The sequence below is a fragment of the Panthera uncia genome, assembly GCF_023721935.1.
Source record: "Panthera uncia isolate 11264 chromosome B2 unlocalized genomic scaffold, Puncia_PCG_1.0 HiC_scaffold_24, whole genome shotgun sequence".
Classification (NCBI taxonomy): Eukaryota; Metazoa; Chordata; class Mammalia; order Carnivora; family Felidae; genus Panthera; species Panthera uncia.
The window spans coordinates 102,718,289-102,862,467 of record NW_026057580.1 but is presented as its reverse complement, the minus strand read 5'-3'; the positions used below and the strand labels follow the sequence as shown (position 1 = coordinate 102,862,467).

General features: G+C 39.4%; 1 protein-coding gene and 1 pseudogene across 3 annotated transcripts; one reads left to right on the top strand and one right to left on the bottom strand.

The window, feature by feature from the left end:
• Window positions 1-23,243: 23,243 nt before the first annotated feature.
• Window positions 23,244-115,622, bottom strand: TAB2 (TGF-beta activated kinase 1 (MAP3K7) binding protein 2). Of its 3 annotated transcripts, XM_049653038.1 has the most exons (8): window positions 115,539-115,621; window positions 87,861-88,009; window positions 72,194-72,384; window positions 60,687-62,187; window positions 39,690-39,850; window positions 39,380-39,473; window positions 37,986-38,066; window positions 23,244-27,284 (listed from the first exon to the last, which is right to left on the bottom strand). In XM_049653038.1, the coding sequence occupies exons 3-8, from the start codon at window positions 72,293-72,295 to the stop codon at window positions 27,142-27,144; spliced, it is 2,082 nt and encodes a 693-aa protein (XP_049508995.1). In that variant the 5' UTR covers window positions 72,296-72,384; window positions 87,861-88,009; window positions 115,539-115,621; the 3' UTR covers window positions 23,244-27,141. The 3 variants fall into 3 exon arrangements, with proteins under 3 accessions (XP_049508995.1, XP_049508996.1, XP_049508997.1); XM_049653039.1 differs by lacking the exon at window positions 87,861-88,009 and having other exon boundaries at window positions 115,539-115,622; XM_049653040.1 differs by lacking the exons at window positions 87,861-88,009; window positions 115,539-115,621 and adding an exon at window positions 74,294-76,576.
• LOC125938023 (60S ribosomal protein L30-like) lies at window positions 76,576-77,160 on the top strand (annotated as a pseudogene).
• Window positions 115,623-144,179: the final 28,557 nt, after the last annotated feature.

The window sequence follows — 144,179 nt, the reverse complement described above, 5'->3', positions numbered from 1 at the left end:
GTGAGCTTTAGACACTGACCCCACACAGCTAGCATCACTCACCAACTTGCTCTGAAACAGGAAAGAATACGTGTTCCGACCCCATGCAGTCTTTCTTTTTTTTTTTTTTTTTTAATTTTTATTCATTTTTTGATAGAGACAGAGTGTGAGTGGGGAGGGGCAGACACCGAATCCGAAGCGAGCTCCAGGCTCTGAGCGGTCAGCACAGAGCCGGGCGCGGGGCTCGAACTTGGGAACCGCGAGATCGCCCAACCGACTGAGCCACCCAGGCGCCCCTCCCTTGCAGTCTTTCTTACCCGACTGCAGAAATAGTTCTTGGCCTGAAATCTCACTTCAAATGTGGGTCTAAGGTGTTCTTTTTAGAGGACTTCAGACACTGCCAGGACGCCGGGAGCAACCTTTTTCAGGACACAAAGCTCGGTGCCCTTAACTCCCGGAAGAGGAGGAAAAGCACAATCTCTGAACTAGGTTAGGTCTTCTGGGGAGTGTTCATCGGCTTCAGCTCACTGAGAAGGGAGTTGGTCAAATATAAAATTCCCCAGTCTGAATCCTTCTCTCTCTTTCTGGTAAGAGCAGCTGGAAGACAAGCCACCCAGCTTAGTGTCCCCCCCCCCCCACCTCCCCACCTCGGCTCCCCAGACTTTCAGACCCAGGAGCGCACACAAGTACCGATCCTGACCATTAGGTGTCACTGTTGTACACGACATGGACTGACCTGGGCTCCGGACGATTGACCGCCCTCCAACTTGATCGCCTTTCGATTTCTGCATGACCGTGGGGTTCCCCAAAGTGTAGCAGTGCCCAGCCTGAGGCCAGTAACCAGTCAACAGTTGACACAAAATACAGGTAAAGCCCACCTGGGCTTTGCACTCTGGCAGTTACAGCTCTTTGTGATGGAGGATGTAAAAGCAGTCGGTATGGCGAGCAGCCGGAAGGGCAAATAAAAATATTTTTTACCGTTGTATTTTAAAATTCATAATAAACTATGTCAAATGTACAGGAAAATTACAGAGAACATTATAAGAAACCCTTGAATTGAATTGCCATGTTTACTTCAGTGTTTTGCTTTGTTTTATATATGTATTCACAAACATTGTATAGCATCGTTCTGTGTGTTTTCAAATTTTATGTAAATATTTCCATTTCTATTACATCATTTTGCAAGTTGCTTCTACCACCTCAACCATTATTTTTCGTTCTGGGGGTTTATTACTGTCGCTGTAAGTAGCTCTGATTTATTTATTTGAACCACTGTATTGTATTCCATTGAATCTCCACAACAATCAGTTTATAAAATCATTGGCTATTTCCAATTTTGTTATTACTGCAGGTAAGGCTGAAATGACAATTTAAAAACAACTTTATTTAGGTATAACTTACATACCACAGAGTTTACCCACTTTATTAAAGTATACAATTCAATGGCTTTCAGCGAATTTACTAAGTTGTGCAACCATTACCACAGTCAAGTTTCAAACGTTTCTATCACTCCCGTGAGACCCTAGAGCCCATTTACAGGTACTAACCCATTTTCTGTGCAATGACTTTTCTCACACAGGTCTCTGTGCTCATGTGCAAGAGAATCTTTCTCTTTCCACCTAAGAGTGGAATTTAAAAGGCCATGGACATACACATTTCAATTCTCAAATTCTGCCTCATTTCACGTTGTGTGGTTGAAACAATTTCCACTTTTAAAGCAGTGATGTGTATGGGGCGCCTCAGTGGCTCAGCCGGTTAACCGGCGACTTTGGCTCAGGTCATGATCTTATGGTTCATGGATTCAGGTTATGATCTCACGGTTCGTGGGTTGGAGGCCCACGTCGGGCTCTGTGCTGACAGCTCAGAGCCTGGAGCCTGCTTCGGATTCTGCGTCTCCCTCTCTCTTTGTTCCTTCCCCGCTCGTGCTCTCTCTCTCTCTCAAAAATAAATAAACATTAAAAAAACAAAATAAAATAAATTCTCTTTTCTTTAAAAAAGGAATAAAGCAGCGATGTGTAGACTTCTTCTTTGGCCACATTATTAACATACTTCTTTTGTCCTTTTCTTTAGTTTTGTTCTTTTCCTTGCCAATCTGATTTTAACCATATTGTTGCTTCAATTTGCACTTTCCTAATTTCTTTTTTTTTTTTAAGTTATTTATTTTGAGAGGAGGGGAAGAGGCAGAGGGAGAGAGAGAATCAATCCCAAGGCAGGTTCCGTGCCATCAGGGCAGAGCCCGACATGGGCTCAATCTCACCAACCCATGAGATCATGACCTGAGCCGAAATGGAGAGTTGGACACTTAACCGACCTAGCCACCCAGGCGCCCTTTCCTAACTTCTATCTGTTGATGTTTGTTGGCTATTTGGGTTTCCTCTTCTGCGAATTGCCTATTAATGCCCTTTGCTCATCTTCTAATGTATTACCTTTTCCCTATCAATTTGTAGCAGTCTCTTATATATACTGGGTAATAATTTCTGTTTTCAGTTACACACTTTGGAAATATCATCTCCCAGTCTGTGGTTTATTTAAACTCTAGGGACTTCTGCTGAACAGAAGTTATAAATTTTTATGCAGCCAAGTAATCAACAATTTCTTAGTGGTTTGTGCTTTTCATGTCTTAGGAGAAGTATTTCCCTATCACAATGTTACAAAAATATTCTTTTGTATTTTCTTCTGAAAGTTTTAAAGTTTTATATTTCACTTTAGGTCTTTAATCTACCTATAGCTTGTTGTGTGTGGTGAGGAATTGTTTTCTCCAAGCAGACGTGCTATTCCTCTACCAAGCCCCATCCTGTGTCACCTGTTCATCTGAGCCTGTTGCTAACGCCACAGCATCTCGGTTACTATAGCTTTAGAGCGAGTCTTGATATTTGGAGTGTGACCAAGCTTGATGAGGGCAGGAATTGCTGACTGTTCTGTTAACTGCTCTGCTCCCATCACTTCAAGCTAGAGTACACAGCGTGTGCTTCCCATTTGTTGAATAAAGAAATGAGTGGATATATAGTAGGGCACGTCTCTTCTCTCCTTTTTTTCTTTTTCTTTAGGAGAGTCTTGGTTGTACTTGGTCCTTACTTGTTCTGGATAATGTTAGGATCAGCTGGGCAAGTTCTACAAAACACATTACTGGACATTTTAGTAGAATTGTTTTGAGCTTAGAGACGAATTTGTGGGAAATTGACATCTTTATAATCCTGAATCTTCCCAGCTAGGAACATGGCATATCTCTAGACTTATTTAGGTTGTCTTTATTTTCTTTAGTAGTGATTTGAGATTTTTCTCTACAAAGGTATGCATGCATATGTTATTGAAATTATTCCTTGGTGCCTTGTAGTTTTTGTTGTTATTATGAACTGGTTCTTTTTTCTTTACACTTTCCTACAGTTTTTCATTGGTGTTATTTATTTTTGTATGAACAAATCTTGAATTTCTTGAATGTTTTATCTACATCTACGAAGACGATTACATTTTCCCTTTTTATCTATTAATATACATTTCTAATTTTTTAATGTTGAGCCATCTTTGCATATGGGAAAAGCCAGTTGATTTTCTCCATTAGTGCTTACCAACAGAAGTTTCTGTGATGATGGGAATGTTCTGGTCTGTCCAAGAGAGTAGTCATTACACATAGGTGGCTATTGAGCATTTGAAAGGTGGCTACTGTGACTGAGGAATTGAACTTTAAATGTTTATTTATTTTGAAAGAGAAAGAGAGTGCAAGTGGGGAAAGGTGGAGAGAGAGGGGGAGAGAGAATCCCAGGCAGGCTGTGCACAGTCAGCACAGAATTTGACACGAACTGTGAGATCATGACCTCAGCCAATGTCAAGAGTTGGACGCTTAAACCGGCTGAGCCACTCAAGTGCCCCAGCGCGGAACTTCAATTTTTACTTAATTATAAATTTAAGTAGCCACCCGTGGCTCTGGTTGCTGTACAATGTCCAGCTGTGTGTAGTGCTGGCCTGGCATGTAGCTTTGGGTTTATCTTCTCTGTCCTCCTCGCTCGAATGGGCTCTTCCGGAAATGGGATAAACAATGCAAGGCTATGGCTTTCCTTAGGGAAATGATAAAAAAGCAACTGAGGCTGAACCCAAATCATGATGCAGTGAAAAAGTCACATGATGGCTGGAAAAGCCACCACCCCAGGCTTTCCCGCTCTGTGCTCCTTCTCGTGAGCAGGGGACTCGTGCCCAACCTCACGATAACCTCATGATGCGCACATCCACTGAAGACGCCTAACATTGATTTTCCTCTGGAAAATAATGTGCGTGTACACTGCATTATGAAAGAAATACATACTCATTATAGAAAACACAGGAGACACTAGAAAATCAAGGAAAAGATCAACTGTTTAACATTTTGGTGTATTTCCTTCTGATACGCTTTCAACATACAAATTTTTGTTACTGTTGGTTTGCAGATGTATAGTTGAGATCATTCTCCAGATATGATTTAAAATTCTGGATTTTTCTCCTTATAAAATTATAACATGAGCCTTTCCTCAGCTTACTACGATCTTTGTAAACGTCATTGGTTAGAACGATATCATAACTTCCATATACAATTTACTGAACATCATTTATTTCTTTTTTGCCAGAAGTATATATAAGTGTCTTTGGCCTAAAGCTCTTTCACCATTTCAAAAAAAAATGTTTTTTAACATTTATTTAGTTTTGAGAAGCTGAGACAGAGCGTGAGTGGGGGAGGGGCAGAGAGAGAGGGAGACACAGAATCCCAAGCAGGCTCCAGGCTCTGAGCTGTCAGCACAGAGCCCGATGCGGGGCTCGAACCCACAAACCGTGAGATCACGACCTGAGCCGAAGTCGGATGCTCAGCCGACTGAGCCACCCAGGCACCCCACTTTTTCACCATTTCAGAATTTACCCCTAGTGGAATTACTGGAGGCAAGCAAAGTAATTGATATTGGAAGCCCTTCTATGCCTATTGTCAAATTGCTTTCCAAAAAGGCAGGTGAATTTATACCCTCCCCGGAATGCGCGAGGGCCTGACTTAATCACCCCCACCAGCAAGAACTGATTAGAAACAAAACTGCCCCCCCACCAGCAGCACCAGCACACCAACAACTTGATAGGAGAACAGTTTAAACTCCCCATCTTTGATCAACACGTATTTCCTCTTTGGTGAACTGTCTATTCAAGCATTTTACCTACTCAGTCATCAAGGTCTTAGTGCTTTTTATTTATCATTGTAAGAATGCTGTACTTGTTGAATATGGTAATCTTTTGTCTGCCTTGTTTGTTGTAGACATTTCCCTCTGTTTGCTTTCTAGAATTTGGCTGTTTTGATACACTGACATTTCACATTCTTTTCCAGCCCCTTTCCCCTGTTCTTGACCACGACGTGCAGGGGTGCTGGTCAGGCCCTTCTTTTCTCACCCTTTCTGCTGGTGACCCCACTACGTGCTTGAATCGTTATTGACAGGGAGCTGCCTCTCCAGCCTGGAACACACTCAGGGTTCAGCAACCCGCCTCCCCCCCCCCCCCCCCCCCCCCGCCACTCGGTCCCCATGACAGTTCTATTCAGATGACCCACTGGTGCATGCTCTAAACCTGATGTCATGACTTTCCCCTCACACCTCTCCCATCTGTGTCCTGTCTTCACTGCCTACCTGGCTGTCAGAAATGGGAGGATATACTTGACCTTCCCTTCTCCATTTCCTTGTTTTTTAAAAAATATATATGTATATTTTTAGTGTCTATTTTTGAGAGGGAAGAGAGAGACAGAGTGCGAGTGGAGGAGGGTCAGAGAAAGAGAGGGAGACACAGAATCTAAAGCAGGCTCCAGGCTCCGAGCTGTCAGCACAGAGCCCGACACGGGGCTCAGACTCACTGTGAGATCACGACCTGAGCAGAAGTTGGACGTTTAATCTCCTGAGCCACCCAGGCACCTCAAACACTTTCCACTTTCTAACGTCAACTATCCCATCCATTCTGCTTCCTACCTGCCCTTTCTTTGCTTCTGCTGTGATTACACCCAGGAATTCTCTCCTGGACTCCCTGGATCACCACCCCAAAACTTTGTTTTTTTTTCAACGTTTATTCATTTTTGAGAGAGAGAGAGAGAGAGAGAGAGAGCTCAAGACAGGGGAGGGGCAGAGAGAGAGGGAGACACAGAATCTGAGGCAGGTTCCAGGCTCTGAGCTGTCAGCACAGAGCCCAATGCAGGGCTTGAACTCATGAGTGGTGAGATCATGACCTGAGCTGAAGTCGGACGCTTAACTGACTGAGCCACCCAGGTGCCCCCCCCAAAACTTTCTTAAGAAAATGTTTTAAATGTACAAAAGTGAAGAATGTTATATCATATACCTAAGCATGCTAACATTAGCCACTAAATGTATCAAATATTTAAAAGGATGTGCATACTATAGATATGGTTGAAGCCCTCTTTCTGACTTTCTGAATCCTGTCATCGGTCTTCTCTCTCTGGGGGTAACCACTATTCTAAAGCTGATGCCTACCCTCTCTTCTGTTTTTTTATAGTTCTACCATATACAGAGAAGTCTGCAAATACATACTATTTTGTACTTAAAATAGTACATAAAGGATACCAAATGCCATATCATCCTGCTTGCCACTTGCTTTTGTCCCTTTGCCACGGGGCTCCATGAGCACAAGTGGCTCTGGGTTATTTCAATTGTTCTCTAGATTCCATAGTATGAACGTACCCATTCACACATTGTTCCCCTACTGGCGGAATTTAGGTTATCCCCTCTATTCTTCTTGCATGACAAAGTATGCCTCAGTAAGTGTTCTTACATTCATATTCTTGGACTGGGGATGAGTGTCCACAGGGCACCTCCCTGGAGGAGTATTGCTGACAAGACACATCCTCAAACTCATTAGATTCTACTGATTTGTCCTCTGGCCTTGAGAGCTTTGTTCTCACATTCTCACCAAAAAGGTATTGACAGCTTTTCTACTGTTGCTAAGTCGATGGGTGTATGACTCTCATTTCTCTGTGGTTTTATTTATTTATTTTTAAAATTTATTTACACACGGTAAGTCTTTAAACACTTTTTTTAAAAGTGTTTATTCATTTTTGAGAGAGACAGAGAGACAGAGAGTGAATGGGGGAAGGGCAGAGAGAGAAGGAGACACAGAATCGGAAGCAGGATCCAGGCTCTGAGCTGTCAGCACAGAACCCATGGGGCTCGAACCCACGAACCATGAGATCATGACCTGAGCCGAAGTTGGATGCTAAAAGCAACTGAGCCACCCAGACGCCCCTATTTTTTTTTTAATTTTAATTCCAGTGTAGTGTTGTATTAGCTTTGGGTGTACAACATAGTGATTCAACAGTCCATTTATTAATGTTCATCAAGTTAATTGTATTCTTAATCTCCTTCCCTTATTTCACCCATCCCTCTGCCCACCTCCTCTCTGGTAACCATTTGTTCTCTATAGTTGAGTCTTTTTTTTTTTTCTGTCTTTTTTCCTTTGTTCATTTGTTTTGTTTCTTAAATTCCACATATGAGTGATATGGTATGGTATTTCTTTTTCTCTTACTGGCTTATTTCATTTAGCATTATACTCTCTAGCTCCATCCATGTTATTTCAAATGGCAAGGTTTCCTTCTTTTGTATGGCTGGATAATGTTCCATCACACACACACACACACACACAGCCCACATCCTCTTTATCCATTCATCTATCGAAGGACACGGGCTGCTTCCATAGCTTGGCTATTATAAACAATGCTGCTATAAACACAGGAGTGCATGTATCCCTTTGAATTAGTGATTTTGTATTCTTTGGGTAAATACCCAGTAGTGCAATTACTGGATCTAAGTGTAGTTTCTATTTTAAACCTTTTGAGGAATCTCCAGACTGTTTTCCAAAGTGGCTGCACCAGTTTGCATTCCCATCAACAGTGCACAAGGGTTCCTTTATCTCTGCATCCTCACCAACACTTGTTTCTTGCGTTTTTTATTTTAACTAGTCTAATAGGTGTGTGGTGATATCTCATTGTGGTTTTATTTTGCATTTCTCTGATGATGAGCGAAGTTGAGATTTTTTCATGTGTCTGTTGGCCATCTGCACATCTTCTTTGAAGAAATGTCTGTTCATGTCTTCTGCCCATTTTTAAAATTGAATTATTTATATTTTGGGTGTTGAGTTGCATACATTCTTTGTATATTCTAGATACTCTTTGTTGGATGTGTCATTTGAAAATGTCTTCTTCCGTTCTGTAGGTTGTCATTTAGTTTTGTGGGTTGTTTCCCTCACTGTGCAGAAGCTTTTTATTTTGATGTAGTCCCAAGAGTTTACTTTTGCATTTATTTGCCTTGCTTCAGGAGACACATCTAGAAAGATGTTACTATGGCCGGTGTCGGAGAAACTACTGCCCCTCCTCTCTTCTAGGATTTTTATGGTTTCAGGTCTTAATCCATTTTGAGTTTGTGTGTGCGATATAAGAAAGTGGTCCGGTGTCATTCTTTTGCATGTAGCTGTCCAGTTTTCCCAACACCATTTGGTGAAGAGGACTATCTTTTTTCCATTGGATATTCTTTCCTCCTTTGTCAAAGATTAATTGACCATATAATTGTGGGTTTATTCCTGGGCTTTCTATTCTGTTCCATTGATCAATGAGTCTATTTTTGTGCCAGTACCATACTGTTTTGATTACTACAGCTTTGTAATACAGCTTGAAGTCCGGGATTGTGATGCCTCCACTTTTGTTTTTCTTTTTCAGGATTGCTTTGGCTATTCTGGGTCTTCTGTGGCTCCATACAAGTTTTAGGATTGTTTGTTCTACTTAATGTGAAAAATGCTGTTGGCATTTTGATAGGGATTGCATTAAATCTGTAGATTGCTTTCAGTAGTCTAGGCATTTTAATGATATTTGTTCTTGCAATCCATGAGCGTGGAATGTTTTCCCGTTTTTTTGTGTCATCTTCGGTTTCTTTCTCCAGGGTTTTATAGTTTTTAGGATATAGGTCTTTCACCTCTTTGGCTAAATTTATTCCTAAGTATTTGATGATATTTGGCACAACTCTAAATAGCGTTGTATTCTTAATTTTTCTTTCCGATGCTTCATTATTAGTGCATAGAAATGCAACAGGTTTCTGCACACTGATTTTGTATTCTTGCAACTTTCCTGAATTCATTTATCAGTTCTAGTAGTTTTTTGGTGGAGTCTTTTGGGTTTTCTACAGATAGTAGCATGTCATTTGCAAAGAGTGAAAGTTTTACTTCTTCCTTACCCATCTGCATGGCTTTTCCTTTTGTTGTCTGATTGCTGTGGCTAGGACTTCCAGAACCGTGTTGAATACAAGCAGTGAGAGTGGACATCCTTGTCTGTTTACTGACTTTAGAGGAAAAGCTGTCAGTTTTTCCCCGTTGACTTATGAGTTAGCTGGGGGTTTTTCATATGAGGCCTTTATTATGTTGAGGTATGTTCCCTCTAAACCACCTTTGTTGAGGTTTGTTTATCATGAATGGATGCTGTCCTCTGTCAAATGCTTTTTCTGCATCTATTGAAATGATCATATGGTTTTTATCCTTCCTATTGTTGATGTCACTGTGGTTTTAATTTGCACTTTCCTGTTTACAGTGAGGCTTAGCTCTTCTCCCTGGACCCTTGGCTGTTGTGTTTTCCATGTCTGAGAAGTGCCTGTTTGTGGCCTTTGCTCATCCAAGAGCCTCTTGCCCCCCTAATTCATTCTTTACACTTGCTGCCAGAGCAAGCTTCTAGAAAAGGACCACTCTGTTTAGCACCCCCCCTGGGCCTCTCAAAGCCCCAAACTCATGATGTGGCTACAGAGCTACACATCCAGCCAGTACCTCCCACTGTGACCTTTGTGCCGGCCAAACTCCCTTCCTCTCTCTAGACCCCAGGTTGCCTGGACTTCTGTCAGTTCTTCAGATATGCCACATCTTTCCTGCCACAGGGCCTTTGCATCAATTTTCTCTGCTCCTGCCCCACCTCCCCTCCAAACTCCTGAAATTCTCCAAGCCCAGAACAGCATGGAGTCCCAGGGTCCCTTCACCGGTCAGCGGGCTCCTGGCAGCCTCCCTCCTCCGGGGTCCTTCCATCCCACCCCTCGAATCTGAATCCTGGAAGCCCGCTTGTCCCGTTTATGACAGAACAAGTGACTGGGCACACAGGTCCTGGATCTCTCCCCTGCCTGTTCCCCTCATTCAACTGGTGCCACAGCCACCCCATCTCTTCAGGCCCTTGCTGGATAAGAGTGGTAAGAGTTGGGAAGGTAAGACAGCATCTCAATATATCACGAGATTTAAAAATAACATATAATGACGGGCACTGTCACCCAAGCTGTCTGAGGTCCCTTACTGCTGTCCGTCGGTAGAGATTCTCTTTCATGGCTAATGAAGACCTTTCTGAGAAGGTGATTAAGTCTCATACACACTGTGCTTCCCAACAGAAAACAAAACGAAGCAAATCAGGGTGCTTGATTCCCCCTCCCCCGGCTTACTGCTATATTAGAACATTGCGTGAGTGTAGGACACACGATGTGATGATTCCATTCTCGTCTATATCGTGAGATGAATACCCCAGTAGGGCTAGGTAACACCACCACCGCCTCACATATTTACCCCCCCCTTCGTTTGTGGTAAAAACATTTAAGATTTACTCTTTGAGCGACTGTTAAGTAGACAGTACGGTCTTGTAAACTGTCATCGCCGGGCTGGGCAGGAGATGCCCAGAACGGATTTCGTCTCAGAGCCGGAAGTCGGTGGCCCTTGACCGACCCACCCCTGGCTCCGTGTCAGAGTCTGGCTTTTTACGATTCCACCTGAAAGTGAGATCATATGGCGTGTGCCTTTCTCTGACTCATCTCACCTAGGCCGGCTCCGTGTTGAGTCCCCTTGCTCCCCACTGGCCAGGAAGAGCACCCTGTCCGACTGTCAGGGAGCACCCCCCGTGGGAGCTATCTAAATCTGCCTTTCTTTGAGAGCCGGCCGTCCTTGGAGCTAAAGGTGGAGGTGGGAGGGGGATTTTGCCGTGACAGCCGGAGCCATGCACCCCTCGGATCTCTCCCTGCGGGAAGCACAGATGACAGGCCCAACTGCTCCCCTCTGGGTCCACCGCTGTGTTTGCCCGAAGGCCACTTTTCCAATGAGCTGCTCCCAGCCAAGGACAGCATGGCGGGAGCACTCATTCAGCCCCTTTCCTGAGAGACAGATCTCCTCCGTCAGAGGACTCAGCCCTCTTTCCTGCTCTCTCTCCTCCTGCATTGCCCTCCAAGGTTCTCCTGTCATCTCCCGCGTCTTCCTTCTTTATCCTTCAGGGCTCTGCCCCCAGGATGTGTCTCACACAACTCACCAGTCTTTGTAGCTCCTTCTCAGAGGACCTGAACCAGCACAGGGGACACGAGAGGAGCTTAAGGACCGGACGGCTCACTCCCCAGAGGGCGAAGAGGGCACCGTCCTGAGGGGTGTGTGAGGCAGAGAGTCCCTGGTATGTCGTGGCAGCCCCGTTATGAAGATCCCACGGTGGTGACCCGAGGTTGTGGGACCCATCCTTCGGAGGGGAAGACGGGGGACCGTGTCTCCAGGGGGAGCCGTGTTAGCTGGTGACCGCTGCACGTATTGAGGCCTTGCAGAAAGATAGTAAGGACGGAGGGCTCTTAACGAGCACAGAGAGGGTGGGTGTGAGAGCCAGAGGGCCTCCTTGCAAAGACGCCTCTGTCTCCTGCGGGGGAAGAACGGACACAGCTGAACAGTGAATGCAGGACCCGAACGTCACAGAACTTGAGAGACGTTTCAGAACTTGGTCAAGGCAGATCTGTAATGTTGCTAGACTCATTGCCCTCACTGGAAAACCTGGCCCGCAAGCATGGGAGGGGGACGTGGCATCCCCATGGGTGCCTCCAAGAATGTGGGTTCTGCAGAACACCCCCCGCCCCGAACCCTCAGGGCTTGCGGAGGTGGCCAGCCCGTCCCTAGTAAGAGAGCACGTCCCCTGTGCTGAAAGATGCTGCAGAGGCCTCTGTCCTACAGAGCTGACTCTTCTCCAGCCTGCAGACTGATAACTAGGGTTCGATCCCAGCATAATTTGGTTGTATACAGACTGTACTTCGCCAGGGAGGAGAATGATTATGTTCCAGAAGAAGAGCAAGAATTAGCTAGTATGCACAGGATGTAGGGAGTATCTCTGGCATTGGATGTTGAAGGGCTTGATTAAGGGGGCTAGAATTTAAAGTTGGAGAAGCGAGAATTTATTGATTGGGGGGCGCTTTGTTGGACACAGGATTTAACACTGTAACAAGGCCTCCAGGGGAGAGGGCAAAATCCTGCTGAGGTGGCTGCTAGAAGCCTGGGAGTGTGGTGGCCAACACTGAGCGAAGTGAAAGTGTCCGAGTTGCCCCAGACGGGAAAGGAAGGAATAAAGAGACAGAGGGGAGTGGTCATACTAGAAAGCATATCTTATTTGAGGCAGGAAGACTGGGAGGACAGAGAAAATGTTCCAGAGAGGACTCCAGGCCATTAGGAAATGCACTGATACAGGGACCCAGCATCACTAGGAAGCTCAATGGTAGCTTTCCTCTGCAGCCCAGGGTTGATGGTAAAAGGGATGGCCGCCCACCCCCATGAAGTCATAGAGGCCATGGAAACACTAACCACCAGAAGCTGGGAGGTTGCAATCACTATAATGACCAGCAAGAGGGAAGGGGTGGCCGTGGGGACTTGGCTGGCAAGAATCACAGAGGTGGTTACTAGATCATGGGGACCCTAGAGCCAACTTTTTCTGTAACAGAAAAAGTCAAGAATGGAAGAGCGGAAAGCTAAGGGAAGTTGCCTAAATAGAGTCGTGATGTACTTTAAGTGGAAGGACAAGTGGCCCAAGAGACTAATACTGATCTCTGGGCAGTAGCCAATGGCCTGGCTGTCTGATCAGGTGCCTGGAAAGAAAATGACTGGACGATGGGAAAGAAGGAGGTCTGGGGTAGAGGCACGTGAAGGGTACATGGAAGTCGGCATGAAATAAGATTTTTGTACCACCCGTTATATCCACTGGAAGAGGCATTGAACAACGAAGTAGACAAGTGCTTAGCCAGTTGACATCGGTCAGATTTTGTTCTTGACACCCTGGAACTGGCACGATGGGCACATGAATGGAGTGGCTATGGTTGCCATGATGGAGGTTATATATATGCCCAGCATGAAAACTGTCACTTACCAAGGCCAATTGAGTTACTTAACTGCCTCTGACTTTCTAACCTGCCAGCACTGGAGGCCGAAGTTGAGCCCCTGATGTGGCCTGGTCCTCTTCCTCAAGGACAACCACCGGCCCCATTTGGCCCATTGTGTTGGGAAGGCTGTCAAGGTAGATACCCATTCTTGGTGTGTGTTTGCCTTCCCTGCCCCCAGAGCTTCAGCCAGCTTCATTATCCGGGGCTTCCTGGATGCCTCACCCATGGGCACAGAGTCCCACACAGCAAACCTAAGACAAGGGGATGCTCCTCACAGAGTAAGAGCTGTGGGAGCGGTCCCTGATCCTCAGAGCCATTGGTCCTGTCACACACTGCACCAGTGCAGAAGCAGGTGGCTCCGTAGAAAGGACCCCCCCTGACTGCTCAGCTGCGCACTGGCTCGGGAGTAGCCTTGGGAAAAGACGGAGCCATCTTTTCAGGCATTAGGCAGTTCAGGCATTAAGTCAGAAACCTGTCCAGGGTAGTGACCCCATTTAGGGTACACAGGGCTGGGAAACGAAGGTGGGGGGAACAGAAGTGGCTCCACTCACCAGGAGTACCAGTGACCCATCCGAGATTGTGCCCTTCTCGTCCCCCAACTTTGGGGTCTCCAGGCTTGCAGGTCCTAGCAGGTCCCACGGAACTACAAGGTACTGCCGTGGCAGGGCGCTGCGACCCTGGTCTCCAGCGACCAGCAGGTGAGGCGTCGCCGTCCCGATGCGCGGGAGGAGGCGGGGCTGCGTTTTACAGATGGGACCGGGGAGGTAATGTGTGTGGCGCCCCGACGATCCCTGCGGCCACCTCCTGGCACTCTCCCGCCGCACAGACGTTTGCAGCCCACGGGCAGGGCCGCCAAGGAGAGGGGGGAGGTGCGGATCGCACCGCCGCGGCCACCGTGCAGACCTGCCGAGGTGACAGCCTTGGTGAGGGAAACTTAGAACGGACGGCGGAGGAGAAAGGGGCAGCCGTGGTTGTGGCCCCGGGACCTCCGCAGTGACAGGAGCCAACCTGGTTCTCGGGAAGGGCGGGTGGGAAGCGCGCGGAGTGAGGACACTGAGGTCTGCGACGCACAAGGCCGGGCGGTGACAGCGGCAGGCGCACCGGCCCCTCCGCGCCCAGCCTTCCGGCGCTTCCCGCCGGTCTCCGACCCCTGACCGGGCACCGGGGCTCCTTCAGGCCCCTCCGCCGGGACGCGGGACTCCTCCGACGCGCGGCGGCGGCCGCGGCCCCACCTGCAACCTGCCCGGGGCTCCTCCCGCCACCGCATCCCCGCCCCCCGCAGCTCCACCCTTCCCGGGCCCCGCAGCTTCGCCTACTTCCCCCGCCCCGCCCGCCCTTCCCCTCCCCCTCGGCCCCGGCCCCCACCCCCACCCCCGCAGCAGCTCCGCCCCCCTCTCCCCCGGCTCCCCCGCAGCTCCGCCTGCCCTTCCCCTAGGCCCCGCCCCCTGCCCGCCCGCCGCAGCCGGGCCCATTCCCCCTCTTTCCCCCCAAGCCCCGTTCCCCTCCCTTTAGGCTCCCCTCGACCCCGCAGCTCGCAGCTCCTCTCCCTGACCCCCCCCCCCCCCCCCCCCTAGGCCCCCCCCAGCTCCTCTCCCCTCCCCGGGGCCGCGGGCCCCCACCCCCACCCAGCAGCTCCGCCCGGCCTCTCCGCAGCTGGGGCCGCTCTGCCTGGGAAGCTCTACCCTTCGGCCCCTTCTGTGGGGCTGAGGGTCTATAGGGAAGTTTACAAACGTGGAAACAAAAAACAGACTTCAAGCCGAAATCCATTTTGCTTTCTGCGAATTCAGCGCATTGTTCTCGTTTTTCTCACGTGCCCTGGATCACCGAAAGAACCGGTGGTGGCTGGGGGGGAGGGAGCTGGGAGCTCGGCATGTGGGGGCCACAGGCATACAGGGCACCCCAGCGGGCTACCCTGGGGGCCGCGCGCCGTGGGGGGCACCGAGCCGGTTGCTTCGCCGCGGTTGCTTTGGTTCCCGTTAGCGCCTGGCGAGGGCGGTGGGGACGGGTCTCACCCCAGTTTAATGCCCCTCCACAGCTAACAGGTGGCGTGTGAACGCCTGCATGCTCACGCAGGGGAGGCGATGGCTTCACGTGGGTTTTCAAACCGCCCCTCCTGAGATGGAGTTGAGAGGGGCCGGTGTGGGGGGTGCTGACGGCGCCCCTCGAACCCAGAGTCCCCCCCACCCCCCCACCCCCGACGAACCGTGGCTTCCTCTGCTTGGCATTGGTTGCAGCGTCAGGTGCTCGGGAGCCCGCCAGACGGTGTTTGTGCCGTCTTTTGGAATTAATCAAAACTTTAATCCTCTGCTCTAGCAGCTTCTTTTGAACTGTGGAAATACCAACCTTGTAAGAAAACAGTTCTTCTGAAGGCAAAACTGAAAACAGCTTAAACTCCTCTCTGTAAAGTTTTTTCCGGGTGAGCAATGTTTTCAACTTAAAAACGTTCCCTTGTAATTATGCCTCTGCGTGTACTGGTGCTTTTCTTCTTGCTTGACTTCCATTCTGTTTATTCAGCAGTTAGGAACGGTGCCACATTGGACTCAGCTGGTGAAAGACGCCCTCACGATGTGCTTAGAAAGCAAGAACGTGGAGCCCAACGAAAGAAACCACACGTGTGGTTTCCCCAACGCAGCATTAGGTAGAAGGGAATCATCCCTTTGTGATGCCCTCCACTCTCCCTTCCTTATTAAAGACAACACTGACGGAAAGACGGCGAGAAAGAAACAAAAAAAGTCAGATTTCGGAATCCATCCAGCTTTCAAAAGAGAAAATCAGATGCTGCCCCGCGTACCACAAATGCAAGATACACAGCGTGCAGTATTCAGAGCAGCGTGGACGAGCCTTCAGGGAGCTGAGACGAGGATGCTGCTCCTTGCCTGCTTTGCTTGCCACCCCGCCTCACCCACAAACCAGTTCTCAAGTGATTAAAAGCTACTGTTCTGGGCATTTAGTGACACCCCTTTGACTAATGAGGTTCTTTACTATCTCACAAAGCAGAAGCCAAAGAGCCTTGAAGTTTATAGTTTTCAGTGAAGGCGATGTTCGCTCCCATACAGAAATTTATTCTTCTGAATTTGAGCATTTGCTCCTTAGGAGAGAACCTGAAAACAAAATCCTGTAAGACTACTCTCAAAGCAATTGGGCAGCGTATAGGGAAGGCACATAATGAGCCGGGCGCTGTGACAGCTCAGTCATGGGAGATCCCAGGGGACAGATGAGCACGGGGATTAACACTGGGGATTCTTCACTGATATGTGACCAGAACTCAGAATGTTTGGCACATAGGAGGGCGTTGTCTGAGTGAATCAAAAAGAAATCAAATTTCTAAGTCAAGGTTTAACTTGAGAAAGCAGGAACCTCTGATAGTTGTTTGGGATTTGTCAGTCTAAGATGCTGCATGCGAATGTTACCAGAGATGTTAGTTTTACAGAGAAGAGAATTACAGAAATCAACATATATTTTCACGAAAACACACCCGTAACTGGGAAAACTAAAGGTGGGTAGCTGCCTGGAGAATTCTGTCTGTGCTGAAGGCCAGAGGTGGCGCCTGCAGTGGGAGCATCGTGGATGCTGGGATGCTTTATGGGACATCAGACGGTGGCTGCATGGACGTTGAAGCACCGCCAGAACAGAGCAGCTCTTACCTCCCTGAGAATGAACGATCCTGCGGAAGAATCAGAAGAACCAAAGTACTAGGCTGGTGCTGATGTTGGTCTACACACGGCAGGGTTCACACGGCCTCTTCACAGTGCAGAAGCGCTCACCGATTTCACGCGAGCTCCCTAGAAGAACACGACGCTCCCAACCGCAGATGGCCCCATGCAGTTGTCTTTCTCGGCATTAATTCAGTAGTGTTACAGTTTGAGAAGAAACCCCGCCAGGTATATTGGTCACCAGGTAGCTAGTGGTGATAGAGAGGAATTGGTATCTATCCTACTAAGACGAAATTGTGAATCAAATCCGAGTTAGCAACAGGATGGATCATGGACATTCCCCAACTGGATTACGTCGGGGAGTTTTTAGCTTTAGATATGACGGGGTTGTACTTTATACCCGATCATTACTAAGGGAGCATCTAGTGGTAACTTGTTTTGTGTTTCTGCTTTTCCACTTACTTGCCTTTCTCATAGGTGTCTGTTTGTCAGGATGTGGGAAAGGTATTGAAATATATACCAGATGCTTTCCCTCCTAAAGCTTCTTTTAAAACAAATTTCTTATTTTAATTTATATACTCTCATATACATTGCATGATTTTTATGTAACAAAATGTACCCATTTAAATTTTTTTTTTAATGTTTATTGATTTTTGAGAGAGAGAGACAGACAGACAGAGCACAAGCAGGGGAGGGGCAGACAGAGAGGGAGACACAGAATCTGAAGCAGGGTCCAGGCTCTGAGCTGTCAGCACAGAGCCTGATGCGGGACTCGAACCCATGAACTGTGAGATCATGACCTGAGCCGAAGTCGGATGCCTAACTGACTAAGCCACCCAAGTACCCCCAAATGCACCCATTTTTAAACGAATTTTGACAAGTGGATACACCCATGGCAGGCTTGCCACAGTCAAGATGTGGAACATTCCCATCACCCCACGCAAGTTCCCTTGTGCCCCTTTTCAGTGAATTCTATCCCCGTTTCTGCTGTCACCACAGTTTTGTCCTGTCTACAACTTTATATGAACGAAACCCTACAGATGAACTCCTGTGTCTGGTTTTGTTTCACGCCTCTCAATGCACTGAGATTCATTGATACTGTTGCACCATATTTGTCCCTTTTTGATGCTAACACCCCCGATGCAATGATAGACCACCATCTGTTTATCCCTTTACCTATTCATGGAAGTTTGGGTTGTCTCCACTTTTTGGCTTCTATGAATACAGCTGCTGTCAACACTGATGGACTTACGTTTTCATTTCTCGGGGGCCAACCACCCAAATTATTTTCATGGCTCCTTTTGCTCATTGAATCAAGTACACTCTTCATCTTGCTTTGCAGAATGGTTCAAATGACCTCTCCCTCCCGAGCTCCCCTTTCAGCCAAGTGAGGTTACCTGCAGATCTCCGCGGGGCCCCTGCGGTTTTTGGGCTCCACCATGGCTCACTCTATTCTCTGCATTTTGGAGCATCTTCCCCCGCCTCCACCAGATCCTCACCCACCATTTGGGTCCCATCTCAAATGCTTCCATCATAAATTGTCCCGGACTCAACCATTAGAAGTCATCTCTCCCTTCACTGAACGCTGTACCTCTGTGGACAGCACTTGCCTTCTGCTATAATTCCGGTTGATTCTCATTATTTGTGGTGGTTGTGTCCTATATAGTCTTCACAAACACTGAATTAGCAAGTACTAAATCATTGCTCCTGGGGCAAATGCAGGCTGAGGTTCCCACAAGGCCCTGCTCACATCTTCATCAACCAATCAATACATTGTTTTATATGTGTTTCTGTTTAATACATTATTGATTCACTAACCCTGAACTCACAGGCTGCACAGCACTATGGCTTAGGCCCGAACAAAATGCATTTTCTCTGTAAGACACGTCACAGCCTGCTTGCACTAAGGAGACCTAGACAGCAGCAATATGCTTGGAGGTCATTAAAATTTTTTTTTCAATGTTTGTGTATTTATTTGAGAGAGAGAAAGAGAGAGAGAGAGAGAGAGAGAGAGAGCACAAGTGGGGGATGGGCAGAGAGCGAGGGAGACACAGAATCCCAAGCAGGCTCCAGGCTCCAAGCTCCGAGCTCCAAGCTGTCGGCCCAGGGCTCAGCCCACAGCTCGAACCCACAAACCGGAAGATCACGATCATGATCTGAGCTGACGTCTGATGCTTAACCGACAGAGCCACCCAGGCGCCCCTGCTTGGGGCTCATTTTAAACAGCAAAATCGCCAAGAAAAAGCACCACAAATGTGCAGCACGTGTCACTGACTAGACCGTAAACACGGACCCTTGTTTGCAGTAGGAAAGCCCAAGCAGGGAGGCAGAGCGTTGGAACCCTGTCTGACCTCAGCTGGGAATGTGAGCGTCAGGAGACGGAAATGTTTCATCGACCTGCACATGTCACGAACGGCTATAGCGAGCAGGCAAAGTCACAAGCTGCACAACGGGAGAACGGTGAGCGCTGTGCGTGCACACATTTGAGTGGGGAAGCATTTGAGGGAAGTAACAGAAAAACACAGTTACGCGAGCTCACCAGATTTACGGGCTGGACTTAAAATTTGCTGTGCGTCTGCTACGTGCCGGGCTCCTGCCGGGAGCAGGGTGCACGGTGGTGACCACAGAAAGAGACCTCAGCCTCACACATCAGAGGAAGAGTCGGAAGACTGGCAAAGGAGGAAGCAGCACAAGTTGGAAGTAAAGCGTCTCCTAAAATGTAAAGATGATTCTAGAGACTGAGAGCTGATAACTTACCATAGCCACTTTGGAGGAAGTAGGAATAAATATCCATTCGCAGGAGACGGAGAAGCCTGAAGGCAGCATGTCGTGGTGGTTAAAAGCGGGACGGGAGTCAGAGGCCTGAGTGGGAACTCTGGGCCTGAGTCTTACCAGCTGTGTGACCCTGGGCAGGTCACTTAATCTCTCTGTTCCTGGTCTGTAAAATGGGGATATCAGAACAGCTAGCTCTTTGGGCTCTTCTGAGGATTACATGAGTTCATATTTGTAAAGCATCTAGAATCGTGCCTCGCATAGTGAGCACGTTAGTCCTATCTAAAAAACCGTCGGTGCCTGGGTGGCTCAGTCAGTTGAGCATCCGACTTCGGCTCAGGTCACCATCTCACGGTTTGGGAGTTCGAGCCCTGTCTTGGGCTCTCTGCTCTCAGTGCAGAGCCTGCTTTGGATGGCTTTGGATTCTCCATGTCTCTCTGTCTTCTCCTCCCCCACTAGTGTTCTCTCTCTAAATAAAAAACATTAAAAAAATGAAATACTGCATAGCAGACAATTTATCTGCTGAAGAAGGAGATCTTGTCAGATCAATTTGATTACATTCGTGAGAGGAAACAGGTAAATGAAACATGAGGTAGTTACTTCTACTTGGCTAGGAAAATGCGTTCTTGGCCACTCAAGGATGTGCTAAGAAGAGATGCTCTGACCCCACAAGATTGAATCACAGTTTGGTCCTGGGGCTAAGCATCAGTATGGCCATTCTGCCCCCTCACCAGAAGACAAGCATTAAGCCCATTCTCTAAGCAAATCAGGATGCAAGAGGTCCCACGTCCCACTATACTCCATAAAACACGGTAGAGGAAGCTAGACCCTCACTAAAACAGATGGTGTAAGGAAAGACTGAAGGCAGTTCGTCATTCTGTCTAGAGAGGACAAAGCCAAAATGTTACCAACCTGCACTTTCTGAGAATGAAGGACTTTTTTTCTCAGTATCACGCCTGTAGAAAACAGAGGAAATAGAATCAGTGACACTCGTTACAGCAATAAAATCCTTTTACTTGTGGATGCATGGGTCTGTCAACATGCCATGAAAATGAAAGCCTTGTACGACTCTGGGGAGGGGGTCCTCACAATCTCTGCACTGCAGCAAATGTAGATTCCACAGCACAGATGCTCAGAGGAAAAAGTGACAGTTGGCCTAAGGTTTTCAGTGAGTCCTGCTTATTCTTTATTTCACTTGTCTTAGAATGTGGGGGCCATTTGTTCCATGTAATGTGAACCCACTGCATTTAACCGTAGGTTATTCATGGTTATGAATGATGGAAGAGAGACTGTGGTTGGTAAAGAGAGGAATACAAGTGTGCAAGTTCTAAACACTTTGCTGTATGTTTTTGCTTTTCGATATTAAATATAATTGTAACTTTGGGACACTTCACAGTCTTAACAAAAATCACCTATGATCATTCACTGCAATGAGATTGTGTGTACGACTTCTCATTCAGTGGCTTCGTAGAGCCAGGTTGCCCGGGTTGGTAGTTCTAAGATGTGTAGACTGTTCTGTGGAAAGAATCTGGTTCTTCAGCATATGGGTTTGTGAAATAATTCTATTAAAAACCCAAAAGGTAGTTAATTACTGTTGGTAATAGAACGTATATTTGATGGCACTCATCACACAGGCAGTGTGTTGGTCCTACTTACACAATTCACAAATACACTCTCTGCTATCATGCACCTGGTCAGAAGCCTGCCTTTTCACCTTTCTTGGGAAAAAGGAGGAGAGGGTTATTACACCTTCTTCATTCAATTTTCTTTTTTCCCCTCTCCTCTTGACCAGTGTTCTCAGAAAACAAAAAAACAAAACAACAAAAAAACCCCACAACTCTCTCATGTCCCTTTGCTTCAGTTGTGAGTTAATTTTTTTGGATCCTTATCATGTCTAAGAACAAGAAGCCACTCAAATATCTGACTCCAAGAAAAGGCAAAATTTAAGCTTTGAAGTAAAATCAGATAGAACAGAATCAGGGACCTCAATTTCAAATGGCAATGTCTGTATTTTCCAGAATATCCACCAAGGTCTCTACTTCTCCACACAGAAGATAACTGAAACATCCTATTATTTTGCTACATTTACATATCCCAATAGCATTGTGCCATATCCTAGCATTTTAAATGCAAAGCATTCCTATTAACTACTGGCTGGCCTGGGAATCTGTAACTTATATTGGTCCTATGTGAAATATAGCGGCTGTACCCATCGTTTAAATGTTAGAAATGGCCCTCAATCATCATCATCACCATCAACAGTTACGGACCTCTTTCTATGCATACGGGGTATTTACTGTGGAGACACAAAGGGCTACGTCTTAATACCTACCCTGTCAGTTTATGAATGGACAGGTCAAAGCAGCAATAAATGCCAAGTAGGCAAAAAATATAGCAAGTGCCACAAGAGGGTAGCTTGGGAAGGCCTCATGACCTTGACCCCTGACCTGATCCTTGAAGGTTTAAACTCAGAGAGAGGAAGTGGAATGGACAAAAGTACCTTGGTGGGGATGTGCCCTAAGGCTAAGGGAAGTGAACAGGCTGATTGTTCTAAGAGTATTCCGTTAGAAAGTAACAAACCACCCTGAAGACAAGCTACAGAATTTTACAACTAAACCCAGTCAGCTTATTGTCAGGAAACAATAAAGATTTCTAAACAGGGGAGCATGGGCATGGTGTTACCTCTAACCCTGGCTGCACAGTGCAAGGAAGAGTAAGAAACAGGAGGCAGGAGAACCAGTAAGAGCAGTGTGAAAAAGCCACTTAGCTGTAAGAAATGACGGGTGGGCTCACAGGTGGGAATGGAAGTCTGGTTTTTTGGTTTTTGTTTTCTTTTAAAAATCTCTGGAAAGCATTTCCATGGCGGAAATATTTTAGTGTTTGCCCACTGTGCTATGAGGGTCAATAAACACTTTTGGAATATAGTTTGGGTCAGAGGAAGGATGTATTCCTGCCCTAAAGGGGAAAAAAAGGAGGTAAAGTAGGGGATTGGTAAAGAGAGAGGCTAGAATGACGTGTACCTTCGGTCAATTTCAGCCTTGAGACAAATATGCAAATGTGCAAACAAGAAAGTGTTTATTTTCCTGGAGAAATCATGTCAGACTCCACCATAAAATACACGTTCTTTAGATAGCTGGACACACAACAGAAATATAAACACACTTGATCTTCAGGTTAGCCTTTGATAATCTTGGCAAAACAAGTAACTTTTTGACATTAAAAGGCATGAAGTAATTTAATCGCAGTGACCGAAATCCCAAATTCTGGTCCACCGTGATGTCCCTAGGCCACTTCAGACAAATAATAGCAAACTTACCGTTTCACTCATTGACACTGATGAGAAAAATGCATCAAAACCCATTCAAAAACATGACCCACTGCTTAAGGATAGGGAAGTTCCTAGTGAGAAGGGGTTGGCTCAGATAGTTTCACCTTAAGGCTCTCAGCACTCCTGTGAGGCAGGCTTAACATAATATAATTATCTTCATTTAACAAGGCAGGGAAATAAAAGCAAGGAACTATCCTAGGGTTACAGGGTAAATCTAAGGAGATGCCAGAATTGGACCTCAACTGGCCTGATTCTTAAGATGAGTGGTCTAGGGAGCAAGGTGCCATAGTGCCAGAAATGCAAATGCACAGAGTATAGAGTTGTTAACTCACTATATTTTATCCCTGAAACTAATAGAACACTGTATGTTAACTATACCGAAATTAAAAAAATCAATAGCCTCCAAGTGCTTTCACAACCTTTCTAAAGAACTAGGTAAGTCAATCAACCATTATAACAGGGCAGTTCTATTTTTGAACCTAGAATATAGGAAGAAATGTATAGTTGCAAAGACAAGGTATTACAGCAAGCATTTCTGTATGATTAACTACATTCTCTTAAACAAAACAAAAAAACAAACCCAGTCTATTGCACACTGAGGGTTGGAAAATCCTCCTTTAACAAATATAAAGCTACAAAATTGTGTTTTCTTTAGAAGTCTTTTCTCTCAGTTGCTTTACTTCAGATGGAAGCAATAAAAACTAAAATGCAGCCTCAAACCATTTCATCTTCAAGTAATATGGATATAATAATTGTAGCTTCTAAGAACTGGAGTCAAAAATATGTTTGTCACAGAGAAATAGAAGTATTTTGTAATATCATAAGGGAAGTTATGCTAACACCCAGCATGAAGGTATTACATCTGGAACGGCCTTCAGTGCCACTACAGATTTAACATCATTTTCTAAGGCAATACAGCCAACTTCAATCACTCAGGGACTGAATATGATAGCTTACACCATTCACTTCTTAAACCCATCACTGCTCACTGGACTGTCCCGTCAACATTTAACTGGGATAGAGGTATGATGAAATGTCAGGGAAGTCTGCGGTTTAAAAATGCTTTAAAATACGTTTAAAGTTAATAACTAACATAGTTTTGACTACCTATGGATATGATTCTCTGCACAATTTCAACTCTCCAATATAAAGTCAATATTAGACTGCAGATTCATCTAGATTGGTCACTTAAAAAAGTAAACGGGGGGGTGCCTGGGTGGCTCAGTCGGTTGAGCGTCTGACTTCAGCTCAGGTCACGATCTCACGGTTCGTGGGTTTGAGCCCCGCGTTGGGCTCTGTGCTGACAGCTCGGAGCCTGGAGCCTGCTTCTGATTCTGTGTCTCCTTCTCTCTCTCTGCCCCTCCCCTGCTTGCGCTGTCTCTCTGTCTCTCAAAAATAAATAAATGTAAAAAAAAAAAAAAATTTTTTTAAAGTAAATGTAAATTTTAAAAGAAAAATTAATGTTCATACTTTTCACAAAAACCTGCAATATGACATGCATCTTTGCATAATGTATTAGTTATAAGAGCATATACTGGCCACTATTCTGTTAATATAAGCTTTTCTGAGAAATCCAGGCTCCCCGAACTAATTGCCCACCTCACCTTTAAATAAGAGAACGTCAACACCCAAGGATAACAGTGATGAGAAACAGAAGTCCATCTTTCCATCTGAGGTTCTTAGTGTCCGTAATTCTATTTTAGTGCAGTAATTCTTGAAGGTGGTTTCCAGACCACCAGCAAGTCCAGGCCTCATATTCCTTGGCAAAGGGTATTTCTGTCTCACTAGGTTTAAAACACCAGTCGAGGCAAGGCAGGGCTTTCTATGGTTACGACATAAAGAGATCAGCAAACGCTACTTTCTTTTTTTCATACTCAGAAAAACCAAGTTATATTTTTCGGAAAGTCTTAATATAGAGATTCTCTTCAAGAGAAGCACCACTGGGATCCCCAGCACCTACACATTATGGGATAAAGTAGATACTAAGGGACTCCTCCGGCCTAATGGCCCAAGATATCACGCTTCCAATGAGGTAAACGGTAAAAACCCAAAAAGAAATGAAAGGAAAAGCAGTAACTACGAAAAAGAAGCAGTATTACATTGTTTTTGGCTCAGTTGAAACAGGGTCGCTTTCTTTCATTAGTGAAGAAGCCTGAGGAAATGGCGAAAAATCATCCAAGAAATGCAGTTGAATGCCATCTGTCACGAGAAGACTCTAGGGAATGAGTTCTCTCTGATGTCAATTAACTATCAAATGTTCGGCTGGGGTAGAAACTGTCTTCTGTCCCACAAACTTTAGAAACAAGTCACAAAAATCCACATTAGAATATAAGTTTTTTAATTTTTATAAATAACTTATCTGTTACAAAGATAGTTTACCCAGCTAAATCACAAAACCATCAACTCAAGATATCCAAATTACGTTTTATTAATAAAACAAGTAAAAACTGATTTATCAATCTTCACATAGAACTGTAGATGAAGCTGAAAAACAAGGCCTAGTTTTAAAACAAAACGTATCAAATGTAAGGGCTTTGGGTCTATGGGCTAATTAACTAGGATTGTCCTATTTCTTCCCATATACAAGATGCAAAGCCCGGAAGTCGAGGCTCTGACATTCATACAGATCACCTGTAATAATCCTGCCTATTTAAAAAATATCCATTTGCAGACATTTATAATGGGTGACAGTCAACATTATCTCCTACCTTTTTGCTACATTTCAGCACTTCCCTTAGCCCCGTTCTAAGCACTGATAGATAATTTCATAATTCTGCTCTTAAATGCATACTGTTATTTCTTTTTCTTGATTTCATTTAGTTATATACATTCCCGATCATCTGAATATTTATTTTCCTTATAAAAATAGATCATCAAAATAAAGAGATGCTTGAGGTTGCTTCAGTGTTCAAGTTTGCTTGTTTTTCTTTTTTCCAGCTTTCCTTCAGTTGTCCTAAATATGACTAGCCTCGTTTTATAAATACGCATGATACTGCCACCAAGTCAGGTTTAGAAACGGACTGCCCCGACAGTAAAGCATTGAAACTTCTCCCCACACCAGGGCTGTAGGTACGGCCGCTGTTGCTGGTTTTGCAAACTGTACTTTCCCGATCGTAATCTCCCGTGAGAGTTCTGTGGGACACCAGGCAGGTGGAGCAAGCTCAACCTTGTTGCTCTGTCAGTGGGTTAAAAATACCTTTTGTTTTAAGCTTCCCCGTGGGAGATCAAACACCGTTGTGCCACCCACTGCCGAAGTCAGTACAGATAGTGTGACTTATCGACGTAAGTCTTGGAATATTTCCTGCAATTCACTGGGCAGCATCTGAATGTCTTCACAGAACATCGGCACTCATGAGGGCAAAGTACAGAGTGAGTAGAGGAAGGTTATTTTGTGCACAGCTTCATTTCGTTAATGCTTTTTTTTTTATTTTAAGGCATTGCTTCTCTCAGGTAAGGCTTAAAAAGGGACATGATCGTGCTTAATCACTAAAAGGAAAAAAGAAAATTAGTTAACAAAAGACTATTACACTATACATATAGAAATATAAGAAAATAATAAAGAAGAAAAGAAATCACTTAAAGCAGACTCGAGAGATCTGTACAGTAGGAAAAGCTTTGGGATATTTCACTGCATGTTTGTACAGACAATGCATGCTGCTTTCCTTTTCATCTTTAGAGCCCAGATGCTGGCTTCACAGAGTGGAGACGTTTTCAGGGAAGACAAAGACAAGGCCAAGAGTACCACAGATTCATGAAGTTCTTCCCCCATCCATTGGCACCATGCGGCAGCAAACAGTTTTTAAATAGTTAAACCTTGTTCCTTTTCTTCATGTTTGTAGTGTTTCACCGAAAGCTTTAAAAAAAAAAGCGATCGTTCTATTCCTTCCTCCTGTCAAAATTCAGTAGTGACATGAGGGGGAAAAGGTACTGGGAACACCTAGGCATTAATAGATTGAGAATTATCCATAACGGGCTACTGGTAACACTGTACATGGTTAGGCAGCGGGCAACCAAGTCTTTCAGCAGATTACCTTTCATGTGATGAATTTCAACTGCCCATGACATTAGACTGAGGTATTATTAGCTCTGTGGGCTGACATTTACCATTAGCACAACACCATCCTGTCACACCTTTAATTTGACAAAATCCTATGTAGCAGTGAAACTTTTCCCCTGATGACAGACTAGTTTCTTGAACTTCAGATGTGGTTTTAGAGATATAGGGCCTTCTGGCTCAGAAATGCCTTGGCATCTCACACTGTTCACAGCGGATTAAGGCTGGATGGTTCAAAAAAGTACAGGCAGTACAATTCCACTGAGCCCCCTCATCATCTTCTGTGTCTTGAGTCTTTGGTGTTTTGATGGTGGACCTTTGATCTATAAGGAAGCAAAAGAATGATTTTAGAAGCAAAAAGCACGAAGTCATCAATTACGGGCAACTTTAGACACCTGTGACTGCACAGCAGGAAAGCAGCCTGTCAAGCAAATGAAGCCTCGACCTGAAACCTGACACAAAGCTCCGTTCTCTCCAACCTCTAGGGAGCCGGGTGCTCTGTGCCGGGGAGCCAACATGGACATGACGGGGTCACCCCGCTATGTCCTTCAGGGGAAAAGAGCATCTTTTCTCCAATTTATAGCAGGAGAAAACCGAAATCAACTCACAGGGGACCCAACAGCAAATTCCCATGTCACCTTAAGACTGGGAAAAGGTATCCATCGTACTGCAATACTGACAAAGTTTATATCTCATTAATGCTAGAGTTTCATTCCCCACTGAAGTGGTATTTTTATTTCTGTTTTCTTCCAGGAATGGACGTTTTTGGTAAACGTCCTCTATCTGCTAAGAATGTAAGCCTTGACCAACACAAATAAAAATAAAAAGATGAGCTAATTTCTCAAATCCTCACTATGTATCAACAATAGACTTGGAGAAGCAAATTGAGTATGAACATTTTAGCATCCTTTATCTCTCAGTTCATTTTAAAATCCTACTTATTATGGAACAGTAGAAAGAACATGAGGTGAAGTTCTGTTCCTGGGTCTGCTACTCATTCATGACTTTGTTCTGTGATCTCAGATAAACCACATACCCTCCAGGTCTGATCTTTCTCATAAACTAAAGCCACTGCAGCTCTAAGAGGCCGATGTTCTAGACTGTTTGAAAGGATTAAGGTATCTTAAATATCAAGAATAATTCTATTCCTCCAAGGCTGTATCTAAGATGAAATTACAGTTATGAAACTACTCTTGTGGGAATCCCATTAGAAATGTTAGGAGAGAGTTCCTGCAAATTATTCAGGGAGATTTAAGGTAAAAGGAGCGCGTGTTGCTTGCTGGGACTCTCCTGCTGAGGTTTACAATGTAAAGATTCAAACTGTGTTAAAATGCTGTCTATTAATTTGCAAATTCCACCTACTCTACTGAGTTGGTAACTAAATGATAGCTTTTCAGATAACCTAAAATACACACTGCGGTATCTAGTAGATAAAATATAGGAAGTCAAGTTTTTATAACAAACTTAAAATAATTAAGTGACGTTTGGTATTCTGTCCCCCTTCGGCAGCATCTTTTTTACTGATTAGTCTGAAAGAATACTTACTTTATTGCAAAACTGTCGACTTTCAGGCATTGGTAGCAATTTTTAGGCATCATGACAATTTTTGCCATATGCACGAGCAACCTGAAAGTGTTATTTATACAGTAATTTTCTTTAAATTAAGTTAAAAATATCTAATTAAGGGTTTTGTAAATGAAAATATTTGAAAAATCAAGGGTCTGAAAATACTAGTTAATGTTTCCTACCCACATTAAAATAAATAGTTAAGATTTATTTTGACATTTTACCATTTAAAATGATTTCACATTTCATACTTGGGAAACACTTTTATTGAATAATTGTTTTAATCTCGGGCTCCATCCTACTTATTAGAATTTTGGTCTCACTTAGGTGTTAGGAAACATTCCTACCTGGCACATTTAAAAAACTTTGTCTATCCTTTTTGTTTAACTACAAAAGTTTTTAGGAAGGGGTACTATTTGTATTAACATTTCAATCTATTATTAAACACCAGCATTATCTTCATTATTTAGATATCTAAGGCAATCAATAGGGGACCTACAAATTAAAAAAAATTTTTTTTAAGCTTTATTTATTTATCTTGAGAGAGACAGAGACAGTAAGGGGTGCGAGTGGGAAAGGGGCAGAGAGAGAGAATCCCAAGCAGGCTCTGCACTGCCTGCTCAGAGCCTGATGGGGGCTCGAACTCACAAAACTGTGAGATCATGACTTGGGCTGAAACCAAAAGTTGAATGCCTAACCGACTGCGCTACCCAGGCGCCCCCAGGGACTCACAATTTTTTTTTTTTTAATGAAAAATCTCCAATGGTTTCCTTATATCTGCACAATCTCGTTTGGTACTTAAACTTACCAATCTTTTTATTAGAGGTATTTGGAAACCAGAATTTAAAAGGAGGAAGTTGGATTGCAAAGGATGGCTTGTGATTTCCATACTAATTTTAGCCGTTAAAAAAAAAACAAAGATGCAGTGTAAAGCAGAACTATAAAATCATTTCTAACTAAATAAACCTCTATAAATGAAACTAATAAATAATTCTCTATTTTAGCCCTAAGGGAAGAATGTCTGATTCTGTATTTCCCCAAAATAGCATGCAAATTTTTATCTTTTGTGAACAAGCTAGTAAGATTTTTTCTTCTTTCTTTTTTTGGAAATAATAATATGCCATATTTCATCATTTGACATGTTATGAATGTTTTAAATTGAAATGTTGGCATACAGTGTTCTAGTAGGTTCAGGTATACAACAATTCTATACATTACACAATGCTCGTCATGACGTAGTTACCATCTGTCACCGCACAAAGTTACTACAATATTGTTGACTATATTCCCTATGCTGTACTTTTCGTCCCTGTGACTTACTTATTTTATAACTGGAAGTTTGTGCCACTTAATCTCCTTTACCTATTTTGCCCATCTCCCTCCACCCCAGAGGCCATTGGTTTGTTCTCTGTATTTATTAGTCTGCATCTGTCTTGTTATTGTTGTTGTTGTTGTTGTTGTTGTTTTGGACTCCACATATAAATGAAATCATATGGTATTTGTCTTTCTCTGATTTATTCACTTAGCATAATACTCTCTAGGTCCGTCATGTTGTCATGAATAAGATTTCATTCTTCTTTATGGCTGAATAATACTCCATTGTGCACATGTGCACACGCACACACACACCCCACATCTTCTTTATCCATTCATCTATCAATGGACACTTAGGCTACTTCCATATTTTGCTTATTGTAAATAATGCTGCAATAAACATAGGGATGCATGTATCTTTTCAAGTTCATGTTTTCATTTTCTTTGGGTAAATACCCAGCAGTGGAATTACTGGACTATATGGTATTTCTAGTTTTTGAGGAACTTCCATACTGTTTTCCATGGTAGCTGTACCAATTTAAATTCCCACCAACAGTACACAAAGGTTCCCTTTTTTCCCACATCCCCATCAATACTTGTTATTTCTGGTCTTTTTCAAATTGAGTTTTTAATTTTTACTTCTTGTCTTTTTGATTATTAGCCACTCTGAATGGTGTTATTTCATTATAGTTTTGATTTGCATTTCCCTGATGATTAGTGATTTGTAGCATTTGGAAAAAGTCTACTCAGGTCCTCTGCCCGTTTTAAAATTGGATTATGTGTGGGGATTTTTTGGTGTCCAGTTGTATGGTTCTTAATATTTTGGATATTATACAACCCAGTTGTATACAACCCAATTGTATGGTTCTTAATATTTTGGATATTAAGCCCTTATCAGATATACTGCTTGCGAATATCTTCTCCCATTCAGTAGGTTACCTATTTATTTTGTTGGTGATTTCCTTGCTGTGCAAAAGCTTTTTAGTTTGATGTAGTCCCAATATTGCTTTTGTTTCCCTTGCCTGAGGAGTCACATCTAGAAAAATGTTGCTAAGGCCAATGTCCAAAAGATTATTGCCTGTGTTTTCTTTAAGGGATTTTATGGTTTCAGGTCTTACATTTAGGTCTATAATCCATTTAGGGTTTATTTTTAAGTGGTCCAGTTTCCTTTTTTTTTTTTTTTTTTCCAGTTTCTTTCTTTAGACACATGTAGGTGTCTAATACTCTCAATACCATCTATTGAAGAGATTATTTTTTCTCCATTTATATTCTTGCCTCCTTTGTTGTAGATTAGTTGATGATATATGGGTGGGTATTTCTGGGCTTTCTATTCTGTTTCATTGATCTATGTGTCTATTTTTGTGCTGGTACCGTATCTTAAAATCTGGGATTCTGATACTTCCAGGTTTGGCCTTAAGATTCGTTTGGCTCTTTGGGATCTTTCAGGTTCCACACAAATTTTAGGATTATTTGTTCTAGTTTTATGAAAAATATTACTGGTATTTTGATAGGGACTGCACCGAATCTCAATGTAGACTGCTTTGGTAGTACAGACATTTTAACAATATTAAGTCTTCCAATTCACGAACATGATACATCTTTCCATTTGTTTCTGTTGTCTTCAATTTCTTTCATCAATGCCTTATAGTTTTCAGAGCATAGGTATTTTTTCCTTCTTGGTTAAATTTATTCCAAAGTATTTTACTTTTCTTTGATGCAACTATAAATGGGATGGTTTTAATTTCTCTTCTGCTACATTGTTGCTAGTATATACAACTGCAATAGATTTCTGCATATTAATTTTGTATCCTACAACTTTACTGAATTCATTTATTAGTTCTAACAGTTTTATTGGTGGCATCTTCAGGGTTTTCTATATATAGCATTACGACATCTGCAAATAGAGACAGTTTTATTCCTTCCTTATCAATTTGGATGCCTTTTCTTTTTCTTTTCTGAATCTGCAGCTAGGATTTCCAGTACTATGCTGAATAAAAATGGCAAAAGTGGACATCTTTGTCTTGTTTCTGATCTTAGAGGAAAAGCTTTTAGCTTTTCACCAATGATTATAATGTTAGCTGCGGGTATGTCATATGTGGCCTTTATTATGTTGAGGTATATTCCTTCCAAACCCACTTTTGTTTAAAGTTTTTTTTTTTGATGTTTATTTATTTTAAGAGAGAGAGGAAAAGAGAATCTCAAGAAGGTTCTGTGCTCTCAGAGCAGAGCCTGACACAGGGCTCGATCTCATGAACCATGAGATCATGACCTGAGTTGAAATCAAGAGTCAAACGCTCAACTGACTGAGCCACCCAGGGACCCCTTGTTCAAAGGTTTTATCATGAACAGATACTGAATTCTGTCAAATGCCTTTTCGGCATTTATTATGGTGATTATATGGTTTTTATGCTTCATTTTGTTAATGTGGTATATCATGTTGATTGATTTGTAGATTTTAAACCATCCTTGCATCCCTGTAATAAATCTCACTTGATTGTGGTGAATGATCCTTTTAGTGTATTGTTGAAATTGAGTTTGCTAATATTTTGTTGAAGATTTTTGTATCTATGTTCATCTGGGATACTGGCCTGTAATTTTCTTTCTTTCTTTCTTTCTTTCTTTCTTTCTTTCTTTCTTTCTTTCCTTTCTTTCTTTCTTTTTTTTGTAGTGTTTTTAAAAGGTCTGGTTTTGTATCAGGATATAATGCTGGGCTTGTAGAATAAACTTGGAAGTTTTCCTTCCTCTTTTATTTTTTGGAATAGTTTGAGAAGGATAGGTACTACCTCTTCTTCAAATGTTTGGCAGAATTCACCTGTGAAGCCATTTGGTCCCGGACTTTTGTTTGTTGAGAGTTTTTTGATTCTGGATTCAATTTCGTTACTAAGTTATTGAAATGTTCAGATTTTCTGTTTCTTCCTGATTCAGTCCTGGAATAATGTTTGTTTCTAGGAATTTATCCATTTCTTCTAGGCTGTCGAAATGTTGGCATATAATTTCTCATAGTAATCTCTTATAATCTTTTGTATATCTGTGGGTGTTGGCTGTTACTTTTCCTTTTTCATTTCTGATTTTGAGTCCTCTCTCTTTTTCCTGATGTGTCTGGTTAAAGATTTATCAATTTTGCTTATGTTTTCAAAAAACTAGATTTGGTTTCATTGATCTTTTCTATTGTTTTTCTTAGAGTCTATTGTATTTCTACTCTTATCTTTATTATTTCCTTCTTTCTACTAATTTTGGTTTTGTTGTGTTTCTTCTAGTTCCTTTAGGTGTAAGGTTAGATTATCTGAGGTTTTTCTTGTTTCTTGAGGTTATATTGCTATGTTGCTATAAACTTCCCTCATAGAACTGCTTTTGCTGCATCCCAGAGATTTTGAAACTGTGTTGCCATTTTTATTTGTCTGCAAGTATTTTTTTACTTCCTCTGTGATTTCTTCATTGATGCATTGGTTGTTTAATATGTTGTTCAGCCTCCACATATTTGTTTTTTCCCCAATTTTTTCCCTGTAAATGACTTCTAGTTTTATAACATTGTGGTTGGAAACATGTTTCACATTTCAGTTTTGAGTTTACTGAGACTTGTTTTAAGGCATAATATGTGATCTATCCTGGAGAATGTCCCATGTGTACTTGAAAATATGTACTCTGCTACTTTTGGATGAAATTTTCTGTTAAGTCCATGTCATCTAATGGGTTGTTCATAAGCCAATGTTTCCTTATTTTCTGTCTGGAAGATCTATCCATTGATGTAAGTGGGGTTGTAAAGTTCCCTACTCTTATTGTATTACTATCAATTTCTCTTTATGTCTCTTAATATTTGTTTCATATATTTAGGTGCTCTATTGGTGGGTGCATAGTATTTATAATTGTAATATCTTTTTGTTGATCTTTTTATCATTACATAACACCCTTTTTTGTCTCATTAGAGTCTTCATTTTAAAGTTTACTTTGGGGGCACCTGGGTGGCTCAGTCAGTTAAGCATCTGACTTTGGCTCAGGTCATTATCTTGTGGTCCGTGAATTCGAGCCCCGTGTTGGGCTCTGTGCTGACAGCTCAGAGCCTGGAGCCTGTTTCGGATTCTGTGTCTCCCTCTCTCTCTGCCACTCCCCAACTCACACTCTGTCTCTGTCTCTCTCTCTCTCAAAAATAAATAAACACTAAAAAAAATGTTTAAAAAAAAGTCTACTTTGTGTGATATAAGTATTGTTACCCCAGTTTGTTTGTTTGCTTCTATTTGCAGAGTATCTTTTTCCATCCCTTTCAGTGTCTTTAGGTCTGAAGTGAGTCTCTTGTAGGGAGCATATACATGGGCCTTGTTATTTTATCCATCTAGTCACCCTATTTCTTTTGATTGGAGGATTTTGACCATTTACATTTAAAGTAATTACTGATAGGTATGTACTTATTGCCATTTTGTTGTTCTCTGGTTGTTTTTGTAGTTCTTCTCTGTTTCTTTTCTTGCTTTCTTCCCATGTGTTGATTACTTTCTTTAGTGTTGTGTTTGGATTCCTGTCTTTACTTTTTGTGTATTTATTATTGGTTTGTGGTTTGTGGTTAACATTAAGTTCATATGTAACATCCTAAGTATTTAGCAGTCTATATTAAGTCAATGATTGCTTAAGTTGAACATACTCTAAAAGCACTACATTTTTACTCCCTCCTCTATGTTTTATGTAGATATTATATTTTATCTTTTTATTTTGTGAATCCCTTAACTAATTTTCTTTAGATATAATTCATTTTACTTTTGTCTTTTAGCCTGCATACTAAGCTCTATAAGCAATTGATCAACTATCTTTGCCATAAGTTTGCTTTAACCTGGGAAATTTTTTCATTTCATTATTTTCTTATTTCTAGTTACGGTCTTTTCTTTTTTGCTTAAAGAAGTCCCTTTAACATTTCTTATGAGGTTGGATTAGTGGTGGTGAACTCTTAAGTTTTGTCTGGGAAACTCTACCTCTCTAATTCTAAATGATAATCTTGCTAAGTAGTATTCTTGGTTGTAGGTTTTTTCGTTTCAGCCCTTTGAATATATCATGCCACTCCCTTGTGGCTGCAAAGTTTCTGCTGAAAAATCAGCCGAGTCTTATGGAGTTTTTCCCCTATATACAATTAATTCCTGTTCTCTTACTGCTTTTAAGATTATCTATCTTTAATCTTTGACATTTTAATTATGTGCCTTGGTGTGGACCTCTTTGGGTTTATTTTATTTGGGACTCCCTGTGCTTCCTGAATCGGAATGTCTGTTTCCATCCCCAGGTTAGGAAAGTTTTCAACTATTATTTCTTCAAATAAGTTTTCTGCTCCTTTCTCTCTCTCTTCTCCTTTTGGGATGCCCATAATATGAATGTTACTATTTTTTTAAATTATTTTTTTAATGTTTATTTTTGAGAGAGACAGAGAGAGAGAGAGAGACAAAGAGAGAACAAGAATGAGTAGGGGAGGGGCAGAGAGAGAGGGAGACACAGAGTCTGAAGCAGCTCCAGGCTATCAGCATAGTGCCTGATATAGGGCTTGAACTCACAAACCGTGAAATCGTGACCTGAGCTGAAGCTGGATGCTTAACTGAATGAACCACCCAGGTGCCCCTGAATGTTACTATTCTTGATGTCCCAGAAGTCTCTTAACCTATCCTCTTTTTTTAAAACCTTCTTTTTTTTCTTTTGCTGTTTAGTTTGGGCGCTCTCCATTACCCTGACTCCAGATGGTCTATCCATTCTTCTGCATCCTCTAATCTGCTCATTCCTTCCAGTGTATTTTTCATTTCAGCAATTGCATTCTTTAACTCTGATTCTTTTTATATTTTATATCTCTTTGTCCAAGTTTTCGCTGAACTCATCCATTCTAATCTCAAGTTCAGTGAGCATCTTTATGGCTATTACTTTGAATTCTTTATCAAGTAGATTGTTTATTTCTGTTTCATTTAGTTCCTCTTCTGTAGTTCTGTCTTTGTTTGTTTGGAGCACATTCCTCCGTCTCATTTTGTTTGATTTTCTGTGTTTATTTCTATGAATTAGGCAAAAGAAAAAAAAGACCTTTTTCAGTCTTGAAGGAGTGGCCCTGTGTAGGAATGTCCCCACAAAGATGTGTGTGCCCGGCAGCTTTGGCTGGCCGGCTGGAGCCTGTAGCAGGTGTGAGCGGAGACCCAGGGTACTCCGTGCAGAGGTGCCCTGGTAGGACGGCTGGAACTGCAGTGGGTGCAGGCTGGGCGTCTACCAGTGCGCACTGCATCGGGGCCCTTTGGTGGGATGGCTGGAGCTCAGGTAGGCGTAGGCGCATGGGGCCATTTTGGAAGGATGGCCAGAACTGGTGTGGGAAGAGGCCCGAGTCTTGCTGAGAGGGCAGGTTGGCTAGACTTTGCTCCCATTTGTGCTATCATAGTGGTGGGAGAAGGTAAACATGGTACTTGCTGGCACTTCTGACCCCAGAGAGTTGCAGCAGTTCCCTCACCGTTTGGTGGACGCTCTAGGTTTGGTAAATGGGTTTTCCTCACTTATATTCCCGTTGCCCTTTAAACCACGTCTTTGTTTTATTTTTTGTTTTTCCTCTGGGGCCAGGTGGGCAAATCTGTGCGTGGGCTCCTCAGTGCTATCTCCCCCTACTGCAGTTTGTAGTGTAGGGGGTGGGGTTCCCATGGTTCCTGTGTCTCTATCTCTCTTTCCAATCTCTATGTGGTCCTTCTACCCTCTGTCGTGCAGAGCTGTTCAGTGAGCCCCCCAGTTCTTCTTCAGGTGGAACTGCTCCATACATATGTAGGTGTAGATTTGGTGTGTTTGTGGAAGAGGTAAGTTCAGAGTCTTCCTAGGACACCATCTCGGACCCCTTCCCTTGACATGTTGTAAATTTAAGGAAAGGCTTCCCATCCTTTGCTTTCACCGTTCCACGTTTCCTTACTTCTTATCACAAAAAACTTCAAGCATATCCAGTAGTGGAGAGAACGGTAAACTAAGCCCTCGTGTACTTATCCTGCTTCAACAACTGTCATGACTGATTCCATTTCACCTCCTTTCCAACTACCTTCCATCTACACTCCCTCCTACCCTCAATACATAAGTACTGGATTAAGTAGAAGTAAAACAGGAATCTTTTTATAAGAACAACTCTACTTTTTGAAAGAGAGTGAAAAGATTATATTAAAGCAACTTATTCAGAGTCTGAAATACCCACTTTGTTTATTTTAAGAAGCTAGGCTATGCCACTGTTTTCTTTACTCTATTTAATTAACATCCAAATAGCATGTAGTATTTTAACCACTGCTTACTGTGACAAATGCCCTAATCTCACTTTTGCTCCTCTGGAATAATAGTTCATTGCATTCCAGCTAACTATGTTTAGAAACGTTTAAATTAAAAAAAAAAAAATGATGGTACAGCTAGGCCCAATACAATTATATTTAAACAAAAATGACGGAGTGAACTCCACTGAGTGCTAATGTGAAAAGTCTTCTAACAAACCAAAGAGCTAGTAACATACCGATTCATTCTTGTTATCATTTCTCTCTTTTAATTCCTAGAGTAAAAAAATCCACACACCTACTTTGACATCTTAGTTTGGTGTGCATATGGTCTGATTATCAATGATGTAAAATGATAGTAGGTAAAAAAATTTTTTTTCACACCCAGCGTGGAGCCCAATGCAGGGCTTGAACTCACAACCCTGAGATCAAGACTGAGCTGAGATCAAGAGTCAGATGCTTAACCGACTCAGCCGCCTAGGTGCCCCTTAGTTTTTAAAAATGATTCATTTGGAATTTAGAGTATTTTGATTATGCAGAATTATGCATCAACAGAATACTCATGAAAAGTAAACTTCCCTAAGGTGTCTTCCTCTTCATTTATCTAAAATTTTAAAGAGTTCAAATTTTTGCACCTGATGATTTCTTTTGCCAAGACTTGCTCTTTTAGAGGGGTATATAATGAATCCTAAGGACCTGCATATTACTTCTAAAGAGCTAAGTACATAACACTTTTGCATCCTTTCCCATCCCCAGCATATAAGTGAAAATAAGCAACTATCTTCCTGATGAATTCATCCATGAATGCCAATGTTTGAAGCACTTCTAGAGTGGAAGGTTGCTAAAAACAAATTTTTCTAAAATCTTGTTTTTCAAGATGTAATGGTTTTCACACTTAATGGAGACACTAACCTTTGGGTTTTGGTGGCACAGGACCTACAAATCCAATATTGTCATAAAAGTTATGAATAGCGCTGGGATTAAAATGTGGTCCTGAAATATATAAAAAGTAAATATATCAATGTTTATAGCTCAAAAATATTTAATTTTATTTTTTCAAAAGCAAACATATTCTTTCTAAAAAAGATCACAGTATCAATAGAAGAAATGTCTTTCATTTATTTTGCACTTCTAATCTCAAATTACCTGTAAGGATGTCAAAACAGCTGAGGAAGGTATAATACAGTACTCACAACAGAGGTCTAAGTGGTAAATGAGGGGAGAAGCCAAATTAAACTGTAAGACAGTGACAGATGTAGAACTAGACCACTATTCCATGTGACAAGTTAAAATAACTTAAAATGTAACAATTTAAAATATAATTTCAAACAATCAAACATGGTCTTAAGCAACTAAATAAATAGCTTGGTCCCAAATAAGTATTAAAACCTTACACTAATGTAATATAATGGTTCAGATGTTAAATAAAAGGAACAGGTTCAAAAACTATAGTTGCTAGACCGGCACTAAATTCCTTTTTCTCTCTTTAAAGTTAAATATGGCATTTTCTATGAATGTCAAACATGACTTATTAACATTTTAAAAGGAAACACAACCACCATCTTTCAGTTTGATGGATTTTTGGCACACACTCAAGAGTAATTAAGGACTTCTTTTTTGTTGGCTTTCTTCCTTTTTTCTATCTTTTCCATTTCATACATTCTATTATTTCCCTAACTTCAGAATTAAGTTATAAAATTTCCTTTTAGCTGTCTATGGAACTGAATTACACTGTCAAGATTTTTTTTTACTACAATAAGCAATTATGGCTTATCACTAATAGCTCAAGCTTCATAATAAGTTGTTCTAAAAAAGTACAGGCCATACTTTTACTCTCTTTTATTAATTAAGACAGTGCCATTAGGGTGGGGATGCCTTTTAATTACGTTTTTTAAAAAAAGCATGATTCTTGAGAGGTAAAAGGAAAAACAGCAATAGGAAAGAGACATAGGCATACCTCTATTTTAATCTTAATAAATATTACAATAAATATTATAGATTCTACTAATACATAACAGTAATACTTTTGATAGCACAGCCAGACATACTAATTACTGTCTTCCCTTAACACAAGACTAAAGCGGGTTTGAATAATACAAATTTTATCAAATTACTCCTAAACCAAATACATAATTTCTTTTGGAGTCGGGGTGGGGAAGAAAAACACAATAGTTCTTTAGTACTATCTGGCTCCAAAGTCAAATCTGAGACAATAAGCCTACAACTGAGAAGTTTGTTTTCAGCCACAGGAAAAGAGTTGATAAATTAATACAATGAATTTCAGTTGAGTATGCACTGAACTTTACCTCGGGCTTGAAAAAGATCAATTTCTTTGGTTAAGCAGTCAATGTCAATCTGGAGTTGTCTATTACAACTTCTCAATTGCTGCATTTCTTCGAGCTGAAAAATAATTCCGTGTGAGAAGGATCTACATTGGATTCTCTTATCATTAGGTAAGAAAGCGTGGAGTTTGGCAAGGGAAGGTAAGGGCAAAGAAACAAGTATGAGTTAATAGGAGCATTTCTAGAAAACTAGACCAACTCTTTATACTTCTGACAGATTGCCTATTCTCATGTTCCCAAGCACAGAGGTCACAAGAATTACAGAAAGACTTACTGAAGGTATTTGGGATATGGAATTTGATCTTTTCAGGCGCCTTCGAGTTAGATTATTTTCCATTTCATTGACCTCAGATTTTAGTTTATCCAGCTTTTTCTTTTGAATCTCAAGTTCTCTTTGAAGTCGTTCCATTCTGGCCTTCTGGTGTACCAACAGAGCTGCAACACATATTAGCAAACATGAGGGCCCACTCACTCCCGTCAATTAACCTTTAAGCAGCTTTGGGAAAACAAATAGTGTTTCTGCGACAATCAAGAGTATGCCAAGAATCCCAAAGATACACTAAAACAAAATATTTTGAGTTTGAACACTTAAAATTTAAAAAATTGTAACTTGAAAATTATTTTAATTATTTAAGCAGACAAATGTTGCTACTCATTTAAAAATTAAAAAAAACCAGTTTGGCTAAACCCACTTTGTGGCTAAGGACAGCATTTATAGCCTACTACTTCTATAAAGGCTCCGGTCTAGTTAATTAACCTACTCACTGTTATTTAATTTGCGTCTGACCCTCTGAAAGATGAGATCTACTCCAAGAAGCCTGACATGTTTGGACTATGCATAAGGTATTCTAATGTGAACACTTTATGGACATTTTAGAAGAGAATGTGGGTTAAGCCAAATCCATTTTGATGAATGCCAACAAATAAGACAGACTGATTTCAATCCACATGAATATTAACATTAAAGTGTTAAATGCTAACATTAAATTGTTCAAATCACGAAGTAAAAATGATACCATTTAAAGAAATCACTTCTATTTTGTGAAAATATTTTCCTAAGGTTTTTAAAGAAAGAAAGTATGCAATCAATCTTGTAGCATGAATGATAAGCTGTTTGGGAAACCTTATTAAGCCAAAAAATTAGTGTGTGTTCTTGTGATCAATCCTTGGGCAATGTGGGCCTTGTTTTTTAGGATACTGGGCTAGAAGTGAAGACACCTTTATCTACTTCTATAAAAAGGCAATGTGGGATGATTCTACCACGAGAAAATGGGCAGATTTAGAAAAGTACAATTAACAATCTTTAAAAATGAAAAATAGTTATTAAAATGAAGAAGTCAAGTAGATTAAACAGGTTGGATTAATGCTAAACAGTCATCTTAAACTAAACTCAGATTTCTTTATTTTACTTAATTTTTTAAACCTCATTTCCTAAGAATCAAAAAAATAAGGAAAAGGCTATGGCACATTAAGACATATTCAGGCCAATTGAGTACTGTATTCTAGAACCAGATTTAGGGTGTGGAGTCTGGGAGGCTGTTAGGATCAAGGACTTCAAAATTAACTTTAAACAGTAGATCATTTTTCCCAACAAAATCTGACACTGTTATAATCCACAAATGCTTCCCTCTATAATTTTCCTTTCTTATTAATTGGAAGAAACAAATACTAGGGCATTATGTTTCAAGTTTTAAAAAGCATGGCTGATTCTGATAAACATGAAAACCCTGTTAACCTTTCTCCCATTTTAATATATATTCTGTAAATGCAGGGAGGTGTTCTTGGAGGTACACGTGTTCCTGGTTGAAAACCCGCTGTGTCTTTAGTACATCCCTACCTATCAAGCTTGTTCTGTCAGGCTTTTATCAATTTGACTTATTTATTTGAACTGCAGTTTTACCTCTCTATTTCCAAAATGTAAGAATTCTACGGTAGGGTTTATTTTCTTAAGAGGAGATGAGGATGTGGGCTGTTATTGAGGGAGACAGGAAGAGAAGAAAAGACGGAGGCAGGACTGCAGTACGAATGAAGGACAGAGCAAAGGAAAATGGGGAATAACATACTTTCTAAACTCTAACCCCCTGCCAACAACATGTCTCACGGGGCATTAATTAGAAATTTGCTCAAATTAGTGATTATTTTACTTAAAAGTAGCATTTCTTAAATTTAATGATGGTTTCCTCCCTAATGACTAAATCCTTTAATATCCTCTGATGACCAAATGATGGTTGATATTTATGCTGAAATTCTAAAACAAGATACATATCTGCGATATTCTTCAGTATTCTTTATGAAGCAGGGATGAGTAGAGATTTCCTGAGAAATTGAAGCCCAAGTTAAAACACATCTGAGTGGTCAAAATTTATATCTTAAGGGCAGAGAGAGAGAACCTCAGGGTGAGAAATACTGACGACAAAGAGCCCCAGGCTGGTGATTTGCTGGGAGGGGCGGGCAGAGGCAAGTGCAAGCTGCCGTGACAAGCCACTTCCACCGCCAGGAAGCTAGTACCATGGGATCCGTGGAGGAAACATCCTTTCGATAAAGGGAAGCTTTCAAAAGACAAGTCTGACCAAACAAGAAAATGATCTCCCATGAGGATCCATGGCCTAGAAGGAGCCCCCCAAACTTAGAGATTATGTAATAGTCTGAAAGAAGCTATATAAAAGCCTAAGATGACTACAGTGATAACAGAGTACATAAAAATACAGCAAAAGATACTATGAATAAAAGAGACAGATTTGCAAAAGTACCGTCAACAACCTCTGGAAATAAAAAGTAGCCACTGAAATGAAAAAGTCAAACAGATTAAACAGACTGTATACAGTCAAAGACACAGCTAGTGATCTGGAAGATAAGCCTAAGATCACTACCCAGAACACAGAGATAAAGTGACAGAAAACATGAAAGAGGGGTGAAAAAATCTCACATAAATCAAAAAAGGAGTTCCTGAAGGAGACAACAGATAGGAAGGGGCAAACTTTGAGGAGATGCTTGCTGAAAAAACTTCTAAAACTAAAGAAGAGAAATAACAGATGCTCAAAGATAATAGCATAACTTGATCATCTAGTTAAATTATCGGAGCATGGATGCATAAACATTTTCAGGTAAAGTTTGGGGGAATTCACCAACCACCGGCTGCTGCTGAAAGAACTACTAATAATGTGTTTTTTGATAAGAAGGAGATTAATACAAAAGGAAAGAATAGGTGAACAAATCTAAAGTTCTAACTCTAAAAAAAGGGGAAAGACCATGGCAGTGGGCAGGGTGGCATAAACTGCTTAAAACAAAGTAAAACTAAAACATTAAGAAATAACAAGAAATTGGAAATATGAAGCCCAGAGAAGCATTCTAAGGTCTTGAAAGTATTTAGGAAGAATACTCTAAAATGTTGACAAACCAAACCTACATGTCAGGGGCACCTGGCTGGCTCAGTCGGTAAAGCATGTGACTCTTGAACTCGGGGTTGTGAGCTCAAGCGCCAGGTTGGGCGTGGAGCCTACTTAAACACACACACACACACACACACACACACACACACACACACATTAAATGTGTAGGGATCACTATTAGAGAAAGCTAAATAGAATGTAGCTTCTAAATAAAAAGACTGAACAAAAGGAGAATGAAAATTTGATTAAACTTAGATGGCAGGAAAGGAGGAAAAAAGAGAAAGAAGTAGAAAAAAAAATATGACAAGAATAATCCCAGATATATCAGTAATCACAACTGCAATTTAATTAAATGTATTTGTTTAGATACAAGAGATCAGCACACTAAATTTTTAAAATTCAGCTATATACTGTTCATAAGAAGCACACAATATAATTCACTCACCCATTCTTTTATTATGTTGAGAGCCTACTTGTCAAATCAAAAAACAGGCAAAAATCCCTGCCCTTGCAGAGCTTACATTACAGAGGTAGGAGAGACTGGGGGGGGATGGTGGTGGTGGGGAGGGTGGTGATGGTGTGCAAGAACAAGGCTCTCAACGAGTGGCCAACAAACTACGGTCATTGGACAAGTATGGCTCACTGCCGGTTCTGTGAAAAAAGTTTTACTGGAATACAGCTATGCTCACTTGTTTACTTATTGTCTATGGCTGTTATTGTGTTACGACAGCAGAGCTAAATAGCTGTGACAAACTGCATGGCTTGCAAAATCAGACATAGTTTACTATTTGGCCCTTTATCAGATCATGTGGAGACTTGCTGATCATATTATGAAGTCTGAGTACGTGGGGACCCATCATAGCACAGAAAGGTCGGAAGTAAAAGGACTAAAGTAAAATAAATATTTTGCACTTCGGGTACCACTCTAAGAGATGCAAAGTAAGAGCAGTCAATTGCTGGAGATATTTGAAGGCAGTGGGACACTAAAGATTAACAACAAAACCCAAACCCAGCTCCGGGCCTGACTGAATTCACTAAAGTCCTCACACTAATAACCTGAAAAAAAAAAAAAAAAAAAGAGCTGTTCTCATTTCCGGGTGCAAATACTACTTATCTCAGTCTCTTCTGTGTTTTTTTTTTTTTTTCATACAATACTGGCATTCAACAAAAAATTATGAGACACACAGAAAGCAAGAGAAAAATCCAACTTCTCACCAAGAGATAAAGCAATCAATAGAACCATACTAACAGATGATCCAGATGCTAGAACCACCTGACAGGGAATTTTAAAATAACTATGATTAATATGTTAAAAAAAAAATCTAGTTAAAAAGATGGATACCAAACAGGCAGGACCCAACAGATAATCTGACAAATGGAAATTACACACAAAAAAGAGTCAAATGCTGGCAATTAAATATGGTATCGGAGATAAAGAATTCCTTCAACAGACTTACCAGCATACTGGATACAGAAGAATCAGTTAACTTGGAAGACAGAAATTGCCCACACAAGAGGAAAAAAGTGGAAAAAAGAACAAATATCAAATAGTCTAATATACACGTAATCAGTTAAAGAGAAGAGAAAAACAAGGCAGAAGAAATATTTAAAGAGACAATGGGCGAATATCTTCCAAAATTAATGAAAGACAATCAATCATAGATCAAAGGAACCCAGATCAAAGGAACCCAAGCAGTAGTTAAACAAAAACCAAACACATCATAGTCAAACTGCTGAAAACCAGACACCATCTTGAAGGCCACTTGGAAGTTTTGAAGGTGACATAGCAGGCAAATATGTAAAACTGAAATAAAGCGAGTGTAGTAATATTCATTTCAGAAAAAGATGACTTTAGGGCAAAATATGAGACATAAAGAGGGTTCTTTACTTAGTGATAAAAGTGTGGAGGGGGAAGGTACCAACCATCCAACTTTATTTCTGTTTCAATTTTATTTTCCAACCAATCCATCTCAGAACATACATTCTAGGACGGGGGCTAAGCACTCTTCCCGGTAATTCTCTGTATTAGTAATCCTTTCTACCAAAATAGGAAAGTATACCACAGAGCTGAGAAGGCCAATATTGGTAGCAGAGATCCTTTAACAAGGCAGAAATCTGGTTAAAAAAAATTGAGGAAAAATAGAGGAGCCACAGCCACTGAAGCAGCCTCAGCTGCTGAAGGTTGTGGGCATATTTTGAAGTTAAGGAGTAAATTGTTCAGAATGTTTCTGCAATAGAAAAACGTTATTTACATCCCTGGGGATTCACAAAGAATGGAGTTTCTGCAATGGCTGAAGCTGGCTCGCCTTTGGGGAAAAATGGCAAGATACATTTATGATTACACTGAACCCCTAAAGTAAAATACTGTGAATCCATGACCTCAAATTCTGTTTGAGGGATTTCTTTCCAGTGAAGACAAAATCTTAGAACAGAGTTATAATTATATTATATTACTTAGGAATGAAAAATGTAGTTTATAGACTCTTCAGGATCTCTTAAGTATGTCTGTTAATTATAAACAAGATAAAAAGTGCTCTGAAGATAGTAGGAAAGAGATATGACCCTCTACTTCTTAGCAATTATTTCTTCTAAGTGCCTGGATTTTTATGTGCCCAGCTCTCTTTTCATTTGTGGCTTGGGAGTTTTAGATAGAAATCTCAGGAAGATGAATGACAAAATAGGGGTGTCAAGATGAATCACTATGAAAATTCAGCTAAAGGTAATAAACTTTTTCTCTCGTTGTGGTCTGTCCGCAGTTTTAACCTTCACCATATAAACCATTACACAGTACATATCATTAAGAACCCTTATTAGACTCATAATGAAGAAAAGTCATTATAGTGTTTGTTTATAGACACTTTTGCTCTGATCAGGCTCCACGAAATGAAAAAAGGGTGAGTGTTAACTACAGAGCAAGAAACATGACAATTATACTTCTGGCGTCCAAAAGAAGGGAATTAGCTTAGAAAGAGAGTCAGGCAGGCTTACAAAACTGGGCTGCAGTCGTGGGTGAGGCTAGAAAATTTCACCTCTGTTACAAGAAATGGCTTTGAAAAGGGATTTGAGAAATCCCTGAGACTGGTTTTTGGGTTTTGTTTCTTTGTTTTGACATGTTAAGAAAGTGTTACAAACACAATCACATCAACCACACATAAGGATAATTTGGGCTCATGTGCTATCTAGTAATATGTATTTATACGGGAGGAAGGGTGATTTGTTACACAGACTTCCATGGGTAAGCTAAAGGAAAAATTCTCTCTCCATTCTTGTCATTCATTTAGATATAGACAAATATGGACTTAAAAAGCCAGGCTATGAAGAATCGATTGTTAGCCAGGACTTCCATTTAAAGATGACTAAACATTGTATTTATATAATTTTCCACCTCCTGAAACCCCAAGACAATGACAGAGGAATAAAACCATCAATCCAACAACAACAAACAAGGGGAAAAAGGCAATTAATGGACAAGAGATTTCAACAAATTTCTGGAAGGCTGAAAGTAGATGGAATAGCAGGCTAATGAAGGAGGGTGGGGAAAGCTACAATCTCGGACAAAGAAGCAGCTCATCTGCACTGCAGAGACCTACTGAGGCTCCAGACTGAAGACTGCAGGTGACAACAGGAGGCCGAAGTTAAGGAAATAAGGCTTTAATTGGATATCTGTTTATGCAACAGTCGACCTTACCCTATCCTGTGGGACAGACAGTTGCATGTCTATTCTCAAGGCCACCCAACACGGATTTCTCAAGCTGGTCCCCATATACAAACAATGTTAGGCCGTGATGGTAGTGTTCTCTCCTAGTAGCTGGCTCCTCACTCATCACATAGCAAAGTCTCCCAAGTGACAAGTCCCTCGTTCTCACGTAGGTTTCCACTTAGTTTTCTCAGTCTTTCATTCTCAAATATAAATTGGGGTGCCTGGGTGGCTCAGTCAGTTAAGCGTCCGACTTTGGCTCAGGTCATGATCTCGCGGTCCATGAGGTCAAACCCTGTGTCCGGCTTTGTGCTGACAGCCAGAGCCTGGAGCCTATTTCAGATTCTGCGTCTCCCTCTCTCTCTGCCCCTCCCTACTGGCGCTCTGTCTCTCTCTCTCTAAGAATAAATAAACATTAAGAAAAAAAATTTTAAATATGAACCAACAGCCATGGATCACCATACATTTCAGAAACGTCTGACATGTCAAAGATCTATATAAACAAAGAGAAAGACTAAACCCAGATTAAGCAGAGAGGATTTAGGAGCTAGACGAAAACTTAAATTCTAATTAGCATCATTAAGAGATCTGAGACATTCATGCACCCATGCAACAATAGTCTGCTATGAAAAAGGAATTAGAGAAATAGCTCTTAGACATTAAGAACATCACTGCTGAAATGAAAACTTCATACATGGGTTGGAACAAAAATTAAGGAAATCTCCTGAATTACATAATGGGAAGGATAAGGAGGTAGAATATCTGAGGACAGGGCTATGAGAAGTAGAAGGTTGGTATAGGATGTTGAATAGCTGAGTAAGAGAAGCTCTAGAAAGAGACAATGGAAAAACTGGGACTCAGGAGGGGATTTCCAGAACTGAAAGGAGAAATAAGCCTTTCAACAGGAGTTCACTGAATATGAAACAAGGATGATTAAAAAAAAAAACACCACACCTAGACATAACTGTGTCTATATACAGAATATGTATATTTACACATACAGAATATACAGGATATACAGAATATAATGTAACATATATAAATGTATAAAATTAAAATATATCCAATCATGTATGAGTAAAAACTGTGCTGTAGTTTCTTTAGCAGTATTTGCATCGTAACAGTATTTTGTTTAGCCAAAAACAGATTAATTAAATTTTTAGTATTCTGAAATCCAAGGTAATTTTAGTAGTAAAGGAGCTTAAGTATATTTCTATACTACCTGTTCAAAGGGCATTAAATAAATTAATACCCTGAAGTGTGAAGTATGAAGGAAGTGTGAAGGAAGGAACAAAGTTAAAGGAACTATTTCAAGAGCGTATATACTATTACTTTGTATTTATAAATCGGTATCCCATTAGAGAAGCAACTTTTTTTGTTAGATGAGCCCATTTCATTTCACACTAGGAAAAATTCAGCATTTTAGATTTTTCATTATCAAGTACATCTCTCAACTAAACCTCAAGGTCCTTGAGGGTAAACACTGATTTTGTACCACCTGGTACCTAGTACTAAATGTTGACAATTGTAGGCACTTGATAAATATCTATTACATGTAAAATAGTGACAACAGTTGACTTTTAATGAATGGTGGAGTAAAATACTAATTTTAGGCCCAAGAGACAGAAATACTGATAAAACAAAAACATGAAATTTATTTTAGAGTTCTCCCTGAATGTTTAGTTTTAGTATTTTTCACTTAACACAGCTGAATACATTTTGAAATCTGGCAAGACTTTTAAGTTGCTCACAATGCAGAAAGGTGGCGGTGTTTTATATGCTAGTTCTGCCTAGGAAATAACCTAAGTGATGTACTTAACACCTCAATTACACACTGACTTTGGTTTCGAAACCTACCTATCTACTTTTAGATATACACACAAAAAAGAGAAGGAATAACAGGTAGTGGAAAAAACATTCGGTACCTTTTAAATCCTCTTTCAGGCAAAATTACATTTTAACATATAAAGGTAATTTAAGCATACAACTCCCTCTTGTGGTTGTTAAAATAAGTATTAGTGAATTCAAATACTGGGGCTCTTAAACCAGTCCTACGGGCATTTTTTTAAAGCAGCAGTTTCAGAAAGCTTAGTCTTTACCCAGCTTTTGTCAACTTCCAGGAACGATGGACACAATTTCTTACTCAGCTTTATTGGTAATTAGAAAAACACACTTCAAGTTTCAGATGGTGTTAGCTTTACTAATTTTAGGTATTTTCTTTTAATTTTTTTTTTTTAACGTTTTATTTATTTTTGAGACAGGGAGCAGCAGAGCATGAACAGGGGAGGGTCAGAGAGAAGGAGACACAGACTCTAAAACAGGCTCCAGGCTCTGAGCTGTCATCACAGAGCCCAACGCGGGGCTCAAACTCACAGACCGAGAGATCATGACCTGAGCCAAAGTCGGCCGCTTAACCGACTGAGCCACCCAGGCACCCCATAATTTTAGGTATTTTTATAGTGTAAATAACATGTAATTTCTCCAAAAGTTAAAAAAAAAAAAAAGAGATACTGTCTACCTACCATGTTTCAGGCACTGTACAAGCATTACAGAGAGAAAGGAGCAAGTTAGAAGAGATCCCATCCTTTGTGGCACTGACATTCAAAGCACGGCCAGATTTTTTTCTTCTTATGAAATGTGGGTATGAATTAGTAACGGAAGAAAGAACAGTAAAAATGGTTAACCATAAAACGAACCAAAAATTAATTTTGATTTGTTCTCCTCCCAAATGGGGGGTAAGAGAAAAAAGAAAATGCCTGACTTAAGCTTTTAAAATAACAGCATGGAACACAGCATACATTCTGAAAACTGCATTTCCATTGTGGGGGGGGGGGGGGGGAAGTAAGAGAAAATGAGGAAGAGAACAGATGCACTTGAGACCTAAGGTGAAGAGATACGGAATCAACACTGTTGTCCGGGAATGGTGATGACAGGGTTGACATTCAAGAAGGAAAAATTGTAATTCTAATTAAGGTATTCACAGTTTTTTTTTTTTTTTCAACTACCTCTCTTAAGCCCCACGTAGGTCTCGCATCTGCATAACTATTTTACAAATGGTAAAGCACTAGACAAATGTGCAGCTTTTGTATTATTAACAAATATCAAGTCTTTATAATTCTTACAGAAAATTCCTTTATCCTACAGTTTTTAAGGGTTTACCCCATCTCCCCCCAAAAGTAGTTTAATTCTTCAGTCATCATTCTTACATCCTATTTCTTTAGACAAAAAGTTTGACTTGAAGTTGTGGGGAAATTATGCGATTTCTCAGGTGCCTACTCTTTTTAATTGGTGTCAATAAAAAAACTTGCTAAAAAAAAAAGAGGATGCAAAGTACATATTAAAAGAATACCTTTGCCACTGGAAAATGTACCAGGTATTTATGGATATAAAGATCTTTGGCTTATTAGAGAGAGAGAGGGGGGGGGGGGAAATTTGCAACTGGAAATCTGATAGGTACTTACTTCTAATATCTTTTATATTTTTGTCTGTCATGACAATTTCACATGCCAAAGTCAGTTATGTGCCTAAGTCACTGTACCTAACAAAGTACAATGTCAGCTTCTAAAATAAATCAAAACTGTTCTAGACTGTAACTGTTGACAGCAGAGGTATTTGTTTTATATGCCAATGTATAATTACTGTCACTTATTTAGTGACGGAGTCACAAAAGATTGAGAGATGGCAATTACTCATTAAAATTAAGTTTCCTGATGTTTTCATCTACTTTTGCCATTTTTAAAAAAAATTTTTTTAACATTTATTCATTTTTGAGAGACAGAGAGACACAGAGCATGAGTGGGGAAGGGGCAGAGAGAGAGGGAGATACAGAATTGGAAGCAGGCTCCAGGCTCCGAGCTGTCAGCACAGAGCCTGACGCGGGGCTCGAACTCACAGACCGTGAGATCATGACCTGAGCCGAAGTCGGACGCTCAACCAACGGAGCCACCCAGGCGCCCCTACTTTTGCCATTTTTAAAGACAGTTTGAAATCAGATCTTTCAACAGTGCTGAAACTGGGCCTCTAATGTGGGCCACAGATGTAACAAAACTATAAGGAATGATGCCTAACTCCTATGATTAGGCTTCTGCTAGATAAACACTTTGTTGGCCTTTATTTGTGTGTACAAGTAAGATTCTACATATAATTTTACAGCATTAAGATAGAGACACTGTCTAAAACTTCTGTTATAGAGAAAAAGAAAACCAGGGCCTAGAGATACCAAAAGAGCCTCAAAGAAACACAACTGGATGAACCATTAAAGGAACTGGGGCATGTTTATAGCTTAGAAAAGTTTTGAAGGGTTGCCACAGGAAAGAGAAATGAGTCCAGTTCAATAGGGTTCCAAAGAATATCACTATAAAGAGAAGATATGTGCAAGATTTCTGGTCTTTTTTCAAAATCTTGGAATGGTGAAAGGCTTTCTAAATAAGACCTAAAACCCAGAAGCCAGAAAGAAAAAAAAAAAAGGTTGTTAGGTTTGAACATATAAAAGTAAGAAACTTTATAAAATAAAAAAATTTATTGACCAAGTTAAAACAACATATTAGAAAAAAACAGTAGGTATCTTATAAAAACAGACAAGTTCACAAAATACAAACAGCTTAAAAAATTAACACACGAAAAGGTGCTCAACCTCACTCGTATTCAAAGATGCAAATTTTAAAAAACCCGAGCAATAAATTTTTACCTACCAAACTGACAAAGATGTATTTTTTTTTTCAATCACCTATGTCGTGATGATACTCATCACGAGGGAGGGAAGGAGAAAAAGAACATTCTTACAAATGTTGTCAAAAGTGTTCCCCGTTCACAAATATGAGATTATAAACTGGTAGCTAGACAGAGTCTCAAAACTGGCAATATTTTCTGTGACAGTCATCGGTGCCCTTCACCAAATATTTCTGGCTCTCTGCCTTCCAGGTATATACAGTAGAATTATGCCTCCCCATTCTCCAGGAATTAGATGTGGTTACGGGTGGCTGTGAAACTTCCTTTAGCTAAAGAGTAACATGTGTCAGGGCAGAAGCTTAAGGAATCAGTGCTGATTTGCTGATTTTCCTTTGTTTTATCTGAACAATCATGGAAACGTGGAATGGCGCTTCCCTCCACCTGGGTCCTTAAGTGAGGATGATATAGAACAGAGCCCACCAGCTAATCTACTGTGGCAAGTGAGCTAGAAATAAACTTTGGTTGTTAAAGACACGGTTTGTTACTGACGTATAACCAAGCCTAAATGATACATCTATCAAAATTAAAAATACACATATCCTTTGACACATCAGTTCCACTCCTGGTAATCTCTTCTGCCAACATACTTGGACATGGGCATAAATATGTATGCAGAGGATTTTTACTGCAGTGGTTTGTAAAAATAAGACCTTAATGTCTGTCTATCAAGAAAGGACTGGTTATGGATTATGGTACAAACTACTGTGCAGCCATTTTTTAACAAAGAGATCTATCTCCACCTGCTGTCATGGAATGCTCTCAAAGTGATAACGAAAAAAAATGACAAACACAAAACACGAGATACTATATTTCATTTGTATAAAAATATATCTATATACCTATATACCTTGATTTGCTACATTTCAGTTTCTAGAAGAATGCAAAATGAAATATTTCTGAATAGCTATCAGTTGCCTCTGGCGAGATGAACTTTTCACTACAAACCCTTTTGTTCTGATTGCATTTAAACAAAACAAAGCAAAACAAAACATCAAGTATATGTAGAAAAATACTCCAGTGCAATTTCTATTAGAATCCCAGCTGACTTCTTTGTAGAAATCGACAAGTTTATTCTAAAATTTATATAGAACAGCAAGAGACTGCAAATAGCCAAAATAATCTTGAAAAAGAACCAAGTAGAATTTACAGGTCTCAATTTCAAAACTTACTACAAAGTAACAATGATCAAGACAGTGTAGTACTGGCCTAAAGACAGACATATAGATCAATGAAAAAGAACTGAGAGTCCAGAAATAAACCATGTGTTTATGGTCAACTGATTTTCTATGAGGGTGCCAAGACCATTCAGCGAGGAAAGAAAAGCCTTTCCAACAAATGGTGCTGGGGCATCTGGATAAGCCCCAGGTGAAAGAATGAAATTGGACCCTTGCCTCATACTATTATACAGAAATTAAGTCAAAATACATCAAAGACCAAAATACAAGCACTAAAACTACAAAACTCTTAAAAGAAAACATAGGAGTAAATTCTCATGACCTTTGATTTGGCAACTGATTCTTAGATATGACACTAAAAGCAGGAGCAATGAACGGAGAAACAGATAAATTAGATTGCAGCTAAATTAAAAACTTTTGTGCTTCAAACAACACTGTCAAGAAAATGAAAAGATAGGGGGCCTGGCTGGCTCAGTTGGTAGAGCATGCAACTCTTGACTGTGGGAATCATGAGTTCAAGCCCCACATTGGGCATAGAGCTTACTTGAAATAAAAACTCACAGAATGGGAAAACATAACTGCAAATCATCAGAGACTTATATTCAGAATACACAAAGAATTCATACAACTCAATAATAAAAAGGCAACCCAATTTAAAAAAGGCAAAGGCTATAAATAGGCATTTCTCCAAAGAAAATACACAAATGGCCAATAAACACATGTCGTAATCCTCAACATCATTAGCCGTCAGAGAAATGCAAATCAAAACCACAAAGAAATACAACTTCATAGCTACTAGGATAGCAAGATTCAAAGTCAAATGATGGCAACTATTGATGATGTGGAAAAATCAAAATACTCACATACAGTTGGTGGGAATGCAAAATGGTACAGCCACTTTGGAAAACAGCCTGGCAGTTCCCCAATGGTTAGCCACAGAATTAGTATAGGAATCAGGAATTCTACTCCCAGTATATATTCAAGACAAATAAAACCATATGTCCATCAAAAAGGTGTACATGAATGTTTACAGCGGCATCATTCATAATAGTTAAAAGATGGAAACAACCTAAATGTCCATCAACTGATGAATGAACAAGCAAAAATGTGGTCTCCATCTATACAAAAGCACGTTGTTCAGCTGAAAAAAAAGAATGGAAGTAGTAACATATGCTGCAACATGGATGGATTCTACAACAGTATGCTAGGTGAAAAGAGCCAGTCATGAAAGACTCCATATTAGGTAATTCCATTTATTGTAAGAGTCCAGAATACATAAATTTAGAGCCAGAAAGTAGATTAGCGGTTGCTTAAGGCTGAGGGTAGGGGTGATGGGGCAGGCAGCTGATAGCTAAAGGGTGTGGAGTTTCTGAGGTGACAAAAATGTTTAGTATTGGTTATGGCTATGGTTGTACATACGACTCTGCCCAAAATCATTGGTTTGTACACCGTAAGTAAGTGAATTTCATGGGTATAAACTCTATCTCAATAAAGCTACTAAAATGAATAAAAATGTTTAAAAAGTATATTAAAAGAATGAAAGAGATTTGTACAGGCTGAAATGCAATGATCTTAAGCAAAAACTGTGAAGCGTACCTCTCCAATGTTTATGTCCTACATACGGTAGGTTATGTATGTATTATAAAATCCCACATGTGTGTATTTATGTATGCCATATGTGTATAGTGGGTTCCCGTTACAAAAAGTGTGTGTGTGTATGTGTATGATTACAGAGAGAAGGGGGATCAAGACTGTTAGTGGAGGTTACCTCTGATAGTTAAGTGGTGGGAGGGCTGGGGGGGGAGACACAGGCAGGTGTTGAAAGGAGACAGATTGTAATCCTATCTTCCTTTTTTGGGGGGGGGGTTGAAATTTCTTTTATCATGTGCATATGTTACTGCATAATACTTTTTAAAGAGACCAGTTTAATACAAGAAATAACTTGCCAAAAGGCAGAACTGTGCAAAGTGGGATTTGCTACCTCGGGAGAGACAGCTTCTCTCTCCTCAGGGATTGAAGTACGTACACAATGGGTTTACAATGACTAGGGATCGTGAGGACTAAGTGTTAACTGGGCAAGTGGGCTGGATGACCTCTGTACAATTGTACACAGTTATACAATTCTAAATGACTTTTGAAGTCTCTTCCAATCCTGAGATTTCAAATTAAGAAAGGTAGTAAGTCTTGAGACTGGGAAGAACCTATGAGAAGTAGGGCAGATTAAAAACTAATTTAAATTTTATCTCCTCTTGAAAAGAATATTTAGCCCTCTCAATTTTTGTCATGATTAGCATATTTATTGAATATTGTTAAATAGAAAGTGTGATTTGGAGGGAAGCACTGGTTAAAAAAAAAGGACAAGGAATGAGACATACAAAGTCCAAGGAGCTAAATTTCATCTCGTAATTTTCCTTATTTGTTTTTGTATTTCAGGTTCAAAGTCAAGGCTACTGCTTAACAGTATGATAGGACCATAAATATAATTGGGAAAAAAGTAGTAGGGAATCATTAAAAATGTTTATAACCTTATATATGTAAATTTAAAAAAATGTTTACTTATTTTTGAGAGAGAGAGAGACAGACAGACAGAGAGTGAGTGGGGGAGGGGCAGAGAGAGGGGATCTGAAGCAGGCTCCAGGCTCTGAGCTGTGAGCACAGAGCCTGATGCAAGGCTCTTCAGAAATAAAAGAGAAGAAGACATCATTTTTGGCACCAGTGGTAATCTGGTAAGAGCCTCTGCCTGCTATAACAAAACATAGAAAGCAGGCCTTTCCTCCCATCCCCCACAATGTAAATTAGTTTGAATCAAAAAAATGTTTGTTCTTCACACCTAAAGAAGTTGCCAGTATTACTAAAAGCGTACATCTATGAATGCGAGAGGGCACCAGAAAGTCCCAGAATACAGCGAATGATAAAATATTTACTGGCACTTTTCAGAAGTTAGGTACAGTCAGGCAGTATGACTCAAGGGGGAAAAAGTAGCTTGTGGCTACTTACTACTGGCAGTATCCTTACTACTGGCAAGCAATTTTTACTTTAACATTTGTTCTTAGCAGATAGAATAGGAGTCTTCTTTATATCCACAGACTTCAAAAGGGCATTTCTCTCTAGCCTGAATTTGTCTTTTCTATTGGGCATTCATTTGTGTCTCTGGTTCCTGTAGTACTTTGATAAGGACTCAAGTGTAATTTAATTCCTTTAGCAGTGGTGTTGGTAGACTTGGGTGATGAAATGAGCAGGACCTGGGAAAGTTTCATTAATTTATCCCTTTTTCTTCTCATTCGATAGCAGAGGGCTTATCAATGTATCTTTTATAAACATAAATTCTCATTTTTGACATGTTTTATTGTAGTATTTTTAGATTTTAAATGTTAGATGAAATACAAATGAAAAAGAATGCATTTAGTGTACCAAATTTATTTATGTATGTTCCGTCCTCAACTTGAGAAAAATATTTTCCTACAACTCTGGTACTTGGCTCAACTTCTCTTTCTATTCTGAAATAGTCTGTTCCAGGAGCTTTAGAGAGATCAATTTCACTGCAGGAGGCAGAGACACTTCTTTTCTCTTTATTACCCATGCCACATAAATCAGAATTCAGGTCTTTTCTTAAAGATCACTATTATTCGGGTCACCGCATTAAGTACCATAGTGAGTGCTGTATAAACTGTAGAGCATCAAACACGTATAAGTTAACCTCACAAAAGATACATTTTCAGGAAAGAATAATCTTTTTTTTTTTTTTAACGTTTATTTTTGAGACAGAGAGAGACAGAGCATGAACGGGGGAGGGTCAGAGAGAGAGAGGGAGACACAGAATCTGAAACAGGCTCCAGGCTCTGAGCTGTCAGCACAGAGCCGGACGCGGGGCTCGAACTCACGGACCGCGAGATCATGACCTGAGCCGAAGTCGGCCGCTTAACCGACTGAGCCACCCAGGCGTCCCGAATAATCTTTTGATTTGAATAGAACCAAGTCAAAGAAACACGAGATCAAGAATTTTGTCACTGGATGATGCATAAATCTAGGTCAACAGCAGTTCCACACTAAACAGAAAGAAACAAGATGAAAGGGCTGCAGAACGGTACTCCCACCAGTCCGGTGTGCACGCACCAGGTAATACAAGGATACGCAGCCACACGAATGTTATGAAATTCCACGTGTATGTACATATGTGCAAAGCAAGCGAGTGCTGTTGTTTCAGCTGTCTGAAGGCTGTTAAGGTAGAGAAGTAATTTGAGCGGCGGATTCCGTGGAACCCTGCTATTTGTTATTTGGGTAGGCTCTGGGCTCTCAAACCAGGGCCTTCACTCATCAGCATTTTTTTTTTTTTTTCTTTAATGTTTAGGTGCCTTTAGAAGTCTAGTGCTGCCTATACTTCTTTCTCCAGGGGACTGCTTTATTTTTTCAAGTCGTTTTTCTAATTATATCTGTATATTGTGATTTCTTTCCCTATAGCTGCCTGTTTTTGTTTTACTTATTTTTATTGAGTGATCTTTTAGCTTCACGCTTCTTAAACTGGGGCACATGTCGCCCCCACTGGTGAACCAGGGGTTATGTGAAGCTACAAGACAAACTTGAAGCATCTATCCAGAGGGTTTATTTTTAAAATGTGGAAAGAGGTTACAGTGCTGTGGTTTAAGAGTGTGGGCTCCACTGTCAATTTCCTAGGTTAGAATCTTGTCATTTGTCCTTTGGCAAGGTATTTACCCTGTCTGTTTCTAAGTATGTTAATCTGAAAACAGGAATAATACTAGTGTCTGCTTTATAGTTGGTTGTGGGAAATAAATGGGCATTCAGAAAAGTGCCTAGCACATAGTAAGCTTTCAGCAGGTATTTATTAGTTGTTATGTATCTTACTATTAGATTATTCATTTTCCCCTCTCTGAGCAAAAATAAGCAAGGATGGAAAGATGGGAAATGCTGGCATGGAGATTTAGACAGGGAGACCAGGGATAATTTCACTGAAAAGGTGACATCTGAGTAAAGATCCAAAGGGAATTAACTGGATTCTGGGAGAAGAGAATTTCAGACAGAGAACAGCAAGTACAAAGATCCTAAGGCATCCCTTCCGTTGTTTAAGGAAGGCCATTGGCAAGAAGGCCAGTAGGACTGGAAGTGGTAAGCAGAAGGAAAAGAGATGAGCGATGGGCAGTGGATCACATAAGGCTTCATAGCTTTTACTCTGAATGAAATAGCCATCATATGCAGAAGAGTGATATAATCTGACTTACGTTTTTTAACAGCATCTGTCTGGCTGCTGAGCTGAAAGAAGACCATAAGGAAGCAAGAGTGAAAGCAGGTTGGCTACTGCAATAATCCACTTGAGATGATGGTGGCTCAGACCAGGATGATAATAATGGGGTGGTAAGAAGAGAGAATTCTTGATACGCCTTGAAGGTTAGAGTTGATAGATTTTCAGATTAGATGTGAAATACGAAAAAAGAAGGTGTCAAGGGTGTTTCTGAAGTTTCTGGCCTAATTAAAAAAAAAAAATTAAATTGCCATGAACTGAGATGGGAAAAGTGATTACAGGGAGAGTAAGCTGCAGGGAATATCAGAAGGTATTTCAGACACGGAAAACTTGAGACGGCCAGTAAACATTCAAATGGAGATGTTAAATAAGTAGTTAAATAAACTGGCTTAAAATTCGGGATTAAGTGTAGGTTATGAATTAGGCAATCATCAGCACATAGTATTTATAGAGTCATAAGGCTGAATGAATCACCTAAGGAATGGTACAGACAGAAAAGAGAAGGGGCCCAAGGATTAAGCTTTGAGGCATTGATCCCACTTCTTTGAGAAGTGGAAGGATGAAGAGATGAGAGATGAGGGAAGGAGGACGAGCAAAGAATAAAAAGGAAGGTGGAAATTGTATAGTATCCTAGAAGTCAAATGAATAAAATGTTTCACTGTGAAGAGGGTGTTTCACTGGTAAATGCGGCTGTACACACATCAAGGAAGATGAGGGCTGAAAGGAGACAGATAGGTTTTGTAACAATGCTGTCACTCATGACCTTAACAAGAGCTGACTATAGTGGAAAAAATCCTGACTAGAGTAGATTCCAAAGACAATGAGAAAAACTGGGAGACAGCAAGTTTAAGCAACACTTTATATTCACAATCCAGTTAAATGTGATCATCATGTCTATTTCAATTGAAAATTCCCTTTACCAAATCATCTTCATACAACAATTTATTCTCCATTTAAGAAATAGCAAACTATATGAATACAGGAAGTCTGCTATTTTGATGGAAGGAGAGAAGGAGAAGGGAGGACTTTGGGAGAAGAGTAAGAATTAAATATCAGTGGAATAAATAGTGGTATATTAAAATTCATATACCACTGAAACCAAACAAAAATGGTTCCAGTTTGGGGCACCTGGGTGGCTCAGTCAGTTAAGCATCTGACTTTGGTTCAGGTCATGATCTCATGGTTCCTGAGTTCAAGTCCTGCATCGGGCTCTGTGCTGGCAGCTCAGAGCCTGGAGCCTGCTTTGGATTCTGTGTCTCCCTCTCTCTTTCTGCCCCTCCTCTGTCTCTCTCTGTCTCTCAAAAAGTAAACAATAAAAATAAATAAATAAATAAACTGGGTCCAATTTAGTCACAGATATATGGAAAACAAACAGAAGTTTTAGCACAATTTTTAGTGCAATTGGAATCACCCACAGACCTTTTAAAACACACATGTACACTAGGCTTCACCATTCAGAGATTCTAACTGAGCAAGTTTGGGTTAAGACCTGGGCATCTTAATTTGAAAGCTGCACAGGTGTTTATGGAATCTGAAAATACCACAGTCCAGCTTGAGTTGAAAATCACAAGAATCTAATTGCTTGAAACATAAAATAAGCCAAAACAATCAGATCTTCTGAGAAACTCAGCAGTGAAATCATTATTTTTAGAAAATTTTTTAAGTTTATTTATTGAGAGAGAGAGAGAGAGAGACAGAGACAGAGACAGAGGGAGAGTATCCCAAACAGGCTCTGCACTGACAGTGCAGAGCCTGATTAGTGGTTTGAATTCACAAAACATGAGATCATGACCTGAGCTGAAATCAAGAGTCGCAAGCTTAACCAACTGAGCCACCCAGGTGCCCCTATTTTTAGGAATTTTTAAAAGGACAAGTGGTACTAGGGGTAGTAGGTGGCTGCGTGGGAGTGATGATATATATAGTACTTTCCTGCCTACAGTACTTGGAACAATTCACTGGGGACACAAAGATGGGTACGACATGTTGTTACTCTAAAGGACTCGCAGCCAATCTACAAATTTACATCAATAGTCAAGAAGACACCCTCCACTTTCTTATCTGAATGAATTTAACAGTTTCCTACTGAAGATTACATAACTTAAGGCACCAAATAAAATATGTATGACAGAAATTATCTCTACTTGAACTAATACAGATATCATTTAGTATTATGTCAATATCAACTAGTCTATTTCAGAAAAGGATAATCAAGAGAGACAGATTGAAAACTAATGTTTTTATTCACAATTCCAAATAAAAAGAAAGGCTGCGTTCATGGATGATTAAGGGTGACTGAAAGAGACAAATATCTAGAATAGAAATCAAATCTCTGAGTTAAATTATTCTAGGACTTGAAGAAGTTAGCTTTTGACATAAAATAAGACGAACAACGTCATATTAGAAAAATGAAAATGCCTTAAGAGTAAGTAGAGAATTCGCCTGGTTGAAGAAGGCAGATTTACTGTATGAATTCACTCATCTCTTACTAAGATGTGTGTTTGCAGAAATTTTAAAGGGCAGGTAAGCATTACCACGGAGAAGAGAATTACCTGAAAAGCAAACATTAAGAAAGTAAACAGACCAGGAGCGCCTGGGTGGCTCAATCAGTTAAGGATCCAACTCTTGATTTAGGTTCAGGTCATGATCTGGTGGTTTGTCAGTTCGAGTCCCGCGTCGGGCTCTACACTGACAGCGTGGAGCTTGCTCGGAATTCTCTCTCTGCCCTTCCCCCGTATGCACTCTCTCTCTCTCAAGTAAGAAAATAAGCATTAAAAAAAAAAAAAAAGTAAACAAATAAGAGTGGATTGTTCTGAAGTTGTGATAACCCTATCAGTCAAACTGTAACTTACACAATAATAAAACTGAAATTCAAAGCTCATATGAATACTCTCAAAGGTTTTAAAAACAGTATGAGTTGGGGCAACACTTAAAAGATGCCGTAATAATGCTGACAGCCATGTCTACAGTGAAATCCAATATACACCAATAAGCCCACCATGGAAAGTGACCCCACCTTCCGTATTATTACCTTGAGTGTAGGCAGCATCATCAGATCCCATACTCAACTTCCGTGCTTCACTTATTCTATCCACATGTGCTAAAGTAGGGTCCGTGAGGTGCTGAATATTCTCTGTTTCTACATAATGATCAGGATGGTTTAGAAGGTTTGTAAGTTCAAAGGTAGGGGACACCACCCCTGGTGAAACTGCAGGGGGTTTATTAGGAGAAACTGTAATTTTGAAAGTATACTTTGTATTGGGTTGAGTGACCACCACTCGAGGAGAAGTTGCCGAGTTATTGCCTATTGCTCGGCTTTTGGGAGGGTGGTGGTGAATAAAGGCAGGACCCATGCTCACTTGCCCAGACATGTTCCTGGAGGCGGCAGATGCTCCGGAGTTTGTGGATATGAAGAGGGTGGGCTGATTCCTCATGATCTGTTCATCTCCTGGGGCGGCATTGGCCGAAATGTAGACCTTAGGTTGACTACGGGACATCATCTCGTCAGTATTTGGGGGACTGGCAGCTATGTAAACAGTGGGCTGATTTCTATTTAAGGTCTGGCTGTTGACCGAAGAGGAACTGCTGGAGGTTCGAGGTCCAGAGGAACGCAATTTTGAAGAGCTGTTTCTTTGTGGGGGTTCAAGTTTGATTTCGATCTGGTTTTTTCGAGGTCCTGTCGAAATGTTCTGAATGTTGTATTGGCTATGGGCAGAAGACTGGGAGCTCCCAGATGAATGAATGGTCGGTGGCTGTGGAGTAGTAGGTGAACTGATGGGCATGTAGACGTGAGAGGTCTGGTGGCCTTGCTGGTTTGGCTGCTGGGCTGAGGTATGTGACATAGGACTAGACGCAGGATAAGGAGTCCAGGGGCCAGGCTGTGAAGGCTGATAGACTTGTTGAGGGTTCATAGGATTAAACTGAGATACCCAGCCAGAATGCTGTTGTGTCTGTCGAGCTGTACCACCAGGAGTCGTAATATAAGGCCTAATATAGATAGAATTTCCCTGTGGACTGTTCAGTACAGGGGGAGGTACACCATGTATGTGCAAAGATGTAGGAGTGTTACGACCAGTCTGGATGTTTGGGGCTAACGTCACCATAATGGGATTAAATCTGGGAGTTTGCTGAGAAAGGCTAGATGTTCCTTTGCTGCCTAAGTGAAATCCAAGATGTGGTGCTGAATTTGAAGCACCCGATGCACTAGACATTCCAAAAACGTTAAAGCCTTGAGGAGCTTGAGCTGGTGCTGTCTGTGGCTCCTGCTGAAATAGCTCGTTATTGGCCGGACCACCTGGAAGTTGTCCATCACTAATGCTGTGCGTCAGAGTCCTGCTTCCGTTCACTCGATGTCCTTCTCTCCCATGGTGGTAAACATTCTGCGACTGCAAGTCCAAGTTGAGAGAAGTCATGTGATTGCGTAGGCCAGAAACTCCAGAGTCATCCGAGAAGTTCAAGTCTCCCTCACCATAAAGATACCTTGTACTCTCCTGAGAGAGAACTGCACAGCAGGCATCCAGGTTGTTATTATTCTATAAAACAAAAATAAAAACAGCTTGATGTTAACAACCAGAAGCTCATGCTCACATGCTCAACACTACTAAAATATTACGTGATTAACTAGCGACTAGCTAATACAATTCTAACAGATCTGTTGGAATCTTTAATTTGAGAAGAACTATTTTTGGTGCAAATGACGGAATTATAAAAATCCTCACTGCTAACATAATGGAAAAGCTCTCTAGCAATAGCTGACAGCAAACCAGGTCACGGTTCTGTTTTAGGAGCTGTTTTGTAAGTAAAATGGATTCATGCAAATACAGTAAAAGTATAACCTAATTAAAAACACGATTTGAATGTTGAACAAAACATTACCACTCGAGTATTATATATTAATTAGATGTCCTGCATTCAAATGCTGTATCAATTGTTTTAAACTAATGACCTTTTAAAAAAATCACGTATGGAGTGTTTAAATATAAAAAGTCCTAAAACTCACAACAAAGTCATCTCAATTCCTTACATGCTTCCTCTTAACCTGTGTAAAAAAAACCCCACACATATATAGGAAATGGAAGTTCCAGGGAGGCCCTAGAGTAATGGAGTTCGTATCTCTGCCTTTAGACAGTACCATACAAATCTACTCCATAGAAATGAAAACAAAAACAAAAAAGCAACCAGATTATTTCCAAAGAATCCTCAAGAGACTGACCAATCGTTACTCATAAATCATCCATAAAAATATTTACTGAACACCCAAATATGCACAGTAGTCTGAGCCTGTGGAAAAACTCAATGACCTATAAAACCAAACTTTCCCTAGAAGAGTTCTGGAACTCGATTAGGGAGACAAACCATGGATTTATGAAAAGGTAACATTATTAAAACAGGAGTATGTGCCAAGTGGTTTTGAAGTTCGACAGAGTCAGTACTGTAGGCTACTGTACAAAGAACTGTTATTAAGGGACATGTAGTCTGATGGGTTTCATATACAGTAGGATATGCGTTTATACACGACTTGGATAGGAACAAAGAATTCCAGGTGAAGGGAATGGCAGGAGTAAAGACAGATGTAAGTGTGATCAATAAAAGCATATTTTAAACAAGGTAATTTCAACAGACTTAGTTGGAGCTAAAGGTTTTATTGGAGATTTTAAGATTTTAAGAAAAAAAAAAGAGATTGAGATTAAATTAGGCACACCTCGTTTTACTGTGCTTCTGTGCTTTGCGGATACTGTTGTTCTTTTACAAATTCAAAGTCTGTGGCAAGCCTGCATTGAGCAAATGTATTGGCACTGTTTTTCCAACAGCATTTGGTCACTTAATGTCTCTGTGTCACATTTTGGTAACTGTTGCGATATTTCACACCTTTCCATACTATTATGTTTGTTATGGCAATCCGTGATCCAGTGATCTTTGATGTTACTATTATAATAGATTTGGGGTGCCACGAATTCTATGGATGTGCCACGACCCACATCCATAGAAGATGATGAACTTAACCGATAAATTTGTATGTTCCGACTACTCTCTCTCCCTATCCTTGGGCTTCCCTATTCCCTGTGACACAACGATACTGAAATTATGCTAATTAATAATCCTACGATGGCTTCTAAGTGTTCAAGTGAAAGGAAGAGCCACCCACATCTCTCACTTTAAATCAAAAGCTAGAACTGATTAAGCTTAGTGAGGAAGGCATGTTGAAAGCCGAGACAGGCCTCTTGTGCCAGAAATCTAGGTTGTAAGTGCAAAGGAAAAGTTCTTGAAGGAAATTAAAAGTGCTAGCCCAGCGAACATACTAATGATAAGAAAACGAAATAGCCCTATTGCTGATATGAGAAGGCTGTAGTGGTCTGGATAGAAGATGGAACCAGCTTCACCATTCCTTTGAGCCAAAGCTGAATCCAGAGCAAGGCCCTAACCTCTCTTCAATTCTGTGAAGGCTGAGAGAGGTGAGGAAGATGAAGAAAAATCTAAAGCTGGAAGGGGTTGGTTTATGAAGTTTAAGAAAAAAGTCATCTCCATAACATCAAGTGCAAGGTGAAGCAGCAAGGGTTGATACAGAAGCTGCTGCAAGTTATACAGAAGATCTAGCTAAGACAATTAACAAAGGTGGATACATTAAACAAATTTTCAGTGTAGATGAAGCAGCCTTCTATTGGAAGGAGATGCCATCTAGGCCTTTCATAGCTATAGAGGAGAAGCCAATGCCCAGCTTCAAAGCTTCAAAAACCAGGCTGACTCTCTTGTTAGGAGGCTAACGCCTCCTAGTGACTTGAAGTTGAAGCCAATGCTCATATACTATTCCCCAAATCCTAGGGCCCTTAACAATTATGCTAAATCTGTTCTGTTTTTGCTCTAAAAAGGGAACAAAGCCTTGATGACAGCACATCTGGTTACAAAATGGTTTACTGAATATCTGGAGCCCATTGTTGAGACCTACAGCTCAGAAAAAGATTCCTTTCGAAATATTACTGCTGACAATGCACTTGGTCACCCAAGAGCTCTGACGGAGATGTACAATGAGATTTATGTTGTTTTCACGCCTGCTAACATAATACCCACTCTACAGCCCATGGCTTATGGAATCATTTTGACCTTCAAGTCTCATTATTTAAGAAATATGTTTTGTAAGGCTATAGCTGCCACAGACAGTGATTCCTCTGATAGATCCGGGCAAAGTAAATTGAAAACTTTCTGGACACGATTCACCATTCTAGATGCCATTAAACACATTTGTAATTCATGGGGAGAGGTCAAAATACCAACATTAAGAGAAGTGAGAAAGAAGTGGATTCCAGCCCTCACTGACAACTTTGAGGTGGTTCAAGACTTCAGTGGACGAAGTCACTGCAGATGTAGTGGGGACAGCAAAAGAACTACAATAAGAAGCAGAGCCTGAAGAAGTGACTGAAATGGGTCATCTCATGCTAAAACTAACAGATGAGGAAAAAAAGTGGTCTTTTTGAGGTGGCATTTACTGCTGGTGAAGATGCTGTGAAGATTGCTCAAATGACAATAAATGATGTGGAATATTATATAAACTTAGTTGAGAAACCAGTGGCAGGATGTGACGGACTCAATTTTGAAAGAAGTTCTACTGTGGGTAAAATGCTATCAAACAGCCTTGCGTGCGACAAAGCAATCATTTGTGAAAGAGTCAGCTGATGTAGCAAACTTCATTGTTTTAAGAAACTGCCACAACCTTTAGCAACCACCTCCCCGATCAGTCAGCAGCCATCCACATCAAGGCAAGATCTTCCACCAGCGCAGAGACTGTGACTCACAGAAAGCTCAGATGATGGCTAGCCGTTTTGGCAACAAAGTGTTTTTTAATTAAGGTATGCTCATTCTCTTTTTAGACATCATGCTACTGCATTAATAGACTACAGTATAAACATAATTTTTATATGGCACTGGGAACCCCCAAAATTCGCTTGACTGGCTCGGTTATGATATTTGCTTTATTGTGGTGGTCTGGAACTACACCCTTAATATTTCCAAGGTATGCCTATAATTGAGGGTTTTGAAAAATGAGTCACACTAAAGTTAGGACTAGATATAGGCAGTGGGGAGAGCCACTGGACGTGAATGAACAGAGAAGTGCAGACACAGGGTATTTTGGGAGGGTGGTCTGTTGATACCTCGTATGAAAAGGAAAGGGGCAACTTCTTGATAAGACCACCACTGGAAGACATGAAATAAGGACTGTCTGACAGTAGACACAAATTATGAAGGATTACAAATAAACAGTCAACACAATTTGTCTATAAGAGAGAAAGAGACTTCAGAGGGGTTGGAAGATTAGGAACCTGACAGAAAGAGGTCAGTTTTAGACACAAAAAAGGTAAGTAACCAAGTTAAAATGTTTACAGGTGGTTTGATAGGAGATAATACCTTATTAGAGAAAACTGAACCACAAAAGGCATCTTGAAGTCTTGTTAAGAAATGATAGTCCACAGTTTGAACAGGTAATGCAAAATATAGTGGGCAAGGCTTGACTTATTTCCTCCCTGAAAGCTCAAATCTCTTATGCTGTAAAAATTCTTTTACCCTACTCATAACTCTGAATTGATATACATCAGTTTTTCAACTAAAATTTAAAAAGACACCACAATCTTTATCAACCAATTACTCACTATAGTTAGACCTTACCTTTTGCCAAACCTAAATGGTGCTTTTTGCTTCAAGTTACCTTTATTGCTGTTCCTAGCAAATTCTCCCTACTAAACCAAAGCTCACAAAGACCCCATCTTCTCATCTCTTCTCTGCCAACATCCCCAAATCCAATCCCCACACTTCCTTTTTTAAAAGAGATACTCCTATTTACAAAGTCTTTTTCCTTAATTCTCTTGAGCTCTCAAAAATCCCTTCAATCCTTTATAAAATCTGATTATTTAATATGTTCTAATCCCAGCTATGTCATAACTCACATGCACTTAGGTTATTTACCCTCTACAGACATCACTTTCTTATCAGAAAAACACTGACAAGTAGTATACTTTGGGATTTTTATAAGGCCATAACAGGATAAAAGGAAATGTACCTTTTATCAAATGTATTAAAAATTAAAACATTAAAAACTAAAGAGTAAATACGATAAACTCATCTATATCATCATCCATCTTTAACAGTATCAAAATTTTTTCACCCAATGTATATGCCCCAGCTACTCCCCTCACGACGCTAGATCAAGTCTCAGACATTATTTCACTTTCATCTGTAAATACTTCAATATGTATCTTTTAAAAATAGGGACTTGGCCGCCTGGGTGGCTCACTTGTTTGAGTGTCTCTTGATTTAGACTCATGTCATGATCGCAGGGTCCTGGGATGCAGCCCTAATGCTTGGGATTCTCGCGCTCTTTCCCTCTGCCCCTCCCCCACATGTGCAGGCACACACACACTCAAATAAAATAAAATAAAATAAAATAAAATAAAATAAAATAAAATAAGATAGGGGCTTAACCATAATCACAAGGTCACTATCACACCTTAAAGTAATCAATACTTGATATCACTTAATATCTAAATAGTGTTGAAATCCTGCGTCATAAGTGTCTTTTTAGTTAGCCTGAAGGAGGATCTAAGGAAGGTCCACATATTTAATTTGGCTGATATGCTTCTTAAATTTCTAATAATAATTAATCCTCCCCTCTTTAAAAAATTCTCTAGCCATTTGTTTGTTGAAAAACAATCATTTGTCCAATAGAATTTGCCATCTATACTGGATGGGTGCACTCTGTGATGTCAATATCCCCTGTATTTCATCGTGAATGTAACTCTAAGTATAAGCAGGTTCATATACAAATTTTTGGCAAGACTCTATAGCGTCTGTTACTGCATCACAAAGGGGGCATAATAATGTCCGCTTGTCCCTTTATGACCTTCAAGCTGATTGGTAGATTCTGATATTATCAGCCTGATACAGGTAATGATTTCTAGCAGTTACTGATGATTGCTATTTAGAATCTTTATTTCATTAGGGGTTGCAAAATGCTGATATTTGGGATATCTCAACTGTAAGATTCCTTTTTTAAAAATTTTTAAAAAATATTTAGTTTTGAGAGAGAGAGAGAGAGGGCACAAGCAGGAGAGAGGCAGAGAGAGGCGGAGACAGAACGTGAAGCAGGCTGCACGCTCTGAGCTGTCAGTACAGAGTCCGACGGGAGGCTTGAACTCAAGAGATCATGACCTGAGCCAAAGTCAGATGCTTAACTGACTGAGCCACCCAGGTGCTCCTAAGATTCCTTCTTCATGTATTAGCTGCAATGCTTCCTCAAAGAACTTGCTGTCTTTGACTATTTGGCACTCTTTGCACAGAAGAAACAGAGTAAATAATTTCTTTCTCTCTACTGGTTTTTAGAATAATGAATTGATGTTCTAGCAACCTCTAAAAGTTACTAAGATTTATTTTCAGTATCATCACAAACTCCAGCATCTTTAATGTTTTGATGTTTATCGATTGTGGTCATTCTTATTTGATCTTTAGGCTGGTGGAAAGGACTTCAAGTTGGTCCATGTGTATACACGACATGAACCCAGTAGCCTTTCATAGCTTGTTTTGTCATATGACAAGATGTCCAAGATCATCTTGTACACTTCCTACCCTAGAGGAATCACCTATTTTCTCAAAGACACCCTAGTTACTTTTAGTGGGACTCCATTTAAGTGTAACAAGAGGTGTGGGGTAAGATTCTAAAAGGTTGAAAACCATTGCTTTTTTGTATATATACAAATCTGCATTCTCTTCAAAGCTACAAAAAGGTCTGACTCATTATTTCCAGTTCCTCTTTCATTTTTCCTCAAGCTTCTTACATAGACACAGAGATTACAGATAGTGTCAAAATATCCTCTGTGATCATCCTTCTCTAACTGATTCATTCACTCCTTCAACCAATTTACTGAACTTCCCTTAGGCAAACAGAAAGAAATACAATTACTGCTAAGGATCTCCTGGTCTGGTAGAGGAAATTAATGTGTTCACAAACAGACTACAGAATGATAGGTGTAGGGATAAGGACTATGGGCAGAGGTCACCTGAGAAGACTTCACCTAAGGATATGTATGGTACTTAATATTAAGTCTTACAAACACTAAATAAACACTACTTAATGCATTACTGTTAGAATAGCAAATTTTAAACTTATAGATTCAATTGTCATTTTAAGAGAACTGAAAAACTCAGTTAAAAAAAGGAAGTCAGGGTGTTAACAATGCAGTATTTTTACACCATTCTAATATTTAATTAACAAATATAAATTTTAAAGATATGAATTATACCTGCTGATAATATTGTCATCTTAGAGAATCCACAGCACAAGGAAATGATACAGGTAGTTCCAAACAGAGGAATCTGAACAGTCAATAAAGTCAAGAAAAGAACAGTAGATATTTCTGTCCTTAAGAAGCAAGATGTTTGGGGTGCCTGGGTGGTTCAGTCAGTTGAGTGTCTGACTTTGGCTCAGGTCATGATCTCGTGGTTCGTGGGTTCGAGCCCCGCATCGGTCTCTGTGCTGACAGCACAGAGCCTGGAGCCTGCCTCGGATTCTGTGTCTCCCTCTCTCTGTCCCTTCCCCACTTGTGCTCTGTCTCTCTCTCAAAAATAAGTATAAAAAAAAAAAAAGAAGAAGCAAGATGTTTAAGAGCATGTAAACATAGTGGCAGCATGGCATGATCCTTTGACGACTAATTTCTTCTATTTTCTTTACCGTGTTTTTTTCTATCGAGGAAAGTTCTGAACCAGTGTATTTATTACAGGGAGGTTCCCTCCAGAGGAAGGACAGAAGCCTACCCAATTGGGAAAGGGACAGCAGCTCCCAAAAGAAGAGGCTGTTATCAAATAAGAGGTGTTTAGAAGTACATTTAGAGGTAGCTAAATTTACTTTTACAGTTTAAAAATATCTCCCCAAATTTGGGAAGATGTGCACCCTAGCTGTGCTTTCAGAGGAGCTCTCCCCATCCCTTTCTTTTAACATTTCTTGTTCTAGCACATACAAATTACATTATTTGGATGCCCGGAATGATCATCAACTCAATTTAGAAGAATGTGATCTGTCACATGGGTAATTTGCAAGCAAAACCGATTTCATTTCAGTTATCATTAGGTGTTAGGAAGCTTGCCTTTGGGCAGTTTGCTTTGTGAAACCAGATTAACATGGTAAAAGTGTTACTACTGGGCCCCTAAAAGGAATTCAAAATCATTTATTTTCTATTTTTTGGTAAAGTTGAATACATGCTTACTGGCTACATTTTTAAAAAATTGGCAGTTCTTTCATATCAAGTCTTGTAACATTTTATTGAAGAAATTGTATTATTTTTCTATTTTTCAATGACTTATTGAACTCTTTCAGCATAGGGTTATTTTATTATCTCAGTATAGGGTTATTTTATTACAAAAATCCATTTGAAAAGTTAGAAAGAGGTACCTGGATTCTAGGGGGAAACACACCCCACTATCTCTGCTCCTCCCCATACTTTCTTTAACTTCTGACTCTACTCTTGGTACTTTTTTTTCCTTTTCCTTTTTTTCTTTTACGTATTATATCAATGAATGCGGACTACTGATTCATTCACCAAATATTTATTATAGGTCTTCTACTATTATTATTGTTATTAGTAATGGCTGCCAAAATTTATTAAGCACTTCCTATGATTCAGCTATCCTACCAGTGGTTTTACTTTCTTTATCATATTTTTTTTTTAATTTTTTTTTTTTTTTAACGTTTATTTTTGAGACAGAGAGAGACAGAGCATGAACAGGGGAGGGGCAGAGAGAGAGGGAGACACAGAATCTGAAACAGGCTCCAGGCTCTGAGCTGTCAGCACAGAGCCTGACGCGGGGCTTGAACTCACGGACCGTGAGATCATGACCTGAGCCGAAGTCAGACGCTTAACCGACCGAGCCACCCAGGCTCCCTCTTTATCATATTTAATTCACTGTGAAGTTTTTTATTCCCATTGTACAGTTAGGAAAATGAGGGCCAGAGAGGTTAATTAAATTACTGTTAGTAACTGTCAAAACTTGAACTCAAATCTGTTTATCACCCCAAACATATGTTATTTTTTTATTATTTATTTAAAAATTTTATTATTTATTTATTTATTTATTTTCCCCCAATTTTACTAAGGTATGATTGATAAATGAAAACTGTATATATTAAGGTTGTACAATGTGATTTTTAAAAAGGTGTACAATGTTATGATTTAATATAGTTATACGTTGTGAAATGATTACCACAATCAAGTTAATCAACACATTCACCACTTCACATTGTCTCTGTCTCTGTGCATTTTTTTAGTGGTGGTGAGAACACTTGAGATCCACTCTTTTTGCAGATTTCAAGTATACAATACAGTATTATTAACTCAAAACATATGCTCTTAAACACTATATTATAGAAAGAGCGAGGCATGTTCAGAGAATTCCAATCAGCTGAGGACGTCTGCAGCATAGGGTGTGAGGAGGAAGGACTGGGCAAGAGACCAGGCTGCAGAAGAAGGCAGGATTCCAGATCACAGGCCTGGTATGCCCTCTTCGCAATATATGAACTTTATTCTGAAGGGTATGAAAAAACAATCATGAGGTTTTTAAGCAGGTAAAAACATGACAAAATCTGCACTTAGAAAGACACATTGGCAGAAGTAATAAGGAGGACCGGAGAGGCCAAAACTGGATTAGGCTACAGGCAGGTAGAGCAATTAAATGTACAGATAAAAGGTGACAGAGGAGTATGAACAAAATGTAGTCACTTTATCAAGCAGATATCGAGCCTGTAAAAATTTCATACAATTTCAAACTTTTAAATTAATTTATCGAGAAAGTATGTCTGAGCCCAAATTACTTTTTTATATCTCTATTTTTAACAAGCTTGGAAAAGCAGTTTTTGATGGAGAGATTTCCAGTTTAATCAAATGAGAAGGCACACCTACCACCAAATATTTAGAATTATGGATTTCTAAGATTGTACACGCAAGAAAAATGCAAACATTTATTAGATGGTTAGTGACAACTGGAAAACCTACAGATTAAATTAAAAAATATTAAAAACAAACTTTTGTCTTTAAAATTGGAACCTGAGGCATTGTTGAAGTCAAATTCCTTCATTTTACAGACAAGCAAACTAAAGTATAAAGAAGGCATATTACTTGCCAAATACGCTTGGGGGGCTCATTTAGGATCAGAACCCAAGTTTCCTGACTCCTTATTTAATGATTTCCTGACTCTCATATGAAGATCTGGAATTTTTAAAAAGTGCAGGGGAAAAGTGAAGCGAGCTCAGAGTAAGTATGGACCACGTATCAGGGCTTTATACTGGGCTCTCATTTTGTCCTCACATCTACTTCACAAGGTAGGTACTACCTGTATTCCAAAGGGCCTAAACACCTTGTTAAAGGCCACACGGCTATCAGACACCAAAGTTCATTTCTTTTCATCAGAGCACACGAGTGCCAACAGGAAGATAAGAGTTTTCTTCTAATTAAAAAAAACAACAACCCAGGTTTGTATGAATGAATGCAGAAATCATTGCACACTGACCTGTAACATGCACCTGGATACAACAACTTCAGGTACTTCAGGGAATTTTTGTCGCAGGTCATGTAAAACCTGAAAATCAATTTGGTGGCTTCCTTGGGCCATTCGTATATTGCCTGATCAGGACTATTTGTACAGTAGGCAATTCTAGGCCTTAGTGGAAATAGTACTCATCTCTTCTGTCCAAGCATTTTCTGTGAAAGAAAGAAAAAAATTTTAATGAGAACTGATTAGAGAATGAATATTGTTGTGGATTTAAAATTTCAATACACAGGGCACGTGCTTTAGTTCCTAACATTTAATATAAGTTATCAAAATATTATTTAGTCCTACAATGTTTTCCATGTAGTTATACTATCTTTTCAATTTATAACTCCTGATGTCAAACTTTTAGATTGTTTAATCCCTATTTGTATGCCTTATAATGGCTGTGCCAAAAGGCATTTAAGAAATTACTGTCAAGGATGTCTTCCCTCATTCTTCTAAACGGGGAAAATGAGTAACATTACTGACATTTTTCTTAATAATTAGAAGAGAATCTGAGGTGAGTTATCTTATTTACTCAAAATTTTTAAAGTTTGGAACCTGATAAAGTTTGGTTCTAAACCAAACTTTAAAAATGACTTTGCATGCTTTGTCTAATAATGAGCTATATAACCCAATACATTTTCTTAATTTCCAGATATACTTAATCCTTAAATGTGTAATGAATTCATTCTCAGGGGATCAGTGGCATTTTACTCCCTCTGTTTTAATAAAATCAGTATTTTGAAATATACTATTACTTGAGGCTCACCCCCAAAGGTCTGGATTTAATTGGTTGGGGAGTGGCCTGGGCATATGGACTTCTAACACTTCCCCAAGTAATTCTAAGGTGTGGCCGAAGTTGAGAACTACCTACCTTGTTTTTTTATTCCTAATGGAAACCACGTTTAATTTTGAAAGCCCTTTTGGCATATAAATAGTACGTAAGTATATTAAACCTAAATAACATGAAAATATTTAGATATAATGCTATTTGTGTGATCATGTCATTTTATGATAAATTTAACAATAAGACAATCTCTTTGAAACGGGTTTCTTATCTGTTGTATTTCTCATTTAACCTTGCTAACTAACATAAGCTTAAAAAATACAAACCTATAAACTCCATCAATATAGGAATTAGGTCTCTTTTGTTCCCTTCATGTAGCTAGCACTGTGTAAGCACTGTTCAGCATAACAGTAGATATTAAAATATTTTTTATTAAATTTAGTTATGGTAGAACTTCTGAGTCTTCCACAGAATATATAGACATCATGCATAGTAAAGCCTTTTAGCTTTTTATTATCATTTAATTAAATTCCTTAATTGTTTCGTCTATGTGATTTCAGCTTAGTTATGTCACACAGGTAAAAATTACAATGGGTTATAGGAGAAAAGAGGAGTACTGAAAATTAGTAAATGGTATTTTAAAATAGCTTAAGGGGTGATAAATGAGCTACAACACTGCTCAACTTGAGCTAGCCTCCCTTGACTTCACTCCAGCCATCAGCTCATTTCTCTGCCCCTTCCCTCTTCCGGGCTAAAACTCCTGGAAAGGAAGGGTTGTTTGTACCTAAGTCTTCCCTTTCTCCCTCCTAATCTCTTTTAGCCTACACAATCAGGCTTTCGCAGTTTTTCTCCACTGAAACTATACTTCTCAAAGCTGCCGCAGGCCTTCAGGCTGTCAGACCTCTTAAGCAGTCCCCAGTCCTCAGCTAACCACAGCTGAGGACCCAGTCAACCAATCTCCTCCTTTGAACAAGTTCCTCACTTGGCTTCTGAGGTTTCTACTCTTCTGGTTTTTCTCCTACCTGCTGGCAGCTCCTTCTCAGTTTTGTCAGATCCTCTTCCTTTCCTGCACATCTAGATGTTGGTGGACAATGGAGTTCGATCTAGGGTTTCTTTTCAACTAAACCTACACTCCTCCGCAGTGTAATTTCATCCAAATTTACCGCTTTAAACAGAGGCATTTGTATCTCCAATGTCAAGGGAGCGCTCTCCCTTGAGTTCCACACTAATCTAGCCAATTACCTGCCTGACATCTCCTTCTGGACATCTAAAACTCACTTCAAACTTACTATGTCCAAAAGGAAACTCTTAATTTCCCCCCTTTCAAGCCAATCCTTTCGCAGTCTTTTTCATCTCAGTAAATGGTGCCATCATTCATCCAGTTGATCCTTCTTTCAGATCCCAGATCTAATCCATCATCAAGTCTTGTTGGCTGGATCTGTAAAATAATATTCTGAATCTGACCACTTTCTCCCACCTCTGTTACTGCTCTTGTCCAAGCCACCACTGTAATTCACACAGACTGCCACTGCAAAGGTCTCTTACTGTTTCGTCCCTTGCCTTCATTTTCTGTTCCCCCTCTGCCCCTCATTCTATCGAGGGATCTTTATGAAAAGAAAACCAGAGCAAAATCCCCTGCTCAGTCCTACAACACGAGGCCCGTGGCTAACTACCACCCCTCAGACTTCACCTTCTACCATTCTAGCCCCCTCGGTTCTGGTTAGTTCTCAAAAAAGCCACTCTTTCCTCCCTTATGGTTTTTGCACCACTGCTCCTTCTGCCTGGAACATTTTACCCTCAGATACTTGCATGGCCCCCTTTCTTAATTCATTAACATCTCTGCTGGAATGTCACTTCCTCAGAGACAGTAGCTTCCTTGCCCAATCTCTCAAGAATAAAGCCACAAGTCTCCTCCTCACATCCTCACACCCTACTTTTCTTCATAGCGTGTCAATACCTGATATTTATTTATTTATTTATTTTCCATCTATCTGCAAAATGGTAACTCCACAGGATCAAGAACTTTGAAATTCACTGCTATACCCACCTCAGGACCTAGGTCAAACATGCAACATTTGCTGCATGAAATGAAAGTTTTACTGTATGGTTTCTTCACATTACTTTGCTTCTAAAACACTTTTCAAATGATCTAGATTTGGAAATTTTTGCACAATTTGAGGGAGAGGCAAATAAATGAATTTTCAGTCTAATTCAGGACCACCTTTATTAGAAGAGGATGAATCATGAAAATAAATTTCAACTTATCCCATTATTAAAACATAAAGTTCCCAAATTCTTTGAAAAAATCTTATCACACTTGCTTTTCTAATAAAGACCATCAAGTACACAAACAACAAAATTTTTCATATGTACAACTGTGTTTCAGGGATTTCATTTCCTGTAATGGCTGAATGGCTCCTACTAGATCATTTCTTTCATAAACACTATAAACACTAGACAGAGTATAAAAACAACTACATGAAAGCAGAAGGCATAACCAGTAATAGAGATGGTGGGGAGGAGAAGGAGTCAGTACTTAGAAGGTTAACAGCATGGGGTGATTTTCCATTTTTTTTAGTGGCGTTTAGCCAGAGAGCAGGCCTCGGCTGGTTCGGGTGGCTAAAACCTAGACAGAAAACCTACAGCCGTACCAGCTTAATGAACCAAAGGGTAGACTCTGGCATACCCACAACAGCTGAAAACCTAGTAAGTAAATCACAGCAAGGAGAGAAGCACCAAATCCTATGTATAAATTCTGCACACATCTCTGATCCCCAAACTACACACATGTGAGATTCCAAGCAGCCCAGCCAAAGCTAAAATAACTGAGATTTCAGAGTTTGAAGCTGGGAGTTCAGCCAAGTTAACTGCCTCCTAAAGCAAGCAAGCAAGGAAGGAAACCAACCAAACATCAATACTCACTACTGAAGGCACACAATAGAATCCAGAGTCTCTACATGCCATTCATAAGAAACAGGAAAAACTGACCCATACTCAAGAGAAAGGGCAACCAAGGGAGACCAAGCCCAAGATGACCCAGGTGCTAGAATTAGCACATAAGGATTTTAAAGCAGCTATTTTAACTATGCTTAAAGATGTAAGGACACACATGCTTGGATTTCAGCAAAAAACCACTCCCCTGAAACCCCAAAAAACCAAAAAGCCAGAAACTATATTCTTTTAAAAAACAGAACCAAACATAACTTCAAAAAGTGAAAAATAAATGTCTGAGATAAATTCACTGGGTGGATTCCCCATATATTGGAAATGACAGAATAGTCGGTAAACTCGAAGACAAAGCAATAGAAATTATTCACACCCAAGGGATGGAGAATAAAAAAATGACTGAGGGTGGGGTGGGGTCAGGTAGGTGAGGGTAGGAAGAGAACCTAAGGGTAAATATCAAAAAGTCTAAGGTACTTGTAACTGGAGATCCAGAAGGATAAAGGAGAGAGAATGGGGTAGAAAAAACTATTTGAAGAGTAGTGGCTAAAGATTTCCCCAAGTTAGTTAAGACTTTGGTCACCTTCTCAGACATGTGTGGCTGCTATTGGTCAGGGGTCATCCCACACAGCAGGCAGAAGATGGTGGCTGCAACACCATCCAGAAGATGATGGCTGGAGTCCATCAACTCTAGGCTCCAACTCCTCATGAAAAGTGGGAAGTCCTTGCTGGGGTTGGAGAAGACTCTAAAAATGACCAGACAAGGCAAGGCAAAACTAGCCAATTGGCCAACAGCTGCCCAGCCTTGAAGAAATCTGAAACAGTACTATGTCACATTGGCCAAAGCTCATGTCCGTCTCTGCAGTGGCAATACTACTGAATTGGGCACAGCATGTGGAAAATTCTGCACAGGATGCCCTGACCCAGGTGATTCTGATATCACTAGAAGCCTGTTAGAACAGACTGGTGAAAAGTATGCAGAAGTTGTCTTTAATAAAACTGGCCAGAGCTTGTTTTAAACAACAACAACAACAACAACAACAGCAACAGCAGCAGCAGCAGCAGCAGCAGCAGCAGCAGCAGCAGCAAAAAAGATCTTACTTAAGAATATCAAAGCCTAAACAGGTTAGGCTCAAAGCTTAAACAGGAAAAGCCAAGGAAGACCACACACAGGTATAAGTGTCAAACTGCTAAAAATCAAAGACAAAGAAAATGTTGAAAGCAGCGAAAGAAATGACACAAAGGGGAACAATTCTAATAATGCTGACTTGTCATCAGAAACTGTGGACGCCAGAAAATAGTCAAATGACATAATTGAAGTGTTGAAAGAAAAAACATCAACCCACTTTCTATATCCAGCAAAAGCAAACCTTAAGAACAAAGCGAGATAACTATTTTTAACGTAGCCTTTGGTGGTGAGTAAATAAATTTTACAACTAAGCACATTATTGAAACAAACCAATGTTAGATTCTGTATGAACTATAACGCAGCTAACTATGGGTATTTATGAGGCAACTGGATACACAGAATATTGAAAACCAGACAATCATTTAGTCTAATTAGCCACGACCCACACACTTAAGGAGTGCCTAGAACGTGCAGATACAAGTACTAGTCAATGCCCTTGCTCTCCAGGTCACAGAAATTCTTGGATTAGAGGCACATCAACACAGTTTGTAATTTAGGTAGCTATTCGAACTTGTGCACTATTTTACCTTCTGTCTGCTTCCTGCTGCCACCTCAGCCTAACCTGTTGCTATCACATTGGTTTCGTCTCTTTCACATTCAAAAAAGGATCAGGAAGGAGCACTGTGCATAAGGAAAAGTTGTAGAGAGCAGAGAGCAAGAAGAAGGTAGGCTCCAAGTCATGATGTGTCTTGCAGGTCATTAAAATTTGGGAGTTTTATCTTCTGAGTAATGGGAAGTCACTGAAGATTTAAGCTCAGAGGCAGGGAAGGGGACATGATGAAAAAATCATGTATGTATGAAGAATAGCTACAGAATGGAGAAAAGGGCAAAATATATGAGAAACTCAGTTTGAAAACTACTGTTGTAGTCTAGCTGGCAAATGTTAATAGCTTGTAACTACAGAAACAGCAATGGAGGCCGAGTAAAAGGAAAAACTGAAAGGATATTTAGGAAGGAAAAATGAATAGAACTTGTTGATGGATTAAATATTGGGGTGAAGAAGTAGGTGTCCACACTGCTTTCTGATCTGCTCAACTGGATGGTGGTCCCATCTACAAATGATAGAACAGGCCCAAGAAAACAAAGGGGTAGATTACGGGTTTGGTTTTGAACATGCTGAGTCTGGGGCACCTTTAAAACATCAAAATAGATGTATCACAGAGGGAGTAAGGCTATATGGGTCTAGGCTGTACACGAGTGCTACCTAAGTGGTATTAACTGTGCTGTATGTGTTTAAAGGGCTCTCTGGGCTGAGGGAGAGACTGGGAGGCCATAGAATCATGGCTACTTTCGAAGTTTAAGAACATAAAAAAGAATGAAATCTTGCCATTTGCAACAACATGGATGGTCTAGAGGGACAATACTAAGTGAAGTAAGTCAGTTAGGGAAAGACAAACACCAAATGATTTCACTCATATGTTTCAATTAAGAAACAAAACGGGCAAAGAAAAAAGAAAGAAACCAAAAACCAGACTCTTAATTATAGAGACCAAACTGATGGTTGCCGGAGGGAAGGTGGGCGGAGGGACGAGTGAAATACGCTTATTGTGAGGAGGCCTAAGTAACGCGCAGAACTGCTGAGCCACTATATTGTACACCTGAAACTAATGTACCTGCATGTCAACGAAACTGGAATTAACATTTTTAAAAAAGGTTAAAAAAGTATGAAGCAAAACAACCAAATCTGAGGCAGATTCTGGAGACAGTCAGTCATCTGTCTGGCTAGAAGGAGGGACAGTAGGATTAGGAAGAAGGAGTTTGGGTGGGGGGTAGTTACAGGAGATGAGAAAGGCCTTGAGATATAAGAACACTAAAGTTTTAATATTATTATGTAAACTATCATTTATCTTTGCCCTATTCTTGCATGGTTGAATTTTACTGAAACACATTTAATTATAGTTCATGTTGAGTACCAGAAAGAAATGGAATGAAATACATAAAACTAAAATTTACTTCTCAATTGCATTAGGATTCTCTTTTAGCTTATAAGACAAGAAGGTAAGGAGGTCTTCCCATTCTAACATATATACCATCCTAAAATTTAGTTCTGGTTAATAACCTTAAGAGATGATAACTTTTTCTGTAAACAATGTAATCTTGAGTGGGAGAGGACCCCATGAAATTATCTGGCGAAAGTATACAATTTCAGAGGTTAGAGAAAAGCCTGTTGTCCAATAGACTCCTTGCTAGACTTCTCCTTTCACCTGTGTAATTTTACTTCTTAAAACTGACCCTTGACAACAAAATTCTTTACAAAAGTACTGTTATTCTCAAAGTGGAAAGACTACCTTGTTCACTGTTGTGTCCTAAATACTTAGAAAGTGTGTGCTAAGTAGTAGATGCTCAGTAAATATTTGCTGCAATAAATCTCTACATATCAGAAAATGCCTAGATTTATTTTTTTAAATAATTTTATTTATTAAGTAGGCTCCATGCCCAACGTGGGGCTTGAACTCACGACCCAAGATCAAGAGTTGCAGGCTCTACGGACTGAGCCAGCGTGCCAGAAAATGCTTGGATTTTGAAGACTAGTATAAAAAGTGGTCTCTATCTATCCAAACAAGCGTTTCCCTTACCCTCAGCTTTAAGTCGGTGCTGCTTAGTACTTATTTTGAAACTGCAAATTTGTTCCAATGCAATTGAAATAATAGGGAACAATTTGAGCGTTAGTTACCAGCTAGAAATACTAGTTGGATGCGGAAAACCACGCTCAAATGAAACAAGCTGCATGTGAATACACAAAATGTAACACACCTCAAACATCCGCCAGCCGCCTCAGCTGGCCGTATCAGCATGCGGCCCCACCTAGCCATATCTTGTGTTACAACTTTCCTTCTGATTTCAGAAAACCCTTCTTTGACCACTTCAGGATAACAAATTGCCACATCTATGCTCACTTCCATAAGCCAACTGCAGATCTTTTTCAAAGTACCATATTTGTTTGTACGTTATAGGAGTACACATTTCTTAGTCATTTAACATGGGTAAAACTATACTGTCATTTTTTTAAGGATCCTATCTTTTTTAAAATGTTCTCTGATAAAGTTTTTGAGTGTTGTATCTGGAACTCCACTTTTTCCATAAACCCTGTGGTTTTTCTTTTTCATGATTTGCATAGCATGGTGATTTTTAGAAACACAGATGTTAAATTTTAACAGAACTGTCTGAACTGCAAAGCCCCCCTGACCTTAACAACTGTGAACAGTAACTTCCCCAGGATGACTACTGGGAAGGCAGAATGTTTTAACTTATCTATTTGGTTGTCAAAATGATGTTAATAGTTTCTTATAACTGATTATAATTTGTGTCTTTTCTGTGGATTGGCTGACATTACCAGACTGTGCAGTGAGTTATTCTTAAAGAGTATCATAGAACGAAGCATTGATATACAGTTAGAATAGCTGGATGGTGCTACAATTTTTAAAATTAAAGTTAAAGCAAATTTTGAAACCTTTAGCCCCAATAAGATTTCAGAATTAAACCTTAAAAATAAAGAAATCTATTCCATGCCTAATCATACACACACTATTCTAAATACCTTTTACTTTACTCATGCATTATCTAAGTATCTCATCAAATGCCAGTTAGGTAACAGTTGATGCACTTCACATTTGATTAACCTCAAAAGAATTTACAAATGTCATTAATTAAACATAAAAACTTTCAAAAAAATTTTAACAGCAAATTATTGGAGTTATATTTCTTGGAGCATGATATGACAACTTTACTAAGGCAAAGCAAACTCCTTCCCCCTCCCCCCACCCCCCGTCCACCCTCCACCAATCTATAATATCAAGTTATTTTCCTAAGAGTTAAAAAATGCAAGAATTGTAGCCATGTAATCAAAATCTAAAATTCAAATACTATCACTATTTAAGACTAAAAATAAGAATCATAATCCCTCTTTAGCATAAATTTTAGCATGAAAGAATTGTAATACTGAAACACTTTACATAGATAGCTAGTTATTTGCAAAAGTAACAGTAAACATACCAAATCAGTCATCTAAATGCTACATAAAGTTAGCTATCATGTTCAGCTTTTATGTTATTTAAAAGCTTGAAAGGAGCAAGGGACTGGTAGCAGAAAATGGATTTCTCAACTTCATAACGCTGCAATAATTTACTTTGTAAAAGAAAAAGTTAACACTAATGGCTGAAGTACATAATGATCTATACTTCCTTCTCTAAGCAAGAAAACTTCCCGACTTTTTCATTTACTACATTGCCTCAAGTCCATGAATGTTGGCCATTCCTTATGGATAAAAGTCTTACCAGTTTTAAGTTCTTCTAAAGGAATGTGCAAGTCAGCCACACTTGGCAATTTATGTACTGTGGTTTTGTGGTGAGTGCTACCATTTTCTAAGGATCAAGAAAAGTGCAATAAATCTAAGACAGAATGGTTATAATTCATCAAAACATATTATATAACTAACTACCTTGTGTGTATTTTCCAATTCATATCTCACTATTTTTTTCCAATACATTAGGGCTTTAAGATGGAGACAAAGTTATTTTTCAGTGCTCCCTTTTCCCTGTAATTTTTGGATAATCCATCCTGTGCATAAATATCTTGGAAAGAAAACATGATATAAATAAATGATATGACAAGAAGCTCCTATTATGGGTAAAAGGGAAAAAGAGAGGATAAAAGAAAATGAAAGCACTTGGAAGTACCAGTTTGCATCTTGTATCAACCATCAACATTTAGAACGAACCAATGAACTCAGTGGCATGTGAAAATTATAATAACCTGGTTAAAATATTAATCTAAAATGGCATCTTTATATGCAGATTAAGAGAAAGTTATGAGAAGTTTTATCAACTGATCCCTGTGCAGTTCTAATCACTTACTTGGCCCCACGCTTTCTTTTTGTTCATCTCATATAATTTTGCCCATCTTCCTTCGAATGTCATGGCCCTCAGCTGACTTCTCCCCAAAGTGGACTTCTGGCTGCCTGGTAGATGTATGCATGTGTGCGTGTTATAGCACAGGGCACAGGTCGATTATGTTCATGAGTTAGACACAGTGTAAATGGACAATTAGTCTTTTCTTCAATTTTAATTTTTTTCATGTTTATTTAATTTTGGGGGTAGAGAGAGAGAAGGAGAGAGAGAATGAGCAGGGGAGGGGCAGAGAGAGAGGGAGACATAATCTGAAGCAGGCTCCAGGCTCTGAGCTGTCAGCACAGAGCCTGACATGGGGCTTGAACCCACCAACTGTGAGATCATGACCTGAACCGAAGTCAGGGGGCTGAACCGACTGAGCCACCCAGGCTCCCCATTAGTGCTTTCGTAATAACTACTAAAATGTTTTACTATCTAACGAAAAGTTAAATTGGCAATTTGAAAATTATACACATACACTTGATTGGTAATACAACTGTGGTTAATAGAGACTGCTAAGCCTGCTAATGGAGAAAATATATACAAATCTATATGTAAAGACCAACATTTAAATAAAATATTTCATTACTAGATTATTCAGAACCTTAAAAGGAAATCACAGAGAATTCAAAAGAGCAAAGTTAAAATTGGAAAGGCAATATTAAATGAATCGTTTCTAAAATACAACACCATGTTGTAATTTTGTTTAGTATGTGCCAGTGTTTCAATCTAACACTGTGAAACTGTTGTATATAGTTGGCTATTTGTCTTGTTATAGTTATGGTGAATGGATTTTCTATTAGATGGTCAAGAATAATCTCAGAACTATACAGAAACTTTTATCAGCAAATTTATTATATACAAATCTATTTCACAAATCTCTAAATTAGACACCCTTAGAGAATATTCAATTTAATATTTTTAGTTGTATAACATAATCAAATAAATAAACAGAAATCACATCCTACCAATACCTATCCATAAATCTGCAGCAAAGGCTTTCCTAACTAAGTAGGAAATCTGAACTGTAAAAATATATTAAAGTGATCTTCTACTTAACATTTTTATTTATGACATAACCCATTTTCTAATTTATCATTTTTATATTTTTTCATATGTACATTTTTCATATGTAGTTTTATATATATATATATATATATATATATATATATATATTTATAGCTCAAACTTTGTTGAGTGCCTGCTACTTACTCTACACCATAGTGGGTGCTGAAAGTATTAAAATTAATAAAAGCACAGTTGCTTATGTTCAAGAAATTTACATTTTAGGGGTGCCTAGGTGGCTCAGTCGGTTAAGCCTCTGACTTTGGCTCAGATCATGATCTCATGGTCCGTGAGTTTGAACCCTGCATCAGGCTCTGTGCTGACAGCTCAGAGCCTGGAGCCTGCTTCAGACCCTCTGTCCCCCCTTTTCTGCCCCTCCCCTGCTCGTACTCTGTCAATCTCCCTCTCTCAAAAATAAATAAACATTAAACATTTTTTTTTAATTTACATTTTAGTAGGGGAAAACAAACATTCAACAAATAAATGTAATAATGGATACAGATATAATATGCAGTAAACAGCAGAAATGAAGGAGGGACCAGCCAATTCTAGGAGAAGGGGAGGATTTAAGGAAAGGATTCATTAAACAAGGGGACACCTACGCTGGGTCTTGGAAGATAAAATGTGTTCTCTTGGACAGGCGAGAGGGAAAGAGTAACTCAGGCATAGGTAGTTGCCTAGGGAAAGACCTAACGGGGTGAAGCAGCATGGCAAGTTCAGGAAACCGTAAGGAGCTGGCTAATGCTGACCTGCGGGGGGTGAGACTCACAAGGAGACAGCGTGACAAAAGACGAGGCTGAAGAAGTGGGGTAAGGAGGGGCACGTCACAGAAGATTTTCACTGCTCTCTGCATCATGCATGCTGCCTCCCACAAGTCAGCAAAAACATGCCTCTCACTTTCTCCGTTCAGGTCATTTATCTCTGAAGCTCCAGGCCCTGCCACAAGACCTACCACTATGCCCCAGCACACAGCAACAAGTACTCTGTGCCATTTACAGGTGTACAAGCTGCAGTGAAGGTCAAGGGAAGAAGTGCCTAAAACTGAGGAACTGAAGAAAGGCAGGAAAAATGTCACAAAGAATGTCGTGCTTGAGCTTAGGAATTACAGAGGAATAATAAAGGTCTCGCAGGAAGGATATCCCTGACAACTGTTTGTGTTGAGGGAAAGGCCACGAAAGAACACGATAAATTAGAAGAATTACAGCTGAGTAGAGTAGAAAAATGAGTGAAGTTTGAAAAGGTGGGAAAGTTTCAGTGAAAAATGTACAGATTCCAGATAATGTAGAAAATAGATCTGCGAAAATTCTACGGGCCTGAACGACTTTTTGGCTCACCTTCATTTCTAGGATCCACTCTATAAACATTGAGACTACAAGCCAGGCAAAGATAAGTAAAATATAGTTCCTGCTTTTGAGAAGATTATAATCTAGCAGAATTCAGATTTATATTGGGACTTCTTATCAGCACATGTCTATTATCTCACCTTATCTTCCCCACATGTGAGGCACAGAGGACAGCTGTTATATTCCTTTTAACTGAGGAGCATCATGGAGAGAGACACTGAGACATCTATACACACACTTCCCACCAAGTTAGTCTGCAAGGCCAGCTGTGCACAACTGTGGTGTCACCCCCCACTGCGACTGCAGTCGGCTGTGAGGCAGGCTGAATGAAGTCTGTTGCAGATAATAAAGAACCAGAGGTCTCTTTATATAAATTAGAGCATCTCATCTAGAGACAAACACATGTGTTTCAAGAGGAGCAGAAAGTCACCTCCTTAGTGTGTATTACTAAAAACAACTGCTACTGGGAAGTGAATAAGTAAATTACTGTATAGCAACACTAATGAATACCAAGTAGCTGTGTGTGTGTGTGTGTGTGTGTGTGTGTGTGTGTGTGTTTTGGTGGAATAAGATATCGAAATAATTAAATGGAAAGAGAAGATTTTAATGATTGAAAAAAGTAAGAGGCAGAATCTGTGTATTTAAAAAAGGGATACAAAGATGTATTTTAAAAAGATATTTTGTATGTATCTACAGGAAAGACTCTGAAAGAATATACACTTATTTTGGAGAGGGAGCGAGGCCAGGTAAAAGGTTACATGGATGGAATATGGTCCATCAGTATTTGTATTCTGATACCTGAGCAGGAGAGTAAGAGTAGAATAATTTGAAAATACCTATACTTAGCCAACTATATGTACTCTAAGATAACTTAAAGCCTATGTTATCTATGCTGAGACTGTTACTGTTCTAGTTAACAGCTACAACAATTAACAATCTTCCAGATGTTTGACAAGATGAGATCTACAGTTACATTTTGATTTAAACGTTACATACAGGCTATATGTTTAGGTGCACGACTAGCCCTATGCTCAGTCCTGTTAAAACAAAAAAGCCAGGTCCCTTTGATTTTCAACCAAAGGCTAACTCAACGTGAACTAATGCTGAGCTACTCTCAAACGGAGTAAGAAATACTCATCCACCAATGAGATGGTTTAATTGTTTAAAAGAGGTAGGGGGTTGTAGAAAAAGAGGTTTAATGTTACTATCTTAAGCCTGAGTCCCTCAATAAACACAATACTTTTATAGAAAGTTGTAACACATAAAGGTGGACAAGAACACTTTTCTCTAAGTTTACAGTGTAAACGCTATGGTTCAGCATTACTGGTTCACCATTATTATGGGCCAGGTCCTATGCTAAATGCCTAACGTGTGTCATTTCAGTTACTTCGCACATTCCTGTAGTAAGGATTAAATGAGAAACTGCAGGAAAAACTCTTCACACGTTTGGCACATATAACAATAAATGTCCTTAATGAGGTACCACTACTGCTAAAATCTAACTTCATCAAGACAATTACTCTAATACAGTTAGCTTTTCAAAAGACTCACGGACTTAAGTGCACCAAGGCTAAGAAATCTTCAGTGGATACCCATTCCCTGCTACTGAATTAAGTCCAAAATCTTTCACCTGACATTCAAAAGTATGACACAGCTCCATCTTCTATCACATCCTGTACTCCACTGTTCTCTAGGCACACTGGGCTGCTCACAATTTCTAGAACATGTTATACACTTAAAAAAAAATTTTTTTTTTTAACTTCTTAAAGAAGTAAATAACATTTAAAATGTTTACTTATTTTTGAAAGAGTGCAAGTGGGGGAAAGGCAGAGAGAGGGGGACAGAGGATCTGAAGAGGGCTTTGTGCTGATGGCAGCAAGCCTGATGTGGGGCTCGAACTCACCAACTGTGAGATCATGACCTGAGCCGAAGTCGGAAGCTTAACCGACTGAGCCACTCAGGTGCCCCTATCTACTTCCATTTCCATAACTTAGATTTCTAAGATTTCTAGATTCTTGCCATTCTCTCCAAAGACTTTTATCTATCCCTCAAGGCTTAGTAGAAATGTTACCTTCCCCACAAAGTTGATTCTATCTGGTCCTCTCCCGTATACTGTTAGCACTCCTATTATAGTACTTCCTTTGGTATTACTTGTCTGTGAGCTCACCGAAAGCAAAGTTTATTCATTTGCACATCCCTTTGGGCCTAGTACAGTGTTTTACACAAAACTTGCATTCAGTAATGTAGAAAAATTTCACCATTACTAACAGCCTCCCAGTGATAACAAACAAGACTTGAAATTCAAATGCAATTCTCTCTTCGATTTCTCCCCCAATTCACCCATCGGCAGTAAAGATCCTGTAATAACTCTGATAGTAGCTCTCTTTCCGGTCCTAATACAACACTCAGTGAGAGTCAATCCTTTCAATACCAAACAAATCATGTGGGACATAATCAGGGACCCAATGCTGACTACACTGGCTGACATATTCATTATACATTAACAGTGGAGGAGAGAATTTCTGAAGCAGAAGCTAGGATATTAGAATCATCCTTTAAAATCACAGTTGGGACATAAAATTTCTCTGATCAATTCTTCTGAACTGAACTTTAAAAACAAAAGATAAGTATGGTTATCTGCCCATTCAGTAAATAAAATCACCTTTCATGGATTAATCCAGTTTCTAAATCTATACAAATTGGTAAAAGCAATAAATGCCCCTAAAAGCTAACTGACCTCAGCCCTCGAATCCTTCATAAGTAGTTTTCATCCATTAAAATCTTAAGCACCAGGAAACGTGTTTTTGTTTTTGTTGTTATATTCCAGGACAATTTAATCTACTTATGACTTTCTTATTGGATTTATTTTGAATAATCAAGTATCATTACAGCAAATATTAGTTACACACTTACATTTAAAATTAACCTCTTTATGTAGAAGTACTATATAATACATTATTTGGTTCTGCTTCCAACTGCTGAAGAAAACACCGACTCTACGCGAAGGCACGCATTGCGTGGAATGGTTGAGAGAACTAGTTTCCCTTATTTAACTCCACGTACTACTCAGACTCTGTGTGAACCTCTTAAAGGAAGACAGTTTTGCTGTCGATAATGGTTACTTTTCATTGAAGACCAGAGTAGTTTTTGCACATTTACAGGGTCTAACTCAATAGTATTTCCAATTTATTTTTCCTAAGTTGTCTTTGTATTAGTTTGCTACTACTAGCAAACAAGTTAAATCAGAAATATTCAGGCAAAAGTAAGTTAAAGTCAAGAGTAGCTGCATGTTACCTAGATGTTAGGAATGTTACTATACTTGAAAGCAAGAAGACCACAGATTTTGAAAGTAAAGTTTTGGTTATTATAGATGTCACAGTAAGGCAGTTACACAGGCTAAGCTTGACTGGTGCCGTGGACTTTAGCATACCTGGAAATAGAAAAATTCAAATTGTAGCTGTTCTTGGTTGGCCCATTGCCATTTTTGCAGCTTACAAATTTTTAATTAAGTAACTGCAGTGAGCTCATCTCTACCGGATACTTCTTTTCCAGGGCAGGTCCAGGAACTGGGTCTGGAGCCTTGAAAGCAGAAGAGAAACTAGAGTAAACTAGAGGCAGGCGGAACGAGAAACGTGACCAGGTAACACTATGAGATCTAATGGCAGTGATGAAGTCCCCAGTGTGTCTCACGGAAGATATTCGGAGGTGGAAGAAGGATCTCTTAAGTTGTAAGTTCCCAGAAGATGCCATTTACATGAGTTAAGTCACTGTCTTTCTTTACCCAACTCTACTCTAGACTTCCGGTTCCAGCTACTGAAACAGTGGCCTTCCTGAGAGCTGTGATCGCTTTGAGCAGCAGACTGTCCAACGTGGGACCACAGACAATAGCCGAAAGAAAAACAGCAAATCCACTTTCACTGGTCAAATTAAAATTGTAAAGTCCTCATTTTCAGGTCATTTTGCTCTTCTTTCACTATCTTATTTCCAATTGTCTTCTAACTGCTCCCCTGATTTCCTACAATCAAGTCTCAGAGGTTTCTTCAGAAATACATCCAAGCAATGAACTGAATTTCAAGTTCCAATTTTTAAAAATACTTGGTAATTCTTAAAGTGGGAGGCAAAAAAACAGCTCATAAAATGTGGTTCTTAACCACACTGGAAATTCTCTTTTTCCATTACCAAAATAGGTTCAATCTTTTTGGTATAAATTTGTGGGGTCCATATTAAAACACACACACACACACACACACACACACACACACACACACACAAACTACAGAGGTTACAGAAATGGTAGGATATTAAAAATGGTAGACTGTTGTATGAGAGCCTGGCAAGGATGTCCTTACACTTGGTGAGCTGGCACCCGAGGGAGCTTCTCTAAGAAACAAATGCCACAGCACTCAAAATGAATTGAATTCTCTGCTACTGTCAAATGATGGCAGATTGTGGGAACTGCTAACAAGACAAAATAATAATAATAATAATAATAATAATAATAATTATAGTGAAGACAAGGATTCAAAGAACTCCCTGTATTTCTAGTGACTAGCAACACAGCAAAGCAAAACAGAATCAAAATAGTTTTTAAGAAAAATGTAAATTTTCCATCTTTCACGATGGCATATTCTCAGTGAAAAAATTCTGGCAGAGACAGATCTAGGTTCAAATCTTGTGTCAGCATGGCCTTGGACTAAAACTCTCTGCAGAAGTTTCTTTTCTATCAAGTTGGATACCACATCTCACTTTACTAGACTGTCAAGACAATTAGCTAAAGTACACAAGTGGCTAACAACCTAGCACACAGTAGATAATCAGTTTTTCTGCATTACTACAGAGTGAAACACATTTTTTAATTCTAAACATACAGGTCTACCTAAGTTTTCATTTTCATATATACTAAAACAACAGTGTGTAACAAGCTTTAGGTTTAAATAACTCAACTGCATCACATCCTAAGAGACACAACTGATTTATCAACATTGATTTCAGAACTACAAAGGAAATGTGTCAGAGAGCTCAATTCTGAGAGCTGATAATGAATACAAATATAACAATTTACATTTAGAACATAAAGGGAATCAGTGGTAAGCAAGGTAAACAATGTAATTCTTCTCCCTCCAAATAAAATAGAAAGTACCTTTGTCAACACATCTCTTGTTAAAAAGTTACAGACCTGGAGTAGTGTACTTCAAAAAGCAAAAAGAATCCACGCATGATATAACTTGGTTTTTAAGTCAGGAAATGCTTTAAGGGCAAAGAAAAGCCTTACATTTGGGCAATAATTTTCCTCTTACTGATAGAACAGCGGGTTCCATACAAAATTACTATTTACCAAATATGGTTCAAAGATCAGATTACACCTTTCCTAGCATTACCAAGTAATACAGCAAGTATCAAAAGTAACAAAGAATTAAAAAAAAAAAAAAAAAAACCCTTTGTCATTCTATTCACTGCTACAACTTTATTTCAAAATATTTTTTAAAAGTTAACATGGAAAGTGTCTATTCAAAACCCACTTCAATTTACTTAGAGATGATAAAATTAAATTGCCTGTGTATTCCCCAGAAGGAAAATAAACAAAAAAAAAAGCAAAGAAAGTATTTAGGGGTGCCTGGGTGGCTCAGTAGGTTAAGTGTGGGACTTTTCTGCTCAGGTCATGATCTCAGTTTGTGAGTTCGAGACCTGTGTCGGGCTCTGTGCTGACAGCGCAGGGCCTGGAGCCTGCTTCAGATTCTGTGTCTCCCTCTCTCTCTGCCCCTCCCCCACTTGTGCTCTATCTCTCTCAAAAATAAATAAACATTAAAAAAAAATAATTAAAAAAAGTATTTAAGAATGAGGATTCCTGGGGTACCTGGGTGGCTCAGTTGGTTAAGCATCTGGCTCTGGATTTCGGCTTAGGCCATGACCTCAGTTTGTGACCTGGAGCCTCGCATCAGGCTTCTCACTGACAGAGTGGAGCCTGCTTGGGATTCTCACTTTCTCCCTCTCTCTGCCCCTCCCCAACTCACGCGCACGCGCGCTCTCTCTCTCTCTCTCTCTCTCTTGAACGCTCTCTACGTAAATAAACTTTAGGAAAAAAAAAAAAGAATGAGGATTCCCATTCATTAACCCATACAGATGGGCTTTCAGTTTAAAGTCCACCAAGAAAAATATGTATTTTTTAATGTTTATTTTTTTTAAGGAGAGAGAGACAGAGCATGAGCGGGGGAGGAGCAGAGAGAGAGGGAGACACAGAATCTGAAGCAGGCTCCAGGCTCTGAGCCATCAGCACAGAGCCTGATGTGGGGCTCCAACTCACACACTGTGAGATCATGACCTGAGCCCAAGTCGGACGCTTAACCGACTGAGCCACCCAGGCGCCCCTGGGAAAATACTTTAAACAGTTAGTTTTCATGTTTGGTATTTTATTACTAGCTATTATAATGAAACCTCATGATTCATAATAATGTGTAGGTTGATTCTTTTTTTGTCTTTTCCAGATATACAAGATCATCTACAAATAATAAATCTGTCTCCTCCCTTTCAATAATTATTTTGTATTTTGGTCTAATTTTTGCATTGTATTCCAAAGACAATGTTATAGAATAGTAACACTGGCCAGATCTTCCTTGCTTCATGACTTCAAAAAAGGAATTTAGTATTTCACTAAACACTAAAATAGAAATTCTAGTATTTCATGTCTAATAACAAAATGCAGTCTTGTGGTTGGAGGTATGTAAAATTTTAAATATATTCATTTATCCTGGTTTCACTAAGGATTATTAGAAATAAATGCTGATTTCCCCCTTTTTGGAATCCTTCAAGATACTCATAATCCCCTCTCACCCACTAAACGTGAATGAATTTATCATTACATTTCTAGAGTGAATTCTACTTGGTTACGCTTTATTCTGTTAATGTAATGGTAGTTTCCATTTGGTAGTTTTATTAAGCATTTTTTGCACCAACTTTTGGGAGATTGGTGTGTATTCTTCTTTTATGTTCATATTTTATTATCATGTTATGCTGGCTCTGTACAAAGGACTGGGAAGCTTACTTTTTTTTCTCTACGCTCTGAAATGGTTATCTGGGGCTTAGCGTTCTTCCTTCAACCTATGAACATGTTTGAGTCTTAACCATCTTAAACATACATCCATGTATAAACTCGTGGATGTATTTCCTTACCTTAATTGGTATATATAATATACTGGTATATACAATATACTGGAAATACACAAAGTATTTCCTTACCAGTTAAGCCCTGTAACAAGTATGTCTTCACAAAGCTATTAATATGCTACTGTATTCAAGGCACTGAGGAAAGAGAATGAGCTACAGTTTCTGCCCCCTACATCCTCCTAAACAAGTGAGAAACACAAGCATACATACCAAAATCTGCATTAGCAATGTAAGGACTGAACACACTATGCTAGGCCCCCTGTGTCTTACCATTCATGCCTTTTGCCAAACTCCTCTACAGAGTAGTTATACTATGGCTTCAACTTTCTTTTAAACTGCCTCCAAGTTTCCTCCCTTGATAATAGTTTTATTCAAATCATCAAATACGATACCCTTTTCAGGATCGTCATCCACCATTTTGCAATAACTTAATTCCATAGTATATTTAAGTTTTCTTGAGTACTTTCTAATTCATCGTATCATTTGATCCTCATGAAAAACCAGTGAGGAAGCCTAGGTAGCTATTATTCTCATTTTGCAAGGTTTAGAAAATTGAGTAATTTACTAATCAAAACCTCAATTAGTGGCAGATTTAGGGCCAGAAATGTATCCGTGGCTTTCTAACTCCAGGCACAGGGTTCCTGCCTCTATGTTTTTGTTTTTTTTTTTTTTAATTTGAGAGAGGGAGGGAGGGAGGGAGGGAGGGGGGGAGGGGGGGAGGGAGAGAGAGAGAGAGAGAAAGAGAGAATGGGGGAGAAGGGCAGAGGGAGAGAAAGAATCTTAAGCAGCCTCCACACTCAGCATGGAGGCTGACGTGGGGCTTGATCCCATGACACTGGGATCATGACCAGAGCCGAAATCAAGGGTCAGACACTCAACCCACTGAGCCACCCAGAGACCCCCTTTCCTCTATATTCTATTAAGTTGACCGACTGATTACTAATTTGAATGATTACTAATCACTCTTTTCTTGAAAATTTTTCTGCTCAATAGCGTACACATTCTTCATTTTTCTAGGATCGTTATTTCTGTGCTTCTGGTTTGTCAAAACCATGTGGTGCAGAGTTTTGACACTCGTCCTTGCACGTCTTCCTCAGGCACCTTTTCTGCACTGTTTCCAGCATAATCGAAGGAGAATCTCCTTTAAGGTGTAGTTCAGTCCTTCTCTTCTACTGGATGAAATCTAAACATTCACAGCCGTAGAGTCTGATACTGAAAGGACGCTTATATATACTCTAGTCTGATGTCCTTACTCAATTAAAAACGTCAAGTTTGTATTATACAAGTCAGTGGGAGAATCTGAATAAAGGTTTAAGACAAAATTTGCCTTCTTAAACTATACGTAAAGTAAATGCATATATGTATGTACAGTAGATACAGCTAAGTAATTAAATTTTAAGAGTAATTATTGGACCTTATTTCATTTTTGCTAAAGACTTGTCTGTCCTTATTTCTATTTCTATTAAAGACTTGTCTGCTCCTATTTCTAAGAGATGTTATTTATGTGACAATATTAATAGGAGTTCATTTATCAAAGTAGATTAAAAAAAATCACAGAATAGCAATAAAGTTGAAACCTACTCAATTCTACATATTCATGAATTATCCATACTCTGGATTTTTATGTTTAAAATTTGTCTAAATGTATAGAATTTGAAGTTGGTCAGTTTTTTTTTTTTTATAATATTTATTTACTTAATGAGAGAGCGAGAGCGCACGCGAGCGTGAGTGGGGGAGGGAGAGGGAGAGAATCCCGCGCAGGCTCTGCGCGGTCAGTACAGAGCCCAGCGTGGGGCTCGATCTCACGAATCCTGAAATGATGGCCTGAACCGAAATCCAGAGTGGGACACTTAGCCAACTGAGCCACCCAGGCGCCCCTCCCTCCAGATTTTTAAGGTGAACTGGGAATCAAAATCATACCGCTAGCTGTGCTAACGCTTCCCACCCACATGCAGTCATGACCTGGACTACAAGGCAGAGAGGCAGGAGACTGCTTGCTGTAAAGCATTTAGAACAGTGCCGGCCTGCGGTAAGCATTCAAAGTGCGTCAGCCACCACGCGGCAGCTACAACTGCCATTTCCGTACGCGTTCACATCATTACAAATATGGCCACGTTAATGGCTCAGCCACACAAAGAATCCCGTCATGGTATAAGTACCTCACTCTACTCCTTTTCGGTCTGTTTTCCAGGTTTTGTCCCAGTTGAGCAGGGCCACAATTTTAATGCTCCAGGAACAACACCTTTCAACCACTCTCAAACCCGAAGTACTTTAATGTCTCAACATCAGAGACTGTGAGTTCTGAAAATTAAGAGCTTATTTTATTTTATTTTTAATTTTTTAAAATATAATTTATTGTCAAGTTAGCTAATACAATGTATACAGTGTGTTAAGAGCTTATTTTAAAAGGAAACTGTACATTCCACTTGTAAACTTTCAAGCTCATTCTACCAATATGGAACACTTGAAAAATAAAAGGGAAGTAAGCTTAAATTTAAAATCCTGCCCAAACTCGCTTCCCTCCTCAGCTTCCCATTTTTATCAGAAGTAGTAATTCTCTTTTTAGCCTGAAAACTGAAGTCACCTAAACGCTTCTCTTGCCTTTCTTTACCTCTCTTTCAAATTTCATCCATTTCATAATCAATATTCCTCAAAACACAACTCCTAAGACTCTCTTCACTGGATGTTATAATCAATACAGTTTACAATTACTTCCATAGTTCTGAAATCTAAAAGTACTTAAAAGATTTTTTCCATGACTCTTCATGTCGAAACTCCTCTGCACAGGGTGCCTGACTGGCTCAGTCGGGAGAGCATGTGACTCTTGATGTCGGGGTTGTAAGTTCAAGCCCCACATTGGGTGTAGAGATTACATAAAAATAAATCTTAAGAAAAAAAAACCTCATCTGGTAGTGGCAAAAATTTGCTTTGAACTGACTTACTGACTTAAGGCTATTTATAGGCTTAGTTAGCCTACTGTGACTATTTCCATGCTTCACTGCAGAAATAATTAGGGTTTAATTACTGGGTGATGCCTCAGACCTTGTTGGGGGCATTACATAATATACAATATAAATGTCACGTTTCCTTTCTAAAATTCAAAGAATTTTGAATTCTAAAACACAAAGCTGGTCTCGGGTTACAGATAAAGCACTGTGAACCTGTAGAGTATTATTCCAGGAATCCTAATTTAGGCACTCTCTTCTTAACTTTCTGGTACTTTCCCCTACACCACTGCATGCATTTCGGCCACCATGATTACCACCAACCCCTTTAAAGTTCTTTCTTAATACCTCCTGGCAATGCCAATTCTAGCCCACCCCTAACGCTACCCATACTATCCCAATCATCCAGCATCTAACTCACCAGACCCACAGCTTACCTCCCTGACACCAAAGTCTTCCCGCTTGACCCAGTGTAGTACAGCAGATTAAGAAATGCTCCTACCTAACCACTTTAAATATTTCATTCCTTTGCACAAAAACTTAACAAACTGGAACAGATACACGGTAAGAGGGTAAGGATAAAGAGTGTGGGATTATACAAGTTTTGGTTGCCTTGTAAACTTACGTTTATCTATAGTTGTAAAATAAAGAACTCCCTCTTTTTAAAACTTAATGAAAATTAAAAATTCTTCTAAGTTAACTTGTATTTATTCTGTATTTAAAAACAAAAGAAAAATTCATTAGGTTCCTCCTCTACTATTCACTTCAACTAAAACTCTTTGGTGGGGTTCTCAAGGCCTTTTCTTGTTTGGTTTCACTAGATCTGGTGCCCTTGACCCCTTTGGCAGTCTGAAGAAAGCTACAAATATCCTCTCAGCATAGTTTGAAATGCATAAAATACAATACATAGGATTACAAAGAAAGCCAATTTCACTAAAGTGTAATTATTTTTTAAAATATGGATGGTTTTAAATGCATAAGTGATTACAAAGAAAACCAATTATATTGAAAGTTACCAAGTATTTTTTTAAAACCTGTATTGGTGATGCATATATATATAGATACAGATATAGATACATATAGATATAGATATATATGCTTCTTTATTAACACTCAACAAAATAAAATCTAGAAGTCTAATAACCATAATTTTTTATTAACCTATGTAAATTATATTCAGAGATATCAACAACTGTAAAGTAATATGAAAATCCCTGTGCTTTTACTATTAGTAATAAAGTCACAGGCACTGCTTTACTGCTTAGAATCACAGTACAGATCTTCCTTGAGTTATGATGGGGTTACGTGCCAACAAACCCACTGTAAATTGAAAATACTGTTAGTCAAAAATGCACTGAATACACCTAACCCACCAACCATCACAGGTTAGTCCAGACTATCATGAATGTGCTCAGAACACTTACACCTCATTTGGGCAAAATCATCTAACACAAAGACTACTATATAATAAAGTGCTGACTAGCTCATGTAATCTATTGACTACTGTACTGAAAGTGACAAACAGAATGGCCGTGCGGGTGCAGAATGGTTGTAAGTGTACCGGTCACTCACCCTCGTGATTGTGTGGCTGACTGGGGCAGCGGCTCCCTGACACTGCCCAGCATAGAGAGTCCAGCACTGGGAATCGCTAGCCAAGGAAAAGATCTAAATTCAAACTCTGAAGTGAGATTTCTATTCAATGTGTATCTCTTTTTCAGAAAGTTGAAAAATCATTAAGTTGAACCACTGTAAATACGGGACTGTCAGAAGAAACTGCTAAATTGCAGGTACAGGTTTCTGTTAGTGAAAACATAAAGATGTGGAGTTTTTTTCTCATCTAAGTGCAGGGATTCCTCTAAATTCTATCCTCAGACCTCTTCGGTTTCACGGAACCTAGAGTAAAACTCTACTAAATCCACCTACCTTTATTTCCCACTCGTCCTCACACCCGTAGGAATCCAGTCGGGCTTGTCTGAACATGTTTAACCCAGTTTTCCTTCCTGATTACGCTACTGCCTTGGCTTAGAATGTCATTTCTCCATCTCGATGCTTATCAAACTCTGACTTACTCTCCAAAACCAATTCGTTTCATCTCCTTCTTGAATTCTTTTGCTACTGCTTCAACCCACATGGATCTCTCTATTCTTAGAACTCCCACTGTACCTGTAGGTCAGTGCTTCATGATCTAACATTTAATCAGTCTTCTAGTTTCATTTGTGTGTCTCTTCATCTAGGTTATAAGATCCCTGGGGACATGGGCTATATCCTTGTAAATAAGACACTGCTTACATATAATATAGACAAACAGAATGTAATCGGTAAGGAAACTTCTCATTAATCATTAAATGAAGTATTAGAAAATCATCTGACAACTTTAAGTATATAAGAAGATACATCATGAAGGCGAAAAATTCCACGAAGCAACTAAAAGACAATATAAATTAAATAGTTCGCCTCAGTCAGAACCTAGATACTCCTATTATATTAAAAACTTAGAAGCTTATTTACTAGGTAGTACTGAATCCCAAGTAATAAATCAGGAAAGCAGTGCTAATGTAGACATAAAACAATGATTTATTCCACGAATATTTGCTAATAAGCACCTACTGCATGCCAGACACTATTCCAGATCCCATGGATTCAATGGTAAAAAAACAAAATATCTCATACAGGAATTTACTGTTAGAGCTTGGACTAGAACCTAGGGTTTCTGACTCTTCATTCCGAAGCTCTGGGAACAAGAAGCCATTTCTATCTTCCAGAACAGGTTAAGTGTGGAGCAAGGGGAATGTTCCCTATTTCAGAAGGGAGTACATCATATAAAAACATTATAAAGAAACATACTTGTAGCTACTAAATACATATGTATACATACACACACACACACACAAGTAAAACCTACATAGTGCATATATATTGTAAAAATCTCTATACACAAAATCTATAAAAAAAAACATTTTGGGATAAATTTCAATTATCTTATGTAGCATATTTATAACCAATGAAACTAGATGAATGAAGTGTTACACTACTCATTGATTAATGCTTTAATCACAAACACCTTACATAAAGTTTTGTTTTTTCTTCAAAGAGCTCTACCAAGTTGCCTCATTTATTTCAAGAAATATAAAAACTTATGTATCAATATCCCAGAGATGGGGCGGGGTGAGGTGGTAGGAGCGATGGTGGTAAATATTATTCTAAGTAATCTTTCTCATTGGAAGAAGAGGAGGATAATGGGAATGTGGGTAGGAAACAAAGATGGTTTCCATACAACACAATTTCTACTGCTGATTATAACCAAATAGAAATGACTTTTCCTAAAGGGAAGTTCTTAGACCAACAGCACTGGAATTCAGAGTGAATGAGGGGGAAGACTGGGGGGTGGCGGGGCAGGGAAACTGGAACAAGTAAAACTAAATAGCCTGACGATGCTATGCTAGGAACCCAAGTTCTCTGTCTAAAACTTATCTGTCTCTCACGCAGTAATTGCCTCTCCAAGACAGGCAATAGGTTTTCTAGAATTACACAGTACTGAGTTTTAGGAGAAGGTAGTGACAATGAGCCAGGGAATTACAGAAAAGGTGCTAAGCAGGAAAAGAGGAGACTTAAAGACCAAGAATTTACAACAAAAGAGTCAAAGTTAGATACAACTCAGAAAAGAGTGGGGTCAAGAAAGCCAAATGAAAAGAAGCATAACGATAATTATTATAAAGTTTTAAGTTTATTATTTTGGTAATAATTTTATAGCTATGTTATAATTGAAAAAGTTTTCTATAAACCTCTAACACTTATTAAGCATTTATCACATCAACAATTTCAGAGAAAGATTCTTCCTATAAACTTTATTAATTTGTTATGGACTAATGGGACATATATGTACATGTAGATACATACATACGTACATATATACATACACATACATGTACAAACACACTATGGATTTAGAGATAAAATACCATGGTTGCAAAAATAACTGTTCTCAGGGCGCTTAAATCTGCATTGGAACAGTAAAGGCTCAGGGTATATTTGTCTTGTAAAGCTCAAAGGAACAAGAGTATATGAAAATGATTTCAAAAGTATAATTATTATTGAAGAGAAACGTGGCCTATAATTGTACCATCTACTTGGAAATGGGGAGAAGGACTAGGTAATAAGCGTGCACATGAAAATCCTATGAGGCATGTAACTAACTGTGGGCTAAACTCTAAGCTCAGCTTCCTATCTGTAAAGCGTATGCATTCAATACAAGTCTGGGCCAAAGTTGAGATGATTTTGCATAAATCCATTACCACTAGGACAAAAAGAACAGATAACAAAAGGCAAAATGTGTGTCTCACTGACTTTGGGTTAGTAATGTTGCTATGCGCATTCTGTCGGAGTATAATGTTCATTGAAAGCAGCAACTGAAAATGTAGTACTCGGAAGAGACATATGACCATAACCCACACTCTGGAATCTCAAACACTCATTTGCTTTCAAAAGCAAGGTTATGAGCTTTAAACTTTAGTAGTAGGTGTTCATGCATTCATTCACAAATACTTACAGAGAGCTTAAGTGCCAAGGCATTGTACTAATGCTGTAAAACCTGACATTTAGTGGGAGAAACTGAAAAGTAAACAGAATATTGTAACACAATTTGGTAAATTGCACAACAGAGGAACTAAAAGTGCTAGAGACACATAAATTTCTTTATCAGTACGAAAATATTGTATTAGAGGGGCACCTGGGTGGCTCAGTAGGTTAAGCGACCTACTTTGGCTCAGGTCATGATCTTGGGGTTCGTGAGTTTGAGCCCCGCCATCGGGCTCTGTGCTGACACCTTGGAGCCTGGAGCCTGCTTCAGATTTTGTGTCTCCCTCTCTCTCTCTCTGCCCCTCCCCTGCTCGCACTCTGTCTCTCTCTCCCTCTAAAGTAAATAAATATTTAAAAAACATTTTTAAGTATAAAAAAAGAAAGTATCATTAGAGTTAATCAGTTATAACAAAAAATATTGTGGCATTTAAAAAATATTTTCTGAAACACTTTTATATGAAGTAAACATATCTGAATGGAACTCAGAAGATCTGTCTTTCACCGATTCTGTAAATTGAGGCTCACCCTCTCCCTTTACCGATTTAATTTTGGGCCTAAGTCAGAAATCGAAGTCTTTTCCTTGCTAGCTATTTTGCACTCCTGTTTTTAATTTTTGTTTTTGATTTGTCTCCCTGGCTGACCTGTTTTACCTACAAAAGAAATCCTGCCACAGAAAGCCTATCAGGAATCTAAATAGTGTCAAACCCTGTTCACAATACACACAGAAATACTTCCTTTTATAAAGGTTTAGGACAAACCTCTGAAAATAAGTAAGACACACTACTATTACAGTCATCTGCCTATCAAAAAGCATGGCTAAATACAGTATTATAGGGAATATATATCCCCCCCCCATCACATAATTTCTGGTGCACGTCACGTAATGTCAGATACACAGCAGTCTGGTGATAAACAGAACCAATCCAAATTTAAACAAAGTTCTTCACGTGGTAAGAGAATACGGCATTTTGCTAACAGATAGATAAACTTAGATAACAGTCCAGTAAAAAGGTGGTAGGTATAGTTTTTAATAAATATTACTATAATTTCTCATATGTCAACTCCATTGATAATTCTCAAATTTCTAGTCTGAATCTCTTGCTAGAATTCTATTTTGTATACCCAATCACCTACTTGTTATCTCCAGTTACAAGTCTAATAGGCCTTTCAAAGTTAACATGTACAAAACAAACTCTTGATTGCCTAGCGCAAACTGGCTAGACATCACTGTCTTCTCCCACTCAGTAAACAGCAACTCCATACTTCCAATTGCTTGGGCCAAAAATCTTAGGAGTCACCCCTGACTTCTCTTTTATGCCTCAGATCCAATTCATCAGCAATTCCTGCCCACACAAGGTTTGAAACATGTCCAAAATCTGACCTCTTCTCACCCTTCCTAGTCCAAGTTACTATCCTCTTTCATTCGGATTACTGCAAAAATTTCCAATATGGTTTCCCTGCTTATATCTTGGCCCCGCTCCCATAGTTTATTCCACACAGCAGCCACAGTAAATCTTTAAAAAGGAAAGTTACCATTAGTTAACAGTTTAATGAAGAAAAACCATGACCTATTAATTGATGTAGAAAAAGCACTTGATAAAATTCAATACCTGGTCATAATAAAAATTCTTAAACTAGAAACAGAAAGGGGCTTTTTCTCAATCTGATAAACAGCATCTACACAAACTTTCAGCTAACATATACCAAATGGTGAAAGACTGAATGCATTACCCTTAAGATCAGGAGCAAGACAACCTTGTCTGATCTCACCACTCCTACTAAACATAATACTGGAAATACTAGCCAGAGCATCAAGGCAAGAAAAGCAAATAAAAGGCATACAGATTGGAAAGGAAGAAATAAAACTGTCTATATTCACAGACACATTAGAAAACCCAATGGAATCTGCAAAAAAAAAAAAAAAAAAAAAAAAAAAAGACACCTAGAATATTTAGCTTACTGAGGTCAAAGGATACGGGGTCAACTAACAGAAATCAATCATACTGCTAAAAACTAACAATGAACAACTAGAAACCAAAATTAAAAACATAATGTTATTTATAATTGCTCCAAAAAATGTACCTAGGTAGAAGTCTAACAAAACATGGACAAGGTTTGAGTATTGGAAACTACATAATGCTGATGAAAGAAATCAAAGACTACCTAAATGCATGGAGAGAAATGCTGTGTTCATAGATTGAAAGACTCAAAATAAAAATGCAAATTTTCCTCAAATTAATCTACACATTTAATGGAGTTCCTAGCAAAATCCAGGATTTTTTGCAGGATTTTTGTAAAATTTTATGAATTTTACATGGAAAGGAACTGGAACACCTACAAAAAATTCTGAAAAAAGGAGAATTAAACTGGAGGAACTTCGATACCTGATTTTAAGACATACTGTATATAGCTGCAGTAATCAAGATAGTTACTTGTGGAGAAACAGACACAAAGATCCATGGAACAGAATAGGGAATCCAGAAATAGACCCTCACAAGTACAACCAACTGATTTTTGACAAAGGTACAAAAGCAATTCAATGGAGGAAGGATAATTTTCAACAAAGGGTGTTGGAACAGACTGGTGAATATCCATAGACAAAAATGAATCTAAATCTAAACTTCATATCTTAAATAAAAATTAAGTCAAAATGGATCATAGATCTATATATTCAAGATGTAAAACTTCTAGAAAACTTTTAGAAGAAAATTTGGGATCTAAAGTTAAGCAATGAGTTCTTAGACTTGACAACAAAGGCACAATCCACAAAAGGAAAAAAAAATGGATAAATTAGACTTCATTGAAATTATTTTTTTCTTGCTCTGCAAAGGCCCATTAAGAAGATAAAAAGATAAGCCACAGACCAGGAGAAAATATTTACAAATCACATACTTGACAAAGCATTTGTATCCAGAATATTTGAAGAACTCACTAGGGTGAAAAGAAGAGAACAAAAAAATCCCATTGAAATATGAGCAAAAGACTTGAACAGATACTTTACCACAGAGGATATACAGAGAGCAAAGCACATGAAAATATGTTCAACATAATTAACCATTAAAGAGATGCAAATGGACGCTTTAATGAGATGTTACTCTAAACCTAATAGAATTTCTGAAATAAAAAAATACAGTACCAAATGCTGGTAAGGGTGTGGAGAAATTGATGTCTCATACATTGCTGGTAGGAATGTAAAATAGGGCAGCCACTCTGGAGAAGTGGCACCTTCTTAAAAAGGTAAACATATATTTATCACACAACCCACCAAAAGCACTCCCGAGGACTGACCCCAGAGAAATAACAATGTATTTTCACACACACACAAACTGTACAGTTTTATTTTTATAAACTAGAAACTCATAAGACTGTCAGTCCATGGTTGAACAACTTGTGGTACATCCATACAATGGTATAGTTCTTTGGTGTTAAAATAGAATCAACTATTCATACACTCGTTAACTTAGATGGATCAAGGGCATAATGCTGAGTAAAAAAAAAAAAAAAACAACCAAAAACCAGTCTCAAAAGATAACATAATGGATGATTCTATTTACATAACCCTCTTGAAGCACTAAATTATAGCGATAAAGAACACGTGGTTGCCAGGGGTTAAGGTCGGGGGGAAAGGTGTGACTATATAAGGGTAACACAAAGAGGTTTTTTTGTGGTGACAGAAGAGTCCTAGTTCTGTATCCTGACCGTGATGGTTACACGAATCTTACATATGATAAATGATAGAGTCATATATATACAGCTGCAAACAAATAGACATGTTCTAAGAAGGGAGAAAAAAAGCACATAGATCATGCGTAAAAACTCTTTAGGGCTTCCTATCACATCCTGAATAAAATCTAAAGTCCTTCCTACAATCTAAAGACACTATGAGGAATACATACTTGAATCTCATCTACCCTTCCCCTCGCTCTCAGCTCCAACTAGTGTGGCCTTCCTGCTCTTGGAATATGGCAAGCACTCCCCCCCTCCCCCCCAAACGCCTCCGCACTTGCTATTGCCTCTATTTGGACAGCTCTTTCCCTTTATCACTTCATCAGGTACCTACTCAAATGTCATTTAATTAGAGAATTCTTCTCTGCCTCCCCGCAATAAAGCAATGTCTTGCTTCTCTTTTCTCTCCATAGGAACCTTGAAAACAACAAAAAGAACTCAGATATATTCCTCACTTGTTACTGCCCTGGTATGTCTTACATCGGTAAATGGCAGGCACTACACTATATACCCAGGTACTCAAACCAGGCCATGCGTGATCATTATGACATTGTTTTACTTCACACTCGGTACTCGCTTCTCAAATTCATTTCCTACTCTGCTCTTTAATCCCTGACTTAATTCATTAATTCAGTTCCTTATCCAAATACATGGTTATAAGGCCTGCCCCTGCCTTCCAAGCCTAGCTCTTTTCTATTTTTTTAAATTGATTTTTGAGAGAGAGATCACTAGTGGGGGAGGTACACAAAGAGGGGGACAGAAGAGCCGAAGCGGGCTATGCACTGAGAGCAGCAAGCCCGATGCAGGGCTCGAACTCACGAACCTAGAGATCATGACCTGAGCCAAAGTTGGACGCTCAGCCAACTGAGCCACCCAGGTACCACGTCCTCCACCTTCCCAAGCCTGGCTCTTTTCTAAATATTCTCTACACTGCAGCCAGAAATACCTTTTTAAGGATGTTAATTTAAGCACTTGCCTTCCATCATTTATAGAATGAAGGCAAATCTACTTTACAGAGCAGGCAGTATCTTCATGTCCTGTCTTCTAATTTTCCACCTCACTTCCAGTAACCCCTCACTAGTGCCTACACACAGTGAAACTACTCATAGTTACTGAATATGTATGGACTTTCCTGTTTTCACCCTTTACACATGTTGTTTTCTCTGAAATAGCCTCTCTCCTCCCAGCTTGTACTCCTTGTCTGACATACGCTTAGATTAAGCTTCACCTTTCCTATGACGATTTCCCTCTCCTATTCCTTTCTCACTCACTGAGTCAGATGCTCACTCCTAGAGACTCCTAATCTATAACTCTCTCATTGCACGTGTTACAGAATAGCATACTAGTTTGTATACATGTCTCTCGAAGGCAAGAACTGTATCTTATTCCTCTTTCCGTCCCCCTCACCTAGGAAAGTACCTAGCACATGGCAGAAACTCAAAACTACTCCAAAACTATTGGATAAGTGAATTAGATTAACTAATCAAGAATGCAGAGATGAAGCATAATGGAAGAATCAGGCAAGATTCCTTGGGTTTTACACAGGTGTGCAAAGGCTGTGGAGTTTCTTTCTAGTCTTCCTATCACGTGACAGCCTAGAAAAGTTGAAGTACTAGTCCTGTAGTTTGGTTCAGGTGAAGATCACCCGTTCAATCTTCCCATGAACCAGCACTCCCGAAAGAGCACTCCCTGTTCCACTTGCACACATACAGGAACGGCTCTGAACAGTAATCCTGTCAATTTACGCCGTTGTTCGTGAGGGGAAGATGTGAAAAGAATGAGGATGTCTCACTCGGGCCAGCCAATCACTTCGCCTAGAAAAATCCTGAAAAAGAAAAAGAGAAGAGAAGAAAAAAGAAAAGGCAAGCTGGCAAGCCCAACCAACATGTCAACACATTTTCCTATGTAAAAAAGCGTAATTGTCCATGTGGAAATGAAAGGGTTTTTTTGAAACTCCAATTTCCAAGTTTATTTTTCCATTTCCTTAGAAAATCATCATAAAGTGGACATCAGTACTTAGTCAAGTACCATTCGGGTACATGCTAGCTACAAGGTAAACTGCAAGTTACTCTCAATGCAAATATACGGTACCTGTATTTCCACCAACTTTTGTTTGACGATGGTTATCTTAGGTATCTCCTAAGTACTTGTTCTCTTCAATCCTAGCAACTACTTGACTTCAATGCCTACACACATCTGCTTCAGTTCCAAAGAGTAAATGTCCGTGTTTATCAGGTCACTAATTGCCTTTTAAAAACTAGCCAAGCAACTATACATACAAAGTGCTCAATGAATTAAAGTGGAACATACACAGTGTTCTGAATTCCTGTCAAAAAAACAAGTTTTTGTTTTTGTTTTTCTTTTGCCTATATTGCTATCTTCTCCACAATTATTTTCTAGGGATGACTCAGTACCAATAAAAACCTATGATCAGGAAATGCTGGTATAAAAGACAGGATAGTTCAGATAGTCAAGAATATGGAAGCCAGTATCTATCTTTATCTTATTTTACACCATAGATTTGAATGTTATAAATTTTTTAATGTTTATTTACTGGAGAGTGTGTGTGTGTGTGTGTGTGAGAGAGAGAGAGAGAGAGAGAGAGAAATGGGGAGGGGCAGAGAGAGAGGGAGACACAGAATCCAGAGCAGGCTCCAGGCTCTGAACTGTCAGCACACGCTCTCTCTCTCAAAAATGAATAAACATTGGGGTGCCTGGGTGGCTCAGTCGGTTAAGCCGCCGACTTCGGCTCAGGTCATGATCTCGAGGTCCGTGAGTTCAAGCCCCGCGTCAGGCTCTGTACTGACAGCTCAGAGCCTGGAGCCTGTTTCAGATTCTGTGTCTCCCTCTCTCTGACCCTCCCCCATTCATGCTCTGTCTCTCTCTGTCTCAAAAATAAATAAATGTTAAAAAAAAAAATTTAAAAAAAATGAATAAACATTAAATAAATAAATAAATAAATAAACAAAGGGAGGCTTCTTCAATTTAAATTCTTATGCAACTGATTATTGATTTGCTACATGTAAGATGAACTCTGTTGCAAAGGGCAAAAAAGCAAAATTTGTTGGCCTAATTATTACTAGCATTAAGTGATCCATCTAAACAATTTTGAAAACATAATTTTCAAAATAATAGTATTTGAGGAAAATAAAAATGGAACCTTTGTGTCTATAAATAATCCTATGCACTACACATGACTTTGCTAAAAGAAAAACTATTTAGCTATAGAAAGGACACTGGAAAGACCAACACAGATCTCATAATCCTCTCTGCAACAATGTTATTTATTCGATGATAAATGGTTAGATCTCCACTATCCTTTGTGCTTCTAGGTTCACACCACAGACCTCACAAAAACTGCACGTTTAGACAAAGAGTATTTATTACCTCTAGAGCTACTACCAAATGTTCTAAACATACTTATTAAAGTGCAGGCAATTATTGATGGATTGATTGATTGATTGGTACATACTGCTTAACAGTAACCATAGCAATTGGACTTACAGTTCAGTAACAGGTTATTTGTATTGCTGCAATACCAGGAAAAGTTCTGAGGTTTACTGGATGATCAATAAACAAATGGTATTGTTGGGGCACCTGGGTGGCTCAGTCGGTTAAGTGTCTGACTTCGGCTCAGGTCATGATGTCACTGTCTGTGAGTTCGAGCCCCACGTCAGGCTCTGTGCTGACTGCTCAGAGCCTGGAGCCTGTTTCAGATTCTGTGTCTCCCTCTCTCTCTGACCCTCCCCCGTTCATGCTCTGTCTCTCTCTGTCTCAAAAATAAATAAACGTTAAAAAAAAAATTAAAAAAAAAAAACAAAACAAATGGTATTGTTAATATGTTAAAATATTACTTACGCAAATAGAACTGAATACTAATTAGTAGAGCAAAATATTCTACAACAATCACATCAGTTCTTTCAGTAGATTAAAATAAAAAACTTTTAGGAAAAAAAAAAAATCAAAGCATCCAGTAATAAACGTTGGGCAACTCAGCACTATATCCGTTTAGAATGTGAAATACAAACACAGAAGAGTATTATCGAAATAACTAAAAAAAAAATTGACTAGGAATTTAAAACAGAAAAGGTACAAAGATCATTCTATATAAAGTAACACAAGATTTTTTTTAGGTAGCACAAGTTTCATAGTATTATATTTAACCTCATATTTAAGGTGTTTTCAAATATGACCCATGTCAATTTTCTAATGCTTTTCATTAAAAAGAACTTAATTATGAGTCTGGACTACTTTCAAATGAAAAATGTAGGCTTTTTTCATAGGAATGGGTAAGGAAAATACAAAGAAGTTACACATTTATTTTGTAATGAAAAAATAACAGTGATGTTTGTTTATTTCATCCTTGGTCTAAAGAGGAACAGTAAATTAAACTGTATAGAAATTACTCCCTTTTCATACTATTTATTGAAAACAATAAAGGGAGTAAGTACCCTGAAGGAAAACCCTAACAAAGCAAAATTCCAAAAGTAAAATTATTATTTCTAATTATAAGCTAGATGTCTAATGTAAGTACAAGAATTTGCCTTGTTCTATTTTAAAGATTAATACCTCAAAAAATTAAACTGACTAAATAGAAATTGCTCAATATGAAGCTAACAAAGTTAGAGGGAAGAAAAGCTGTCTTGAAAAGCACAGGATATCATAGGATATATTTTACATTTTGACTATTTATCGATGTCTACTAGGTTCCATGTCTGTATATAAGTAATATAAGAAATACAGATAATGTGATTAAAACTCCCATGCAAGTTAAGTATTAGTGTACATACTTATTTTTCTAAAAAAAAGTCCTAGGCTCAAAAAGTCTGAGCAATTAATCTAAGGCCACATACTAATAGCAATACAACTTGGGAGCTGAACTAGGGCTCATGTGACCTTAAAGCCCAGGTCTCTTACTAAACCTCGCTGAACCTCACCATGGTAAAAGCTAAGATAATTAGCTAAAGGGGGTGGAGGTTGACAAGCTGACCAGTTAAGAGAGATCAACTCAAGTCAAAAGTAATAGTTTCTTCAGTTGCAGACAGAATCAAAACTAAGTAAACTCCCTTCGGCTCCTATCTCCCCAGTTGATATCAGAATTAGTTTTTGTTGATTCATCGGACTAAGCACTTGCCTAGTGTGAGAACCAGGTTCTGTAAGGTCAAGTTGCTGATTTCAAGTTTTAGTCTGTCTTGGCAAGTATTTTCTCTCATTGATAGGGAATGGAAAACCATTGCACTGAACTGCCATTGGCTCTGTAGGGTTGACGCAGGCGGTCATCTCTGGCCTGCCCAGCTGGCAGGCTGACAAGAAGCAACCTGTGACATGCTCAGTTTTGCTAACACTGAAAAGGTGACCATTAAGGTAGGCCAAAAGAAATTTTCCTAAATATAAATGTTAAGAGTAAACCTGTAAGGTAACACTCAAAATAACTGAATATTATGTAACAATTCAGATAGAGGTACAGTTAATAAACCAGGGAGAATTTACTAATTTACTAATTAAAATTTACTAATCAAAATTTACTAATTTAGAATTTACTAATCGAAAAGGACTCTGTCACATAGTTTTTTGGGGAGGGGGCAATAATTCGCTCATTCTCCCAGAACGTGTCTTCTGCACCAAGTAAGCAGGCAAGTTAAACGGTCAGAGTTACCTCCAGAAATGTTTAAGACTTTGGTGGTAGCACTAACCCCCGTAATAGATCTAGGAATGTGACACTGCTTTGAATTGTTTTCGTAGGACTGGCTGAGGGTACTGGTTGCAGGGGTCACTCGCTTTAATGTATTAATTCTTTTGAATAATTTATTAATAACTACCAGTATTCATGTATTTCCACCAAAATCCTTGTTAAATTCTACATTACTCTTGCTTCTCTCCTGTCTTTCTCTGCAGGACCTTCCCAACCTCTATTTTTTGGCTTCTGTGACTTATACTAGGACTGTTTTTGTTTTTAAGTGAAACAAGAATGTCATTTTCTTTAACAACGCAATTAAAATACTACAAATTCTTACAATGCCCTCGTCTATGTTCTACCTGTTTGTGGATAAATCAGACTTTCTCTCTGAAGCCACTCACACTGACACACTGTAGAAGTATCCCTTTTCAGTGGCAGGTTATTACAGTTCAAAACAAGCCAACAAACAAAAACCACAAGAATATCAAAATACTCAATTGTATGTATTTCTATCTCATTTCTAAAGCAGTACTGTAACATACCAAATTTGAATATAAAGCAATGAGGAGCAGTTTTTAAAAAGCCAAGAAACAGTTTGTGTAAATGACTAAATGTCTTAGAAGTTGAAAAACTCTTTAAGTTTTAAGAAAGGTAAAATTACTATTCATTAGGCAGAGGACAACTTGCCACAGAACAGGAAAAAGCTGGCTGATGGTAAGATTTAAGCATATGAAAAATGGTTACTGTTAAAAGTAGGGTGGGGTGGGTTGTTTTCTCTTTTCTGTGAAAACACCAATATTCCCCACATCGTAAGAGTGTAAGAACGTGACTGAGCCATTTAACTCATAAAGCCAGTATAAATCGACAGTTTCATCAAAAGTGCCCTAAAGAGAGAAGCTTAACTTGTCTTTTAACAGGTAAGAGCATGTAATTATGCATGAACTATATTTTCTGCTCTACTTGTAAACATTGCTATTCACTTTTTCACTTTAATGTCAACAACTTCATAGGACTAGGTTAACAAATGCCAATCTAGCTGCAAATAACTGATTTCTTCCTCTCAATTTCTAGGATATTTTTCAAATTTTTGGCAAGATTCAAAAACATGGCATTCAGAAGACCTTGCCTGACATCTTGCCTGACATTAAACTACAGATTCAAAGATTTAAGTCCAGTACTGTCACTTTTCAAACTCAGAAGTGGCTTACTACCAAAATGAGTTGTGATACAAAGAAAAACTAAGAACTATTCAACATCGAACACACATTTGTTGAGCTCTTAAGTAGAGGCCAGCCACTAAAGATATGGTGAAATTAAGACTGAAATGAAAATAAGCCGTGGTCCAGGGGTGCTGAAGTGGCTCGGTCGGTTAAGCCTCCGACTCTTGGTTTCGGCTCAGGTCATGATCTTCTGGTTCTGGGAGTTCAAGCCCTGCATCAGGCTCTGTGCAGGCAGCGTGGAGCCTGCTTGGGATTCTCCCCCCCTCTCTCTGCCCCTTCCCTGCTCCTGGTGTCTCTGTCTCTCTCAAATAAATAAATAAACTTTAAAAAAAAGAAAAGAAGCCATAGTCTGTCCTTGAGAAGCTCGGTTAGTGATCTCCCAGAATAAAAATGAAAAATACTGCAATTTGGCTATCCCACTCTTCCCTCAAAAAAACTCATCAACAACTTGCATTCTTTTATCCTTGTAAAAGTTTTCCTTAATACTTTCTGAACTCTTTGATTACACCCTTCACACAATAAGGAGTAATGAATGAAAAAAGCAAACGTTTATTGAATACTTACAATATGCTACGCTGTACTAAATGTTTCACAAGTATTTGCATAAACGGGAATCTTACCCAATATTTGTATTTGTCAAAATGCTGTGATCCAGCTTGTCACCCTAAATGACAAGCTATGTCACAATGTTCCTTCACCAGAAAAACACTGTAGGTTTACTCCCAATATCACATTGACTAGACAACTGTACAAGTGTCCCGGATAGTACTAGTGACTATAGGTTACAGGTATATATTAATTATCCTTATGCTATCAGACAAGAATGCTTTCGCTGTTCAAATGAAATATATATTAAACAATGCCCCACAGAGTGTGAGCAGAGCTTCTTGGAAGGGTCACCAACTTCAGGTATATTTGTTTGACAGAACTTTCCCATAAGCAGTAAACAAAAAACGTTACAATTTACTGAACCCCTCCTATGTATTAGATAATTGACACAAAATGTGTAATTTATAATCACAACCACCTTACTGATATCACAGGCATTTTAGAGAGAAGAAAACAAGTTCAGAGAGGCCACCAAATTGTAATCTGCTCCAAAGCACAAAGCTAATCATTGGCAAAACCAGGATAGCAGATTCCAGATTTTCTATTGAGCCACAAAGCAGTTTTCTGAAGTACTAACAATAGAAAATTGCTATTGGGGTGCGTGGGTTGCTCAGTCCGTTAAGCCTCTGACTTCCGCTCACGTCATGATCTCACCATTCGTGGGTTTGAGCCCCGGATCAAGCTCTGTGCTGCCAGTTCAGAGCCTGGAGCCTGCTTTGGAGTGTGTGTGTGTGTGTGTGTGTGTGTGTGTGTGCGCGCGCGCGCGCGCGCGCCTGCCCCTCCACCGCTCGCACTCTCTCTCAAAAATAAACATTAAAAAATTTTTGAAAATTGCTATCAACTGAACTCTAAATTTTTTTTAACGTTTATTTATTATTGAGAGACAGAGAGACATGGAGCCTGAGCAGGGGAGGGGCAGAGAGAGGGGAGACACAGAATCCGAAGCGGCTCCAGGCTCTGAGCTCTCAGCAGAGCGCGACGCGGGCTGGAACCCACAAACTGCAAGACCATGACCTCAGCCGAAGTCGGTCGTCCAACCAACTGGGCCACCCAGGCACCCCTGAACTATAACTCCAAAGTACAAACATAAATATGTTCACAAGTTATTAAGTATATTTTTAAAGAAAAAAATTTATGTAGTGGATAGTTTTTGCTTTTGAAATCAAGGATAATGTCCATTTCACGGTTGTGAAAACAGCAAATAAATGATGTCCATTCTCCAACCCCCTTTTATTTTTCTCCACAGTACTTTTTTCTCCTAGACAATTCATTTTACTCATCTGTCTTCTACTACTAAAATGTAAACTATACGAGGTCAGCTATTTTGTCTATGTCATTCACTGCTGCCATCACCTGCATCTCAAAGGTCCCTAGCACGCAGTAAGTGCTCAATAAATATTTGTGAACGAAAGCTTGGCATTCAGTAGCCATTTAGTAAATATTAGTTTATTTTTCTTTCCTTTACTATGAAAGAAACACTAACAAGACTAACATAAAGCTATTAAAGGTCAAAAAAAAATTCATCACTCCCTTGATACCAAATTTTGAACTGGAACAGATGATTAGAAATGCAGGAAGAATTTATTAAAATTTTACATTTAAAATGTTGAGCAAATCAAAAGAAAAGATATTCAGCAATTTATCAGGCATCAAGAGATAAGGAAGGGGTCTATATAAATTATATTTTGAACAAATGCACTTTTTAGTGCCTAAACTTTAATCCAATTTCAGTTATATTTCATTGATATTAATATCTATGATTTTAGTTTGTGGCAATTGTGACCTGGATCTTCTTCTGAAATATCAAGGTGTCAGCTGACACTTTTTACTGTGCTTTTAACAGTAGCTCATTCCTTTTCTGAGGACTAAGAAATTAGAAACGAAGCATATTCTGTAAAATGAGTCAATAAAACTCAGAGTGAAAAGTCTAAGTGAAATGCTTAACTTTAATGCTAGAAGGCTAGTAGTTATACTTAGTACTAAACATTGTTTTGAGGGATGGAATAGTTAGAAAACAAAGAAAAAGAAAGCCATTCTTAATCTATGACTCTATCAAGATCATAGTCAAGTTTAGTGGTCAACAAAAGAGAATGCTAAAAATACAATACTGGCTACCCCTAAGATACTTCCTCTGGTTTTTAAGCTTTCTGATTAAGCAAGTGTCCTTGATTTCCTAGGACCAGAATCATAAGAAATGAAATGTTAAACTACTGTGTTTTGGAAATATGAGCCAGAGGTAAATAATATGAACAAATATACACTTAAATTTCATACAATTTCAATGTCTCCAAATCCTTACCATTTCTATAAAATAAGATGATATACATATGGCCAAAGTCTCTCAAAAGATTCAGAGCAAATCTCTTCAGTACAGTTCAGCATGATCATTTTCCTATGCTTGGTAGCCACCACTACCCACATCTACGTATTTCCAGCTGCCTAAAACTCTTCAGCTAATAATCCCTTATCTCCTCATTATTATTTCGCCCCAATCTTCACATTGGCCTCTGTTATTGCCTCATAATCCTTTTATTACAGACAGTCCCAGTCTCAGATGGACCAAACAGAGATGACAGAAGTGAAACAATGAAAAGTGCTACCACTATTCTCCTCTGGGTGATGGGAACCTGGCCAGGTAGAGATATACTGCAATCGAAGCCTTTCTGAATCAGTTTAATTTACAAACGTTACATATTGGCAAGATTACCAGGTACTTTTTCTCCAAAACATGTACAAAAGACAAAATTTCCGTTGATGATTGTTTGTTAAAAATAAACTTTTAAGTCTTGATCAGTTTATGTCTCTTAAAAATGTTTTAGAAAATTCTGACATTCCTCAAGGAATTTTTGGCATGAAACATAGTTTCGTGTAAATGGTCTACATTACACCTATTTTTCAAAATGCGGCATGTTTACAGATAGATGTGTATATCTCATCCTAAACAGTATTCTGAAAAAATAATTTTCCTTACAGAGAAAATGACAGAAATAGAATACTTTTATTTCTGTCAAGACACAGACTAATCACATTAAGACAATTTACCCATATTACTAATACTAATGAAGGAATACTCAAGGACATTAACTGGGGATCTGGGTAGTGCTTGCTTAATGCCGCAGAGTTTAAAAACTTCATTTCATTAGATGCAGTAATTAAACAATCCTTAGTTGAAGGCAGGTGCTTCTTTCCATTAAAGAGAGGACCAAATATAGATGTTATTGCAATCAAACAGGATTGATTTAAGTTAAAACGTATTTTTCAGGAAATCTGTATCCGAGGAGACTCCCATCATTACCCACTTCTTAATGAGTTACAAAAGCACAGTCTCTACCATTTGACAGTTCACTGAAGAGAAGCTGAAGGGCTGCATTTCATCATTGTCCTTTGAGAATACTTTCAAACTTAGAAAAAGTTATTCCATGCACCCAAGAGAAAAATGAAATAATGGAGTCTGTTCGGGGGATGACTTATTCATCTAATTAACACATTCAACTTTCAGTTGATCCTTCAAAGATTTAAATCATAAGCACCCTATATTAGAAACTGATTAGATTTAAAGGAGAAAAAACCCCAACAGAAGTTCTGAATCACTGGAATTTTTGCTCTATTTCCTGTTAACACACTGATGGTACCATCACTCAATACATTTGTTCCATACACGTTTTTAAATGCTTCAGGATCCCTTTTAAACTAACTTGGCCCTAATTTAATTTGTAGCTCATTTATCTGACAATTCCTTCCATTGTTTCTAATTTAAGTGTTCAGCCAAAACATACAATAAGATGAAAAGCATGTCTTCCTTTATTAGAAAATGCAATGGTTTCAAAACTAAAGTTTCAAACTGCAGGTTTATTAAAACCAATCACGATTTCACGGTTACAAAAAAAAAAAAAAGGTGTCAATACTCTGCTACTGTATAAAGAAAAGTGTGGCAACCAGTTAATAGTGTAAAAACTGAAAGCAAAAATTCTACTCCATGCCCACCAAAATTCTCAGCCAAGTCTGAAATTGCATAATAAGCAACATACTCTTTTAAGTGAGCTAAAGCACAGCCCCAATTCCTTTTATAAAATGTGAATCAACCTGACCCTAAAGTTCGAACCTTTACAAACTTACCTAAAACAGACAAAATGGATGCAAAATCATACTGCCTTACCGTTGCCTCAAATACGACCTTAGTGTTCAAGAACTTTCCAATGAATAAAAGGCTCTTAAAAACAGCCTCGCATGGGGGACCTGAATTTCACGAGCTACTGAGAAACCCCTGTGAAGCTGCAAACTCCCCTCCGCTCTCCTGGAAACTCCTCTTATCAGAAACATTTGAAGAATTTCTCCACAACAATTAAGCGGACTTGAAGAATGGAAACCTAACATCTCAAATATACTATATATGGAATGAAACGTGGCCAAACACATAAATACAAACTCACACGGTCCCCGAAACTTTGGTTTACAGCTCTGCCTGAGCAATCCGACAGCATCAGCAACAGAAAGATACACCTGTCACCTGTTCAGCACTATCCAGACCCTTTCAACCTCCCTGCTACAACCACAATCTTAGGGGTTGGAGATAGATCGGACGGAACACTAGAACTCTCCAGTGAAATCGAGGGGGCCGCATATTCAGAGCGGGGCTTGCTCCCCATTTCAAGAAGGCTGCAGAAAACCAACACTGCAAAGGGAACGAAGTTCTCCCCCCCCACCGTCGCCACACAACTCTTTCAGTCTCTAACCCCAACACCCTGGCTAAATCATCTTGACCGGACTACGGCTCCCCAAAAAGGAGTTTTCCTTCCCCCACCCCCATCTCACACATGCCTGAGGGGCGGGCCGGGGGCACGGGTGCAGGCAGGGGCCCTCCCCACCCCCTGGCACCCTCCCCTACCCGGGGCTCTCCCCGGCTCCCGACTGCAATGAATGCCCCCCTCCCCCTACACACAAACTCCCCGGAGCCCAGGCCCGGCCCGACACTCCCCACCCCCACCCGGTCGGGAGGACTTGGGGGGCCTCCCACTCTTCCTCGCCACTGGGGGAGGAAGGAGGCGGAGGGAGGAAGAGTGAGAGGAAGAAGCGGACGCCCCGCAAGGGCCCTGCGAGTCAGCGGAGCCCCTTCTAGACGAAAGGGGAGTGCGGGAAGCTGAGGGGAGAGCCGGGACCGGGGATCCCGCCGAGGCCCGGCAGCGCTGTCCGTTTACCCTTCGCCGCCGCCGCTTCCCCCTCCTCCTCCTCGGCCGCCGCCGCCGCCTCTCCCACTAGGGCAGCCGTCTCCACCGTCGCCGCTGCCGCCTCCACCACCACGGCCGCCGCCAGCGCCGCCGCCGCCTCCGATTCCACCCGGCAGGGGGGACACCTCAGCCCTCCCTCCCTCCCCGCTCAGCCCCTCCGATCGGCCGCCGCCGCCAACTCCCTCCGGCCGCCGCCGCCGCCGCCGCTCGTGGCTGAGGGGGAGGGGAGGGGAGGGGGTCGGGCTGGGTCGCCCCGCCGGCGGCTGCTGCAGATCAAAAACGCTGGCTGGGTGGCGTCGCCGCTCCCCGCTCCTCGGCTCCGGCTCGCTCGGCCTCCCTACCTCCCTCTGCCCCCACCCCCCTCGCGCTCGCCTGCCCTCCCCCCACCCCCCCAGCTCTCGCTCGCTCTCGCCGCGGCTCCGCCAGCCCAGTGCAAATCAAAATACTGTCACACAATATGGCGGCGCAGCCGCCGGCAAACACCGCGAGATCTGCGGCCGCTGCTGAGGCGGCGGCTGTGACGAGGCCTCCCCCAGCCGGCCGGCGGCGGCCGCCGCCGCAGCGGCGGCGCGGGGATGCTCTTTCTCCGCCCTGCACCCCTCCCCCGACACTCGCAGACTCCACGCCCGCCTTGTGAAGGCCGGAGGGAGAACACAGATCAGCGACGCGGACTGGCGCGGGCCGCCGCCGGGGCAGTGCAAGAGGGGGCGCCGGCGCGAAGAGCTCGGGGAGGGCCCGGGATCCTACGTTTTTAAATCCCGATCTCTCATACTTTGGAGGGCTCTGTATGTCGGTGCGTGCGTGTGTGTGTGCGTGTAGAAAGTGCAAGCTCCTCCACCCCACGGGGCCGGTAGCAGTTTGCGTTGGAAGGCGAAAGGAACCCCGGCTCCGTCGGCACGGCCCGTCCGGAAGCGGGCGGCGGGACCTGCCCCCGATCGGCGGCGCCCGCGGGCTAGGGGCCCCGCGCTCCGGGCTGGGGGTGGCCCCGGCGCACCGGTAGCTCAGCGCCTCCCGCGCGCCCGGGGCCCGAGGGGGCAGCAGGTGGGCCCCACGGCGGAGGCGGTGTCCGGCCGCCCCGGGGGCCGGGACACACCCCCTTGGAGCCTGGCTGCGCGGAGGCCGTCGGCTGACTGGGGTGACCCGAGCGGGAGCCCGGAGTCCGGAGTCCCAAGAGAGTGTGGGAGAAGTCCTGGAAGCGTCGGCACTCCCACCTTTGAGACTTGAAAAAAGAGTCGGACTCGGAGTTTTCTAGAGCGCTTGGGGGAAAAAAAAAATCGAAATGCTGCAAGGGTTTTGTTTCGATTTTATTTTAAATTGCACGTTCCTAGAAGTCCTAGAAGCAGAGCCAAAGACACTTTAACTTGGGGGGGGGGGGAGAAGGGGAGACTTGTTTCTATCTTCTTAAAGAAATATTTGTTTAATTTCCCCTATTAAAAAAAAAAAAGTGTTTAACACTCAGACATTTCTCACAATGTAAAATATTTATTTAAAGATTCTAGTGCTTTCATGGTGTCCAAAACACTACGGCATTTTTCTGTCCCTGTCCAAAATGTCCATATCCCTGCCAGTTTCTTCCTTAAAACAATTCTTACTTATTCCCCAGAAAAATTCTGAAGGGCCGTTATTTTGTTTCCAGATGAGTGCTATAGCTATCATGACTATTTTTTTTGGTAAAGTATCTTTTAAGCAGTACAGGTTTCTACACAGTTGAAGGGCTTTTCTCAGTTCCTTTTTCCTCAGTCATCATTTAAAATTACCTGTAATCTTGGAATAAAGAACCAACTCAAAACCTTTACCACTTCAAAAGCCAAAGTACTTGTTATTTACAATATCGGAATTGAAGTATTTTCTCTCCTGTTGATATCATAAGAGATGTAAAAATAAAGATTCAAAAAATGGAAATGCTGTAGTTTTATTCACTGGTGGGTAACAAGAAATCACCAAACTTTGATACATTCAGTAGTCCTGTCTGAAGAATTGTTTCCATACTCCATGTTAAAATAATTGAATAAATGAGTTTAGAGAAATTGGATCTATTATTAAGTAAATTTCACTTGTCTTTGAAACCACTAAAAAGCACAGAGCCAACAACTGTTTTTGAAATGGTAGAACTGTGTATTTTATATTTTTAGGAAAACTTATTTAATGAAATAAGTGTATATTTTAAGAGAAACAGAGTGCTTTATAAACTTATGAGTATGATAGGTGTGAACATACACTGAAGAGCTTTAACCTGGACCTGATTGTGAGGAAGCGTCAGACAAATGCAAAAAGGAGAAAATTTTGTAAAACGACTGGCCTGTATTCTTAAAATACTATCAATGTCATAAGACAAAGCAAAGCAAAACAAAGCTGCAGATTAAATGAAACTGAAGAGACATGACCACTAAACGCAAAATGTACATTTTGAACTGGATCTTTTACCGGAGGAGAAAATTGCTAGAAAGGACATTATTGGGATAATTGATGCAATTGGAATATGGACTGCAGAGTAGATAAAACTACTGTATCAATGTTAAATTTCCCCGAATATGATATGTCCGAGAATATCCTTATTCATAAGAAAACATATGGAAATATTAAAGGATAAGTGGACATTATGGGATTTTTTTTCCCAAATGGTTCAGAAAAAATAAATCACACACACACACACATACACACACACACACATGCACATGCATGCACACACATCTCTCATGTCTCCCATACACATGTATAGACAGTGATGGATAAAATTAAAAATTGGTGAATCTAGGTTATTATTAGTTTTATTAAAGAATCAATTGTATTTCTGTTGAGGTTGGAATATGATGAAAAAGGGCTTCCCTTATAAAATATGGAATTTTAAATGAGCCATAAGGAAGGACTTCTAAAAAGTGAGGTTTTGAAAATACAGGAACAGATTGATTTCTGGAAGAATAATTCACAGGATAAAAGAAAAGATATTTTCTTTTTTGGAGCCTATAACAAAATTATAACTTATTTTTCCAAGATGGTTTAACTGTTCTCATGTTAAACCACCCCCCCCCCCCCCCACACACACACACAACTCACCATCTTAACCATTTTTAAGTGTGCGGTTCACTAGAGTTAAGTATATTCACATTATTGTACAACAGAGCTCTAAAACTTTTTCATCTTGCAACATTAGAAACTCTAAACCCAACTAAAAACTAATCCTCCCTCCCCTCCCCCAGCCCTGGCAACTACAGGATGATTTTTAAATTCTAAGAAATGTTTAAATATTTTAAAGCCTTGGTGAATATGGGAATTTCTGTACTATTCCTACAATGTCTCACTAAGTTTGAAATCATTGCAAAGTGAAAAGTTTTAAAAACCAAGGAGCCTTAAACAGCAGAGTTCCTCTACTTGACTAAGAGGAATAAAGTTGTAAGGTGGACAGAGCGATAGAAATAGATTCTTTTGGGACACCTGGGTGGCTCAGTCGGTTAAGCGTCCGACCTCAGCTCAGGTCACGATCTTGCGGTCCGCGAGTCCGAGCCCCGCATTGGGCTCTGGGCTGATGGCTCAGAGCCTGGAGCTTGCTTCCGATTCTGTGTCTCCCTCTCTCTCTGCCCCTCCCCCGTTCATGCTGTGTCTCTCTCTGTCTCAAAAATAAATAAACGTTAAAAAAAAAAATTAAAAAGAAATAGATTCTTTTACGGTGGGCTAGCCATTGTTTCTCAGTAACAGGTGCAAGTTTTGTCCATTCTTCTATTTAAGCTACTTGAATTTGGAACAAAAATAGCTAGAAACACTTGTTTTGGTAAATCTGATTTCCATATTTAATGACCTAATAAATATTCAGTGTCTATTAGCCACAAGTCTCTGGAGAAAATAAGAGAGAATAAAACACACTGTGCCTTTCCAGGGCTCTCTGTATTGATTACAGAGATAAAATAAGATAAAATCCCTGTGCTGTATTCAAGAGCCTTTTAGTCTAGGACTGTGCTGTCTGATAGAATGGCTACTACCTGCCTGTAGCTATTTGCATTCAAATTAACTAACTGAAACAAAATGAAAAATTCAGGCCCTCGATTGCACTGACCATATTTCAAGTGCTCATTAACTTTCTTCACAGAAAATTCTATGGAACAGCACTGGCAATAGAAGAGATTATGCTATAGAAATAATACCAATTCAAGGTAGACAGTAAAAAAGACCACAGAAGTTTAGGGGAAGGAGAGATTACTTTGCAGGGGGTGGAAGAAGGGAAGGGACAGCTTCAAGAAGAAAGTTGCATATAGACAGGAGGAGGTAGAACAAGAGTATTCCAGGGAGAGAAAACATGAAACGAGCAGGAAAGGAAGAGGCATATTTGAGGGATAGCACTTAATTCTGTGTATCTGTAACATGAGATATGTAAAGCAGGGTAGAACTGTATAAAACCACAAATGCTGAGCAGCTAAGTCTGAACTACCCTCTAGGCAATAGGAAGTTACTAAAGGTCTTTGGATAAGAAAAAAGACATGGTCAAATAGTTCATTAGGAAGGAGAATCTAGCAGCAGGTGTATGAAATAGGTTAGGTTGGAAGGCATAAAGACCACATAGCCTTGCAATAGCCCAAATGAGAGATAATGAAGAATTGATAGTAAGGATGTTCTCACTGGCATGTAACAAATCTCAATTTTAAATGGATTAAGTAATAAGGAAATTTAGATCTCATAAATTTGGGTATTATAAACTAGAGTAGATTTCAGGTTTGAAAGATCCAGAAGCTTAATAATATCATCAAGAACCAAGTTCTTTCCATCCCTGCCCCAATGTCATGAGTGTTAGCATCATTGTCTGGCTAATGGCAAGATGGCAATGGAAGTTCCAATGATCACATCTTGAAGTCATAATGTCCAGAGGAGGAAGAAAGATCTTCTTAAGAGAGAGAAAATATTACCCAGAATGACTTGCCATCCCTCCCTCCTAGGCCTTAACTGAATCACAATGCCCACTCGTGAAACAGTTCCTGGTTTATATGAGGGAACAATTGTCGAGGAGTCAAAGACAGAGAAGTGAGAGTCAAAGGTGACTCAAGCGTTTAAGGCTAAAAGACTAGGGTACATAGGAAGAGGAGAAGTTGTGGGAGGAAAGATGATGATCTTTGTGATAGTCCTCCTAATTTGAGATGCTAAAGAGGTATCTAGATGGAAATGATCAGCACGTGAAAACATGGGACTGGAGTTCAGAAAGAAGATCACAGTTGGGGATATACACTGGATGTCATTTGTGGAGAGAAAATAAATTAAGCCATGAGATTGCCAAATGAGAAGAAGAGTGGGGAGGATACATAACCCAACCCTGGAGGATGAGGTACAAGCAGGGAAAGCAAGAGAAGCAGGCAAAGTTAGGCTATATATCATACAGAAATCAAGGAGAAAGGATGGAATTTCAAGAAGGCCAGCAGTATTAAGTGCTATGAAGAGATTCAGGATGATGCAGGCTTGGAAACATTGGGTTGCTGAATAGAAGGTGATTGTGACCTTTAAGAGAGTTGTTTGATAGCAATGTAGGAGCAGGTAGATTTCAGGAGTTAAGGGATGAGCAGACAGGTCAAAGTATGGAATGCAGACTATTCTTTCAAAAGGTTTGATAGTCATGAAAGGGAGAGCTACATGAATGAGGATGTTTATACCAATATTTACTTAGAAGACTAAATATTGAAGCAACAGAAATTTCTGAATATACTATTATTTAACATAATATACTATTGTTTTAAAATTAGGATTTTGGTAATCAGTTGTGTGTGATGCAGTCATTTAAAGTAATTATTAAGATTATGGAACAGTATGGAGAAATATTTATAATATTAAGTGAAGGAAGAAGATAGAAAATTTTAAAAAACACACATGGATCACAACACCAAAAAGTATACATGCATGTGCATATAAAGATGCTATGAAATAATCCTAATTGTCTTGCGGTGGTTGAACAATGGTTTTTCAGATTTTGTGTCGTGAGATAGCAATTTTATAATTAAAATGTATATGCATATATTTAAAAATATTAAATGGCAAAGACAGAGGATCGTGATGTGAGGGTTGAAAAGGTTGAAAAACATTTGTTTTTGTTTGTTTTGCTTTAGTAGGAAATAAGAAACATTTAGCTGTGTTTATCTGCTGAGGGCAAAAACTCAAAGGAGAGTAAAAAATTGAAGGTGCAAGTATGAGGTGATGACTCTTGAGCATGTAAGAGAAGCCTATGGGATTAACACTGCAGACACAAAAGGAGAGTTTTAATTTTTTAGGAGAAGAGACATTTTCCGAGACAAAAAGAAATAAGAAAGGAAGAAAATTCCCCAAAGTGTGTTTGGATGTGTGCATGTATGCAAATTGAAAATTGATTCTAATATTTATTTAAATTTAAGAAGCTAGAATAACCAAGATAAGTTTTAAAGGAGAACAAAGTTAAAAGACTTACACTACCAAATGTAAAGTCATCATAAGACTCAGTAATTAAGACACTGTGGTATTGGCACAAGGATGCATGAATACACCAAAGGAACATAATAGAGAATCCAAAAATAGAACTTGATTTATGACAAAGGCACTGCTGCAATTCAGTGAGGAAAGGATAATATTTTCAACAAATGGTGCTGAAGCAATTGGCTACTCGTATGGAAAGAAAAGATACTTGATTCCTACCTCACACCGTATATAAAAATGAATTCAAGATGGATCATAGATCTAAAACAAAAAAGATGGATCATGGACCTAAATTAAATGGGAAATTAAAAAACAAAAAAGTTGGGGCGCCTGAGTGGCTCAGTCCGTTAAGCGGCCGACTTCAGCTCAGGTCACGATTTCACGGTCTGTGAGTTCGAGCCCCGCGTCGGGCTCTGGGCTGATGGCTCAGAGCCTGGAGCCTGCTTCCAATTCTGTGTCTCCCTCTCTCTCTGCCCTTCCCCCGTTCATGCTCTGTCTCTCTCTGTCTCAAAAATAAATTAAAACGTTAAAAAATAAAAAAAAAATAAAAAAAAACAAAAAGCTTCTACTAATCAAAAGACACTATCAAGAGAGTGTCTTGATAATGACACCCTTAAGAGAGAATATACTTGAGTATATATATTGACAATAGACTCATATTCAGAATATGTAAAAAAATACTTTTATAAATCACCATGAAAAACTGAACAGTGCAATTTTTTAAATGGGGAAAAACTCCTGAAGCAATATTCTACAAAAATGACTTCCAAATGGCCAATAGGTTCATGGAAAAGTGTTTCACATAATTTCTTACTAGGAAAATGTAAATTGCAAGCACCATGACATATCACTACCTACCTATCAGAATGGCTAAAATTTAAAAGACTGACAGTACCTAGTGTTGACAAAGAAAGGTAGACAGCCACCTGAACTCTCATGCGCTACAGATGGGAGTGTAAATTGGTTTATCCATGTTGGAAAACGCTTTGGCAGTATCTACTAAAGTTAAACATATGCCCTACTCTATGACCCAAGTGTGTTAGTTCATTTTATGCTTCAACTTGGCTGGGCCAAGTATCATTCTGTGTGTTTCGGTGAGGGTGTTTTTGTATGAGATTTCCTTTCAGATTGATGGACTCTGAGTAAACCAGATTGCCCTCCATAATGTGCATGTGTCTCATCTAATCATCGAGCACTTAAGTAGAATAAAAGACCAACTCTCCCTCAAATAGAAGAATTCCCTCAGCAGATGGCTTTCTGACTTGAACTGGAACATCAGTTCTTCCTGGTTCTCCAGACTAATGGCTTTTGAACAGAAACTGCAGCATTGGCTTTTCCTGGGTCTCCTGCCTGCCAGCTCATCCCATAGATTTCGAACTTGACAGCCACCATCACCACTGTTATTTCTTTTGTCACTTATGAAAAATAGATAAATTGAACTTCATCAAAATTAAAAACTTAAGTATATATCCAAAAGAATTGGGAACATATGTCCACAGAAAAAAACATGTACATAAATATTTATAGCAGCATTGTACATAATAGCAAAAAAATAGAAACAACCCAAATGCCCATAAATGGATAAACAAACTGTAGTATTTCCATCAATGGAATAGTATTTGGCAATAAAAAGGAATGGAGTACTGATACATGCTACTACATAGGTGAATCTTGAATACATTATGCTACCTGAAAGAACTCACTCAATAAAAACTGCATATTGTATGATTCCATTTATAGGCAAATCTATAGATGGAAAGTAGATTAATGGTTTCCAATGGCTGGAGGAAGGGGAGGAATTTGGAGTGACTTAACCGGTATAAAGTTTCTTTGGGGATGTTAAAAATGTTCTAAAATTGCATATTGTGATGGTTTCACAACTCTGAATATACCAAAACCCACTGAATTTTGTACTTTGAAAGGGTGAATTTTATGGTATACGAATTATATTTAATAAAGTTGTTACGTATGTAACGAGAATGAATTACTGATTAACACAATAGGTGAATATCATAGATACTCTGGGAAGAGAAAACAGCTGGACACATAAGTGTGTACACATTGTATGATTCCATACATGTGAAGTTCAAGAACAGGCCAAACTAACTGATGGTGATACAAGTCAGAATGGCACTTACCTCTAGGGGGTTCTGGGTGAGGCATTTGATTATGAGGAGCCACAAGGAAGCCCACTGAGGTACTAGAAATGTTCCACATCTTGATCTAGGTGGTGGTTGTTTGGATTCAAACATATGCAAAACTCTATCGAGCTGTATACTGAAATTCAGTGTGAGTTTGGCACTTTGCTGGCTGTATTTTGTATTTCAATAATAACATTGACAAAAATGGAGAAAGATGGGTGATAATACAGAGAGAAACTTAAGCTTGGAAAGAAAGAGACAGTAGAAAGGTCATGGGGGCCTCCGACCTTTCGGATATGCCAAAAGCAAGGCCTATTTCTCAGAGTAAGAGTGTTGGGTGAGGGATTCTAAATTCGTGGAAAGGAGATAGTTATATGAAGGAAGAGAGTCATTCTTTTTTTGTCTTATTTCTTTTAGGATAGGTAAGGTGGTTTATGTGCACATGTTCCTATGTGTATGAAATATGGGATGCATGCGTTGTGTGATGCCACTGTGGGGAGAAGCACCAGATGTTGTTATTATGAATGATTTAAAAAACTTATTTCCGGAGAATAATCGCAGTGAAGTTCATGGGAAATCAACAATCTTCTTCATTTACTCAGACATCCTTTGCCTCAGGACTAGACCTGAAAACAGGAATTAGAATGGCTAACCTTCTGATCTTTATCTCTCCCTGTCACCGTATATCATAGATTCTTTAATAGAAATATGTTTCATTCAGAAAGGTTTCTGTCAGCATGATTAGCAATTGTTTACAATCCGTAACAATGTCACCTATCTTTAAAGGGGCCATTGGTGTTCGCTACTTTTAAGGTTCCTCTTCACGTTTAAACAGCTACAAAACCATTGTAACCACTGTTTAAAATGTCTTTTTCTCAACCAACTAATAACAATTTCCATTTTTTTTTTTAGGATTTATTTATTTATTTGAGAGAAAGAATGAGCAGGAGAAGGGCAGAGAGAGATGGGAGGACAGAGGATCCCAAGTGGGCTCGGTGCTGACAGCAGAGAACCCAACGTGGGGTTCAAACCCATGAACCGTGAGCTCATGACCTGAGCCAAAGTCGGACACTTAAGCGACTGAGCCACCCAGGTGCCCCAACAATTTCCATTTTTGAGACTAGATCATGATGCTAAATCTCATTAGAAATTATTGCAACTGTCTTATGTGGAATACAGTACCTTGATTGACGTTGGCGTGGTGAACAAATGGGAAGAAAATCAAGGCACACTAAATTTATCAATTCTAAGCCAATATTTATTATACAGTGCTTTAAAATTTAGTTTTTTTTTTCACATACATTATCTTCTTTGTTCTTCACAGCTTCTTTTGTTATACACATTATTGTTCCCACCACCAATTCACAAACTAAAGATCTTAGGGCAAGAGGTTAAATGACTTACCCAATCTAAACCAATTAGTAAGTGAACAGTGGGGCTTTCAACAGATCCTCTGACCACATATCCCAGGATTTTTTTCATTATACCATCATGTAAGACACATTCTCTTTGCTTAAACAATTTATAGTGGCGATAATAATAGGGTGAGTAGTTTAAGAGAAACAAAGTTACACTGGGACTTCAGAAGAGTTGGAGATCACAGGACAGGCTTCTTGGAGATGATATTCCAGATGAGGCTTGAGGAAGTGATGGGGTTGAAAAAAAAAAAAAAAAAAAAAAAAAAAAAAAGGACATTCCAGGTGCATTTGATAGCAGAAGAGAAAGTATATCAGGAAATCATAGAGAATATTTTGGGAACCTTAAGTAGTTTGGTTTTGCTGAACTATAGGAAAAAAGTAGGATTGTGTTGGACGACAGATTTAGGAAGCAGTGGTATACCATTCAAGTTTTATGAACAATGGGATATGCTTGGATATGTATTTCATGTATTCTCTGTTCAGATGCAGAAGGAAGAGAGGGGAGGTGGGGAGACCAGAAAGCCAATTATCTCTGGGCAAAAGGATAGAGGACTTTTCCAAACCTGTGGCCATGAAAAGGAAGAGTCAGAAGCAAGAGAAATTTCAGTAGTAGATTTTAAAAAATCACTTTAGGCAGGGGCGCCTGGGTGGCGCAGTCGGTTAAGCGTCCGACTTCAGCCAGGTCACGATCTCGCGGTCTGTGAGTTCGAGCCCCGCGTCAGGCTCTGGGCTGATGGCTCGGAGCCTGGAGCCTGTTTCCGATTCTGTGTCTCCCTCTCTCTCTGCCCCTCGTCCGTTCATGCTCTGTCTCTCTCTGTCCCAAAAATAAATAAAAAACGTTGAAAAAAAAAATTAAAAAAAAAATCACTTTAGGCAAATGAGATAAAGTAGGAGGTGAAGGGGGAAAGAGTTATCAAAGAAGGCTATGTGATTCTGAGCCTGAATCATGGAGGACTGTTATCTTGTTAACAGAAACAGAGAAGTAAGGTGGAGATATTGCTTTTGTGAGAATGATGAATTAGATTTTTAATGTGTTGAACAATTATTTTAGTTGTCCTGGGGACCCTCTCAAGCCTTCACTGCCATTCAGATGCGTAAGGATGAGAAGCTCAACTTGCAGAGACTATAAGTGAACAATAAATGTATGAAAGTGTTTTACTTCATTGGTAATAACATAAATGCAAGTTAAAAAAAAACAAAGGAGACATTTTTTTCCAGCCTATCAGGTAGAGAAAGATTGAAAAGGCTGTTCAGAAATAAACTTAAATATATAAACTTCTTCTAGTAAGAAGAAAACTGGAAACTACTGAAGGACACAAAAGTAAGTCAGAAAAAAACAGAAATAATACATTCTTTAAAATTTTTTAAAAATTTTTATTTATTTTGGGGAGGGAGAGAGAGACAGACAGACAGACTGTGAGCCGGGGAAGGACAGAGAGAGGGAGACACAGAATCCGAAGCAGGCTCTGGGCTCTGAGCTGACAGCAGAGAGCCCGACATGGGGTTTGAACCCACAAAGCATGAGATCATGACCTGAACTGAAGTTGGACACTTAACCAACTGAGCCACCTAGGCGCCACAGAAATAATATATTCTTGAGTGGAAGACAATATTTTATTTATTTTTTAAATGTTGAGAGAGAGAGAGAGAGAGAGAGAGAGAGAGAGAAAGCATGAGCAGGGAAGGGGCAGAGAGAGAGGGAGACAGAATCCCAAGCAGCCTCCAAACTGTCAGCACAGAACCCATGTAGGGCTTGATCTCACCAACCATGAGGTCATGACCTGAGCTGAAATCAAGAGCCGCTTCCTTAATCAACTGAACCACCCAGACACCCTGGGAAGACAATATTTTAAAGATGAAAGTTGTCCCCAAGTTTATAAATTTAACTCAACTACAATCAAAAGTTGACAAAGTGATTTTAAAGAGCATTTGGATATTTTATTAAGTGAATCAAATAACCAGGATGCAGAATACTGTGTACATCATGCTACAATTTGTGTAAAGAAAAGGGGAAATCACACACACGCACTGGGGAAGAAAATGAGGGTAGCTGTGATGAAGGGGAGAGAGAAAGGGATCTCTTTTACCCCTCTGCTTCTTCTGATTTAGAAAACATGACCCAGCAGTAGCACTCCTAGGAATTTACCCAAGAGATACAGGAGTGCTGATGCATAGGGGCACATGTACCCCAATGTTTATAGTAGCACTTTCAACAATAGCTAAATTATGGAAAGAGCCCAAATGTCCATCAACTGATGAATGGATAGAGAATTTGTGGTTTATGTATACAATAGAATACTACTTGACAATGAGAAGGAATGAAATCATGCCATTTGCAAGTAACGTGGATGGAGCTGAAAGGTATTATGCTGAGTGAAATAAGTCAGTCAGGGAAGGAGAGATATCATATGTTTTCACTTATATATGGATCTTGAGAAACTTAACAGAAGACCTTGGGGGAAGGGAAGGGGGAAAAATAGTTACGAACAGAGAAGGAGGGAGGCAAACCATAAGAGACTCTTAAATACAGAGAACAAACTGAAGGTGGATGGGGATTGGGGTGGGGGAGAGGGAAAATGGGTGATGGGCATTGAGGAGGGCACTTGTTGGGATGAGCACTGGGTGTTGTATGGAAGCCAATCTGTCAATAGGTTATAAAAAGAAAAAAGAAAAAGAAAATGTGAAAGGCTTACCTATTAAAATTAGTGAGATCAATTGAGAAGAGAGCTAGAATAGTTTTTTTTTTCTTTTTTTCAACTTTTTTTTTTTTGGGGGGGGGACAGAGAGAGACATAGCATGAACGGGGGAGGGGCAGAGAGAGAGGGAGACACAGAATCGGAAACAGGCTCCAGGCTCCAAGCCATCAGCCCAGAGCCTGACGCGGGGCTCGAACTCACGGACCGCGAGATCGTGACCTGGCTGAAGTCGGACGCTTAACCGACTGCGCCACCCAGGTGCCCCTAGAATAGTTTTTAAAAGGAGTAATTAGGTAGGCACGGGGTTGGGACATACTCTACTAGGCAAAAGGCTTGTTACAAGGATTAAGTGAATGAGCATATGCAAAGTGTTTGCAACGTGTGTACATAAATGTTTGTTGTTATTTTCATAATCTTGATATGGGAAGTATATGACTCAAATGTTCATCTATCATAAGGGAATATATTGATAGATTTTTTCACTACTTGAAGCTTACAAACTTTTGGATAGGAAAAAACATTTTAAGAAAATACTAAGAGAAACATATACTAGGAGAACTTACTTATAACCTCTAGAGTTAGTTGGGTCTGCCCTGGGTCACGCATCATACTAAGGGCCGGCTCTGTGGTACTGAAGATGATCTTAGCTCTCAGAGAGCTTATAGTCTCTATAGACTAACGTTACTCTCCCTTATATACAAAAGGTTATTAAAAATCATAAGGTTAAAAATCCACAGGCCAACAGGAAATGAACAAAGGTCATAAACCAATTACTTTTAGAAGCATTGCTAATGGTCAATAAATATAAGAAAATAAGTTCATTCTCAATAGTCAATCTCACTCAAAAACAATGCGATTTATTTATTTATTTTTGTTTATTAATGCCAAGGTTTTAAAAAAAGAGAGACCCCAACGTGGGCACAGTGGAGACGGAGGCATCCTTATATCCTACAAGTGGGCATAGAATTAAGTATAAGCATCCCGCAAGGCTGTTTAACAACACGTATTGGAGTTTTAAATATGCAAACTGTGTGATCTAGCAATTCCACTCCTAGGAAGAAATACTTGGACATATATCTGGAGGTGTATGTTCAAGGATATTTACTTCAACCTTCCTTATAATAGTAAAAAAAGAGTAGAAAATAACCCGAGTATATGTTAATAAGTAATGAGCTAAATTATGGTGGCTCGATACAATAGAATACAATACAATAATTAAAAAGTGTAGGTCTATGTACATTGACATGAAAAATGCCACAGTATTATATATAGTGAAAATGGGAGATGGTTGCATGACAGATTATGAAAAATACTCTGATCACATTTAAAACCGGGGGTGTATGCCTGAATGTGGGTATGTGTAGAAAAAAAGTCTGGAAAGACAGATTCCAAAATATAACATTGGACAATGACATTAGAGATAATCTTTCTTTTCTTCCTTACACTTTTTTGGTGGCATTTTTTCTGAAATTTTAACAATGAATCTGTTACTTATACATATACAAACAAAATAAAACTCTTCAATAAAAACAAACTAATTAAACTATGTTTCTTAAACATTTTCCTTCAAAAGCCCTTCAGGAATAATCTTTGTTTAACTAAGGCCATGACACTTGAAATTTTTATCATTGAGACTTTGTCAGGGTTTGCACATGCATATTTTTTCCTGTCCTAAGTCAGTAGGGAAATCTTTTGTAAATAATAAAATATTTCAAGAATTTGGAACGAAATGACAATCACAGAGTACTGACCTCATTCCACGATGGTTAAAAGAATTGAAGAAAAAGGAACCTTGACAGGGCCGCAGACAAAAAATCTGAGCAACAGTGGCCTTACGCTTGCATCAGGTTTTTGGACAGGGCTGGGGGTACAGTGGCATGGAAGAGAGGTGGGGAGTTTGCCTCTTCCTTGATTTTGTATCCTGCCTTAATCTTGCCCAAAGTGCATAAATTTCCACATAAATAAGGCTTCAGGGTGCAACAGAACGCCTCCCCTTGCCCCTGTCACTCTTGTCCCATCCTTGTTGAACCCGATCTTCCTTGCACTGGTATCTGGACATTAAGTCCTCTTGGCTCGGCAGCCATTATTGCGCTAAGGTTGCTAAAAATCCTCAATTCAACCCACTCTTCTGTGAGACTCGGGGGCCTAATGCTTATCGTATTTGCAACAGAATCGCTCTGTGACTCACAATGATTTTCATCAATGAACAGAAAAGAACTGTGTCTCAGCCTCAGCTCTTGGGGGAGGAGGAGGGGCCTCTGGGGACAGGGGGTTGTTGTTAAGAGTCAGTGATTTCATCTAGGTCTCAAGCATGGTCTGAAAACTAAATAGACAAAAGTACAATTGCTGTCATGTAGAGAGCCACGTTTTCAGACACTCAGACGAAAAAGGAGTTCTTATTCTCAGAAAGTTTACAAATTACCAAATGAAGATAATGAACTTTGTATGGTGTTTCAAAGCTTCCTATCTCTGTATCTGCCGTGCCCACACTCCCACTCTGCTTCCTTGCCCTGGTGAGCCCAGCAGAAACATGATGCCGGCACACGGTTTTCAGTAAGACTATTTGGTACAGATTTTACAGACCTATAGAATACTACCCCCTCATCTTTCCCTTCCTCTTCTCATAGAGCCAGATTCCTATATAAATTTAAAAAAAGAAAGAAAGAAGAAAGAAAGAAAGAAAGAAAGAAAGAAAGAAAGAAAGAAAGAAAGAAAACCAACTTGGACTTTTCAGAGGGGAGGGCTGGAGGCACTGGATAATCTACATGTTCCTAGACCTAATGATTGGTTTACTTACTAGAAAAATTCACGACATTTTCTAAGCATTTTTTTCCAAAATAAATGCTGAAATGCTTGCTATTATAAAATGGAAAACCTTATGAATTCTGAAGAACTTTATCATAATAAGTCTATGTATCTGAATTGCAGGAAAAAATGACATGTTAAGGAAATACTTGTAGACTCCAGCTTCAGCTACTATAGAAGTTCTTTAAATAAAACCTAAAAGAATGTTACCTCAGATCTATGAATAACTGCTTTGTCTATGTTATACTCAAAGTCAGCATTTCACTGAAGAACTTTGTGTTCTATTGTTTTTTCTTCGAACTACTTTCCTTTCCACGTGATAACGTCAAGATTCTTAGTTTCTGACAGCACATCTGTTAACAACAAAGAATGGGCAGGACTTTTGAGATAAGGAAGTGATGGGGGTGGGGGGGCTGCTTTTACACGTTTAATGGTTCCGAGTCTGAACAGTCTTGTGAGATTTGGATAGAATTCTTAGAGAAAGGAATACTTTCAAGGCGACAAGCTATTGCAGTATGTGAATTTTAAGCTTGTGGTGAACCAAGGAACATTATAGGCTCATGTAGCAGAACTTGACCTTAGATGATGTTAATAATGCACATTTCTGCCCCAACTCCACCCCACTTACACTAATCATCAATGTTTCAGAACTGTAGTTGAACAGAAAGATGTTCTGTTCATGACAAAATAATTTTCAACATTTTTCATGGGATGTTTCCAAATCCGGAAAGACTACGGTACTAAGCTACTCTTAAACAAACGAGTCTAGTCTTTTAGGTGAAATGATGAAAAATCTTGTGAGCTCCTGATCATGGTAAAGCTCTGCTGTTTTCCATACAGAGCTCATGTTATTACTTTGTAAAGTTGACTGTTTCAAGAACTGATGGTAGAGCGTTGGGACCGAGTCTTTGCTGTTGTACCTGCCATTCCCTGCCACCCCCCATCTTTACTTAACAAAATGTGACATGTTTTATAACATCTGCCCCTGATGTGCCAGGACATGCCCAACTTTTGAAACTCCAAAAAGAGAGTTGGTCCAAATGAAGTAGACATTTGAAGATCAGATGCCCCGACTTCTGTTACTGAAGGAATAGGAGAAACCAGCAGGAAACTAGACTGTTGATAAAGACCACTGTGCCCATTGGTACAAATAGCGATGTGATCACTATCAAAAGTAAAAGCACCTTTAGAATTAATGAGATCTTCTTTAAGCCAAGAAAAGAATTCGAAGAAACCACACTAGCTGGCCAGAAACACCTAGAGTACAGTAACCTTATTTTGACTCCTTGATTCAGGTATGGGACTGGGCTGGCAAGGAGACCCCTCCTTGGGACAAAATTGGTGGATGGGAAGATGAGGGTGGAAAGTGCCATGATCAATGCACCAGGACAAAGGACAGAGTATAAAAAACCTAGTCTCAAACTTTGAAGCACTCCTAAACCATGCTCCAAACTGTCAAGGCTGTTTAATGAAACTCCAAAGTAGAAGAAGAAAAAAATGTTACTTGTTCCTTCAGGGTCTAGTTGAAATTCTACCTCTACATAAACTTTTCCTGGGCCTCCAGACAGGTATCCTTTTCCATCTTTTGGACCTTCATAGCATTTACTTTGTGCCTCTTTCAGGGCACTTCCCATGGTCCACTCATCTCCTTTAAGATGCCTGCTTCCTTGACTTCATGGATTCATCTTTACCTTTGTACCTTCCGTGGACTCTGGCACAGGGCTCACACATAACAGGCATAGCAAACGTGTCTGCAAAGAAATGAATGAATGAATATATTCTTTAACCAATGTGGTAAATTGTAAAATTGAATATAAATGACTCTGTCACAGATTCAACTAAATTAGTAACGTGTAAAAGTTTACTTACGCTCCCCTTTTTCTGTAAATTAAAAAAATATATATATCCAAGTTAGTTAACATTATAGTGCAATGATGATTTCAGGAGTAGGATCCAGTGACTCATCCCCTACATATAACACCCAGTGCTCATCCCAACAAATGTCTTCCTAATGCCCCTTGCCCGTTTAGCCCATCCCCCCACCCACAACCCCTCCAGCAACCCTGTTTGTTCTCTATTTTTAAGAGTCTCTTCTGTTTTGTCCCCCTCCCTCTTTTTCTATGATTTTTGCTTCCCTTCCCTTATGTTCATCTGTTTTGTATCTTCAATTCCACATATGAGTGAAGTCACATGATATTTGTGATTCTCTGACTAATTTCACTTAGCATAATACCCTCTAGTTCCATCCGGGTTGTCGCAAGTGGCAAGATTTCATTCTTTTTGATTGCCGAGAAATACTCCATTGTGTGTGTGCATATATATATATACGTATATATATATATGTATATATACCACGTATTCTTTATCCATTCATCCTTCAATGGACATTTGGGCTCTTTCCATATTTTGGCTCTTGTTGATAGTGCTGCTATAAACATGGGGGTGCATGTGTCCCTTCAAAACAGTGCACCTGTATCCTTTGGATAAATACCTAGTCTAGTAGTGCAATTGCTGGGTGGTAAGGTAGTTCTATTTTTAATTTTTTGAGTAATCTCCATACTGTTTTCCAGAGTGACTGCACCAGTTTGCATTCCCACCAGCAGTGCAAAAGGGTTCCTCAAGGTTTACTTTTTCGTATCACACCATACATACTTAATGTAGAAAATCACCTCTACTTTTTCTATCCTGAGAGAGCCACTTTCCCTGCTTTTTTTCTATTTGTAAATACACAGATATATGTGTATATATATAATGTATGTACACGTGCACACACAAGCATGCATACACAAATGTATTTTTTTTCCTCCAACCAATATAATAATGTGATATACTGCTTTGTAGCCTGTGTTATTTCAGGTTCTACTAGAAGTAGACACCAAGAGAGGATTAAATGTACATGAATTTCATTGGAAAACACCTGTGAGGGGAAAAGTGAAGGGAGCTGGGAGAGGCTGGGCAAGGCCTCAGACCATGATCTTCGTCTGATCCCAGTGAAGGAGAGAGGGACGGGAAGTGGGGTGGTGGCATCCTGTACTGTCATGTGGTCTGGGGAAAGTTCAGCAAGTGTCTGGGGGAGTCCTGAGAAAAAATTGGCCATCAGGGGAGTCCCATGACACCCAGGAGGAGGCCTGTCTTTGTCACCCTATCAGGTTGTCATTGGTTGGGAGCAGGCGTGGGGAGAGTGGCCTTGGCGCAAATGTTAGGGTACTTCGAAGCGACCAAGGCCCTTCCTCAACTTTATCTCCTGAAGCTGAAAGTCTGCCGTCAAAATAGCCACCCTTTATTATGAACATGTTTCCAAACCATAAGATGTTCACCTATAGTGTTTTAAGAAACATTTCTCAAGTAATACATGGCCATTTTGGAAAACTAGGACTGAAAAATAAACTGAAGAAACACAAAAATTGACTAAATAATTCTAAACCTAGAATTATCCCCTGTTAACCTTTTGATATATGCCTTTCCAGATTAAAAAATGTGTATACATGTTTATATATATAAAATACATATGTTTATACGTTTGCGTGTATAATATGTACATATATATGTACATACACATAAAATATGCACATATATGTATGCTCATGATTTTCCAGTATTTGTGAAAATGATGGTACCTGATCCTGAGCTGGTTTTGGGCAGATCTTTGAGTGATTGTATGAAACAGGATAGAGACACTGATTGAGAGGTTTTCACATACGTGACTTTGACATTATGTGTACCAGAATGATTTCCTTCTTGGATTTGAAAATAAGTTTACTTTTATACGTCTCAGTCAAAACTGTTTTGCAAATGGCACTTAGAGTTTTGTATTAAATAATATACAAACATAATGGGAAAATAAACCTTAATCCTTATAAGTTTCCTTCTGTCGTCCAAAATAGTGGCTCAGTGACTATGTTACATAATAGCTTCCTAAAAGTGGTTTATTTTGAAATCATAAAAATAAGGTTTTAAGGGATGTTAATATGTTCAGTGTAGCATTTGCTGACAAGTATTCCTTGAATACATAATACTCTTTTTAGTGACAATGTACATGACTGAAGATGGAATATTATATGGAAACATTCAAATAAAGATACAGTTCTTAGGACACAAAACAACATTCATGTGATAAAACAAATAAATAAAAGGAGATTTGAAAATGTGGACTGGCATTCATTGAGTTAGGATTTAAATGTTTTTTTTAATGTTTATTTATTTTTGAGAGACAGAGAGAGACAGAGTGTGAGCAGGTGAGGGGCAGAGAGAGAGAAAGACACAGAATCTGAAGAGGCTCCAGGCTCTGAGCTGTCAGCACAGAGCCTGACACGGGGCTCGAACTCACAGACTGTGAGATCATGACCTGAGGTGAAGTCTGACGCTTGACCAACTGAGCCACCCAGGCGCCCCTGAGTTAGGATTTATAAACATGGGTTTTTATTTCTCCTGACCATGTTTCCTTGAGGAATGTTTAAGGGTAACTTGCAGAAATGAACATTTCATCCTCTTATTAATCCCTGCTGTCCGTCATTTTGAGAAATTTCAAAGGCTGAAAACATAATGTATATACAGCAGCCTTCAGCAAGCTCAGTGTATAAATAAGATTACAATGACCTTAATATTCTAAATTATAATGGTCCCAAGAATCCATAACTTGATTAGCAGGCTTCCTCCATTCCCCAGGATTATTGTAGTTTCCCTGTTACTGTCCACTAGAGGAGAGAGAGAGAGAGAGAGAGAGAGAGAGAGAGAGAGAGAAAACTCAAATGTCCCTTGGGACTAAACTGTAATGGTTGGCTTCTTGACATGCCCTCTGCTTTTGTTCTCTCAAGTGCCAGAGATTTTCCACTGGTGTCACTGGTGATTTTCTACGGTTGCTCCTCTCTCTTGCAGAGATGTGGCTCTGGCCAACCCCACTGTGGACCTTTGCCAATTAGACATGTTCATGACGAATTTGGGGGTGAGGGCATGGGTGGTCTCTTGTCCTCACTCAGTCTGTACCCTGGTTATCTCATAGCAAAACTCCCCAAGCATGGGTTCATTTTTGCCAAGGTGCATCCAATGCACTTGGGTAGCTAAGTCAGGATCTTACCTTTCCACACGGCAAAATGCAAAGTCTGAACATTCCACCCCAATGTCTTAGGCTGCAAAGCTAAGGATCCTGAGTCTTGACTCTTCCTACCCTCTTTCAACCTTCCACCAATTTGTGCCTGTGATTGTCTCCTTAATTCCCTGCTGGATCCCCTGGTCTAATATCGGGTCTGTCTTTTAACCACAGCAGATTGTGTGTGCAGGGGGTAGGGTGGGGTGAATGTGGTAGTCGGGGGAGAGATAGCTGATGTACAGAACTTCAGAATTTTATAACTGGAAGGGATTTTAAAGACCATTTCATGCAACTTCCTCATTTTACCTGTGCAGAAACTAAGCGATTTGCTCAAGGTCAGAGCAAATTATTAGTAGAACCAGCTCCACAATCAAGATTATCTGACTGTATTCAATCTTGTGCCCATGATTCAACCAGCATGGCTCGCCGATCAAAGCCATGCTGTCTGATTTTTCCCAATATGTGGGGAAATAGGACATTTTCGTTTTCGTGAGTCAAATATACAATTAAGGGCTTAAAATTTAATCAGAGTAACTATTAACACATAAACATTTTAGAATGGATTCCTCTTCCTCAGTTCACTCACAAATTGTCAGGATTACAGTAAACTATCCTCAGTTTAGTCCTTTCCTGTACAAGATACTGTTCCTATAAGGTTAATACTTAGAGACTGAAGTTTTTCAACAGTAAGAAAAAAATCCTGTCTTTCTCCAGAAGCTTCATCTTTATCTAGCAAAGACATTAGCTAGTTGGCCCAGCCTTTTTCATCTTGCAAAAACCTGGGTGTAGGAGAAATAAGTTTTGCCTAATTTGCACTGTACTACCACGCTTATTAATTTTCTGATGTGAATTATAATAGCAGTTGGCAGGGGCACCTGGATGGCTCAGTCGGTTAAGCGTCCGACTTCAGCTCAGGTCACAATCTTGCGGTCCGCGAGTTCGAGCCCCGTGTCAGGCTCTGGGCTGACGGCTCAGAGCCTGGAGCCTGCTTCCGATTCTGTGTCTCCCTCTCTCTCTGCCCCTCCCCCGTTCATGCTGTGTCTCTCTCTGTCTCAAAAATAAATAAACGTTAAAAAAAAAATTAATAGCAGCTGACAATAGACACTAGTGTAATTACTATAGTTTCGTGGCCAGAATGAAATATTTCAAACTAATGCTATATTCATAGATGAAAATTTCTACTAAAATCAGATAGTCTTAACATAGTTTTTCCCTTCCACTGTAATACTTTAAATTTTGTTTTGCGTGAAATACATAAAGATGTTCATGGTTTGCTGTCCAGTCAAGGAAAAAGAAATAAATTTCCATACTCATTTAGCATGAAAAAGATTCTTTAAGCAAATCCCCAAGGGAAAGTTATGATTGATAGTAATAATGGAGGTAAGCTTATTTTTTAATTCAAAAGCAACGTAAGTAGAAGGAATGTACTTAGCCGGTTATGGAATTAATCCCCCTAGTCGACATTATCTTAAAAATTCTCAAACAGGTTCTGTCTGGTGGGAGAATATAGTATCATTATATGGGATTTGCTCCTAAAATGAGAAAAATTAATGTTTTCCTGTGCGTTCGTGTGTGTCTTAGACTTTGTAAAATGTCTTCCACATTTGAATTCTTCCCTAGAATAACCTTGAAGAGTAGATACTATAATCTCCAACTGATAAATAAGAAAAATGAAGTTCAAAGAGCGTCAATGACTGTTTCAAGGTTACACGTGTAGTAAGTAGCAGAGTCTTGATTTAAAACAAAGTCTTCTGATTTTAAGGCTACATGTCTTACCCCTAAAGAAAATGCATTTTCAAGAAATAACATGCATGTTCTCAGAGATATCTAGAACAGTAGCTATTGTAAGGTACAAAATATTAGAGTAGCTATGGACATAATCCCCTAACCCCCCCTTGAAATTATTTAATTTTGTCTTTCAAATAAATTGTGATTTAGTACCAATGGCTTCTTTGGGTGTTTTAAATTGGTAGCCTAATTGTTAGGAAAAAATAAAGTAAATTGATAATCTTATTGTGAAAGATAAAATACTTGTTTCCAGAATTTCCATAACCCAATGTGTTGTCACATGAAGCCACATATTTTTAACTAAACAGGGAGTATGCAGTATAGTAAGAAAAACTATTAAGCAGCAACATCATGAATTTCATGACCATCATAAATTATTTAAAAGTGTATTCCTTCATTAAAAAATATCTTGGTTTAAATATTATGTAAGTTGTACGTGCTCATTGAAAAAATTAAAACGGTGCGGCAGAATATGAACTGAAAAGTTTACTTTCTTATTCATACTTCAAATCATTATTTGAGTGTCTGTCTGATCTGGTCAGATCTTTTGCTAATCACTCATTCTTAAAATAAAAAGGAATAGACATGACAACCAAATATAATGCATGGTGCTTGATTGGATTCTAGATAAGAGAAAAGGATATAAAATTATTAAAAAAGCTATAAAGGATATTATTAGGATGCCTGGGAATTTAAAATTGATTCTATATTTGATAACGGCATTATATCAATATTAACTTTCTTCAGGATGATAGTTGTATTGGATGTAGAAGAAAGTCCTTGTTTTTTTGAAGCATTAGAGGTGATAGAGGAGAACTGTCAAGATGTCTACACCCAACCCCCTAGCTTCAAACAACTGAAGGACTGGATACAACAATTAAAAAATCTACTTGAAACATTGATGAGATGACAGGACAGTGAGAAATGGTCAAGTCAAACGTGGAAGGCAATGCAAAGAAAGCAGGAAAAAAGACAGTTTTGCTTGAGGTCATTTTGTGATCCTGGAATATTAGTACAGACTCATTTTAACAGACTTGAGCACCCAAAGGACAAATATCAAAGTCCAGAGCTTGCTCAGGGTGGGGAGACAGGCCAGTGATGGTCACCACAATAAGCTGGGACCTCAAACTCAGAGCAAACCCCAAGTGAGACAACCAACTCTGTTGAAATCTTCTGGTCGCCTTGAATTCCTTTTGCTCTTTAGGAATGTCAAACCTTGAATTTGGTGCGAGCTGGTCTTGGGTTGGTAGCATGTCACTCTTGGTAGAAGCAAGCACAATCCTCCCTGAAGAAAATGGCCTTCACTGTGAGCCTCAAATTATTCCTATAAATACTTCTACAAATACAGTGCGTGGTCAAAGACCACCAGGCACAAAGATAACAGAAGAGAAATCATGGAAGATTTGAAAGTATCAAATATAACTACCAGAAGTAGAAGAATTATATAAGGGAAAAATTTTAATTTAGTGGATGGTTTTACCACTAGATCAAAAGCAGCTGACAATAGAATTGGTAAACTATGTAATAGTTCAAAAGAAATGATCCCAAGAACAACATGGAGAAAAAAGAAGAAAGAGAACTAGGAACACAGAGGATACCAAGGGAAGATCTAAAATATAATATTAAGATTTTGTTTTTGAGTAATCTCTAAACCCAATATGGGGCTCACACCTACAACCCTGAGATCAAGAGTTGCATACTCCTCTGACTGAGCCAACAAGAAGCCTCGATCTAATTTATATGTATATATATATATATGTTTTTTAATTTTTTTTTTTAACATTTATTCATCTTTGAGAGACAGAGAAAGACAGAGCATCAGTGGGGGAGGACCAGAGAGAGAGGGAGACACAGAATCTGAAGCAGGCTCCAGGCTCTGAGCTGTCAGCACAGAGCCCGATGTGGGGCTCGAACTCACTGACTGCGAGATCATGAACTGAGCCGAAGTCGGATGCTCAACCGACTGAGCCACCCAGGTGCCCCTCAATTTAATTTATATTTAATTGGAGTTCCAGAAGAAGAGGAGAAAAACAACAGGAAAAGAATAATATTTAAAGAAATAATGGTCGAGAATTTCGCAGAGCTGATGAAAGATACAATCCACAGGTTATAGATTCCCTAGCCAGATAAACAAAACAAAACAAAACAAAACAAAACAAAACAAAACAAAACCCCCACTTAAACTCATTATAGTGAAATAGCAGAAACCAGTGACAATAAACAAAGTCTTAAAGGCAAGCACAGAAAAAAAAAAAAAAGACATTATCTTCCAAGGAGAGATAGTTGGGCTAACTAAAATCTTATGCGGCTTGACTGGCAGCTTTACTAAACATTTGTGAAAGAAATAAATCAGATCTTTCACAAATCCTCTAGAGAATCTTGCTTCTATTTTTAGAGTCCGCCACGACACCCACTCATGATGAAAATCCTATTCAACATTGTACTGGAGGTTTCACCAGCATGATAAGGCAAGAAGGAAAAATAAAAGTATAATGACTAGAAAGGAAGAAACTAAACTGAAGTTTAGATGGTATGATTATGTACTCTTCTGTATCTATGTTATGGTTCACTCGAAAAAGGTTAAAAGTATCTGATACAGTATTTGAATAGCACTTTATGACTTTCAGTGCTGTCTTACCTTAATGATCGTATTTGGTTGTTACAATTCTGTGAGGAAACTAAGGCTTAGAGAGGTCGGGTTACAAAGCTAGTCAGTAATAGAACCTGCACTAAAACTCAAGTCTGGCGACTCTTCAAGAGCCTTTCCAGTTTGTAGGCATTTAGACTATTGCATACATTTTATTAACAGTTGTCTATAAAGCAATCCATGTCTTCAAGAACATAATTTATATTATGTGGGGTGTTATTGGTTATAAACTAATACCAAACTATACATGACCTTGGAATTAGATGGGAGGAAGAGGCCATAATTTAGAAAAATTTTTTAAATGTTTATTTATTTATCATTTAAAAAAATTTTTTTAATGTTTATTTTTGAGACAGAGAGAGAGACAGAGCATGAATGGGGGAGGGTCAGAGAGAGGGAGACACAGAATCCGAAACAGGTTCCAGGCTCTGAGCTGTCAGCACAGAGCCCGATGCAGGACTCGAACCCACAAACTGTGAGATCATGACTTGAGCCAAAGTCAGAAGCCTAACCCGACTGAGCCACCCAGGTGCCCCAAGGCTATAATTTAGCAAATGCAGCTGCATTACTTGAGCGTCTTTGCTTGTCAAGATAGCAGGTGGTACAAATATGTTGGAACACATGGATAATACTAAAGTCACAGGTTGAATTGTGACCCCTGCCCCCGATTTATATGTTGAAGTGCAAACTCCTAGTACTCTAGAATGTGATTGTATTTGGAGATAAGATCTTTAAAGAGGCAAAGTTAAAATGAGGTCATTAGGGTGGGCCCTAATCTAGTGTGACGGATGTCTTCATAAGAAAATTTGGATGCAGATGGGTATAGAGGAAAGACCATGTGGAGCTATAAGGAGGAGATGACCATCTACAAGCTGAGAAGAAAGGCCAGATCCTTCTCTCATGGCCCTTAGAAGGAACCAACCCTACCAACAGACTCTAGAATGATTTGGAAATAACATTCTATTGTTTAAGCTACTCCAGTTTGTGGTACTTTATTACTATAGCTCTAGCAAACTAATATAGCTAGTGACAAAGAAAGAAAGAAAGAAAGAAAGAAAGAAAGAAAGAAAGAAAGAAAGAAAGAAAGAAAGAAAGAGAGGGAGGAGAGAGGGGGAGAGAGAGGGAAGGAAGGAAGGAAGCAAGCAAAACTCTTGAGCAAAAACCAGATATAATCAGATGCTGGATTGAAACAGTGATGTCTCGGTTGTACAGTCATTCTCTTACAGTTTTAAAAACTTTCTAGTAATTAAGATTTTTTTTTCAGGGAAAGTAACTTTGTTACTGAATATTTGATACTCTCTAGCCTCTTTCTGCCTTTTTACCATTGCAACAATTGTTTTTATAACACTGTATTGGATTACTTGAAGTTTTGTAGCAATTAAATTATCATATTACAGTACAACAAACACTTTTATGAATATTTTTATTTTTTTTAATTAAAAAAAAATTTCATTTGAGAGAGAAAGAGAGCAGTGCAAGTGGGGGGAAGGGGCAGAGGGAGAGAGATTCTTAAGGAGGCGCCATGCCCAGTGCAGAGCCTGACAGAGAGCTTGATCCTATGACCCTGGGATCATGACCAAAGCCAAAATCAAGAGTCAGGCACTCAACTGAGCCACCCAGGAGCCCCGATGATGACTCTATATCATCACATGGTATACATGAAGTCATATTATCTGTGAAGCGGTTTGATAGCATTTTGGAAGGTATCACAAATTTCTCCTTAACAGAACATGTTGCGCTTACATTTCGAGGATGATAATTTTGAAGAGCAGACATAAATACTAATTTATTAACTATCTGAAAAGGCATTGGGGCCCTGCTGTATATGCCCTTCTTGACTCGGGCTGAATGTACCTGGAACATCTGGTCTTTCATTCATTGAATTCAACATTCCAGTGCAAAATGCTATTGGAATGTGCAAAGATTCAAACAACAAGCCAGGACAGCTGCATCTGAGACAAGTTTTATTTTGAAACCAGAAAACCCATGCAAATAAACAACAGCAACACACATGAGAAGTGAATTAATGACAACTTACTGGAGATGACTCCAAAAGAAAAAAATTCAATTGCATTTTCCAGACTTCTTTTAGGATTAAAAGAGGTGGGTTACTAAGCATCCTGAATGAGGTGGTAGCATTTATACAAAACAAATTTACACTACATTGCACATAAGAAAATATTTCAAAACATTGTGTTTTATACTCAATGATTTTTCTAAATCAAACAGTTCCATTTACTTTTCACCACAAATTTCTCCTTCCCCCACCCACATCCTCTCTGTCCCCAACGCTACATTAAGAGAAAGAAGGACAATTCAAAAGTTTTTTTTAATGCTCTATTGTCATTAGTAAGCTCCCTAACCAGAGGCCTGCCATCAGGAAGCCTAGCCTGAGAAGTTTCTGGACTTTACATGGTTGTTTTCATTGGGAAGTACAACTCGGTTGGAAACTCCCAACTTGCCAACCTTTCAATCAGGCAAACTAATAAAGATATGTGCCTGGAAAAATTAATTTATTCATCTGCTCAAAAAATTATAATTTAATTCTCATATATTGAGTAACAACGAAAACTTTTGTAATTAGCTTGAATTATATGATATTTTTATTAAAGAAAAACAAAGGAATTTAATTAAGGTTAAGAATGTTAAGGAAATAGGTCATATGATTAGCTCTGAAATAACTTTAACTTTTGAATAAGCTCATTGTTGCTTAATTATGGTATATTGATTTGTAGAAACGTCGGAGGTGTTCTCGTTCCAAATCAGAAATATGCTGGATTTCTTACTGTGTAACTTTTGTGCTTCTTAATTTACCTGTTGGAACACTGTCAATAACATAGTTTAGTGTTCTTTCAAAAATAAATCTAATAATTGCTTCTTCCTCTAAAAGAATCTGTTTGGTTTATTTTATACTTTTTCTTAAAGTAAGCAAAAATTCTAGAAATGCCACTGGGCATAGTCTCATTGTTTAAACTTCTACTTTATAGGCAAATCCTTAATAAGTTTGATTGCATCAGTCACTCATTCTAAAAGTTTGCCCTTTATCTCGACTTGCCCGGTTCTCACGGACTCCCGATTAAGAACGAGTTTTCTGACGCTAACGCTGATCGAGTTTAATCTGTGGTCTGGGGCACTAGGAAATGAGTTTCGTTAGTCCATGCTGCCAAAAACTTACTAAAACTCTCCCTCTTTATAGAGCTCTGTTCTAATCAGAAGCACCATGCTTTCTGTCTAGTGAATCAATCTGTTTGCCATCTCTATTCTGAAATTCTGCAAAATACAGTTGAAGTTCTGCAACCACTTCCTCTTGGAAGGCTGCTGAGATTATCTTCTTGTATGTAATTTTAATGAACATTCATCGGTCTGTTGCCTCATCACATGTTTTCTAATGATTTAGCTCTTGTGATCCATCTTCATAGTTAGACTGGAAACCCTTGATGGCACACAGTCTTCTATTGCTCATGGGACCAGCAACATCGCTGAGATTAGCACTCATTCACCTAGAAGCCTCGAATAATATTCCTAATGACGACATCCAGTTACACTAAAATTCTGCAGCGGTCTCTGGATAATCAAAGAAAGTTTAAACTGATCTCCACACTGTGCTCTGAGT

Bases quoted from the DNA above. Each gene is read 5' to 3' on its own strand.
- TAB2 (XM_049653039.1), bottom strand. From the start codon at position 72,295: ATGGCCCAAGGAAGCCACCAAATTGATTTTCAGGTTTTACATGACCTG. The intron at 39,851-60,686 runs GTAATAATACGG...TATGTGTTGCAG, and splicing joins TGATGCTGCCTACACTCAAG to CTCTGTTGGTACACCAGAAG. The intron at 27,285-37,985 runs GTTAGTGTCTCC...GCTTCCTTATAG, and splicing joins TGTGCCACCAAAACCCAAAG to ATCAAAGGTCCACCATCAAA.